Consider the following 136,013-nt stretch of genomic DNA (forward strand, 5'->3'; position numbering starts at 1 on the left):
AGGCTGACTGGTCAGAAAGAGACAGAGAAAGGGCCCCCCACCTCTGGACCTTCATCATCCTCCAGGACAGGATTAAATGACCTCCCACTGAGATGGCAATGGATGGAGCTCTGAGGGTTAGGTTAGGGTTCTGAGGCTCAGGAGAGGAGGAGGGGTGCAGACAGGGGGGGGGGAATGCAGAGGGGAGGACAGATGGCACTGAGGGCTGCAGGGGTGAGGTGAAACAGGATGTGCATGGCTTATTGGATATGAAACTGGTGGTCGGCTGTGAACACCTTCACCAAACATCAGAGATCGACCCTAAGGCACCACCGAGCCATTAGTCCCTGCTTGCAAAGCCCCTTGTCTGCTCGCTCCTCCCACAGGCATGAGGCCACCACCCCTGAGGTCGGTCCTCAGACCCTCTGCAGTCTCTGGCCTGAGTCCACAGCGTGCTCTGCCCAGTCTAAAGACACCTTTTAGGAGGTCGTTTGGGTTTGAGCTGAAAGATTGACCAGGGGTATTGTTTCAGATATTGCTCCTCTGCAGGAGAATCTGAAATTCTGCGCTGTGTCGGAAGCTAGGACTCGTCTGTGTGGTGATAATGTTAGGTTTCTCAGGTGAGTACTACCTCGGTTCTTGGCTTCACACGTGAAAGATTTCAACCAGGCTGAAGCCTGGTTTGTGATCCAAGTGGGTTTTTATAAAGGATGGATGAAGTTCCAGGTTTTACAGTCTCAAAGGAGTACACGCTATTTGTGGGAAGTGTGCCAAACTGTGCACAAGCCACACTGGGGCTCACAACAGAACACGGGCAATCTCGTGGGACTGCGTGCCCACACGCGACCTGAGGCCGGAGAGAGACCACAGCAAGGCAGAGCGGGTACAGGAGAAGGGCAGAAGGGCCAGCTGGCCTGCAGCCAAGGTATTTACACCTCTGTCTGGGGAGGCATGGTCAAAGATATGGGTCGGCCTCATTAGCATTAGCTGAATCAAGCCCACCTGGGCCTAGTTTGGGCCGCCCAGGTGTACCACCCACTTGGCTTGGGGGGTTTGAATTGAAGCATGCCCAGTTAAGGTCTTTATAGGTGTTTAATGCTCGCCTGATTCTTTTCCAACCTCCTCTAGTGGGCCTCGTGCAGGGACAGCCTCCTCTATCCCCATTCTGCTCCAGAACAATGAAGCAGGATGGCATTGGCTGTGTCCAGGGAGCCCGGAGCAAGTCTAACTCAGGGTCCAGCCAGGGAGCAGGCGCGGCCAGTCCCACCTCCTCTCCAACCGCCGACCCCCAACCCCCCCCCCCGCCCCCGGCACTCACACTCAGGATTCATCATAGGTTAGGGTTCTGGTTAGAGTGCATGTCTGAGCAGGGGACAATCTAGCCCTCAACTCCTCTAGCTAGCCCTGCGGCATCCATCACAGCTTCCGGCAGCCCCTTCCTCCTCTTGCTGTCTTGCTAAGCTCCTCTCCTGGCTTCTTCCTGCCTGCCTTTAAAGCCTCTGCAAGGAGGGATGTGTCTGTACACACATTACTACTATGTACACACATGCGAGTGCGTCAACAGTTCGTGGGAAAATGGAATTGAAAGATAAGGGGGTTTCTTTTGGAAGCCCCTATGGGTGCTGAAGACTGTGTTCCTTTGTCAATTTGAAGGTCTGACCCCGCCTCCCAGTGCACCCACCAAAAAGTGACCCATCCCCTTTTAGAAGGACCCCAGGCACTTCATTTGCATACTAGACTATAGAAACTTCATTTGCATATTATATTGACCAATCCCTGCAAAGTGCATAAACTAGACCAATCACAGGGCAGGCTGCAGCCCAGGGCCAGGCAGAAAGTATTAGACCACCAGCTGGTTTACAACTCACCTAGGGAAGGTCACACCTCTGTGGCAGAAAACCAGGACAAGGGAAGGAACCCCTCAGGGCTCAAAGGGTCAACCCCTCAAGGTGTTTTCCTGTGGAATACAGACTAAAGGCCACTCAAGAGGGCACTCCTGGTGCCTCCAGCGTCGGGCTCATGCACACCCAGTGGACGGCAGAATGAAACGCTGCCCTGTCCTACACCATCCTCACAATTGTGCTTCTGTTCTAGCCCATTCTTGAAGCCATGGGATCAATCCATTTTGTCTTTGGTCCTCCTCTTGTTCGCTGCCCCTCGACTTTACCAAGCATGGTGTCCTTCTCTCCTGACATGTCCATAGTGTATAAGATGAAGTCTCACCATCCTTGCCTCTAAGAAGCATTCTGGACATTTTAGGCAGGTTAGCGCAGGGATGGAATGTCCGTTAAAGCATGCCCAGAGAGCCAAGCACATGCTCAGAGGCTCAGGTTTCCCGCCGGTGGGCATGGGTGGGCGCTAAACCTAGATTGGCCCACCTGGGCCAGGTGAATTCAATTCAGCCAATGGGTCGATCAGGGGTCGTCCACCACGCCTCCCCGTGGAATTCTTGAAAAGGCAGGAGCCTAGAATCTAGGTGGAGATCTAACATAGAGGGGCAGTGAAGTTAGAACTTGGTCTATGTGACGCTGAGCAATTTCCGCCAGGCTGCATGGTCGGGAGGAGTCCTATAGGTGCCGTGTAAACTGAAACTTCTTCTAACTCTCATAAAACTCACTTGGATCACGAAGCAGGCTTTGGCGTGAATTCTTTCTCATGCAGAGCCAAGGACCAAGGTACAACTCTATCTCCAGAGAGATCTAACAGACATACTTCCTCCAAGGCAGTCCGTGGTACCACAGTTCATATGTATTGATTCTTCTGTGGTCTTCTTCATACAGTGTCCAACTTCACATGTACATGGTGAGTTTCAACCCATAGCGATCATACGCACCACAGAAGGGAACGCTGCACAATCCTGTGCCGTCCTCACAACTGCTGTGATGTCTGAGCTCCTGGCCACAGCCACGGTGGCCATCTTGTCAAGGGCCATCCTCTTTTTCTCTGCTCCACTTTACCAAGCATGATGCCCTTCCCAGGGACTGACCGTTCCCGACATGCCCAAAGTATGTGAGATGAAGTCTTGCCTTCCTTGCTTCTAAGGAGCACTCTGGCCTTCTTTCTTCCAAAGTAGGTCAGTTTGTCCTTTTAGTAGTCCCTGTTACTTTCAATATTCTTCTCCAGAACCATCATTCAGATGTGTTGATTCTTCGTTGGTCTTCCTTATTCAATGTCCAACTTTCACAGGCACATGAGGCCAAGGAGAACGCCATGGCTGGGGTCAGACACACCTTAGTCCTCAGGTCTTATGCAGATTTACTTAATGCAAAATGTCTTTTGATCTCTTGACTGCTGCTTCCATGAACCTTGATTGTGGATTCAAGCAAGATGTAATCTTTGACAACTTCAACCTTTTTTTCTCCATTTATCATGTTACTTATTGATCCAGTTGTGAGGAGTTTGGTCTTCTTTACATTGAATCATGATCCATACTGAAGGCTACAATCCTTGACCTTCATCAGTAAGTGCCTTGTGCTCCTCACTTTCAGCAAGCGGGATTGTGTCATCTGCACATTGCAGGTTGTTAGTAAGCCCTCCTCCGATCCTGATACTACATTCTTCTTCATATAATCCAGCTTCTCTGATGGTCTGCTCAGCTACAGATGGTGAGGAGAGAACTCTGACACACACCTTTCCTGATTTGAAACACTTCAGTAGTCCCATGTTCTGTAGGCACTACTGCCTCCTGACCCATGCACAAGTTCCACACGAGCACAATCAAATGTTCTGGGATTGCCATTCTTCTCAAAGTTAACCACAGTTTACACAGTCAAATGCCTTTGCTTAGCCAATGAAACACAAGTAAACATCTTTCTGGTATTCTCCGCTTTGAGTCAAGATCCATCTGCCATCAGCAACAATATCCCTTCTTCCACATCCTCTTCTGAATCCAGCTTGAGCCTCTGGCAGCTACCTGTCAATGTACTACTGCAACAGTTGTTGGATGCTCTTCAGTAAAACTGTACTTGCATGTGATGCCAACGCTATTGTTCTGTACTCTGAGGACCCTGTTGGGTCACTTCTCTGTGGAATGAGCACAAATATGGATCTCTTCCAGTCACTTGGCTGCCTTCCACATTTCCTGGCCTAGACAAGTGAGTGTTTCCAGTGCTGTAACATCCATTCCTGGAGGCTTGTTTTGGGCTAATGCATTCAGTGCGGCTCTCACGTCTTCCTTCAACACCACTGGTTCTTGCCCATGTGCTTTCCTGAAATGGTGGCATGTCAACCCGTTCTTTTTGGTGCAGTATCTGTGTGTCCTTCCCATCTTCTCTAGATGCCTCCTGCATCATTCAATATTTGGCCCATAGAATCTTTCAATACTGCAACTCAAAGCCTGATCTTTTTTTCCTGAACCTTTCCACTTAAAATATGCTGAGTGTCTTTTTCCCTTTGGGTTTTCTAATTCTAGATCCTTCCATATTTCATTATAATATCTGGCTCTGCCCCCCAAAACTACTCGTCTTTGTCTTCTCAACTTGCTCTTTAAATTTTTCTGGTAAGTTCTTTACCTCATCCTTTCTTCCATTTGCTTTAATTAAGCTATGATTGAGAGCAAGTTTCAGAGTTCTGACATCCACTTTGATCTTTTTCTTTCTTTCCTGCATCTTTAACCCTTTAGCACTGTGTCTGACAATGTCCTGCTTCTATTCATTAGGCTTTCGATGTCTGACAATGTTTTCAGTCTAAGCATAAGGTTTCCAGTGGCTGCTTCCTCTGAAGGGGCAGTCAATTCCTTCTTGGTTGCTGGTTTTTAATCTGGAAGCTCTGCTGAAATTTGTTCACTTTGGGTGACCCTGCTGGCATTTGAAATCCCAGTGACATAGAATCCAGCATTACACAAGCCATCCTAATATAACCAGCTAACAGACTGACAGTAGAATTATTCAATTTCTGTATCATTAGTTTTCATAGTTGGTGTATAAATTGGAACAATTGTTTTATTGCCTGGATTTCCTTGTGTGCAACTGGATACTACTATCTTTTCAAGGACAGCCTTGTACTTCAAGACCGAGCTGGAGATATTCGTCTTGAAGATGAACGTGAGGCAATTCCTCTTGCATGTTTCTTTCCGAGCAGAGTAACCACATGGTGTTCTGACTCACAATGACTAATACTAGCACCTAGGACAGTGATCTGTATGCATTCCATTTGATTTTCTATGACTTCTAGTATTCCAATTCATACTTCGTACATTCTAAGTTCCAATTATTAATAGATGTCTTCAGCTTGGGTTTTGTGGGGGGGGGGTTCTCGTTTTGAGTCATGCCCCATCAGTAAATGAAGGTCCCAAGGCTTAACTCCTTTAGGTTTTCCTCCCGCCCACATCCTTATGGAGACTAGCAGCTAAAAGCACACAGCCCCAGCCACCCCTGAGCCTCTCTGGGTCCACAAGAGGTGGGTCACCCCTTTTAAAAGGCCCTGGGTGCCCTGATCCACCCAAATTGAACCCGCACAGCAGTGCTGTGGCAGCCTGGCCTGATGTCCATCACTTCTGGAAGGGCACCACCTTGATCCTGCATAGAACACCCCCCCCCAGAACAGGTGGCACCAGCAGTTGGGGGTAATTATATTTGAGAGGAGGGGGGATGCGGGGACACAGGGGCTTCCTGGGTTTGTACCCACCTTGGCCATGTGGGTGGCCTTGATTAGGCAGTCACCTCTCTGAGCCTCAGTAGAGAGTCTTTGTGGTGCTGTAGACTAAGCATCAGGCTGCTGATTGTGAGGTTGGCAGTTCAGACCCACCAACCACTCATTGGGAGAAAGAGGAGTCTTTTCTCAGAAACTGTAGACTTGGAGACCCACAGCGGCAATTCTGTCATCCTTCAGGGTCACTGAGTCAGCATTGACTTGACACAGTTGGAGGGCAGGTAGTGAAACTTCATCTGCAAACTAGGTCCCATGTGCTGGACTTGTTCTGATCATTGGGTGCAGTCTAAACAGTCCTGCCCCCCACAACCCTCATGGATAGATACCCTGGGATGCATGGATGGCCATGGGCGGATACAATGGGACAGGTCCCCAGGGGTAGACACACAGGATGAATTCCCAGTGATGGACCATGAAGTGCAGATGGCCCGGTGAACTTTATTGGCCCAGAGAAGAACAGCTAAAGTGGACCAGACATCAAGGGGTGGACACCCAGGGATAGTACCCTAGGGAAGGGTGGACACTGGGATGGATGCCCAGTGATAGGTGTAGGGAGGGGGAACGCCCAGAGACAGGCCCCAGGGAAAGACACACATGAAGGACAGATGCCCAGTGGTGAGCATGTAGGGGTGGATGCCCAGGATCAGGCCCCAGGGAAAGCCACACATGAGGGACAGATGCCCAGTGGTGAGCATGTAGGGGTAGACACCCATGGACAGGCCCCCAGGGAAGGGTAAGCACACGGATAGAGCACTAGTGACAGTGAGCTGCTCTATCGGCCTACGAGCTGGCAGGCCAGGTGGTCCAGTGGCCAGCAGTGCCCCAGACAGCGAAGCCGGTGCCCTCGGAAATGGGGCCAGGTGAAGGTGAACTCAGACACACAATCAGAGGTGGTCTCCAGGGAGGTGTCCGAAGGGCAGGGCTCGGCCCTGGCAAGATTGTGGGAGTGGCGTGCGGAGGCCCGCTTCCGGTGGTGTCTGCTGGACCTGGGGACGGCGGCCCCCGGCTCCACAGTAGTCTTGCTGCAGGTCTTCCTGGGGGCCATCTCGGGGATGTTGCTGTCACTGGGAGTCTGCACGAGGGGCGGCGTCTGGCTGGTGCTGCCACTGGGATGCTGTGTGATGGTTGAGGACCTGTGGGGCGCCGACGAGGAGGCTGAGGGCCTGTGGGGAGCCGGTGAGGGGCCTGTGGGTGCTAGGGGCAGACGTGACCGCTGGCTGGAGCCCTGGGGCCGAGAGGTGGGGCTGCTTCGTGGACGCGGCCGTCTCCGGGTCTTGCTGGGCAGCTGGGCCCTGGAGCCAATGGCGGCCAGGGATGGAGACGGGGTGTGGCCTGAGTTGGCGTAGGAGGAGGTGTCCTTGAGGATCTTGCTGGGCCCCAAGGGGCTGGCGGGGGTCTCGGTCGGGGACGAGGTGATGGGATCCGAGACGGTCTGGCTGACTGGTTGGTCCTGCCCCACAGCTTGGAGGTCCTGGCTAGGGTCAGTGGATGGCTTCACTTGTCCTTCTGCGACTGAGTCATGTTTGCTGGGCCTGTGGAGGAGAATGGTCAGAGCAGCTTGGCCTGAGGACCGTGTCCAGGCCTCGGGTGGACAGCATGGGATGGACTGGCAGGGCCCAAGCAGCCACCCTGCAGGGAGGGAATCCCACATGCACACCACACACAAGTAGATTCACAAATACTCACACCCACTCACACACAAAAATAAACATTCACAAATTCCCAGAGACACAGCATTAAGTATTCACTCACTCCTGTGAGTTTACATACACATGGAAACTCACAGGAGTGCACACACATATTCACTGAGACATACAGAGTACATGCTCACATGCACACACCTGCACATGCTCACACACAGAGACTCTCAAATATCCACACATATTCACGGGGGCATACACAAGTACACTATATGCTGACACAGACAAATACACAACCATGCACACTCACACACAAGTACACAGAAACATGTGTACTCATGCACACACATAGCACACATTCACATGCACATCCTTCCTCATATTCACATACTTTCTGATACACTCATGCATTTGTACACACACTAACATTCACATGCACACCCACATACTGACATACATGCACAAATACACATCCACACACCTAAACATAAGCAGACACACAGAAGCATACTTTCACAGATGCACACACCATCCTCACACAACTGTGCACACACACAAACATGCCTCCACACATGCTCAGGAACGCTGGCAGACACTCTTGCACACCTCTCCCAGGGAGTTACCTACGGTAGGCTCCAAGGGCAGCGGGGGGCCCGCTGGGGTGACCAGTGCCCGGCTCCGGGCCAGCATCCTCAGGACTGGTTCCCGAGAGCGTGGGGAGAGAGTGGGCAGTGAGTGGGCAGCAAGCACAGGCTGGGATGCCAGGCAGAGGCCAGGCAGAGTAGGGTGGAGGGGACAGGCAGGCAGGGCCAGACAGAAAGACCGTCAGGGCTGAGACCCAGAAGGCAGGACAGGCGGCACGCACCCTCCCTGGTGAGTCCGGCGGCTGCGTCCAGGGCTCGGCCGCTGAGATCGCTCACGAGGCTGTCCACGGTTGCTCGGTGCTTTAGAAACAGTGGGCGGATTGCGCGGTGGTACAGGACGGCGGCCCCGTTCCATGGTCCCGGCGCCATGCAGAACAACAGGAAGGCGCACTGCGGACCAAGGCTCCGTTAGATGGCATGGGGGGTGCGCCTCGGCAGGCCCCGCCCCGCCCCCAGACAGGTGGGTACTGGCTCGGACCTGGACCTCGCAGACAGCCTGGAGCCCGGCCCTGGCCCCTCTCCGGCAAAGTGAGTGCAGACACACAGACGCGCGCGCACACGAACACCCCCACGCCCCCGCAGCGCACCTTGCCCACGTAGTAGAAAGGGCACCAGAACAGGAGCAGATCGCTGAAGAACTCGAGCAGCCCGAACAGGCCGTACACCACCCAGTAGGTGAGCCACAGCGTGTCGTCCTCTTTGCTGGGACTCTCGATAGCCTTGACCCTGAAAACAGTGCTCCGTCAGGGGCTGCCAGGTATCCCAGGCACTTGGTAAAGCATAGGCAGGGTAAACCCTGTGTTCCTGTACTCACAAAGCAAGGCAGGGTACCCCATACAGTCTCGGCACCCAGGAAGCATATGTGGGGTACCCCACATCTCCCTGGAACTCATGAAGCAATGGGGGGCACCCCACAGCCCCCAAGTACTCACGAAGCATATGCGGGGTATGCAAAGCCGATGAGATTGCACAGCAGAGACGCCCCGTAGCCGAAAAGAAGATACAGGCTTAGCAGTGTCACGAGCCCTAAGAGTAGAGAAATGTGGGCTGGGGGTCCCAGTCACTCGACTACTGTCCCCTGCTCTGGGGAGGAGCTCCACTGGTCAAGGGCCAGTAGGGTCGCCAGCAGCCAGCCCTCCCTTCTAGGGTGTAAGGCATCTGAGCTGTCCGGTGCCCTGACCTCCCCAAGGCCAGCAGTGGTGGCCCGAGGTAGCAGCAGGGCCAAGACTGAGAAGGGGGTGTCTGCAAGGGCTCAGCAGGCATGAGGCCAGATATGACCTCAGAGGTGTCCTGGGTCAGCTGGACAAAGCAAACCACTCCCTTCATGCAGGTCTCTTCCCCTGGACACTGCCCATGTGAGGGCACAGGGCCATCCGTGCATGGCAGGGTGTGGAGCAGCGCCACCCCCCTGACCCCCACCCACCAATGCCAGCAGCACAGCCCTGTGGTGGCACCCACAAATGTTCTCAGACATCAGTGTCCCAGATGTGGGGGAAGGAGGCAGAACTGGCTCAAGTCAGAGCCCCTGGGTAAAAGGATCCCAAACCCCCAAGAGCCTGGTGGTGAGTGGGAGCCCTGCCCACACTGAGTGGAGTGGGGTACAGGGGGTAGCTACAGGGCTGAGGGTCTCCGTTTATATGGCAGGCCCCAACAGGACATTATTTGGTATGGGAGGACAGGGCCCAGTGAACACAGGGTTTCCTGCCCAACAACGGGCTGGACCTTTCTCTGGGATGGGGGTGCCTCCCTGTGGTAAAATTCTCAAGTCTTGAGACGTGATCAGGCATCCCATGGGGAGAGAGTCAGCCCAGGGAGAATGCTGGCCTGACCTGGGAGAGCTCTGCTCTCCCACCAACCCACCACCTGGCACTCAGAAAGCCCCTCTCTGCTGGGGCCTCAGTTCCCCCGCCCGGCTCCCAGGTTACTGGGGGTTTGATGGGGAACTTGCTAGCCCTGAGTGTTTGCTGAGCGCCTGTTGGACCTGCAGTCAGTAATGTGGGTGCAGAGGAAGTTGGGTGTGTGCTGAGGTGGTGTAGTCTCTGAGAAACAGCTACAATGATTAAAGTGCTGAACACGTGTCCCCTGTGAGCGGCCTGTGTTGCGGGCACTGAGCAGGGGAGGGCCAAATACCCTGGGCAGCCAGAGAGAGCACTGGGGCAGCCCCACCCACCGGGGTCTTTATCTGAACAGAGTTGTGCCAAAGGGCAGAGGCCTAAGTCACCCTCCCTCCACTTGTCCACCCGCCTCATCTTTGTCCGGCCTAGATCATGGGCAGCAGCAAGGCATGAGTGGGGGGAGGACCTCTGGAAGAGGGGTGCTTACATTCATCTATTGGGTGGGATTAGGTGATGGGGGCAGGGTGAGTCCCAGGGTCCCGACATCCATTCAAGCTGGCGGCGGAGGAGCCCTCAAATCCCTTTTGCTGCCACCTCAGCATGGAGAGGATGATCTTAGACTTAAGACACGGGGTATAGGGCCCCAGGGGAGTTGACAAGCGACAGGAGAGCTGGACTGGGCATCTGTAATGGTCAGCCCCCAGCTGACCCTTCCTCTCTCCCCATGCCCTGTGATCTAAATTCTTGCCTGCAGGCGGATACTGGGTTAAAGAAAGGCAGGACAGAGGTCAGGCTGCACCTGGCTGAGCCCCACAGTGGCTTGGGGTGGGGGTTGGGTGCAAAGATCTGAGTGCCTAGAGCTAGTAGGAAAGACCTGGGGTGGGGCTCAGGGGTCTGGAGCTGGCAGGGGGGTCCTGAACCCACCCCCAAGGTGCTTTGCAAACAGGGCCCTGGCCTCAGTGGCATGCCTCCAGCCATGGGGGTAGGCAAAGCTTCCTGTGATTCACTGCATGGGGGCTTCCTGGGAGAGGTGGACTTTGGACATAGAGGGCAGGGAGAGGGAGGAGAAAGAGAAAGCTTCAGAGACCCTGCAGGGTCTTGTGAGAGTAGGAATTGGGGTCCTCATGGGCCCGTCTAACTCCTCTGGCCCCCATGGCAGCTGGCACACAACCCCGCTGGGCTAAGCAAATATTTGCTCTACTGAGACAGAGGACAGGTCACAGGGCTGGGAATAAGCCCGTAGGTGTGTACCCACAGAACAAGGGAGCCAGGAGGGCCCCTTGGTGCTGGCCTCATGGCCCCCTAAGGAACTGGGGTCTCCAAACGGCCTCCAGCCTGGGTTCATGCCAGGAGGGGGTTGGCAGCCCGCCCCACCTCGGGGGGCCCCTAGGAGAACTGGAAGAACCAGACGTGGCCCTGGCAGGCACGGAGCCTGGGAGAGAGCCAGGTTGGCCTACAGCCCCGCAGGGCACCGAGGTGGAGCTGGGATGCTGCAGGAGCCGGGGCCAGGGTCTCGCGGAGGCAGGGCGGTCCCCAGGTCTCGCCTCGACTCCCCAGACAATGGTCGCACCCGCGCAGCCAAGCCAGATGGGGACAGAGGACTCCTGCCGGGCTTCTGGGACCTCAGTGTTCCCGTCGGAACAATGGGGTGGCAGCTCACCCATGGCCAGGTAGCGCTTCTCGACCCCGGTCCTGGCTTCGAGAGCCCCGAGCACCTCGTTGGCCAGGTTCCTCTGTTCCAGAAGGCGCTCGAAGCGCTGCCGCAGACCGTCCATGGTGGCGGCGTCGGGGCCGGCAACCAGAGTTGGAGCGCCGCCCCCAGCTGCCCGACCGCCGGGAGCGCGCCCTCCTTGCCCGGCGGCAGCGCTCCGCCCTCAAGCCGCCACTCAGGACAATGGGAGGGCAAGGCGGACAAAGGAGGAGGGGCCTGCCCCGTCTCCCCCGCCGCATCGCCCTCTGGCGGGCCGCTGCCGGCCCGATTGCGACGTGAGTGGCAGGGGGCGGGGCGCGGTGGCGGTGGACGTCGATTGGCCGGCTGGGCACGGGACGTAGCTGACTGGAGAGGCGGGGCCGAGAGGTGGCGCTGAAGGCAGAAAAGCGTGCTGGGGAGGGCGGAGCTTGTGGGAGAAGGCGAAAGCTGATTGGAGGGAACGGAGGGCCTTATTGGTGAGACCGGAGAGGAGAGGGGTTGATCATAAAGGAGGCGAGAGGCACCTTGAGGGGCCGAGTGGGGTGGGGCTAACTCTACATGACAACTCTGATTGGACTGGAGAGGAGATCAAGGCTGATTCGAGGGCGGGTGCCTATAAAAGTGGGCGGTGCCAAAGAGAGGGGTGGGGTCAAGTGTAGTAATAATAAATGCTCTCCTGTGAGTTAGGCTTGGATCACAGTACGAATGGGGGAACGGAGGCTCCTGAGGGTTAACTCCTGCGGAAGAGACTAGACATCTGCTGCGTCCCCAGCCACCGTCTGGTCTTCGCGTCCCTGGAGCGGAGAGCCGCAAGGATCCCTGAGAGTTGAAGCCCCTCCAGGGTTGCTATGGCGCCGGGGGCGGGGCAGCGGGCGCTAGGGCCGTTTGGCGGGCGGGATGAACGCCCGAAGGCCCCGCCTCCGCCGCGGCCCCGCCCCCATGCGGCCCGCCCAGACAGCGCTCTGCCTGCGCCTGGCCTTGGCCCTGGGCCTGGGCCTGGTCGGCCCCCTGGCTGTGGGGTGGGTCTCGGCCCGGGCCCCCATCTATGTCAGCAGCTGGGCCGTGCGGGTGCCCCAGGGGAACCTGGAGGCCGAGCGCCTGGCGCGCAAGTTCGGCTTCATCAACCTGGGGCAGGTGGGACCCACCGGGATGGGCCGGGAGGGGACAGGGGCTGGAGGACCCCAGACTAGAGACCGGGCGAGGAGCAGCTTCCTAGACCCAGGCTCCAATATCACGTCTCCCAGGCCCCTCTGCCTCCAGACTCTGGGGTTTCCGGAGGGTATCTGGCCGGGAGGGCTGCAAGGATAGGACCCAGGGCCCACATTGCCGCCTGGCCCACATCCCCAGGTCTTCTCTGACGGACAGTACTTCCACCTGCGGCACCGGGGCGTGGCCCAGCGGTCCCTGAACCCACACTGGGGCCACCGCCTGCGCCTGAAGAAAGACCCCCAGGTGAGCCAGGCCCCCAGGCTGTCCCTTCAGGGTCAGCTGCTGGGGACCAGCCAAGCATCTCCTGACACTCTTGGACTTTGGTGACCACCCTCTCTGAGCCTCAATTTTCATGTCTGTGCATGGGGGATCCAGTATGGAAAGCAGGCTATGGTGGGCACCTGGGGTATCGGGCTGTGACACTGACCTGGCATGGCTGTCCCTCCCCTAACTTACCTGAAGCAGCCACCACTCAGGCCCGCCACTAAGGAGTGTGTACTGTCCACACCACACCCAGGCCTCCAACAGGAGGGGGAGACTGGGTTCCACTGGTGAAAGTCTACCCGGAGACCCTCCTGAGTCACAGGCTGGCCTGGAACCAGGGGTGCCCAAGCTAGCTGGGCCAGGCCCCTGTCCAGCAGCCCTTGGATACCATGGAGTGGAGTGAGAGTGAGGCTGGCCTGCTGTAGTAGGGGAGGGTCCGGTCCTCAGTGTGGCCTGCAGGAGAGCTGGGACAGAGGCGGTGATCAGGACAGTTCTGCCCTCGGCTACATAGGCAGTGAGTCCCGGTGGTGGGGAGAGGGCCCGGAAATGGGAAATGAAGATGGGAAGCACCTGTAAAGTCCCTGTGGTCAGTGTGGCTGTGGCAGACAGGGCAAGGAATGCAGGGGGCCCTAGGAGGGCTCTACCAGAGGGGTTGCTGTATGCCACTGGGCACAGCAAGAAGGGGAGCATGCCATCCAGGGAGTGATCCAGTGGAGGCGGCCGAGAGCCCTAGGCAGCCTGTGGCAGAGGCCCAGCAACATAGGAGCCCCAGGGTGAGGGCCACACCCAAACCTAGGACCTCCCACCCTGCTTCCTAACTCTGCTGGCTCCCACCACATGAAGGGCCCCAGTGATACAAGACCCCTAACAGTTCTCCCCACCCCCTTGCGGTTCCCTCCCAGGCAGACCTAGAGGGTGTTTGGCCACGGCGTTGGCGGTGAGGACTCAGGGTTCTGGACGCCAGCCCCAGTGGTGGGCATAGCTAAAGACAGAGGCTGGCAGCCCTAGAACCCAGCCCCCAACCCCCACACCTCCTCCAGGTGCGGTGGTTTGAGCAGCAGATACTGCGGCGGCGGGTGAAGCGCTCCCTAGTCATGCCCACGGACCCCTGGTTCCCCAAGCAGTGGTACATGGTGAGCAACTGGAGGCAGGGGGAGGGGAGCAGGGGGTGCCCTGCTGAGCCATGCCCACTGATGCCTGGTTCCCCAAGCAGTGGTACATGGTGAGCAGCCAGGGGAGTAGGAAGGCTGGGGGTGCCTCGCTGAGCCATGCTCTGCCCTCGCAGAACAACGAGGTACAGCCGGACCTGAATATCCTGCAGGTGTGGGGCCAGGGACTGACCGGCCAGGGCATCGTCATCTCTGTCCTTGACGACGGGATTGAGAAGGACCACCCGGACCTCTGGGCCAACTATGTGAGCCAGCAGGCTGCTGGGGGTGCCAAGAACTACCCCAAGAGGCAATTCCACCCCTGACACTCTACCCACCCTCGCAGGACCCGTTGGCCAGCTATGACTTTAACGACTATGATCCAGACCCCCAGCCAAGATACACGCCCAGCGATGAGAACCGGTCAGCAGGGTCATGGGGGTTGTGGGCAGTGCCCTGACCTGTGGGGGCAGTCGGGGTGTGACAGGGCCTCTCACACCAGACACGGGACCCGCTGTGCCGGGGAGGTGGCTGCCATCGCCAACAACGGGTTCTGTGGCATCGGCATTGCCTACAACGCCCGGATCGGAGGTGCCCAGGTCCCGGGGGCCAGTACAGCCAAGGGTGGGGGTGATATGGGGGGTGGAACTCTTTACACAGGCCTGGGGCCCTGGCCTAAGAGCTGGGACTCTCCCAAGTACCCCAGGGGCAGAGAGAGGACCCCAAGGCAGGGGTGGGATGGTGTTAGCCTGGAAGGGGGGCATAGTCGTGGGTGGTGGTAGGTTGGGTGCTGTGAGGGCTTGGCCGGCTACTCTACTGTGGAGTGGGGGCTGAGATTATGGGTGGGGTGGGTACTGATGGCCCACAGTGGGGTACATGCCTGCGGAATAGGGGTGAGGTGAGGTAATGGGTAGAGGGGATGCAGGCTCAGGCAGAGGGTGTGGACTGGGGCAGTGGTTGCGGACTGGGCGGCAGGATGGGCTGAGACCCTGGGCCTAGCCAGCATTGCCTTGGGCGGGAGGCTGACGCAGCTGTGGCATGCAGGCGTGCGCATGCTAGACGGCACCATCACCGACGTCATTGAGGCCCAGTCGCTGAGTCTGCAGCCGCAGCACATCCACATCTACAGCGCCAGCTGGGGCCCAGAGGACGATGGCCGTACTGTGGATGGGCCAGGCATCCTCACCCGGGAGGCCTTCAGGCGTGGTGTGACCAAAGTGCGCGTGGGCTGTGGGGGAGGCAGGAGGCAGAGAAAGGGCTGTGCCCTCATGGTGCCCAACTATGCCTGCTCCCCAAGGGCCGCGGTGGGCGGGGCACCCTGTTCGTCTGGGCGTCCGGCAATGGCGGCCTGCACTACGACAACTGCAACTGTGACGGCTACACCAACAGCATCCATACACTGTCCGTGGGCAGCGCCACGCAGCAGGGCCTGGTGCCCTGGTACAGCGAGGCCTGCGCCTCCACACTCACCACCACCTACAGCAGCGGGGTGGTCTCCGACCCCCAGATCGTGAGTGTCTCCTGCTCACCCCTGCCCTCCACCCCCACCTCCTCCTTGCACCCACCCCTTCCTTCCCACCCCCCTCTCTGTGCCACCACCTACCCTCTGGCTCCCCAGTCTCCCCCTGTGCCCACCCCTCCCCACACTTTCACATTCACTATCGTTTACAACAGTACCCCAGATCAAGAATGCCTCCCACCAACCCACCCTATACCCACTGCATCCCTCCTGTGCCCCAACATCTTCCTGCCCCCACCCCTCAATGTACCCACTCTCCCTCCCACTCCTGACCTCTTCCTGCACCCTGTTCCTTCCATCCTCCCCCACCCCTCCCTGATACCCACTTCTGCTCCTGCCCCACCACAGTGGCATGTCTACAGAGCCATGCCCACAGAGACATTACACATGATGTATGCCCACAGGGAGGTGCCCACAGGGATGTATCCTCAGGGACGTGTCCACAGGGAGGTTCCCACAGGGAGGTGCCCACATGGACATGCCCACAGGGAGGTGCCCACAGGGACGTGTCCAGAAGTCACTGTCAGAGCGCTCATTTAGGCATCCTGTGCCTCGCCTCTGCATGAGCACTGTGACTGCCCTCCCTGCCTGTGGGCCATTTCTCTCCTGTGCTTGAGCTCCCTCCCACCTCCAAACTGCTGCCCAAGCTGTCCCCTCTGCCCCAGCACTTCTTCCCACCCTGCCTTGCTGAGCCCTCCATCCACACTGCCACCTCCAGGAAGCCTTCCCAGCATGCCTCTCCACACTGGCTGGTCCTCACTGTGAGCCTGGTGCCAGCCACAGGGTCAAAGCTGCAGAGATGTCAGCCTTCCCTGCAGCTCACTGCAGACACAGCCCAGCCTAGCCCAGCCCATGGCCTTGCTGCAAGGGGCCTGCTGTACCTCCTGCTACCTGGGGACCAGCTGGTGCTGACAGTTATGCGCTGGGAGGCTGACTTCAAAGCAAACCCACACGGGAGGTCCTGCTCTGGCCTAGAGCCAAGATGAGTCGTGGTGAGATGAGCACAGAGGCCGGGGGGGTGGGGGTGGTAGGGGGAGTCCGTGCCATGGGCTCTGTGGTGAGATGTGCAGGAATCCAGCCGCCAGCCCTGCCTTGCCAGGAGCCATGAGTGGTCTCCAACCACCATCCTCTTAGTGGACAGCAGAGTGTGAACCGCACGCTCTCGGGTTAACAGCTGTGAAGAACCAGGTGGTCGTGGCTGTTCTTCGCACCACCAGCAGACCGGTGGTAGAGCTGGTTAAGCCCTCGGCTCCCGCCTGACAGAGTGGTTTCAGCCCACCTGTGGCTCACGGAGCACGGTAAAGGCATAGCGTCACATGCTGCTCACGGCACGGTCCTGCCCTGGAAATGCCAGTGCTTCCTTCCCTCCCTTCCTCCCCTCCCCCCGCCCCCTGGGGACCCATCCCACTCTTTGCAGCAGTCCTTCCCCAGAGTGCACAGCAGCTCTGGCCAGGATGTGGGACGCCCTTTCGCCCCGGTCCCCGTCTGTCCACAGGTGACCACAGACTTGCACCACCAATGCACGGACAAGCACACGGGGACATCGGCCTCGGCCCCGCTGGCCGCAGGCATGATCGCCCTGGCACTGGAGGCCAAGTAGGTGGTGCCCCTGCCCTGCCCCTACCCCCTGCATGGCCCCCACTCACCTGCCCCGACCACCCCTCCCAGCCCACTCCTGACATGGAGGGACATGCAGCACCTGGTGGTCCGCGCATCCAAGCCAGCACATCTGCACGCAGAGGACTGGAGGACCAATGGCGTGGGTCGACAAGGTGTGGCTGGGGTGGTGGGTGGGGTCTGGGTGGGGCCTGCGGGGATGTCGAGGCAGGCCACAGGGCAAAGCCTGTGCTGGTGGCAGAGGGAGGATGGGAGCCCCGGGTCGGAGGCCTGGCCAGTGATCCCCTCCTCCTGCGTCACCAGTGAGCCACCACTACGGCTATGGGCTGCTGGACGCTGGGCTGCTGGTGGACCTGGCCCGGACCTGGCAGCCCACGCGGCCCCAGCAGAAATGCACAGTCAGCGTCGTGTACACCCCCACGTGAGGCCCCGCCCTCCCCAAACCCTGCTGGACACGCCCCTCACCCCAGCTCCCTCTGCCTGTCCACACCGTGTGCCTCCCTAGCCTCTCCAAAGAACTTTTACCCTCACACCTGTCCCAAGCCCACCCCTCTCACCTGCTACCTACAGCCTTCTCCACCCACCTGCCTCCCCTCAGGTGTCCCCACAACTGTTCCTCCCTCCCCATACCCTTAACACCTTGAAACGAGAAGGCGGTGCCCATCTCAGCGCCCGCCCTCCCTGCCCGTCGCGTCCTGAGGCTCTCATGCCCTGCCCCTCCAGCACCATCACATCCCTGATGCGGGTGCCCACCAATGTGTCAGCCTGCATGGGCCTCCCCAACGCGGTCCGCTCACTCGAGCACGTGCAGGTGCGGCTGTCGCTGTCCTACAGCCGCCGCGGTGACTTGGAGATCTCCCTCACCAGCCCCATGGGCACTCACTCCACGCTCGTGGCTGTCAGGTAGCATGCCCACTGTTTGGGAGGGGGGCGGGTCTCGCAGCCTTGCCAGGCCACCCCTGCGGCCTCCTGGCTTTCCTAGCAACGCCTCCACAGCCATCTGCCCATCTGCCCAAGGCCCTTTGACCTCAGCGGCCAAGGCTACAACGACTGGATCTTCATGTCCACGCACTTCTGGGACGAGGACCCACGGGGCACATGGACCCTGGTGCTGGAGAACAAGGGCTATTATTTCAACACTGGTGAGGCCTGAGGCCACGAGAGGGCCCAGGGATCCTCCTCTCACGATCCACCCAGAGAGGCACTGCTTAGGCACTGTCAGGGCACAGTGGACAGGAGGCTGGGGGGAGGCCCCTGAGGGTCAGGGAGTGGGGCTCCAGGGGCGGCTGAGGTAGCGGGTGCATGCTGGGGGTAGGGAGTGGGCTGTGGGCCCTAAGGACAGCTGGGCGCAGGGTGCCAGGCTGCTGACCCTCAGTGGGTGTGTGGCTCCCAGGGGACGTGGCTGTGGGGACAAAGGCCGCATCACAGGCACAAGCAGGTGCAAGGCTGTGGGGCAGTCATGGCTCCAGTCTGCCTCCTCCCTGTCCCCATGTCCTGGGCTCTAGGGTAGGGTGCTTGGGAGAGGGCCCAGGCCGCTGAGGACATGACCATCAACATGAAGCCTTGTGGCCCGTGGTACCTGTCCAGGGACGCTGTACCACTACACCCTGCTGCTCTACGGGACGGCAGAGGACATGACAGCACGGCCCATAGGCCCCCAGGTGACCAGCAGCGTGTGCGTGCGGCGGGACACAGAGGGGCTGTGCCAGGGTGAGTGCCTGGCGGGGAGGCAGTGGCCGGGCGGTGCATGTATGCACCTACACAGGGGCCGGCAGGGTAGCAGGGCCGGCCGGAGTGGTGGGCGAACCCTGGTCTCTGTCCCCTGCACAGAATGTCACAGCCCTGCCTACATCCTGGCACACCTCTGCCTACCCTCCTGCCCCCCGCGGTACTTCAACCACACTCAGCAGGCAGTGAGCCCCGCTCCTGGGCGCCCAGCCGTACCTGCCAGGCGGGTCTGTGCCAGTTGCCACCCGTCCTGTTACACCTGCCAAGGCAACTCCTCCCTCAACTGCACCGCCTGCCCCCCCTTGCACACTCTGGATGAGCGAGGCTCCTGCTGGGGCCCTGCCGCCTTGGCCCATCACCCACTACCCGCCGCTGGCCAGCCCAGTCTGGCCCGGGCCATGCTACTGGCCCTGCTGGCTATGGCCTTCAGAAGGCTGGCCCTCAGCAGCATCCTCCCTGTCGGCCTGCCCCCAGCTTGAGCACCTCCCCACACCTGGCCAGCAGGAACTGTGAGTGGGACATGAGACAGCAGACAGCAAGACATGGGCCTGGACCTCAGCCCCAGGTGGGCCCTGCCACCTGCTGTGATTGGCCCTGGAGGGGAGCCTGTCCCCAGAAGGCCAGGGGTGGTGGCTGGGTTCTGAGCATGGCCGCCTCAGGTGAAAGAAGGAATAATCAGGAGGAGGGGAGGGGGGGAGGGGGAGGCAGAGGCTGACCAGGATGGTGGGTGTAGGGAGAGGGGCAATATGGTCCCAGACAAAGGGGTCTGCCTCCTGAGTTTGTAAATAAAGATTGAATGAAATGTGCCCAGTCCGAGGTGAGCTTTAGGGCAGGACAGGTTCCCCAAGTCCTGGGCCTCACCTAGAAACTGTCTTTCCCCTAGGGAATCAGTGCCTGAAGGACCCAGGAGGGGTGGGAGGGCAGATGATGGGTGGGATGGGGGTGAGGGGCAGAACCGTGAGAAAAAAACTTCTAAAAATGCATCCTGCTGCGGACATTGCCCAGCAAGTGCAACCAGGGACTGTCTCTGACATGGGCTCGGTCCACGTCTCGCTGTGGCAGCAGCGGGCTGAGAACCAGCAGAAGGCACAGCCCCTGTTCTGGGCAGAGGTTGGGCCAAAGTGGGTGGGGGAACCCATTAGGAGTCAGGGAAAAAACGGGGGGGGGGGCTCTGCTGGCAGCTGGGGACACGAGGTGGCTCCATTGGGGGCTGGAGGAGACATTAGTGTCTGAGAGGAATGGGGGGCAGGCAGAGGTGGCAGGTGCAGGCTGTGTCCCTCGCCGTAGCTTGCCCACCTGAAGGAAGTATATACCCAGGAACCACCAGCTTGTCCAACTTCCATGGAAGAGTCGGCAGTTCCTCAAACCCTAATTGCCCGGTGACCACGAGACACAGCCGTCCTGCTGAGGCTTCTGCCCCAGACACAGAAGCAAGCACACCCCCGCACGTCCACACACAGCACCTACAGGCCGCACCAGCAACAGGGCAGTCGGTGGAAACCACCCAAGCCCATATGAGTGGCTCTGCCCACACTCCGGAACATTCTTCAGGAGCAGCAAGCCTTGGGAAGGACACGCTGCCTGGGAGGAACCAGGCACGAAGGGCCACACACTGCAAGCTATGACGCGTCCAGAGCAAACCCGGCCCACTGCCGTCAGGTGACTGAATGCAGAATGGCCCTCGGGTGACTTCTGAGACACCAGACCTTGGTGGGACAGGGAGCCTCGTCTTTCTCCTGTAGAGCAGCCATGGGTTTCAATGCCAGGACTTGGGTTCACAGCTCACTTACAGAACCACTCAGGCCTTATGAAATGTCCCCAGGGGCCGGATGGGGTGGGGGCGGTGGGCACAGGGAGGGACTGCTGCCGAGTGTGGGGTGTCTTTGAGGGTGAGGCAGTGTTCTGGATCGGGGTTCTAGCTACACACCTGCAGACAGAAGGACGGCACTGCATGCGCTGAACGGGCAAACGTTACGGTGCGTGGGTCGCGTATGAACAATGCTCTGTTCGGACTCAGAGCAACCTGGTGTACGACAGCACAAAACACCGCGTGGTCCTGTGCCAGCCTCACAACTGTTATCAGATCTGAACTCGTGGCTGCAGCCACGGTGTGAGTCCATCTCCTTGAGGACCTTCCTCACTTTGCCAAGCATGACGTCCTTCTCCAGGGACTGGTCTCTCCTGGCAACATGCCCAAAATAAGTGAGATGAAGTCTCACCATCCTTGCCACTAAGGAGCGTTTCAGCTGTACTTCTAAGACAGATTGGTGGGTTCCTTCAACAGTCCATGGTACGTCCAATATTCTTCCCCAGCACCTCTCTTCAAATGCACCAATTCTTTTTTGGTCTTATTCAAATGTCCAACTGTCACATGCATATGAAGGGACTGGAAAATACCATGGCTTGGGGCAGGTGCATCCTAGTGCTCCAAGCAACATCCTTACCCCTGAAGTCTTTCGAGCTCTCTTGTGCAGCAGACGGATCCAATGCACCGTATCATTTGATCTCTGGACTGCTGCTTCCATGAGCATTGAGTGTGGAACCAAGCAAGATGAAATCCTACACAACTTCAGTCTCTTCCTCTGCTTATCCTGATGTTAGCAATGGGCCCAGGTGTGAGGCATCTGGCTTTCTTTCTACTGAGCGGCCATCCTTACTGAAGGCTGCAGTTCATGAGCATCACCATAAAGGCTTCAAGTCCACCTCTTTCAGCAAGTGTGCTAGTCTGGGTAGACCAGAGAAACAAATTTATAGTCACTTGTGTATAGGGAAGAGCTTTATATACAAGAGTAATTGTACATTAAGAATACACCCCAGTCCAGATCAAGTCCATAAGTCCGATTTTAGCCCATATGTCTGAGACCAATCTACAAAGTCCTCTTTAGACTCACAGAAAACACATGCAATGACACCAAATGCAGGAAGATCACAGGCCATTGGATGGAAGTCTTGTGGTGTAAGCACCGACTGGTCTCTGGGGCGGACATAATGCTTGGAAAAGACCCTTCTCAAGATGTATGGACACGGTGGTTCCAACAATGGGCTCAAACATGAGTACGTGTGAGGATGGCGCAGGACTGCGTGGCATTTCGACTGTGGTACATGGGGTCGCTATGAGTTGGAACCAACTGGACAACATACAGATTGAATAAGGATGAGTATACAAACCTGATGCACACACTTCCTAGTTTTAAACACTTTCTAGAAAAGCAAAAACCAAACTCACTGCTATGGAACTGATGCTGACTCACAGCGACCCTGTAAGACGGTAGACCTGCCCCTGTGGGTTTCTGCACTGACGGTTTAGAATTCTCCCTGTGGAGCAGAAGGTGGCGTTGAACTGCCGACCTTGCAGTTAACATCCCAACCTGTAAGCACTGCGCCGCAATGCTGTGATGGGACGTGCGGCCGGGACTGCCTGGATGGCAATCTGAGCAGCCAGCTTTCACTGCGCCCCTGCTTCATGCCAGGCGCCTGACCACTGTGCCTGCTTTCAGGGAACCGGGGGCGCCTAGCCTAGCCTCGCCCCATTCTCTCCCTGCAGCTGCCCCCCTGCCGGTTTGCAAACACAGCCTCGAAAGCGCGGTTAACCCGCCGGGACGCGCCCCTGGGCCTCCCACGGAGGCGGCGCGGCGCAGGGCTCCCATGGGCGGCTGACGTGAGCGGCCTTTTTGAGAGAGGCGGGACTTCGCCGGGTGGCGACCGGAAGATGGTGTCACGTGTCCTGGAGGGGCGGGGCAGCCCGACCGGAAGCAAACGCGGCCGGCTTCCGACCTGGCGCTCGCGGATGTCAGAAGCGGTGCTTCTGCTGGGGAACTCGGGCTGATCCTGAGCCATATACTGACTGAAGTCGGAGCCGCGTGAGCGCTCGCGGACCGCGTGGGGCTTCGACGGGTGTGTAGGAGTTCGCGAGGCACCCACGGCCCAGTCGGGCCAGCGCAGCGTCTCCCTGCAGCGATGAGCTCCAAGGCCAAGAAGCGCGTGGTGCTGCCCACGCGCCCGACGCCACCCACGGGGGAACAGGTGCTGGAGGACGTGCGGGGGGCATCGGCCGCGGACCCCGTCTTCACCGCCCTGGCCCGTCCGGGAGGTAGGAGAGGGAGTGGGCACCGTGTGGGATCCACGACCCAATTCTCTTGCCTCCGGCACCCCGTAGACCTGTCTCAGACCCTCGCCGTGCCCTGGGCCACCGCCCCTGCCCCTATGGAGCTCTAACCCCTGAGGCCCAGCCCCGGGCCTCCTACTCAGCGCCCGTTTCCATGGAGGGGGCCGACAGCTTATCTTCCTCCCGCAGGTAGCTGATGGGTTTGAACCGTGAACCTTGAGGTCAGCAGCCCGCGCCTGACCCGCTGACCACCGGGTCTCTTTTGCAGTGCAAATGCTTAATGTGCTGGGCTGCTAACTAAAAGGCTGGCAGTTCGAAGCCGCCCAGCGAGACAGAGTGCCGATCCACATCTGGAGAGTCAGCCCGTGGCAAAACTGGCAGAGTGCAGAAGGGACTTCAGACAGTTCTGCCACTCCTTAATCCCAGTCTTCCACGAAGCGGGCATTCCACAGTCCTCCTGAGGATGCCTGTGTTAGAGAGCCAGAGAGGAAGTGGGGCTCTGCGGGAGGGATGCTCTGCCCTGAGGAAGTGGGCCCCTGCTAGATGCAGGAATACACCCCACCCCTGACCCCAGCTGCCTCAGAGCCCAGTCAACACACAGCCATTCTGCTCGTCTCCGAGGCAGTCTTTCTCCCGCAGAGCGCTTGGATATGAACACCTGCTGACCTTGCTGTGAGCAGACCAGCGCCCACCCCCCTGCGCCACCAGGGCTCCTTAGTGAGTGTCACAGCAACTGCTTATGCAGTTTTATTGGCAGATGCCCTCCCACTTACTTGACAAGGCAGCAGTTGGGACAGAGACCCCCCCAAAAAAAAATCCAAACACACCAACCGCATGGCCTTTTGCGCTGGCTTAGAAGCTGGAGTGGGGCTGCCTTTGTGAGGGTCATGCATGCAGCAAGCCTGCACTGACCCCTGTGTGTGTCTGACTTAGAGTTGACCCAGGGAAAGGAAAAGGCCATTGGGTGAAGGGCCTGTGGGGGTGAGACATACCAGCACTTAGTGGGAAAGGCCTGCTGGTCTACTTCCCAAAGGTGAGCTGGATCTTGGGACCTCGGGCAGCTCCCTGTCAGCTGTTATGAGCCACCTGTGCTGAGGGAGCTACCGAAGCACACAGGTCCCCAGGGCTCTGTCACCTGCTGGAGGGGAGACTAACCACAGGGCACCCACAGCAGCTGCAGAGCAGCAGGGAGAGTGGAGGACACAGCACTGGCAGCACCACGTCCGAGGTCAGAGGACACATGCCTATATGGACTGCTCCCCTGGGCACCTGTGCTGAGGATGCTGCAGAAACACGTGGGCCCCCGGCCACTTTCCTCGGGTTGCCGCTGAGGTCAGCAGGGTGGCCTGCGCTGGCAGACGGATGCCCCACTGACGGCAGGCATGTAGTTCTAGGTTCTGTTGATGGGAGCCCCCCTTGCTCAGGAGCCACATCCAGAAAGTTCTATCAGAGCTTTGGCCCTTCCCTCGGGGTGGCCTCAGACAGTGTTAGTCTTTATGTGATTAACTGTTGTCCATGCCAGCCATGCCAGGTGGCGTCTGGCAGTTTCTCTCATAGTACTGTGTGGATGGAGCCCTGGGGACGAGCTGGGTGGCTGGGGTCAGCAGTTCAAAACAAGCCCGTCGGCTGGAGGAATGTGCCTTTCTAACCTCATAGAGAGCTCTGTGAGGTCTACAGAGCACAGCTTTGCTTTGTCACACGGACCTCATGATGCCTGAGTCTGGTCCCTGGTGCCTTGGCAGTGACAGCATTGTTTCTCCCCAGACTTTACAGGCCCTGCCGGGAGACTGGAAGACCCTGAGGCACAGCAGGGTCTCCTCTACCAACAGAGCCAGGCCTATGTGGCCACCAACCAGCAGCTGCAGGACGCAGGCCAGGAGCTGAGGTGCAAGTGTGAGGGCCTGAGGAGGGCGGGCACAGAGCTGGAGCGCAGCGTCGGGCAGGTGGCACAGACAGCCCTGCCCACAGCCTCCCCCTCGGGCTGACCACCACCGGAGCAGGAGGGGCAGGGAAAGCGGCAGTGTGTCCTAAGCACCCACGTGCAGCACCTGGTTTGTGAGTTCACACCTGCCCTCCTGACCCCACGGGTGCCTTGCCCTTCACCCTCAGACCCAGCTCCATGGTCTTAGCAATTGGTACCCGGTGCCCCATGTCCATTGCCCCCATGCTGCTGGGACCTAGAGTCACAGGGGACAGAGCCTGCCTACTGTGGGAGTGGGGTGGGGGAAGCCCTACAGGGCCCATGCTCATCCTGGCCATTGTGGCTCATCCAGCCCGTCCACCATTGTTGGGGTGGGCCCCTGTGGAGGCCATCCGTCATCAGGCCACCGATGTGCCCAGGACGACTCCTCTGGGACGCCCTGCCAGTTTCTTGTCCTTCCAGAGGCGTCTGGAGTCACTGCAGGCTCAGCGTGTGCCCAGAAAAGGGACCATGTCTTCAGACCATCACCATCATCCTGGGAGTGGAACTGCCTTGGGGACCCCCTGATAGAGGCCCTCAGAAAGGGCCTGTCCCCTCACAAGAGCTTCTGCCCCCAGCTGCCTGTGTGACTGCCCAGGACCGCCCCTCTTTGTCCCCAACCCCATTCACCTGGACAGACACCCTCCCTGGCCTGCAGGTGGAACTGATGTTGACCTCCCTCCTCCCCCAAACCCACCTTTCGGCATGCGCCCCCTGTTCCAGGGACTTCAGCCAAGGCGGCCACTACGGAGAGCCTCACTTTGAATTGGGAGAAGTAGAACGAGTTGGTGACCAGAAACCTAGGGTCTGATTTCTGTGGGGTGTGCCTCCTGGTGACCCAGCTGCCTCCCAGGGACCCTCGCTGTTTTACAGCCCCCACCCACACTCCCAATCCTTGGTGTGGGCTGAGCCAGTGACTAACAGATATGGGGGTGCAAAGGTCCCCAGAGTCACAATGGAGCTGATTCTGGGGTGCAATTCAGGCTGAGGGTATCTCTCCGCCCCGCCACCCGCCATGCTGCCCTTCTCCAAAAACTACCGGAAACCGAACCCCCTGCGATAGAACAGCGGCTGACTGAGCCCCCCTATAGGACGAGGCCGGAACTGCACCGAGCGCCTCCAAGGGAGCCCAAGGAAGTTCCTCTCGCCTCTCCGACAGCTGCCGGGTTCACAGCCCAGAGCTGGACCGCTGCGCCAGAGGGCCCCTTCCTTCTCCCAGACACCCCAATAAAACGTCACCCCAAGCCCGTTCTTGAGCTCTGCTTCTGGGTCCCCCATCCCAGACAGGGACAAAACCACCACCTTGTAAGGGCAGTACAGCAAAGACCAAGTAAAGTGGTTCTTGAGGGTGTACAGGCAGACGGTCACACCGTGCCATGGCCTGAACAGCTCCCTGTTCTGCTCCAGGTGGCAGCGGCGGAGGCTCACAGCCTGGCAAGCCTGGGTGTTGCTAGCGTCTCTGGAAGATGATCGCGGCAGGCCCTAGGGGGGCCCAAACCCCACCATGGTGGGGACAGACAGGTCTGTCTGCAGCAAGTCCAACAGCGTGTTTATTGAAGGTGCACAGGAGTCCAAGCCCAGTCCGCCTGGACGGGGGGGTGGACACTATTTACAGTGTGTGAATAAGGTGTGGGCCCTGGCAGGGTGCGGCAGGCAGTCCAGCGTGAGGTATGTGTTGGCTGTGCCGGTGGCCACAGTGCCCTGACAGCAGCACCCAGCAGCAGGTAGGTTAGGGGGATTGTACAGCTGGGGGGTCCGCCGTAGACCCCAGGTCTAACTTGGGATACTGGGCCCCACGCACCTGGCCCAGAAGCTGCTGATTCTAAACCCCCCTTAGGTGGCCCTAAGGTTTGGGTTGCTGGATTCTGGGCCCCACTCTCCTGGCCCAGAGGTGCAGGTTCTTGCCCCTTTAGCCCAAGCTTTGGCAAAGTGTCCATTTGCTTCCTGGCTTGGGTTAGTTGTCCCCAGGTTGGGCCTCAAAAAAGGCAAGAGTGACTGGTGACTGCCATGCATGATGGGGGCAGCAGGGGAACCAAGGAGGGAGGCCACGGCATTGAGGCAGCGTGGCCCTTGCAGGTAGCCCCACATGCCTTCCTGACCCTCAAACCAGGAGCAGGACAACAGCTAGCAGCGAGACTCACAGCACCTCGGGACCCCAAGGCCCAGGGACATGGAAGACCACAGGTCTTCAGGAGACAAGTGTGGACCTAAGCTGTACCCTGCGTAGCCTCTGGGGGCCCTCCCACACTCCTGCTCAGTGGTCCCCATTACCTGCCATCCCCTGTGGTGTGGCCCAGGATTTCCATTCTGTGAGGACATCTCAGAGCCCAGTATAGAGCATGGTCTGGTGGAGACACTTGGGTCTGGGTCCCACCCGTGAATGTTAGGGACATTCTGCCCTGCTCCTTCCACAGGCCCCTGCAGTCCGGACACAACCAGCCCCTGCTCACTTGGGAGTCAAGAGGTGGTGTTCAGGTCCCCCACCTCCCTCCTGAGGCCAGTGCCCAGCAGCCAGCCCAAAAACCATGTCCCCTCCTCCCAGGACAGACAGACGGGAGGCCGCTCTGCAAGTAGCAGGCCCTCTAAGCCCCCTCCCTCAAGGGCAGTGCCCAAGAGCCGATTCAGTAAACCATGTCCCCTCACAGGACAGACAGACCAGAGGCCGCTTCGCAATGCAAAGTGGCTGTGACTGCAGACCCCTTTGTGTTTGCAGCAAGCAACACCTTCTGGGATGCTGTATGGTTCTGCAGAGAAGACCTGACTAGGTCTTCCTACAGCAAAATACCAAGACCCTGGGCAGAGCCCCCATTCACCCACAGCTCACCAAGAGCAGCCCACTCCATGGAGGACCCCATTCACAGATAATAGTGTCCCCAGGGAGGTTGTGACCAGGGCAGCAGGTTTTGGGAATCCAGAAATGACAGGGTCAGTGCCACCATGGCAGGGGACATGTGGCTGCCTCCTTGTGCCCTAACATGCAAGCCCTGGGGTGAAGACCAGAGGGACTCCAGGGACTTGCCCAGCCCATGGCCAATGGCAGCTGGTGACCCCATGCTGACCTTCAGGTCACCCCAGGAACGAGAGATCGGTGCCAGCCCAGCCTGGGAGTCTGCCAGCTGGTCCTCTTCCTCCCATCCCCGCTGTCCTGGCTGCTCTGCACCTAGTGCCAGCCCCACAAGCCAGCACTCCCCCAGCACCCGTCTGAGGACTGCGCTGCACCGACACCTAGTGCCAGCTGAGCTTGCTAAGGCATGCCCCAGAGCCATCATTAACAAATTACCCAGCGCCCTAATTACAGGCGCTACAATGACAGCTGCAGGCAGCCAGGCGGGGGTGGGGGTTGTCCCACAGCCCTCCTAAGGGTGCCTGTGTTCCAAGAGCCAGAGAGGAGTTTAAAGTCCCATTGGCCCCTGCCCTGCAGGGCCTCTGTCTGAGCCCTGGGTAGTCCACAAGCTCCGCTGGAGAAGTGAGTTATAGGCGGTGGTAGCTGTGAGGCCCAGGGCTAGGGAGGACAGGACTGCCCAGGGGTGGACACACACTGTGCCACAGGGCCAGGAAAATATTGTGGAAGGCCGGCCTGGCCGTTATTCCAGGAGACCCGCAGGGGCAGCAGCGGGAGCCTTCTCTACAACTGAATCGGGGTTGGCTGCTGCAGCCATGGGGCTGGGCACATAATTGAAAGGGGGAACCCGGGCTGAGCGGCTGGGCGAGCCATGGCGGCTGGCAGGGAAGCCCCCCGCTGGGATGCTCAGGCCCTCGTGGATGAATGGGGCAGTGGGGGGCGCCTTGGGTGGGCTAGGTCCGTCCACCTCGCTTCCCAGGGTCCCAGGGCCTCCCGCTGGACTCTGGGGAGGCTCCCTGCTCTCCAAGCTGGGGGAGGTGCTGAAGTTGGTCTTGGGAGCCAAGAAGTCTTCCGTCTGAACCACTGCATCGCTGGTCTTGCGCGGTGGTGAGGGTCCGTTAGGGGTCCCTTTAGGAGCCTCAGTGCCCACCAGCGGCAGGGCTGAGGCAGGCAACGTGCTGCGCAGGATATGGGGGACGTCCTCATCCCGGATGCGCCGCCACGTGGTGCCTGGGGCAGCCACCCTGGGCAGGCCACGAGGCTCGCCGTCACTGCCGCGGCGAGCACTGTCGGCCAGGGGTGCGGAGCCAGCGTTGTCTGGACCACGGGCCACGCTGATGTGCGGCAGTGATGCATAGCGCCGAACCGCCTCGGGCTTGGGAGCCTGCGTGCGCACAGGCAGGCGGCTTGGGCTCTCCGAGCTGGTGCGCCGGGGCTGCCTGGCAGCAGGGCTGGGAACAGAGCGGCCCGCGGGGGTCCGCGCTGGGGTTGGGGGCGCCCGAGGGGGTGCACGTAGTTCGTCGCAGCGAGAAGAGCAGAGGAAGACGGCGGGCAGCGCAGGGCGACCGCGGCGAGGTGAGCCAGCTGGCGAGGTCCTCGGGGCTTCTGCCGGAGCCAGTTCAGTGCGGCGGCGGCGCGCCAGTCCCGGGGTCTCCTTGATGAAAGTCAGCTGCCTCCGGAAGCCAGAGCGCTCCGAGGACTCGCTGCCGCTAGAGCGTGCCGAGCCCAGACGCACCAAGCCCAGGCGGTCCCCGCGTGCGCCGGCGCCACCGTCTGCGCCCGCACGACCCCGCGGCCCCGGCTCCCGCGCCGTTTTGGCGAGTGGCGGGGGTGCGCGCCTCGCTGGCTTCTGCATGAACGGGATGCGCACTGGGGACTTCTGCGTCTTGTGAGCCTTGGCCAACAGCGCCCGCGCCGGCGTTCTGGGTCCGGAGGAGGAGGAGGAGGTGCTCGGCCCGGGCAGGGGTCCCGGCGGGGTGCTCGAGGGACACTTCCTAGGCGGTGGCGGGGTGCCAGGGGAGCTCTGTGAGGAGCCAGGTGAGGGTGTCTTGGCCAAGCGCGCAGGTGGCGTGGCGCTCCTTTGCGGGGGGCTGCGTGGTGCCAGCTCCGAGATCTTGCCAGGCCGGTGCAGGCTGCGAGACCTCGAGGGGCCGGGGCCGGGGGCCGGGGCTGGGGCAGTGGCAGCTGGCTGAATGGGACTAGTCAGCCCGGGCTTCCGGGGGCCAGTGCGAGGGCCCGGAGTGCCTTTGAGCTGTCCCCGGGGAGTGGGGCTGGGCACATAAATGACCGTCCGACCCCGCAGTACGGCAGGCACGCCGGACGCCGCCTTCTGAGCGCCACGCGGCTGCTCCAGGCCACTGCGGTCAGTCCCAGCACGTCTCTCAGGCCGTCCTGTGCAGCCCAGTTGGCCCTCCGCCTGCGGCCGCCGCCCCTTCCGGTCCACATTGGGTGCTGATGCAGAGGGCAGGCCAGAGTTGGCTTCCGCCTCTTGGGTAGCCGCCGCAGCTGCCGCCTGGTGCAGCCAGGTGACAATGGAGTTGGCGCCCTCCTGGATGGCCCGCCACTCAACGCTGTCGAGGTCAGAGGCACCAAGGTCCGAGCCCGCCCCCTCCTCGCGGCGCTCCCGAGCCACCTCGGCCGGGGGCAAGGCTGTTCCAGGCTTTCTCCGCCGGGACCCCGACGCAGGGGGCCGGCGCCTGGACATAGCCGGGCCCGTGCAGCGCCGCGCTAGTTCCTGATCGGCCTGTGGGCGGGGTGACCCGCTGCCACGCGCAGCAGCCAAGCCTGAGCCCTTGTTGGCCGCAGAGTCCTTGCTGCTGGCCGCCTTCAGCTCTGGCTCAGGCTCACTGAGGGAGCTGACGGATGAGCTGAGCGAGTAGCAGGGTGGCGTCTCGTCGGCAATGAGGTTTGGGTGCACCCGGGTAGGTGGCAGGGCGTTGGGTGTGACTCTGGGCGAATCTTTCCGGCCGGCCTGGTGCTCCCTCTTTAAGGACCGGGGAATGGCAGGTGCCTTCCGACGGAGCTCGGTAGCGGCGGAGGGCTCCTCCTCGTCAGACTCGTTGTAGAAGCAGTACACGGCCTCCTCGGTGGGCGTGGTGAGGCAGAGAGACTGCATGCCTGCGTCCCCGCGGGCCGGGCCGGAGCAGGATCCCTCGCGGTCAGAGAGAGCACTGGGGGACCGGCCAAGAGGCAGCTCCATGCCCGTGCGGCTCCTGCCTTTCCCAGGGCTCGGCTCTGCACTCCGGTCCACACCCCCGGCCCTGTGCCGCGGGCCTGAGGCCTGCCTGGAAGAGGTGGGGCGACTGGCCTGTGCCTGCCTGACCGGCAGGTCTCGAGGTAGCCCCTGCAGGGTCTCGTCGCTGAGCGAGGCTGCACTGGAGAAGTTAACGGGCGTGCCTTCGGCCGAGTCACTGCCGGAGTCTTCGTCGCCGGCCGGAGCGGGTACCAGCATGTACACGGGCACAGGGAGCGCGCGGTGGTGGTGGTGGTGGTGGCGGCGGCGGCGGCCGGGCACCAGCGAAGAAGCCACTTTGCACATGCGGGCAGGCACAGCGGCGCCCAGGCACGCACGCAGCAGCTCCAGCTGCGCGTCAGTGGTAGCGACAGGCGGGCAGCCACGGGGGGCGGCGGCAGCGGCCGGCGCCTCTAACCGGGCACCCACCTCGTCCGGCCGGCGGTGCCCCGCGAAGCCGCTGCGCTCCGGACGCACGGGCGGCAGCAGGCGCAGCTCCACGTCCTGCTGCACGTAGTGCTCGTGCAGGGGCAGCGCGCTCAGACTGGAGGCGCAGGAGAAGTTCTCGTCCGGCTTCTCCACAGTGAAGCGCACGCTGCCCGCGTCCAACTCCGAAGGCAGGCGGCAGCGCTCGCGGCAGTCGGCGATGTCCAGGAAGCGCTTCACGTAGCTCTCCCACTGCAGGCAGAACTGGCTGGCGGCCCCGCCGCGTTCGCCCGGCCCCGGCCCCGCAGCCGGCGGCGTCTTGCTCCGGCTGGGCGGCATGGTTTGCCCGGGGCTGTCGGGCAGCTCGCTGGGGCTCACCGTGCCACTGCCCAGGCCGCTGCAGGGCTCGCTGGCTACCGAGCTGGCGATGGACGGGCTCTCGAAGCTGCCCAGCGAGCTGACTGAGCTGCAGCGGCTCAGCACCAGCGGCGTCTCCTGCACGCAGTTTTCGGACGAGCTCGAGGGCGTAGCGTCCTCCACGCCCAGGCCCCGGCCAGGGCCCCGCCGCGGCGGCGCGGGGATGGCGACCGGAAGTGAGGCCCCCGGGGCGCGCCACGCCGCCCCCCGGGTTGCCTCGCCGGGCCCCGCCTCCTCCAGCACTTCCAGGGACGAGTCGCTGTCGCCCAGGTCGCCGCCCTCGCTGGGGCCCGGGCGGCCAGCCGAGGACAGTGAAGACAGCGAGCTGCAGCGGGACAGGCAGAGCGCCGCGGAGGAGTCTCCGGCCGCGAGCGTGGGCGGCAGCTCGGGGGCGGGGCTCTCGGCCGGAAGCCAGGCTTGGGTGCGCGCCGGAGGCACAGCTCCTGCCCTGGCCATGCCCTCAAGCAGCGACACGTGCTGGTACGTGGGCGACAACTTTATGGTGCGCACGCGCGCGTCCACAGGCTCCCGGCCCGGGGGCTCTGCCCGGCCCCCCGGAGGGTCCAGGTCCAGCCGACCCGGCCTCGGGGGCCCACACGGGGAGTCCTCGCGGTGTTCGGCCAGTGCGGCCAGCGGGCAGGGCCGCATGTGCTCGCGAGGGCAGTAGCCGTCGCTGGTGCTGCCGCTGTTGAGACTGTCGTTGGACAGGCTGGCGTGCGCCGCCTTGAGCCTCAGCAGCGGGTGGGCCCGGCTACCTGCCTCTCGCCGATGCCCCTCGGCCCCCCTGGCCGGCGAGCAAGACTGGGAGCGGCCCGCCCTTGGTGGCAGCGGGGCCTCCTGCCCGGCGTCGCCCGCGGAGCTGAGGCTGAAGCTGTCGTCGGAAGAGGTGTGCAGGGCAGAGATGTCCTCCACTAGCCGGTCTATGCGTGCGACGGCCAGCGTCAGCCTGGCCTTGGCCGCCACCGCCACCTCCCCGCCAGCAGCCTCCTTCTCGGGCTCGGGGCCCCGGCGGGTGGGCGGGGTGCGGGCCAACGCCTGGCCCTGCAAGAGGGGGCTGCCCAGGAAGTGGGGCAGAATGGCTGGGCTGGGGGCCTCGGTGGCAGCGCTGGCTCCGGCCGCCAGGGAGGGCACATCATCCTCATCGAAGCAGCCCGAGTCGGAGGCGTAGTCCTGGGCCGGCCCCTCCAGGTGCCTCAGGGGCGCCAGTGGCTTTTTGGTGGCTGGCACGGACACTGGCAGGCTCTCCTTGTCCAGGTGGTCGAGTGCCTGAGCCAGGTGCTGGGCATCCAGCTCGGCCTCGAGTGCCCGCTGCTTGCGCACGTAAAGACTGGGCACGCAAGTGCCTGGGGATACGGCCATGGCTGCCGCCTGGTATTTGGCCGGCCGGTGGGCCAACAGGTTTCGCAGGGCGGCAGCGCTGCCCAGGGCGATCATCTTGTGCTTGGAGTGGACCAGGTTGCGTAACATACCCACGGCGCCCAGGTCCCACAGCAGCTCCTGGTCACGCGGGCTGCGCGCCGACAGGTTCCAGAGCGTGCCGCAGGCGTTGCTGACAATGGTCAGGCTGTGTGAAGTCAGGTGCTGCAGCAGCGTCTGCAGGCAGTTGTGGTCTCGAAGCACCTGCCTGGGGGGGGGGTAGGGTCAAGGGAGCTGGTCACCCATTGTCCCCGCCACACACCACTGCACGCTCTGGGTGGCCGGGGTGAGCTGGGATGTCAGATGCGCTCGGGGAAGCTGAAGTGAGTCTGTCCCAAACTCACACCAAAAGGAACCTTTTTGATTTTTTGTTCTAAAGAATAAAGTCTGAGAATATTACTTGATAAATGTGGCCTTACCTTAATAACTCTGCATTGTTATTTTAGTAATTTAAAAATTTAGTAAAAATAAATAATTTAGTAATTACCTTTTAACAAGAGAAGCAGAGAAACAAAAAGAAACACATATTATAAGGAATAAGCATTTGTTACTTATATATTAGAATACACCAGGGCCTGTCAAAAAGGTTGTGGGAAAATAGAGTGAAAAGACCTGAATTTTCCAATGACTTCTTGAAGCCACCCATACCGCCTTATTTTAATATTTTAATATATGATATTTTAGTGTAAGTATATAAGTACTACAATGAATAAATTTATTTTGTTATTTTGTACATATTTTAATGCTATCCCATGAAAGGGAATGTCTGAGTTATTTTAGTAGCAACTACAACTGTTAAGATAGATCAATTTAATTTGCTTTAAAATAGCAAGCATTCCTCATTAAAGCCCAAAGCAAATTCTGAGTCCATTCAGAGCCTAGAGGACAGGGTAGAACTGTCCATGGGAGCCCGAGACTCTCACCCTACCCACGGAGAAGCCCTTGTCTTTCTCCCACGGAGCAGCTGGTGGTTTCAAACTGCTCACCTTGCAGTTAGCTGCGCAACACACAGCCACTGGGTGCCCAGGGAGGAGTGCTCCGTAGCTAAACTTGACCTAATAGATGCGTTCAGTTTACCTGAAGCAGCATAAGCACATTGAGTACTAAAAGTAAGTAAATGGATAGGTAACAAATAGTATTAAAATATATGGTAAATAATATAGACACATAAACTAAAGACAAGTGATTTAAAGTTTTCTCTACACCACACAAGAAGCCCCAAACTCACTGCCACTCAATTGATTCCAACCTTTAGGATAGGAATGAGCTGCCCCTATAGGTTTGTGAGGCTAGCTGTCTTTCCTGGGGCAGACGGCCTCCTCTTTCCCCCATGGGGCCACTGGGGGGTTCAAACCACTGACCTTGGGGTGAGCAGCTCAACACCCAGCACACTATGTTGCCAGGGCTCCAACTTTTGCATAAAATATGCATTACTTATTCATATTACTAAGTGGTCAGTTTGTTTACACAAGTATTTTATCTAATAAGCAAAAGATATTTATGCTAAAATATGGTTTGTGATTAGTCTTATTTAATAAATACATATTTTAACATAGTATTAAGCACTATCTTCCTGTGTCTGAATACAAAAATTAGTAAATTTTGTTTTTTATAATAAATGTTATTGATGTTAATATACTTAAACTCATTTATTTTCATGTTAATAAGTGAAACATTACTATATATGTATAAAAATGAACATTATTTCTTTAGTATTAAGGCTATTTGATTTCACTTATTTTAATGAATGTTTTACACGAAACAGATTTTCATTGAAGCAAAACCGAACTGAAAAAAAGAACCACCACCTCACCCACTGCCACTGCGTCCATGTGACTCTGGGACAGCGCAGAACCCCCCCCCTCCCGTTTCTGAGACTCGGTTCTGGACAGCAGCAGCCTCATCTCTCTCCTGCAGAGCAGCCGCGGCCTGGGGTTGAACTCCCTACACCACTACAGGACCAGCTCGTCGCTGAAGCATGTCCTACTGCCAGTGACCCTTTCTACAACAGAACAAAACACTGCCTGGTCTTGTGCTTGAGCCCATCTTTGCAGCCACTGTGTCAGTCCATCTCATCAGGGACCTCTCTTTGTTTTGTCCTGCCTTCCACTTTACCAAGCATGATGTCCTTCTGCAGGAATGGGGTCTCTCCTGGAAATGTGTCCAAAGCATGTAAGACGACGTCTTGCCATCCTTGCCTCGATGGCCGCGCATCTTGCAAGGCAGATGGTACTTTCAATCATCTTCTCCAGCGCCACCATTCAAATGCAATGGTTCTCCGTCAGTCTTCCTTAGTCAGTGCCCAAGTTCCACATGTATTCGATGCAATTGAAGATGATGGCTAGGGTCAGGGTCAGCTTAGTCCTCCCTCAAAGTAACCTCTTTGCTTTCAACACTTTTAAAGAGGTCTTGAGCATCCTGTTCGCTTGTTGCAGTATGTTCTGGTGGTGGAGTGAGTTACATGGTGTCTTCTCGGAAAACCAAGGACACAGGTTGACATTGTCCTTTGGAGGTCAAAATAGGGTCCAATGAGTGGGACTTGACTCGGTGGCAGTGGAAAGTCATGGACATTTTATTTTAATTAAATTTTGTATTAATAAACAGATTTCAGTACATAATTAAGTAAATTTTATTTTTTAATAAAATAAGGATTATTTTACTATTTTAACTAGTATTTTACTTTAACAATGAAATTTGAGATGCCAAGTCTTGCCCCCAAAGTCTTTTTTTGGGGTTCCTTGGGGACTTCATTGCTTTGGTCCCCTTGCTGCTCGGTTGCACTCCCTTCGCGTTTCACCCAGCATGGAGGGGGTGAGACCGGGTACAATTCCTGCGCTGTGTCTCCCATGTTGTCCCCCATAGCGCTATGGGTCAGTGAGGGGATGTGTGTCTCCTGGTGGGGCCGGCCTGGGCATTGGCTGCTCTGAGCAGGAATACCCTCTTGGGGCTTGGGGGGCCAGGATGCGTTCCACTCGCTCTCTCCCCACCCCACTCCCCTCTTAGTTTGCTCCGTGTGCTCTAAGAAGACTCTGTATTATGTTCTCCCCCAGCTGTAGCTTCAGTGCTGTCCTCTGTAGTGCATTCTTATAGGGAGGGGGACTCGATCAGAAAACATTCATGAAGGTCAGCAAACAGACCTAGAACTATCTAGAGGCTTTTTTCCCCCAGCTCTATCTATATAAGATAGGCAGGATAAACAATCCTGAGGAGAAAACAATGGGGCTGCCGGTTTCGTGGGGGACACAGGAGAGGGAGAGGCGGGGGAAAGGAAGGGTACACTCAACAATCCGAGGGTCAAGGGAACAACAGTGATCTAAAATCGATGGTGAGGAGGGCATAGGATGCCTGGTGGGTTTTGATCAAGTGCAATGTAGCCAGGAATTACTGAGAGATGAATGAAGGTCGAACATGATAGTGGGACAGGAGGAAAGTAAAAGGAAATGGAGGAAAGAACTAGGAGACAAAGACCATTTATAGAGGTCTAAATACAGACACATACAGATGTAAATTTATATATAATGATAGTGAAATAGATCTATGTATATGTATTTATATGTTAAGTATTAAGGTAGCAGACAGATATTGGACCTCCATTCAAGTACTCCCTCAACACAAGAACACTTTCTTCTAATAACCTGGCATTCTGATGCTCACCTTCCCGACAAAATGGGTGCATAAGCTAATGTGGTAAAGAAAGCTGATGTTGCCCTGCTATTAAAAGAAATAGCGTCTGAGGTCCTAAAGGCTTATTAATAAGCGGCCATCTAGCTGAGAAGCAACAAAGCCTACATGGAAGAAGTACACCAGCCTGTACAAAACAAGCAATCATATTGATGTGAATGAGGGAGACGTAGTGGAGACCCAAAGCCCATCTGTAGACAATTTAATATCCCCTTACAGAAGGGTCACAAGGAAGGGACGACCCAGCCAGTGTGCAGTATAGCACCGATTAAATATACAACATTCCTCTAGTTCTTTAATGCTTCCTCAACGCGCACTATCATGACCCCAGTTCTACCTTACAAATCCAGCTAGACCAGAGCATGTACACTGGTATAGATAAGAGCTGGAAACAGAATCTAGGACAGATAAATCCCACAGGACCAATAATGGGAGTATCTATACCATGAGGGTAAGGGGAAGGTGGGGGGAGAAAGGGAGAACCGATCTTAATGATCGATGTATAACACCCCGCTGCCCACCCCCCACCACACACACTCAAAGCGATGAACAACAGAAACGTGGGTGAGGGAGACAGCGGACAGTAAGGTATGATAGTAATGATCAAGGATTCCTTAGGATGGGAAGTAGAGGAGCTGAAAGCAAGGCTCATACAAGGGCTCAAGCAGAAAGAAACTGTTTTGAAAAGGATGATGATGTACAAATGTGCTTGACACAATGGATGGATGGATGGATGGTGATAAGAGCTGTAAGCTCCCCAATAAAATGATTTTAAAAAGAAATTTGACCATAAAAATACAAATACTAAGTACACTTTGATGATGATTATTTAACAAATTATTTGTTAGAAAACAATATTTTAGAGTAAGAACTAAAAATAGGCATTTTTAATGTTAACAAGCACTGTTTTATTAATCTTGCCTAATGAGCGTTGTGGCATAGTGGTTACGCACTGGACCACTAGCCACAAGGTCAGCAATCCCAAAGCATCGGTGGAGCACGAAGGGGCCTGCTGCCCCTGTGAACAGTTACAATGCCAGAGATCCCCAGGGGCAGCCTACCCTGCTGTCCCGTGCTGTGAGGTGGCTGCAAGTCAGCATGGGCTCGGGGGCAGTGAGCTGAGTTGCAGTGCTGAGTGAACATTATCTCAACAAATATTATTGATATTAATAAGTAAGCATATAATATACATACTAAAAAAGTACATTTATGTTATATAAAAGTTGGTGTTATAAATACTCATTAATAAGCAATGCACATTTTATTTTAATATAAGTGTAGCCTATGGAAGTGAATTGAAGTAATGTACACTGTACTATCATTTAAAAGTAATATATACTTTAATAGTTTTGATTATTTTAATAAACAATTTTAGCATTGTAAGTAGTGAAAGTTTTATTTCTTTTCCTGAATAATAAATGTGATCCATTTATTATTAATACTATTTAAGGAACTTGGTGGCACTGTGGGTTAGGTGTTGGGCAACGAACTACAAGGTTGGCGGCTCAATCCCACCAGCCGCTGAGAGAGAGAAGGATGAGGCTGCTGCGCTGCTGGGAAGGGTTGGTCTCACCCTTCAGGACTGGATCAGAACTCCCCTTGGTGTCAGAATCGCCCATCCACTGTGACCCAAACGACAGCACTCGGGCTTTTGACAAAGTTCAGAGGTGAGGCGAAGGGATGAGAGAGGACACGCTTGGGAGCGCGTGGGGGGCAGCAGTGGGTGAGTTGGAATGAAATGCATATGCATTTTCTATGTTTAAAATCGGTGGCCTGCTCTGTAACCCTTCAGGTGCTTCACAATAAGAAGTCAGAATTAAAAATAAAAGCCGTCCCTCCTCGGGCAGCCTGGGGCGTCACAGTGGGTTTGGACTTGAGTTGGGCTGGTAGCACCAGCTGCTTACTATGTGCTCTGTTAGCACAAGAGTGACTTCTATTTCACGAAATGCAGTCAAGGGGCTTCAAAGAATGTGTGAAAAATGAAGTAAAACATGTGTCTATGAACTTTTTTGAAGCCCCCTTATGTAAGTACTGAAAATAAGTAAATTTTTGGTTTTAACAATCTTTACTGGTTAGCTAATTAACTTCTGTTTTCATTAATATATACCTTGCTTGGTTCAATAAATATTGCTTTTAATATTGCTATTTAACAAATATTATACACTAATAAATAAAACTAAAAGTAATTTTTACAGTAAGTCTACTGAAATAAGTTTTATCTTTCAGTAATATGTGTTTTTAAATCCATGAGCTCTTAACTTAATAGAGAAGTGACTCCAGGCCACATGTGGGATATACTTACACAAAGAGAAGGGTGGTGGCAGAGAGGTTAGGAGTTGGGCTCGTAACCTCAAGGTGAGCAGTTTGAAACCACAGGCTGCTCCGAGGGAAAAAATGGGGTTTTCTATTCCCCCAAAGAATTACAGCCTCAGAAACCCACAGGGGCAGTTCTGCCCTGCCCCAAAGGGGCACTAGGAGTCAGAACCGACCCTTGGCAGTGAGTTTGGGCTTTTTGAGTCTCCGGGAAGAGAATACAGCCTGATGCACCGGTCCATCACCTGTCTCCTTCGTCACCATTGTCTCCGGCCCACAGTTCCAGCAAGCACGCCCCACCCCTGACCCCCACCTGCTAACCTGTAGTCCTCGCGGGTGGCAATGAGGCTAGAAACGTTGCGCAGGATCCCCCCGCCACTCTCGATGATGGCCAGTGCGTTGCTCCGACACTTGTAGGTCAGCGTACTGACTAGGAAGCCCAGGGCGCCTTCCACCTGGCAGATGGCCGCCTTGTTCTCTGTGCTGTGTGCTGACAGGTTCCACAGGGCGCTGAGCACACTCTTCAGGGTGGACTCCTAGGGGGCGCATGTGCCCATAAAGAAAGTAAAGAACTGGCCATCTCAGCCCTGTCTCAGCAATGGGTTGTTGGGCTTGAGTTCTGCTGGAGACGGAGGACTCACCACCCATCGCTGGCTTGTCCTTGCCTGCTGACAGAACTAAAGAGCTGCAGTGGCAGCCGTGTTCCCAGGTTGCATTGAGTCCCCAGGACCCTGTGCCCCTCTGTAGCACCATCCTCTGCATTCCCCACACCAGCAACCCTCTGTGCCCCGCCCTCCATGCACCTGGCAGGTCCTCCACCCGGACGCTCCCACCCGTGCCGTGCCCCTGCCCTGCCCCTCCAAGCACGTTGCCCCCTGGGGCACCCCACCCTCACATACTCTGTCCCATCTGTTCCTGCCCCAACCCACCCTCTGCACACCGGCCGCCTCTCCTGACCCACCTTGGAGGCCCTGAGGACACACTGCATCAGGGCAGTCATACTGCCGACCTCCCTCAGCACCTTCTTGCTGCTGATGTCGGCACGCCAGGACAGGTTTCGCAGGATGCTGGACACCACCTGGGGCCGAGCGGTAGGTGGCCAGAGTGAGGCAGAGGGGCAGTGGTGGGACACCAAGGGGCTAGAGACCTGGGCACGGGCTGGCTGCCCCCGTGAGCTGTGGGCCAGAGACCCCAGCTTCACCTCGCAGGAGGAGGTGGACACCCTCACCCCACCCCCACCCCCATGGGTACTGCAGGCTTAAGGGTCCTTGCCCGCACCTGGTGGAGCTCCTCACTGTCTGAACCCAGCTGGGCCACGATGGCCTCCATGCAGCCCCTGTTGGCGCAGAGGGTGGCCTGGGGAGGAACACAGGATCATAACCACTGCGGTGGGGGAAGAGGCACCTGTGGGAGACCCCTGGGCCCCAGCTCCTCCCCGCACCCTCAGGTGGGGCGGGGTGTCTCACAGCCAGGAAATAGCATCCTCTCACAAGGGACCTGGAGGACGTGTCCCGCTGCCCCTGGAAGCCTCAGTCTACTGGGCTATTCTGAGGCGGAGCTGAGGGTCGGAGGGCTGTGGGGCCCCCAGGGCCCTCCGCCGGGCACCTTATTGGCCACATCCCCGAAGGTGAGGTTGGTTAGAGTCATGCCAGCGTAGCGACGCAGGGCAAGGTTCAGAGGGTCCCGGGTCATCTTGTGCATCTCAAAGTCCACCTGTAAGAGCTCAGCCACGGCCTGTAGCCCACCTGTGGGGACATGGGAGGGGCCGTGGTGAGGGGAGGCAACCCCACCTTCCCTCCTAGAACCCTATCCTGTGCCATATGTCTGCCTTCCTGGCCAACTCTGTGGCTCCAGGCAGCCTGAGCTGGAAGCTCCTCTGGCCCGGGGTCCTCCTAAGGTCTCCTCATCACAGACACACATACTCAGTATCCCCAGCACAGGCCTGTGCCCACACTCATCCCAGCTGAGCAAGGTTCCCGGCTCCCTCCCCAGTGCCCAGCGCTCACAGGGTGCCGCTGCCCTCTGTGGGTTAGTGTGTTCCTGCTGCCTGAAGCTGCCACCAACTCCAGAGTCCTCAGGTGCCCCAACACACACGCACTGGCACAATGCACCCGATCCCAGGGCCCCTTGCTGTTTCCTGCCTACTGCCCTGAACACTGAGCCTCAGAGGGTGACAAGGTGACAGCCAAAAGGGTGGCCTCAGCCAGAACTGGGGACAGCATGTTGCTCATGGGGCCTGGCTGGGCATGGTGACCCTGGGGTTCTTCTGTCCCCTCTGAGCCTCACTGTTGGACATGCACTGACACCCAAGACCCACATAATCCCAGAAAGTGTCCCCGAAGGAGGCAAGTGAGACACTTACCCAGCTCATTCATGGCCCGGCGATACTCCTCATCAAAGGACAGCTTCATGATGGCACAGGTGGCCTGGCAGATCTGTGGCTCGGTAGGTACAGGGGCTGTGGGGCAGAGGCAGGTCAGAGAAACACCTGATGCCCTGCCTGTCTCACCCTCCGCTCACAGGCCGGCCCACTCAGCTCTGAACCACCCTTAGCCATGGGCATGGCCAGGGCCTTCACAGCGGGGCCAGCTTGTCACCACCAGGGCCCAGCGGCTCAAGGAGGCGGGGCAGCAACTGTGCACCCACTGCGTGGGGCCTGCACTCACCGCCAGTGTCGCTGGCACCACCGGCGTCAGGGCTGCTGTCACGCGCGCGCAACCAGTCCCAGCAGGTCTCGCAGTAGGCGCGGACCTGCTCCAGCACGTGCAGCACACGCATCTCCTTTCGTGCGAGGCCCTGGTCGGGCTGCGAGAAGACGATATTGTGCAGCGCTGCATTGGCACGCATGCGCGCATCCTTGGCACCTGGCGCCCCGGCAGAGCCTGCACCGCCCGCTGGCCCCAGCCCAGCCTCGGCGCCATGCAAGATTTGCAGCAGCAGCGGCAGGCAGCCTGAGCGGCGCATGGCCACACAGCTCTCTGGCGAGCCGGACATGGCGAGAAGAGTGCGCGCAGTGTCTTCTTGGTCGCGAGTCGCCAGCATAGACAACAGCCAGAAAACCACCTCCACCTGCGGGAGAGGGGTTGGGCGGGCTCAGGGGGCCTCAGCCGCCTGCCCCCCAGGGCACCCTAAAACATAGGAGTCCTCTTCTCCTCCTGGGCGTGGAGGGGGAGGGGAAGCACGCCTGGGGAGATGGATGGGTAAGGGCGGCAGAGACATACACTACCAGAAGATAGCCCCCAAAGGAGGCCAAATGCCTCCGGTGGGGTCTCTAGGAGCAGCCCCCACATGCAGGAGGACAGTTTGACCATCCAGTGTGTTCCCAAACACACAGGACATGTATCCTGCTCACCATCCAGGGCAGGTGCTTGACACCTCCAGGGCTGGATAGGGACACAGGGACCCCACCCTCACCTTGCTATTGCCTGGCTGAGGGGCGCCGTCATCTGGGTGCGGGGGGACCTCTGTCTCGGGGTCCTCATCCACTGGCACTGACTTCACTGCCAGCAGTGCCTGTGGGGAGAGCATCACGCTTGGGGATTCACCCTGAATGCACCCCACGGGGTCACAGGCTGCTGATGCCAGCTGATAGCTGAATCCCCAGTAGTGCCTGGGGCCACCCAACTCGGCCCTAGCTGCTCCTCTTCCATAGTACCTGGGGCTCCGTCTGCTGCACCCGGTCCTGCGCCTCCAGCAGCTCCTTGTCGATCTGCTCCAGGCGGGAGGCGCGGATCTGTGAGCAAGAGGCAAGACTGGGTCACTATCTCCCACTGTGGCTCCACCTACTACCCTTGTGGCTCCACCTACTTCCTAGAGTGCACCCCTTGCTCCAGCAGCTCCACCCATCCGTGGCTATGACCCCAAGTACCCAGCGGCTCCACCCACCATTTAGAGCTCCCCTTGTGCTTCCAGGATTCCACCCACCCTTGGCTCTGACTCCACCCATTCCCACTGTCCCCACCCACTCCTTGGCAACAGTAAAGCACAAGGGACAAAAACATTAATTCAAAACCAAACCAAACGTGCAGTGAATCCCTGTGTTTCTGCATCAGCAGTGTCTCTGCACCCTTGGCTCTGGCCATACAACATGTTTGTCGCCAAAAATGTCCCCAAAGTTAGTTGATGTGTTCCACAATACTGTCAAAATTAACTCCGTTAAAAGCTGTGTTTTATTTGCATACTTATTGCATGTACCTGCATACCTGGGGTTGCGTAAAAATTTCTCGGCAGAAAACGGAGTGCAGGTGGGAAAAGTTTACGAAGTCAGGCATGTGTGGGAATTAAAGTGACGAGTGAAAAAGAAAGCTTAGCCTTTGAGAACCAAGTCCTGATGAGGGGCAGCGCCACTAGGACAGTGTGCACACGCGGTGTACTCAGAGCGAAGGCCTCAGCAAGGCCTTTAAAAGTCAGCCCGTCCTCCCAGGGCACCACCCCACCCTGGTAACCCCTCCCACTTCCACTGTGGCTCCTCCTACTCCCACAGAGACTCTGCCTACAGTCCAGAGCTCAGCCCATCCTCCCAGGACCACCTCTCCTGGCTTGACTCCACCCACCCTACGGTGACCCCACCTACAATGCGGGGCCCCATCCACGCCCCCATGTAGGCCGGCCCACTGGAGTCCAACCACTCCTCTGAAGACCACCTCTCCTCTGACTTGGCTTCGCTGCTCCCTTCCAGCTCTGGCTCCACCCAGCATCTAGCTGGACCCAGCCCAGCTGGGCTCCTCCACCCTCAAACGTCAACAGTCCCGCTCGCATCTGCTTTACCCACTGTTTGGATACGACTTCTTTTAGTCCTATGATTCGCCCCAACTAACCCCAATGCCCTCGCCCAGAGGGCCCTGTTCTCTGAGCAGCCAAGCGCACATCTCCAGTCCTCTCAGACTGGCTCCACCCTCTTCCAGAAGAGGCTGCGTCCACCCTCAGAACTGGCTCCAGCACAATCAGAGCAGCGCTAGCCAAGCACAGCCTAGTCCCACCCACTTACAGATTTGCCTCATCCACTCTCAGAAGGGCTCCCCTCACTCACCCCAAGACCTGGCGCCATTCACTCACAGACCTGGTTCCACCCACCCTGGCCCCACTCAACTGTATCAAATGCTAATGCGTATTCAGACCTTCCACAAACGCCGTTTAGACTCCACCATTTCCTTTAGGACTCCCCGTAGTGATGCTCTCTGATTTGCCCAACGCATAAGACACCGCCGGTAAGAGTCTCAACCCTCTGACTCGCTAGGCCACGCCCACACCACACGCCCTGCCCCCATCGCCCCGAGCCCACCTGCGCGCGCTGTACCATCTCGTCTGAGGTGCCGAATCGCTCCTCCATCAGGGAGCGGATGTGCTGTGCCTCGAACTCCAGCTGCTGCCGGATCAGGTCCATCTGCATGGAGAACTGCTGGGAGGGGCAGCAGGCCCCGGTGAGAGCGCGCCAAAGCAGACTGCACCACCACCACCCCGTGCCTCCCCCGCTGCCCCGCCCCCGCTGGGCAGCCCCAGGACTCACAGTGTCCACGTGTGGCAGCTCGTCGAGGCGCTTGGACAGGCCCTGCAGTTGGGAGTAATACCACAGCTTCTCCTTCTCCTCCTTCTCCATCTCGCTCAGCAGAAAGCACCTGGGGGGAGGGGGGTGGTGTGTGTGTTGTGGTCACTCCCTGCTTGCCTTGGCTCTGGGTGGAGGCTTTGAGGGAGGGCTGCTGGCCTAACTGAGTAACTAAGCCCCGGTTAAATTGAACGGGAGACAGGGGAACGGAAAGGCAGTGTGCCCCCTGGAATGTGGAGTGCAGAAGGAAGGGAAGGGGCTTGCCTGAGGCCACACAGCCCACAAGGACCTGATTTCAGGTCCCTGTCTGAGCCCCCCAGCCAGGCTGGAGCGCTGCTGGCCCTTTCTCCACAGAGCTTGCCTGAGCCCATCTGGCTGCAGGCCTGACACGGAGCCCTGGCACTGGACACAGGACGGTCTGGGGACTGCCTATGTGTCAGGGAACCCCAGGGATGTCTCGCTGGAGACATTCCCTTGGCCAGGAGTCCCACCCTGTTTCTCACTGAAGCTGGGTGCCCAGGCTCTCACCTTTCCCGGTCCAGCTCCTCCAGCAGGTGGATGGTGGCCCTGCTCAGCTCCCCGACACCATCCTTAGAGGTCCCAGAGCTGTGGAGGGGGCTCCCCTCCGGGCTCCGGGTAGGGGGCTCTGGGTCCAGGGCTGGCGTCTGGAACTTGAGGTTGTACAGGCTAGAGATGTCCACCTGCAGGGCTGGGTGGGGATAGGGCAGAGTCAGTGGGGCCCAGAACCCTGTCTCCGAGCTCACATGCAGGGTGTAGGGCATGGGGACAGTAAGCAGGACCCAGCCCTCTGGCCCCCAATCCCACATGCAGGGTCTGGGGAAGGGGTCGGTCAGCTGAGGCCCTGCCCTTCATTTTCTCGGCCCCACATGCAAGGTGTGAGGGCGGCAGTCAGTAGGGGCCCTACCCCTCTTCCCCTCAGCTCAGCATGTGGGGGGACCCATGCAGGGACCCTGCCCCTCATCCACCCACCTCCCATGCAGGTTCCCTCACCTTTCAGCTGCTCCAGCACCTCTGTCTGCCCCGAGGACACCAGCACTCGGGCCTCCTGCTCCAGCTTGCATTGCAGGTGCTGTAGCACCTCCTGTGAGGTGGGGGGGGGGGGTTCAGGATGGCTGCTACCTGGCTTCCCTGAACTCCCCCCGGCCCGGGCCAGCTATTAGGCTCTACCCTTGTGGCCTGTCCACCGTCCAGCCCCAGAGCCACCCACCTTCATGTCTGAAGTCTCCGTCTCCAGCTTAGACAGGTGGCTGGAGTTGTCACGCAGTTCCTGCCTCAGGTGGCTGTTCTCGGCCTTCAAAGCCTCCACCTGCCGTACCAGCTGCTCATACGATGCCACGGAGCTCGTCATCTTCAGCTCCTGCAGCGCCTGGGGCCACAAGTCAGGGTCCGTGAGGGTCCGGGGAGGGGCGGCTGGCACCCCAAGCCAGCCCTGGCCCTTGAGCTCTCCCACCACGTCAGGGTTCCCAGGCACAAGCGGGGTGGCAGATGGAGTGACAACAGACATAAACAATGGCCTGAGGAGTCTGAAGCAGGGACAGAGCCCCAGCTGGACACACAAACAGCCCAAATGTCCCACACAGGTAAGCTCACAGACACACAGGCTGACCGCCAGACAGATTGACCCTCTCTGAGAAGCCCAAAGGCAGGCAGGTGGGCAGATGGACACCCAAGAACACCCAGGAGAGGGTGGCTGGGGGATGACTGGACAGACAGACAAACAGATAGACAGACCCTAGCCCATCAGGAGCACCTGGCAACTGCAAGCCGGGATGACTTGCAGCCCCCTGCTCCCTCCCTCAGCAGCTAGGGCTGGGGAAGCCACCTTCATGATCAGGCACACCAGGCAGCCTTGAGCGAGCCCTCAGTAGCGCCCACTGCCACCTGCCCCATGCCCTCCTGCCGCCACCGCCAGCCACCAGCCACCCCTTCTTCTCTCTAGCTGTCCTTTCTCGCTCTGGCCCGGCCTCCTCCCTCAGGCCAGCTGGCCGCACCTCCACCCTCTGCTCAGACCTTCTGCCTGAGCTGGCGTGGTCCCCAGCCTTCCTCTTTGTTCCCTTCCCTCTCCTCTGCCTTTGTCTGAGACCACCAATGGCAGCCAGCCCCTCCAGCCCCTTCCCCAGACAGCCCCGCCCACAGCCCCCCCACCCTCTAGACTCATTCATCCACTGCCTCTTTTTCTCTCCCTCCTTTCCTTCCAAGAAGCCCCACCTCAACCTCGCGCCGACGCCCACTCTGGAACCACCCAGGGTACAACTGAGCATGGAGTGGAGCTGGGGGCCTGGCTGGGCCCCCAACCACCTAAGGACCTACTGGGTGCCCAAGCCCGGGGGCAACCATCAGAATCAGACCCTACAGGCTCTGGAGGCACAGCACAGCCTCACTTGCTCGGACCTTGGTCTGCCTATCTGAGCAGTGGGCGAGCTTGGCCGGCCAACCAGCTGACCAGACTCCCCCACACCGGCAAGGCCAGTGGGATGACATCGGGGCACGTGGTCTGGAGACTGAATGGTGTCTCAGGAGGTTGGACCACAGCCTTGACCTCCTTCCCTGGTGCAGGTCGTGCCCAAGGTTCTGTGTGGGTCATGGGTGTAAAATCCCAGGGGTCTGGCCCAGGGACTGTCCTGCTGAGGCCATCACCATGGGTCCAGATGGAAAGAAAACCTCAGTGTATGACCCTCTGGCTCTCCACATCCAGACCCCTCATGGGCCCCTCTCATAGGCATGTGACCCTCCCCAGCTGTTCCCACCCACTAAGCCTCTTCACATCAGACAGTCACTCTGCCTTCTCCGAAGACTGACCTTGGCAGCAGGGACACTCGGTGGGCTGCCCTCAGTCAAGACTTGGGATGCCAGTTCCGCCAGGTTCTGTCCCACCCCCACCCCCCCATCCTCTCTGAGTGCCTTCCAGTTGGACACCCTCACCCAGTCTCCCATAGGGCCCTTCAGACAGGTAGCCAGAGGCCCTTCCCAACTGCTCCTCTCCAGCTACTCCCTCTCGTGGATCCCAGCAGTCTCAGGACCAAGACAGCTCGCCCACAAGCCCACCGCCCTGGTGGTGCCTGGTCCTTGCCCCTTTGGCCTAGGCACACTGTCCTGCTATCCTCACTAGGTGTGGAGTCACCTTCCTGTTAGCTTGCCCTCTTTCCTGTTAGGCCAGGTACCTTCAGGGAGAAGAGGGCCACAGAGGGTCATGCCTCCCTCTTCATTGGGGTGGGAGTCGGAGCAGGTGCGAGATCAGTGGGCTCCCCAGACCCTTCTCTTTCTTCCAATCCAAAGCCCTGCTCTGCAGAAAAGGACACTGAGTCCTGGTGTCGCAGCTCCAATCCCGCACGCAGCAAGCCACCGCCTGTCTCTAGAAACCTCTGTGAGTGGGTGTGTGTCTGCCACCGGCTTCAGCGACACAGATGCCCACCTTCCTGGGGCTCCATTTCTCCTCCAGCCCCCACCCGGAGCCAACCTGCGCTGACAGGCGATAGGATGGACCCCGGGTAGCAAGCAGGTGGCGTCCCCTCCCCTCAACCCGTCAAGACGCCGCTCATCGTCTCACCCCTTGCGCTGGTGGACGCTTTGCGCCTGGGTCCTCAGCCCGTCCCAGGTCCGCAGGACCCACCTGGACTTGGGGCCTGGTCTCTTGGCAGCGCAGGCAGTGGGGTCCAGGTCTGACAAAGCCGCGTCCTGGCCTGGCCAAGCGGGCGCAGCCGCCTCCCCAGCGCGGGGCGAAACCACCATGCACGGGGGAGGATGCGGGATGCAGATACAGACGCGGCGCCCAATGGCAGCCCGGGAAGACCGACCAGTGCCATGGCAACAGCGAATGGCGGCGCGGGGCGGGGATAGCGGTGGCCGCGGGGTGCAGGCACTGGGCCCGATTTCAGGGCTGCATCTGAGGGGCGCTGAGCTCCCCCACCACCACCACCACCACCAGGGGAAAAGGCGCCCAGGGAACCGGAGGAGGACGCCCCACGACCCGAAATCGGTGAAGTCGCCTCAGAGGCCCTGGGACGAGAGTCTCGGGATTTGAGCGTCAAATACCTAGTCTGGGATGTTACATCAGAATCTTTGTGGGGTGGGGTGTGAGTAGAGTGCTGCAGCCAGGCAAGCTTCCCTCCCCACCCCCACGAATCTTGTGGACCCGAATCAGGGTGTGACAATGCTTGTTGAGCCTAGGGTCTTCCCAGGGATCCAGGCCAGTTCCTCCTGCGTGGTATCTGCACCACCTGGTGCATCCTGAGTCAGGGCCTCCTCCCAGCCTCCTGGGTCTGTCTCTCCACACAGCCCGAAACCGCCCCAGAAGGGATGTTGCTAGAGCAGGGAAGGGCCTGGAGCTTCAATGACCCTGGCCCTCAGCTGTCCCTGGTCCCAGAGACCACTTGAGGGTTTGTACCCACAACCCATCTTTCCAGCTGCTAAAGTTGGAAACAGGAGGGGGCTGGGCCTAGCCGAGCAGAGCACATCTGTTACCCCCACCTGCCCTCAATTTCCTCCTCTGCAAAATGGGAGGGCAATGGCCACAGCGATCATCTGGAAGGCAGAAGCACTGAAGCCAAGCACAGAGGGGACCATGAGGCTTCCTGTTTGTCTAGGGTGGCCAGGCTCAGAGGCACCCAATCTATGAGGCCTGGGCAGTGATGCAGGGAGGAGCTTGCTGTGGGGGTGGGGAGGCTGCCCTGAGAAGAGGACCCTGGCCTCTTCAGAAGGGATAAGGGCTGGCCGGAGTGCTCAGCGTGGGGAAGTGCCCAGGCCAAAGGCACAGTACATGACGATCAGGAGCTGCTGGGCAGATGATGGGGCTTGGCCCAAGGGTGTCACAGAGGGGTGAGAACATGGAGGGGCTCTTGGGGGTAGGCTGACCATGGGAGATGAGGGTGAGCTAGACCAGGTTGGGGGCTGTCCCACGCCATGTGTGCCTTCTGCGTGTGCCCGTCCCTGGTCTTTTCCACTACCACATGGGTAAGATGGTACTGGACCTTCCCAATTAGATAAGGCCAGTCTCATGGCTCCCCAGCCACTCTCAGCCAGGGCCTTCCAGGTGGCAGGAGCATTGGAGGTCCACACACAGGTGGGGCACTACCACTCAGGGCTGGGCTTATGGCTGTTGTTACAGGAATGAGGACTACCCTGGCCCTGGGCTGCCCTCACTGGGCATGGCTCGGTCACATGGTGACAGATCCTCAGCTGAGGTCACATGGAGGTCCCAGAACCCAGAGCAAGCTCTTTGACTGCGTGCTTCAGGAACACCCTAAATGATCACTCTGCAAATCCCGGGGCCTGCTGGATGCAGCATGGGACAGTCCAGCTCAGATGAGGTACCCTCTTGGGCCCATGCTCTCCTGTGGCCTGTGAGCTTCGACTCCAGCAGCCTGAACTCAGTAGAAGTCAACTCATGGAGGGTCTTGGGCCTGACTGTGGGGCATCCTTGTCTGTTTAGTATCCCATGTTCTCCCCATTGCCCTCTCTGTAGGAGGCTGGGGGCTGAACCAGGGCCCCCTCCTCCCGGGTAGGGGAAAGGCACAGAAACAGACCAGGTCACATGGCGGCGATGGCAACAGCGCAGGGCCTGGCAGGTGAAGGGACTGTAGGCGGGGGGTGGGGGGGGAGACGGGGGGGGGGGGACGCCCAGGTCTAAGCTTCCCCATCTGGAAGGGGGTCGGGGGACAGGCGGTCCTGTCAGCACCACGGACAGCTCCCTAGGACTGGGGCAGGTTTTCCGCAGGCCCTCCCTCTACAGGAGGCTCAAGGTCCGGCCCTGCTTGGGGTGTGACCTTGGATTCGGGCCTGTTTCCCCCGCCTTCCAGAGCGGTTCTAGCATAGCGACCCTGGAGCTTGGTAAGTGGGCAGGGGTGGGGGTGGGGGTGGCAGGTAGGGAGGATCCCTGTTAGCATCTGTGGGCTGACCAGCCGGGTGTAAGGCGTGGTTCGGTCCCCTGGTTGCCTGGCCCTTCTTCACATCCAAGCTGCAGAAACCCTGGGGGTCTCCACCCAGGCCCTCCGCTTTCAGGGAATGCACGCCTGCGCAGATCGGAGGCAGAGGGTGGGGGTCGCTGCAGTGTAGGTACCTCCGGAGCCCCTCTCCCTACTGCGGTTTCCCTGGTAACCGTCTCCTAGACGACTGCGCAAGACCCCAGTCCGTCAATCCTGGGATGCCCCTGCGCCACCCCCCCCCGCCCCATCCCTGTGCTTCAGGCCCCGCCCCAGCCTGTGTCGGCCTCCTCGGCTGCCCGCTGTCTGGAGCCTACCCGCCCCTCCAGCCTACCTGGTCCGGAAGAAGGTGCCCACGGCCGGGCCGACACCCTACCTGGTCCCCAAAAAAGGTCGAATGTAGCAGGCCCAGGAGCCCCATGAAGCCGCCGCCACCCAGCCCGGACAGCTACCCCGCCCCTTGGCCGCCAAGGAACCCGTCCGGTGATGCCCATGCGCCTGCGCGAAGGGAGGGAGGAGCGGAGCGGGTTCCACCCCATGAGACTGCCACCAGGAACTCCGAGCTAGGCCAGGGTCTCCTGGGAACTCCGTAATGGGAGGGAGCCTTCGGAGTAGGGATTGCAGGGTGATGGGTGGGGAGGTTCCAGAATAGGAAGTAGAAGACATGGGCAAATGGCGAAGTAGGAGAGGAGAGGGGGTCTTAGGCAGGAAGTCCGTGGGCTGGGAGACTGGAGCCCTGTGGGGGGAGGCGGGGGAGTGCACATGAAGGGACACCCTGGAAGTGCTTCCTGAGCCTGTCCAAGCCAGGTCAGCCTGGGAGAAAGGGCAGGGTTGAATCTAGTGCACTGTAAGGTGTGATGAAAGGCAAGATAGGGCTGAGGTGGCCACTGGCAGCAGCAGGGGGCACAGGCCCAGGCAGCGCCCACCCAAGACCCCAAGCGTTCTTGCTGGGAAGCATTCCTGTACTTTAGGGCAGGGCGGAGCTGCCAGGGCCAGTTTGAGTGCCTTGAAAAGTGGGGGAATCTGGGGTAGCTGCTATTTTCCCATTAGCATCCAAGCAAGGACTGTGGATAGGGAGGTTGGAAACAGCAGGATCCTTCTGGGGAGATGCCTGGGGGTGGGGTTAGCACCCACTACCTTAAGGCTGTTGTTGCCTATTAACTTCCAGACCCACCATTTGACAGTGCCTCTTTAAGGGAGCCAGTCTTGCCTTAACAAGGGCTCTGCCATACAGGCCCAGGTGGCACAAAGCAGAAGGGGGCAGCCACCTCCCATCTGATGTGTGAACAAGCCTGTTCCCCATTTCAAAATGGTCTCAATTTCCTCCCTTCATTATGAGCCTTATTAAGAGTTTGACCAAAAAAAAAAAATAAAATAAAATTAAAAAAAAAAAAAGAGTTTGACCAGTTTGCAAATGACCAAGATACAATTACTCTGACAGGGCAGCTGAGGGCCTTGTTGGGACTGCACAAAGGGACAGGCAGTGAGGGTTCACTTAGTGAAGCTAGAAGATAGGCCAGACTTAACTCTCCACAGTAGAGTGGCTGATGGTTTTCCACTGCTGACCACTCGGCCACCATGGCTCCAAGACAAGCCCACCCTCCACCTCACTCGTCTGGAGGGAGATGCTCAGCTCCAACCAGTGCTCAGTTCTTACTTGGTGGATGAAGTCCACCATGGTCAGTCTTGGGCTCCTGGTTCCATCAAAGATGTGTCTTGTGCATCCAGGGTCACTGTGGCAAGGCTTCAGGGTCCAGAGGATGGACCCCGCTCCTGGCTCCTCTTGCTAGTAGCAAGATGGCCCAGCAGAATGGCAATCACAATCCAGTCCAACCACCTCACAACTGGTCGCTTCCACTGTCCCCCAGGCTGATCAGGTGGTCAGTCCTCGGTTAGACAATGGCCATTGAGTGTTGGACTGCAGCCCTTGACAGTGGGGAGACCCCTGGCCAGCCCTCCTGCTACTGCTCCACAAAGACCCTGTAGTGCACTGGGTTTCCTGGCACCCAACCTCCATTGGGCCCGTATGAGCCCCACCCATGCAGCGCCCCCTTTATGTGGCTATGGGGATGGTTACACAGCAGTGGACCCAATAAGCACGTTGCCAAAGCATCACTGGGTCTTCATGGTCATCAGTGCATGGCCATGGACGTTGTCCCAGTGAAGCTTGCTCATGTGTGGGTTGTGGGTCTTTCTCAGAAGCCTAGATGCTCCCCCTTTTAGGCAGTCTGAACCTGACCCGGGCTGCCCCTGGGGTCAAGTCCCAGAAGTGGCAGGAATAGGTGGTACCTTCTAGCTCATCACTCAGCTGGCTCTCCTCACACCACACAGGCCCTGTACACTGCTCCGGAGAGCCTGGCCACTCATCCTTTTCCTCAAGGCCCGCTCCCACCTCAGAGATTAGGGTTACTGACTCCACCACCCATGTACCTAAAGCCCCCGGTTTGCCTTTCTTGAAGAGGAGTTGAGAAGCAGGGGGGTGCCAGCCAGATACCCACGGAGTGATGGGGAGGGCTAGACACCAAGGCGGGCAGGTGCTGAAAGAAGGTTCAGGCTCAGGTCAGGAGAGGGAGCCTTTTATTGGGTGAAGGACTACTTGAGGGGGATGAAACGCGAAGAATGGGTGGCCCCGATGCCGGGCCGGCCGTGCTTGACAGGCTTGTAAGTGATGGAGAACTCGCCCAGATAGTGGCCAATCATCTCCGGCTGCAAGAGGAGAGAAGGTCAGTTTGGAGAGCAGGGAGCAGGGCCTGGTGGAGGGGCGGGACGACCCAGGCGCACGGCTCACCTTGATCTCCACCTGGTTGAAGGTCTTCCCGTTGTACACGCCCACCATACTGCCCACCATCTCCGGGAGAATGATCATGTCGCGAAGGTGCGTCTTCACCACCTCCGGCTTCTCCATGGGCGGGGCCTCCTTCTTGGCTTTGCGCAGCCGCTTCAGGAGCGAGTGCTGCTTCCTCCGCAGGCCGCGGTTCAGGCGACGCCGCTGCCGAGCGCTGTACAGCTGCATCAGCTGCTCGCTGATAAGGCGGACACAGTGGCCTGAGCCCTGGGCACTCGCCACTCACCCCTGCATCCACCGCCCCCCCCCCCCCGGAAGAGGGGTCCGACGGCAGCAGCGCGCCCCAGGCCCCCCGAGAGAGCGGCCTGACTAGCCCCGAAGACCTCGCACTTGACAGCCAGTCGGGGTTAAGCCGCCTGCGTGGCCCCCTCGGGCGAAGGTTCTGACTGCACCCGGCCCGAGCCGCCGCCAGGGCCGTGTTGACGCAGGAGAGGCGTATCGATCCCCTGGTCTGTGAGCCCCTCGCCCATCAGGCCTGCCGGAGCCACAAGGTAGTGACTCTGGTTGCGTCCACCCGGCCCAGCCCGAGCCCCAGGCCCCCCTTACTAGGACATGTCCAGCAGCTGGTCCAGATCCACGCCGCGATAGGTGAACTTCCGGAAAGTTCGCTTCTTCTTCTGCTCCACCTCCGCCTGCGCGGGGCCGGGGCGGAGGTGAGCTGGCTGCCGACCCCCGCCCGCGGCCACAGCCGGCCTCGCCGGGTTCGAGTACCGCTTTGGAGGCCCGCGCGGACACTCCACCACCGGCGGGCCTTCCCGGCCTTAACCCATCCCCACACCCGGGTCACCGGAGGCCGCGGCGCCCGGACTCCGGCGCCTTTTGCGCTGCCCCGGCCCGGATGGGCCCGGATGGGCCCGGATGGGCCGGGCGGGCGCAGACGCGCGAAGCACAGTACTCACCATCTCGTCGGTGCTGTGGGAAAGAGCGCTTGCTCGCGCGCCGACGCAGTTAACGCGGGAGCGCACGGCGTGCACCGCCCCTGGCCGCGCGCGGAGGCGCGCTTCCGCCTTCGCCTGGAGGGCGCGCGCCCCCTGCTGTCGGGAGGCCGTAGCACAGCGTTCCGGGGTTAGCGAAGCGAGAACCAACTTTGCTAGCCGTTCTTGGTGTTGTGGTCACGTGTTGGGCTGCTAACCGGAAGGGGGCTTTCTGCTCCCTTCAAGAGCTACCGTCTGGTTGGAACTGAGTCAAAATCGGCTCGATGGCAGTGAGTTTGTTTGGAAAGGACACTCTCCTTACTCCCCCACCCCCCGCTGGAGCCGGTCGCTTGGTGCTTGAGCGGGTCACTATTCCTTTCTTAGCCCGACATCATGTTCCGGTAGCCGGCACCCCTTGTGGAGCTGGGCTGAGGGTTTAGGGCTCGTCACGCCGTTTCAGTTCCACTGCGGGAATGCCTTGGGCTCACGGACCCAGAACAAAGAAAAACAAAACATTTCTGCTATCGGAGCTAAGAGGGAAGCGGGGTACAAGACCTGGCTTCATCCTCAGTTGTGGGGGGGCTTCCTGGCTGCGGGGGAATCAGTGTGAGCTCACTGCCCCTGGGCGAGCCTCGCATTGTGGGATGTCTCCAGACCAGTTGTCTGCTCGTCTTTAGGACACAGACCAGGCCCTTTGAGCTAGCCACCCGAGCTGACCCGCTTCATCCTCAGGCTCATGGGCAGCAGCCTGCCTTCAACTGAAAACCAAACCCACTCTGATGGAGTTGGCTTTCGACTCCTAGGCACTCCTCCATAGGACAGAGTAGAACTGCCCCCATAAGGTTACAGATCTATACTGGAAGTAGGCAAAATATGTGCAAGCAAGGACGTGGAGATTTCACCTTTGGGTATGCTTTCAGGGGAGAATGTCAGGGTTACCAGAGGGCCAGCCAAGGAGAGTCCCTTATCATGGATGCTACAAGGCTATCGTGAGACTGTGAGGGTGATGGCCCTTCTGTTGTGCCCAAATTCCGGGCACAGAGACTCTAGAGCAGGGAACATCTCTTTACAGAAGCTGCCTGCCTCATCTGGGTATCAGCTGGGGGCTTGAACCACTCACCTTTGTGGTGATAGCCCACACTGATCCTCCTGAGCCATCAAGGGCCCCGATGTGAGGCTGGGACTTTTGTGTGAAACAGGTCTTTGGCCCCTACAGCTTGTCCAGTGGACACCGAGGCCCTCTCCCTCTGGATGCAGTTTTAAGTACTGTCCAGTGGAAACCATGTGGGCTCCAGGCTGGTGTGCAGCAGGGGTGGGCCAGGCCCGCCTGTGATGATGGGTGGCATTCAAGTCCACCTGGTAACCCTCCTGGCACAGCCCATTGCTGCTCTCTCCATGGACGAGTCCAAAGCCCAGGGCAAGCCACCAGCCAGCAGGAGGGTGCTCTGGGTCACTGTGCACCTACACAGAGGACACAGGGCCCTGCTCCCTGGGGGCACTGCCCCAAATGCAGGCTAGCTTTAGGTCATCCCAACTGTGGTCCTCAAACCCACTGGCCTGCAACTGCAGATGGCTCCCCTCACCCCGGAGGTCAGGTCACGACCACCAGAGCACCCAGCTCAGACACATGCTGAGGCACCTTCTTCAAAGCCCCCCACCCCACCCCCGTGAAGTGAGGAACCACTTTTGTTCTGTGATGGTCATGTACCTCAGCTGAATGACCCTCATAGGCAGGAGGGCACCCAGACCCCTCAGCCTTGGAGCATGCATGGCCTCCCTCCCCAGCACCCACACTGCTCCTTGGAAAGCCAGGCAGGCACCCTGATGATTAGATACCCACAGCCGACACCCCCGCTGGGAAAGAAAAGACATAAGTGGGTTCTAATCCAAACACACTTCTTTATTCAAACTAGGGCCAAACTGGTCAGCGGGGACACACGGACACATGCCCGAGGAGGCTGGCTTCTGACACAGGCTTTGGGCCACCAGGGCTCCCAACAGGCTTGGACACGTGGGCTGGGTGCCCCAAGTGAACCCCAGGGCACCTGCAGACATGGCCAGTCGACAGAAGGAATGAACAGAAACAAAACACTCAGTAGATTCTTCTTCGCGCCCTGGGGTTCCTGGGCCCCGACGCCAGAACAACAGGAAGGGACAGGCACCTCACGTCCCTCGGCGCTTGAAACCCTGCTTTAAATTAAGAAACAAGCCAGGATACATCGTAGAAAATTTCTCTTAAAAATCTCACAATTTGTAAATGTATATTTTTTTCTTTCAACATAAAAGTTTATAATACACGTAACACAAAGGCTCAGGAGAGTAATTTCAGAAAAAAATGAGAAAGAAAAAGAAACCTGAAGTTCTGAATTAAAGCTGAAGACAATTTTTTAAAACCCTGTTGTTTGAACCAGTGACTCTCTGTTTATTGTGCTGACGGTCCGAGAAAGGAAGATGCTGCAGACCCTCAGTCCACACCCCTCAGCCTCGCGTCGGATCCGCCGCCCACCCACCCACCCACCCGCCGCCCGCCCGCTGTCAGGTAGTGTGATTGTCGCCAGCTCACAGGTCGGAGTCCTCGGTCTCGGCTGGGCCCGCCCACGGGCCGGCTAGCGTCGGTAAGGGTGGAACCCTTGCACATTGTGGTTCTGGCCTCGGCCAAAGCCGCTTCCGCCGGCAGGGGGGCCCCCAGACCCCGGCACTGAGGGTCCTCCATAGGAGGGGGGCTGCTGGCTGGGGTCTGAGAAACCCTGTCCGAAGCCACTCAAGTCCTGTCCGTAACCTGCTGGAAGGGGAGAGGGCCGTGAGCACCGGCCACACACTGGAAACCAGGTCTCAGACGCCATTGACCCTAGAGGTCCCGTGCTCGGTCGCACGCCTGCGCCAGGACATGAGGGTGCCAGCACCCACCACACCACCTCTGCCAGGGAGACATGCCCAAAGTCCCCACTTCCCACATAGCCGGCCCCCCCCAAGAAAAAAAAAAACACTGGAGATGGGTTGTGGCCGCTCCCTGGAAAAGACCAGCCGGGCAGCCAGAGCCTGAGGACCTCAGCAGGAGAGCAGGCCCAGGCTGTAACATCAGACACACTGTGGACAAGTGTTTCTAGAAGGTTCCGAGCAGCATGCATGGGGGGCTCAAGCAAGCCCACGCCCCCTCAAGGATGGCAGCTCATGGGCACCCCATTGGCTCCTGGCCAGGCCCCATCAGTGTCCTCCTCCCAAGGGGGTAGGGGGGCATGGACAGGAGGGGGGCAGGGCCGGGTGTGGCTATCCAGCTCAGTGGCTTCAAATCCGTTGTCAGGCCCCAGGAGCCTGGGCCCAGAAGCTCCGGTGGAGGGTGGCCGCCAGCACCACTGCCTCATGGGCAGACAGGAAAGGCCAAGACCCAGAGCTGGCATCACGGCTCGGCTGGTGTCCCCAAGTGTGTGGGCAGGCGGGCGGGCAGGCAGACGCAGGGCTCGGGCAGCCTCGTCCCAGCCGGGCGCGGGAGGGGTCCCGGGGAGCGCCACCTACCTAGGCCACCTCAGTGCTGGGCCTGACCATAAGGGAGTAAACAAAGCAGGGGCCCGAAGCCTGCCGGGTCTGGAGGGTAGGAACCCGGGCCTGGTGAGAGACGAGACCAGGGTGACGACCCCAGCCGCCCATGTAGGGTGGGGGGTGGGGGTGGGGGGGGCACGCATACCCCAGGCCCGCCGTCCCCACCGCTGCTCTTCAGGGGCAGGAACACCGTCCAGCACAGCTCGATGCCTGGGCCTCAGGCTGGGACCAAAGCTGCCACTCAGCCCCTCCCACCTGGCACAGAGGGCCAGCCACGTTGAGTACATGCATGTGGACACATGTACATGTCATGTGCCTGCGTGAGCCCGGCTGGGGCAGGCAACAGGACCACCTGGTGACCAGCGAGGAAGGCCCTCCACACGTCACCCGGCGTCCACACGATCCACGCACTGGCCTGTCGGAAGCCAGCAGACTGGGGTCCTGGCGCCGAGGCCAACTGCGTACAAGCTGAGTTCCCAGAGCCTGGTGCTCACTCTTCCAGTGCCAGCAGCACCTTGTGCTCCAGCCCACGGGGAACCACACCGGCTTTGCACCAGGCCAGCCTTGCTGGGGGGAGGGGTGGGGAGCCCCCAGGTGACTCACCGTACTGGCTGTAGGGGAAGTCAGGCTGGGCCGTGGGGGGCTTGCTCATGTCCGGGGCGGCCTGTGAGGGCGGCGGGGGGAAGGCCAATGGCGCGGCCCCCGGGGTGGCTGGCGGTGGAGGGACGCCCGGGGGGGCAAACTGGTCAGGCGGCGGAGGCGGAGGTCCGTAGCCAAAGCCTGGGTGCACAGAAGAGAGACATGCTGGTGTGCAGCCCCAGCTCAGAGTGGGTGGCACCTCCCGGGAACCCACCTGTGCTAGTGAGACCCCATGGGACATGGGGGGGGGGTTCACCAGAACCCTTGGGCCAAGCGCAGAGGCCTCAGGATAACCAGCCATGGGTCCTGGGGAAGCCCACACACTCAGGGAGGCGGGGGACAGGTGCTTAGGAGCTTTATAAATGCCAAAGCAGGAGGGTCAGAGTCCTGCCCACAGGCGACCCCCACCCCCCATTGTGGACAGCAGCAGGGACAGTCCCAGGGCCCAGTTTGTACTTACTGAACTGTGGAGGAGCCCCGTAGCCCTGGGGGAAGCCCTGGGGAGGAGGGAAGCCCCCGGGCGGTGTGGACACAATGTAGGAGGTAAAGGGTGGCGGGGGCGGGGGGGCTCCTCTGCCCGCAGGGGGCGGTCCATAGCCACCTGCCAAAGAAGAGGGGAGTTATCCAGGCAGAGACTGTACACATGCAGACCAGGGACAGGGCGGACACTCCCTGGACTCTGGCAGGAAGCTGGACTTACCGATCGCCTGTCCTGCCGGCACCCACATTCCTGCACGAGAAACAAGAGGGAGCTTGGTGTGGTGGGACACCGTGTCCAGGGAGGAAAGGGCGCTGCGTCCCCCGCCCCGTCTGGGCCCCTGGCCAGTTCTCAGCCAAGTTCACTCTGGGGTGACTGCATAGGACACCCCAACATGCACCCGGTGACCCCAGCCCCTCCACAGAAATGCCTCAGAAGCAAAGGGCTGGTGAGAACCCAAGTGCCTCTGGGGTAGGGGTGGAGAGGGAGGAAGGAGGAGGGAGAGGTGGGACAGCCGGTCAGCTGGTAGCCAGAGGCCGCACTGCACTTGCCCTAGACCTGTAGGTGGAGAGTGTGAGTCATCTCATGCTGGGCAGCCACCAGGGAGGTGTCCAGGGCCCAGAGGGGGGCTGGGCCCCAGGGTGTAAGTGGCAAGACAGATGTGGGGGCAAGCTCAGCTCCAGGGCCTGGGCCTCCTGCCTCCTCAAGTCACTGCAGAGGGATATGACTGCTCACAGGCCCAGGACACAGCCTGATCTTCACCTCCTGAGCAGCACAGCTCTCGGGTGCTCCTGGCAGTCTGTGACCAGTTCTGTTCTCAGCCAGCCCAGCTGACAAGGCAGAGGCATGCTGAACAGACACTGAACACAGACAAAGTTGCCCTGCCTAGCCAGATGCACCCTGCTGACCGGCAGCCCCGCCAGCGGTCCAGCACAGGATGCTGCCTGGGTCCTCATCGGGGCAGGACGCAGGGATAGCACTGCCGGACTCAGCTCCAAGGAAATGGGCAATGTCTGGCCAAGGACAGTGGCTCCCCCTCCACGACCCTCCCTATGCCTGTGCTAGAGACGTCACTGCAGATCCAGTTGTCCTGGGCATCTTTCTCTGTCACTCTCACATTCAGCACGTCCCTCTCGCTGACCAAGATTCACCCAGTTCTCCTCCCTGCCCTTTCATTACTATCCTGAGTTCAAAGCGCTATCAACAGAGGCTCTCCTGCCACCACTACAGTGTCACTCAGAGATCCCCAGACTCGGCCAGAGCGCACGCCTGGGTGCGGACGGAAACTCAAGGTCCCTGTGACGGGCAGCCCTGACAAGAGGCACCAGCAAGTGCACAGCCAACTAGCACAGGCACCTGGCACTGAAACAAGTGCACCAATCGCTGTTTGACCCTGTGCAGATTCACGAGCGCCTTGTGACACCATGCTGGCCTGAGCGAGGGGGAGGCAGCTCATAGGGATGCCCTCTGGAGGACCTGGTAAAGGGGTGGTAATGGAGCCCGCACGCCAGAACCCACCCAACTGGGGCCTTACCTTGCGGGCCGTATCCTTGCTGCCATGTGGGCGGCGGCTGGCCAGCCCAGCCGTTGGCAGCGCTGGGCACAACCCTGCTGCCCCACTGGCTGGCCCCCGGCGGGCCCTGCGCCTGGCTCTTGCTGTCCCTCGGCTCTGCCCGCTTCACCTCCACCTGGACAAATCGAGCTGGGGCTTAGGGGGCAACCGGGATCCCAGCCCTTCCCATCAGACACACCCGCAAGTAACTTAAAACTACACTTAGCATCTTATGGCTTAAGACTAAAGACTTAAACTATAAACCTTATTTAGGCCAGTAGTTATTTATTTTCTCTTTAAAATTTTTATTTTTTTGTTTTAAAAAAATAATGTTTCTCAGGTACAACAGGTGCATCTGGAAGCCACACGGGCCTTGCCTGGAGGCACAGGCCAAGGGTCAGGCTGTTGGGGGCTGACCCCCCTGCCCCACCCCACCCTAGCCCACCCACCTCGCCAGGGTCCCAGCCAGAGACGGGAGCCCTGGCTGGGCGCCACTGGGGCGCCCAGGGCCTGCACCCACCCACTGCCTGCAACTTGAGCAAGCTTATACCTGAGAAACACATCGGTTTGTTTACTTAAGGTTTATTTAAAATGTCTAATGGAAGATAAAGACTTACCTTCCCCAGGCTAATGCTTAAAAAATCTTAATTAACTCAAAACAATGTCAGAGGGAATGGATGTGATAAGAGAGCCTTACGGTACATCTAACAAAAAGTAAACAAACATGCAGTAAATGGACATTGGCTCGTAAGCAATCTTCATACTGTGTCTCTAGGCCCCAGCCGGCCTCCTCTGCCCCTGGGGAAGGGGGCGGGGAGAGGCGGGGCCCAGGTGCACGTGGCCTTGACTGAAGCCCACTGCTAACCCTAACCCTAACTGAAGCCCCCTGCTGCAACCACAGCAGTCCCTGGCTAATGGTGGTCCCCGAGTCCCGACTGCTGCCACGGCCTGCCTGGCTACAGCAAAGAAAGATCCCACACTCCCCGACCCCTGATATCTTAGGGGCACACACAGGGCCCTTTCCTAGGCCTGAAGTCCTTCCTGGTGGAGAAGCCACAGGAAGAGGCCTCGGGGGACCACCTTCCCCCCACCCCCCAGCTGAAGGTGGGCAGCAGGACGAAGGGGCTGCTCCAAGTGCCACGCAGTCTACACTCAGCCCCGTGAGGGGCCAGACTCCCAAGCATCCCTGGGACTTGAAGAAAGTACTCGCTGACTCCACCCCAATTCTTGCTTCAGAAGGGGTCTGAGGCATGCTGGCAGGGATACCCCCATATAATTAGGGGTCTCAGACATACCAGAGGGCACCTCTATTTAACTGGGGCCCTCACACACCAGCAGGGAGCACACCAATTTAACAGGGGGTCTCAAGAGAGTAGGGCACAAGGCACCCCCATTTAACTGGAGGAACAGGGTATCCACAGATTAGGGATACAGGCCATGAGCTGAGCTTGGGACTGGGCACCCACTGGGGAGGGACCCAGAGACTCAGTCCTGTGGTCAGCAGAGCTGGAAAGGACATCCCTGACACCCACCATTCCAAGGGAGCCCTGAAGAAGGTCCTAAACTCGAGGGTTGGTCCCGCTGCAGCTCTCTTGGCCCCATCAGATACCTGGACATGTGGGCACTGCCTCTGTCCGTCCTCGGCCGTGGGCTGAGCCCTCCACAGGTTGCTTGTCAGCCCAGCCAAACAGAGCTGGTCAGCCTCCTGGGGGCTTAGTGAGACCGCAACAGACACGAGGGTCAGTAACTTCCTCTCTGCCCAGGCAGCTCTGCCAACAAGGGGTTTGGAAGAAGGCAAGGCCAGAACCTTGGCCTGCACACAGGAGTCAGAGCCAGCCTGGGGTGGGGACTGTAGAGCCTGCTGGAGGAAACCAGCAGGGGGGCTGAGGGACAGGCCCATACCACTGCCTGCGCAGGATTCCTGCAGAAGGGGGGCCTAAGCCACCGTCAACTGTCCCTCCCATGGCAGCTTGGCTGGTTTCCTCCCTGGGACTGCTCACTGGGGGCAAGGCTGTCAAAGGGGGGCCTGGCCCGCCCCCCTCACCTCCGTGGCGGCAACACAGTATGAAGATGAAACCGCACGGGGTTAACTCTACGAGAGCAGTGGTTGTCCCAGGGTCACACGAGGTGGCCCCATTGAAACACACCAATCCTTCAGGATGTTTACGGTTCACTGGTTTGGACATGGGCCTCAGTGCTCCGAGGTCCTCTGCACGTCCCGCCCTCGGGCCGGGACCAGACAATCGCATGAGAGAGACAGACATCTGAAGGAGTGGTAACTGCGACCAAGCCTGAAGCAACACCAAGGTCCCCCTGGGTTAGCCTGCCGGGATGCATATGCCCCATGGCCTGGGCACCCACCCTGCCCTGCCTCCCACCTGGCCCTCCCCTAGGGCAAGGGAGCCCCCCACCTCAACCCACTAGCCACCATGTCCTGAGCCCAGGGCTCTGTGGCTTGGTGCTCGGCAGGGCAGCCTGCCGGCTGGTCTTCTAAATAAAGAAGGGTGTTTGCCAGGGGAACCCCTAGGTTGCCTAAGACTTGGTTTGGTCTTAAGGTAAAATAAAACTACAACTACACACTTTTTTGCCCATGATGTCGTGAAAATGCATGTTGACAGCCTGGTCCACTGATTGTTCGTCCTCGAAAGTAATAAATCCAAAACCTAGCCAACGACGAAGAGTGAATCAAGGTAGCAGGGTGTTGTGACACAAAACAGGATGACCAACAGTATTAGGGATGGACCGAGGGATCGGCCGGGTCTCAGCAAAGCGCCGTGTGGGAGGGGCGGCGGTCTCTGGAGCTGCGTCTGACCCAGGCCACTGTCAGGGGCCAGGTGTGGAGGAAGCTGCCCACTGGTACAAGACACAACCCCAGCAACCGAGGCCCTAGGAAGTTGTCTGCCCTGGGCACCAGAGGTTCACAAGTAAACATGGACTCGGGGGAGGTGAGAGTCCAGCCCAGTGGGGGCCAGTAAGGACAGTGGCCAAGGCGACCCCATAGCAGACGGCTGCTAGAATGGCCCAGCAGGAGCCAAGCGGAACCCCTGGGGTGGTTGCAGGCAGGCGTGCGTGCGGCGAAGGTCTCTAGATGCCTAGCGAGGTGCGGGCATGGTGCATGTCTGGGCTTTTCTGAAACCCGGCTTTCCCCCTCGGCTTGCAGTTTGCTGACAGCGGGAGACCCGTGTACAGCTGTCAGTACAGGCCCTGCCACAGCGCGCACGCCTCGCTAAGCTTATCCAACGCCGTTGGGTAAGCCCACGGAGTCCATCCTACCAGAGGTGATACACGCACGTATAGATGTAGATATAGGCATATATATATATATATAAGTCTACGTATATAAATATGTATATAACTAGGTACATAAGTCATTACGTAAATTAAAATACACAGAGATACAGGCCAACATGGATTCCAGCAGCTCAATCTGCTGCCAGCAGCAAGAGCAGGAGGCATCATGTGATCAAAACAGAAAACTCCAAAAGGAACAATCGAGTGACCCCCACAGGAGAGGAGAGGGTGGCAGTGTAAACGAAGTTTGGTTGGTCTGGGATGGTGCAAGGGCGGGGCAGGACTGGCTGAGCAGATGGCACTAGACTAACCCAGGGTGCAGGGAAGACCATGGTTCCCACCCAGGACAGGGACAGACCCGAGACCGTGGGACAACACAGGATGGACACAGGCGGAGAGTGCTGTGGGTGGCCACATGTAGACAGACAGAGACGAGCCCAAGACCACAGGAGAAGGCAAGATGGCTGTGGACAGAGGGCAGTGTGGGAGTGGCCATATGCAGCCAGACACATACCCCGGGCTACAGGGGAACACATGGACATGGCTGAGGGCACTGTGGGGGTGGCTGTGTGGAGAAGCAGTGAGCTCACAGCATGAGGGACCAGAAGAACAAGCTCCCAATGGAGCTGGGGCACAGCCCAACGGGCAGCCTTCGAGCGACATGTGGGACCAAGCAGGACAAGTATGTCCAGCACTGGGGGCAGGATGCAAGTGGGGTGGAGAGAGGGGACAAGAAGGCCAGTGAAGCACCAGCAGGAACAAGGCCATGTCCCCAGCATGCACATGTGACAACAGACAGGAACAGGTGTGTGTGCAGACAACATGAGCAGGAACCTAGGATAGAGCCTAGAAGCATGGGGAAGCCAGGTGCATGAGCGCGCGCACGCACACACACACGCAGAGTGGGTACTGGGGGCCATCCTGGAGACACTGAGACACACACACACACACACACACACGTGTAGGACCCTATGTGAGAATCACCTCCTTGGCCTGATCCCCAAGGGGGAGGGCATGAAAAGGAGGTGAGACCGTCCTGCTGAAAGGCTGAGAAGTGGTCAAGCAAAGAGGAAGGTATTTCCCGGGGCAGCCCGGGGTCTGAAGCAGAGGACAGCCTGATGCTGTGACTGAGCAGGCACCGGTGCTGGCAGCCTGTCCACTGCGGCTCCCAAGGCCAGCTCCTCCTGCCCCAGCTGTAGTGGATGGGCAGGCTGGCAGGGAGGGGGGCGGGTAGCAGCCCTGGGGCCCCCAAGCTTCTCCAGATGGGAGTTGGTATTTGGAACAGAAGCTAGGTGGTGAGGACACATCCCAACCGCAGTGCCTGCCCGGGGCCGGTGTGGAGCCCAGCTCACGTGGCTGCTCCTCAGGCGGCTGGGGCCACACGCCAGGGGCCTAGGGAGGGCGTTTGCCATGGGCGTCACCAGGAGGAGCGGAAGGGCAAACACAGTGAAACTTCGTTTAGACCCCACTGGAGCGCCCGCGCCCTCCTGACTGTGGACCTGGCCTGTACCTGTGTGATAGCACTTAGCACCTGGAGAAGAGAAATCTCAAGAGATCGTTAATCACACACAATGCAGAGGAACAGCTTACTTAACAGCTACTGTACTTCACTATCAGACACTCGACAGATCGCTAGCACATATGTCTAAGTTAAAATTAAGACTAAGACTTAACAGCTTAATAATTAACATGAAGTGGGGAGCACATTACTTCATCATGAGGAGGAGGAGGAGGGATGGAAGTTCAAATGGCAAACTATTCTCCAGCATAGCAGAGCATGCTGTCCTGTGGTGCCCGCTCGGCAGGCCAGGGGCTGCCGCTCCAGGGACTCGAGGCGGGCACAGAGGGCAGCAGGACATCGCCCAGCTATCCCCCATGGGGACTCCGGACTCCACTCCTCACCCTCCTCCTGCCTGCTCCACTCATTGCAGGGACCCCCAAAATCACAGAAAAAAAAAACAAAAATTAAAAAAAAAACACCCAGACATGGCGTGGCGGGGCTTCCAGCAGGGCAGGAGGCGGGTGTCTGACTACACGGGCGCTAACCTAAAACCAGGGGCCATAAGGAAAGAGCCCCAACAACACGCTCGGATGGGGGCAAGGCTGAAAAAACGTCCAGGGCTCAGAGGGGCCCGACCAGCCTGCCTGCCACGGCACACAGGGCCAGGCATGGCTGCTCCTGACCATGTAAGGCTGTGCCTATGCCCGAGGCTGGCTCGGGGTGAGATAGTTTGCCATCTGAGTGGGGGGTGGGAGGGTGGGGAGGAAGCTCCGGGACAAAGGAGGTCTGCCTTTACCTCGGGGCCTCTGCTTCTCAGCGTCGTAAATCATCACCACCTCAGTGACCTAGGACAGAAAAGGCACGCCTGAAGGAGCAGTCCCACCACCTGAAACCAGTCACCCACCCTCACAGCATAGGGGAGGCCACAGAGGCAGGAGTGGCAGACAGACAACAGGGCAAAGCCCACTGCCTCAGTGACTTTTGACCCAATTAATGATCACTGAGGCAGGCTGGTCCTGGATCACGACACCCCTGCCACACACTCAAGAGGAGTTGGGCTCTTCCCCCGCCCCCCAGGCCTGCTGCACGTGAAGGCACTGCTGCCTGCTCAACGTCAGTCCACCCAGGCCACCCCCAGTTCCTGCCAGTTCCCCCACAGGAGCAGTCAGCATCTGCCACACTGCGAGGCAGATCCAGGTCAGAGCGTCTCACTAGAGGGCTTGTCCCCACCCCTGTGGAACGGACTGGGAGCTAAGGAGCTGAGGGACACAGTCATGGAGCTGGAGCCCCCTTCTCCTCTGGTACAAAGCCCTCATGCTTGGCACCCATGGAGCTACACCGAAGCCAGAGACACCAGCAGGTGGCTGGACACAGATGCATGGGGGGGGGGGGGAGTGGGTGGGCAGGATAGCTGGGTTTCCAGCCTTTTCTTTGAGGGCACGAGGAAGATCAGAGAGCCACATAGGCTTACAAAACAAACCACACCCAACACATGACTCCTCTAGGAACCTGAAGAAATCCAGAAACAAGTAACAGAGAGGGCAGAACAGCACACGTGTGTGTGCAAGGGGGGGAGGAGCAGAGAGAGGGGAGCATGTGTGCACGTTGTACAAGAAGAGGTAGGAAGTACATGGGAGAGTGCATGTGTCTGAGAAAGAGAGAGAGAGAGAGAGATCTGGAAGCATGTATGTCTGGGCTGGGCCTCCAGGGCAGGCCGAGGCAGGAGCACTTACCACTCCGAATTTCTTGAAGTATTCCCTGAGCTCTGTCTCGCCACAGTTGTGAGGAATCCCCCCGACAAATATCTTATTGGATTTGCTGTTATCGCTCCTGGGTCCTTTCTGTCTCAGACAGGAGAAGGCGGTTAGCACATGGGAATGTCACATGGTGGTCACAGGTTTCAGGTCACTGATACCTCACCTCTGCTCACCCCCCCCCACCACCACCACCACCAGGAGCGTTCGGACCTCCTGCCCCTGCGGGTTTGGTGCCAGGTCGCAGCCCTGCAGTCAGGGTCTATCCCGAGGTGACCCGGCGGCTGGACTCTGCAGGCCCCTCTGTGAGAATGCGCTCTGCATCTCCAGGCAGCTGTAGAGAGACGAGGGTGCCAGCCGCCATGGGAGCACAGGCCTGGGTTGGCCTCTGGTCTGAAGAAGGCAGCTGCAGGGGACAGCAGGTCACAGCTGGAGCAGTGGCATGCCAAGCCCAGGAACAACAGTGGGCAATGAAGCTGTGGCCCTAGAGGTGCCAGCTCCCGCTGAGGTGGCCCATGTGGACCCATGGGACAAACAGACCGCTGTTAGCCCAGTGCAAGCACACAACCCTGGGTTTGAGGGTCTCTACCAGGGGCCTCAGCACGGACAGTCACAACTGCCCAAGAGGGAGATGCCGCTGAGCAGGGAGGGGCTGCTGCAGCCTGACTGACACGGCCCGAGTGGAGGACAGGGAAAGCAGGCGTAGTGGGCGGTCTCAGTTCGAAGGAGCCCTGGGGATGAGAGCTGGGTTGTGGAGCAAGAGGTTGGTGATTCAACTCCACTAGCAGCTGAGTGGGACAGTGCCGCTGTCTGTGCCCATAAAAGGTACACAACCTCAGACACCCTATGTGGGGTCCCTGATGTCAGAACCAACTCAAGGGCTGTGGGTTTAGGAGAGCTGGAAGGGGACCTGAGCAAGCTCCCACAGGCCTCACCCTCAGTGAGGGAAGGACCACCCTGCCACCACAACCCCTAGCGTCTTACCCAGCCTTCCTTGGGCCTCGTCCTTTCTGGCTGCATCCCCCGGGGTGTGCATGGCTTGGGGTCGATCTGTGGAAAGTTTCAAACAGAGAAGTGTGAGGCGGATGCTTCCTGTTCTTAGAAAGAGCCAGCAGCGATCCTGAGCCTGAGCCCCACTCTCCCACCCTCACCGAACCGGTGCAACCCCCAACTCCCAAGAGCACGCACCCTAGGTCTGCACCCCAGCCCCATGGCCAGGGGAAGAGGAAAGAGAGAAGACTTACATTGCGGCCATCCAGTGTGTGCGGCCTGCTGGCCAGCACTGTCCCCACACAGTTTGGGTCTTTAAATTTGACAAAGCCAAATCCTCGCGACTGGTTGGTAGTTTTGTCTTTCATGATGACACAGTCGACCACCTCTCCATACTGGGAAAAGTAGCTGCGCAGCGTCTCTGCTCAGAGTAGGGACACAGACAGACAGACAGACAGACGTCTCTGCTCAGAGTGGGGACACAGACAGACAGACGTCCGTCTCTGCTCAGAGCAGAGACAGAGTACAGGGACTGGGTTATGCGGTGGTGTGTTCACAGGACTCCAGCTTGCTCAAACGTGTGTTTGCCAGTGGTTCGGGGGGGGGTGGAGGGGGACACAAGGCAGGGTCCCATTAGTGGCCATGAGAAGCCCAGCTTCAAGAAGGCTACAGCAGACTTATGCCAAGGTCACCGTCCCTCCTGGCTACACAGCCGCCTCAGGAAAAAGGGTGTGGTATTAGCCTCCTGTGGCCAGTCTCCAGACTGGCCTGCAGCTCAAACCCCACCATCGAAACCCCGTCCTAGCAGCCTAACTGGAGGGTCCCCACCCCCACCCCACGTGCCTCACTCTCACCACAGGACCAGACAAGGGTCCCTGCTCACCCCCACACCTACCTTGAGTGGTGCTCCAGTCCAGACCGCCCACGAAGAGCTTCCTGCAAACAAACAGGCAGGATCAGTGCACTGAGCCAGGCCCTCCCACAGCCAAGTCCCCACAGATGGGCACCTTGGGGGCTTAACTCAGCAACGTGCACTGGACACCACATGCCCCAGAGCCACACAGGTCAAAGATAGACACTGGACCTGAGCGGAGGGGCTCCTCTCAACTTTGTACATTTCACAACCCAGATTAGAGGCTACACGGCACTCGAGGGTGCCCACACAGAGATGTCTCATCACAGAGGCTGGGTCACTGGGTGAGGAGGACCAGCAGTCTTGAGTTTGCTGGAGGGGGCTCCTGAAAGCTCTAGGCATAGAATCCCTCCCCAGCCTGGGTCCAGCCCTCCTCAGGCTTCTCACCACACTTCTGCCCCCACCCTGCAGCCCCCCAGGACCCTCAGGATGCAGCCTAGAAGACCCAGTCCTCGTCTCACAGTAGCAACTTACGCCAACTCCACCCTCAGAACCTCTGGCAGCGGGCTGAGTGGGCCCATCTTGGAGAAGGGCTGTGGAGGCCCCTGCAGTCCCCTCTAGGCCACACCCGCAGTGCAGAAGGAATGATGGGCCAGAAAGGCTGCTCAGAAGTGGTATGACTGTCACTGCCTGTCCAGGAGGCACAGGCCTCTGGCCTGCCAGACTGACTCAAGAGGAGTCAGAATCCATGTCCCACCTGCTGGCTCTCACAGCTGGCCCAGGCCTTGGGGCCGTGACCGAGACAACCCTCCAAGTCGCCCAGCCTGTAGACCTTGTCCCATGCAAAGGCCTTCACAGCGTCAGTTACCGTCCCTTCACCACCTACCCTCTGCTGCTCAAGGCCAGCGAGGAGCCTATCCTATCATATCACCCAGAAGCCCCCCACCCCACCCCAGGGTCTGCTCTGGGGAGAGACAGCATGGAAGGCAGGCTCAGAAACATCACTGGGAGCCTAGTCTGGTCAGCAGCAGCAAGAGGAACTAGCGGCACAAAACAGGGACCAGGGCTGATCCTGAGGGACAACGCACAGGCAAGCCCACTCAGGAAAGAGCCCGCCTCTGCCCCACCCAGGAGGAGGAGCTCGTCAGACCAGTCTGGGCCTGGACTTCAGTGAACTGGCCAGACAAGGCACCACAAGAGACAGCCTCTATGGAGCGAAGGCAGGTGCCAGCCGCCTGGGCACTGGGTCACGAAAAGGCAGGCATGTGTAAGCAGTGCCTGTGTGCAGCATATGCAGACCCTAGATGTACACACAAGACCTCCTACATGCACACCTATTGACTACTCACAACCCGACCCCACAGGCACATGCAGACCACACAGGAAATACACAGACCACTTGCGTGCACACATACGCACAGATGACACAGACCACATATGCATGGACCCCACATGTACACACACATGGATACAGAGCTACAGGGACCACACATACAGGGACCACAGGTGACACACAGGAGCACAGAGCTCACAGACCACTCATGTACATGCACACAACAGGCAGGTATCTTACTTAGACCACACATGTACACATACACCAATATAGATCTCAGATCTCACAAACCATTCACATGCCAACACAGAGCCCACAAGCCAGATGTGTAGGATGGGTGGTCCCTTTCCTGGATGGGCGCCTGCTGCTGGCAGCTATCGAAGGCAGAAAGTGCTGCTATCCCGACTAGGTAGTGGGTAGCAGCCATTCATGTTTCCTTCACTCCAGCAGCCCCCCACCCCCCACAGTAGCCCAGGCTCTCGTCGCTAGTGTGGCCCTGAGGTGTTTCGACAATCCAAGGACCTGCCATCACAGGGCCCTCTGACAGAGTCCCATCCCAACACCAGCTGGGTAAAGAACTGGGCACCATGGGCACTAAGGCCGGTGGCTACCGCACTGTGGATGAGATTAAGGGATGAGCTAAAAATACCATTTCCAGCCTAGCTGCCCAAGCAGCCCTCAGCGCCACCAGCAGAGGCTCTGGCAGAGAGCACACTTTGCTCCCACCAGAATGGGCATGGTCACCTCAGTGACAGACATCCCACAGTGGACATCATCCAGCTCAAAAGCATTCCTTCTGCCTCTGGCCTCGAATTCCTCAGGGTGACCCTTCCAGTCACGGTGGTGGCTCCCACAAACTCCTGGGTGGGACTATGGCAACCAAGGGGAGTGAACAACTTGCTAGCAAGCTGATTAAGGACCCTGGCATCCTTGTAGTGTGGGACCATGGAGGGCAAGATATAGATAAGAAGCCCAATGTGGCCCTCCCACAACCCCCAGGAGATAGGTGTGGGTACACCATTTGAACCCAGGGGCTTTCTTTCCACTGAGGACACCCACACTGTGGGGATTAGCTGGGGCTCGGAGGGCAGCGGGCAGCTGAGCCAAGAGCATGATGGGAACAGTGGGGTGGGCTTTGCCTTCAGGGCAGACTTGCTAGCAGGCAGAAGTCAGGCTGGACCATGGGCCAGGCTGAGGAAAGGCTGTTTCATGACGTGCCCAGTGCAGTTTTCTGAACCTGACCCACAAGCAGCATCATTGTGAGTACTGTCCTTGAGCTCGGCGCAGCCGGACACTAAGTCTAGGCGGCATTGGCTTCAGCGCACATCTCAGACACATCTTCCCCTCTGAGGACCACTGTCCCTGCTCTGAGGGCAGAAGGTGGCCTCAGACGGCTTCCTGGGGACTGCCACAGAGGGAGCATTTATCTCCCAGGCAGCACCTGGAAGGCTTCCTACCGCATCTAGGCCACCTTGTGGGAGCACAGCCCAGGCTGAGGCTCAGACAGCATGGCCTGGCTGGCCCCATGAGACCCCCTCTGGGGCAGGAAGCTCCATGCCTGCAAGGAGCCCTTTTCTTCCCAGACACTCAGGGTCAACAGCCTCCCAAGGACTTACCTAGTCACACTATCAGGGCTGGGATGCAGGCTGCTCTGTGAGGCGTCACCCATTCCCTTATCCCTCACCCTGGCTTGCCATGAGTCCCAGGCTCAGTCAAGAGCACCATGAGCAGTCTGGACAATGACGAGGCTGATGGAGTCTGTAGAAGGCTGCAGCCAGCCCGGCCAGCCACTAAGTCAGTCAATCACTGGGCACAGAGTTCCAAGGAGGACTGTGTATACCAGGGAAGGGGCAAATCCAAACACGACCTAGGACATGTCCCTCAGGTGGCCCCACGGTGCCTGGGGGCCAAGAAGACACTGCATTCAGTTCCCAGGGAGAACTGGCCCACATTCTCAACCTGCTCGGCGTCACAGAATCGCTGTGGAAGGTGGCTGGAAGGGCCCCTGGTTTGGTTTCTGTTTATGGACCACAATTAAGCACCATGGTGCAGGAAGTGATTCAGGAAATTCTGCAACAAGCACCTGACATGGAAAGCAAAGCCCATGAGCCCAGGTACCCGAGGTAACAGCTTGAGGGAGCAAACAGACATCCAGGGGCAACTCTGTGCCGAGGGGGCACGGGGTCATGGGAGAGGGGTGTTAAGTGGTTGTCATGAGGGGAAGGGGTACTACTGACACCCAGAGGGTAGAGGCCAGGAGTGCTCCCAGGACCAGGCTGCCCACCCGTCTCGGACTGGCTACCTTTGGAAGGGCGTGTGCTTAAGGCCCTTCCTCAGCTTCACCATGGCCTCTCCACTGGAGATCCTTCCTCAAGGAAGCACAGTGGCCCCGTATGGCAGGAGGTACAGTCACCCACATCTCTCCAGTTCCAGGAAAAGCACCACGAAGACCCCCACTAGGAGGCCATAGCCTCCCTGTCACCAGAGGCAGGGCAGCTGTAAACCTCCCCCACCACCACCCGCCAGGCCCGTCATGGTCAGATGCAGCCAAGTCCTGCTCCATTGAGCAGCCTCCTGGCCAGAGGAGGGATCTAGGCCCCAGGGCTCCAGTGCACACAGGGGACAGGGGGCCTACCCAAAGATGAGAAGCTGTTTCTCTGCAGGGCTGCCCACACCTAGCCGGGGCATGGCTCCCTGAGCAATGAGGGCTCACTGACCCCCTCCACACTTCTAGGGGGAGATGGCCCACTTGCTGGCAGAGTCTCTCGTTAAATGGCTTGGGTCAGAAGCAGGAGGGGCTGGTAGTCACCTCTAGAAGGGGTCTGCGTTTGGGGGGCCCAGCCATTAACACCCCCTGCTGTGGGCGATAGGTTCCCCCTCAGTTTAAGGAGCTCTGACATGACAGACACTGCTGCCCATGACCTTGGCCGCCCCCGCCAGCTTTAGGGTGCTGCGAGCTTTGGGGGGAGGCCGACCCTGCTGAGGCAGAGCCTAGAGCCGCCACGTGCGCCCAGGTCGCGGGCTGGGGGTGCTGCTGCCCACCCCCCAGCTCCCACTCGGGGTCCTACGGCCAGGAAGGACTCTGAGGCGCCCCATGTGCCCAATGGCTGCATTCAGGGGCCCTCTCACTTCAGGATCCGGAAGGGCCCCGGAACTCTGAAAGCACCCGCTCCCGATAGGAGGGCGGTGGGCCCGCGGGGCCTCCGATTTAGAGGGTCCCCTGGGGCGGTGGTCCAACAGGGGCGCCCTGACGCCAAGAGCAGCCTCCGGGGTCCCCACAGCCGAGCGGTGACAACGGGAACCAGCCCCCAGGGCCACGCGCCGGTCCCCGTCAGGACGCGGGAAGCGGCGGGGCCGCCCAGAGTCCCCAAGGACTTCCGTTCGTGGTCCCCCGGGCGGCAAGTCGGGGCTCAGACCCAAGCCGCCGTCCCCGGTGCCCGGCCGGCGTGACCTTGAGCGGGCTGCGCTCGCGGGCCGGCGGGACCCGGGCGGCGGCGGCGGCGCAGGCCGGTCGCCCGCCGTCCTCACCCGATCTCGTCGGCGCCCGAGTTGTTCATGGCGGCGGCGGCGCTCGGCGTGCCCGGGCCTCCTCGCTCGCTCCCGCCTCCGGAAGGTCACCCGCCCCGTCACCCTCTCCACAGCCGCGGCCCGGATCTGCGCAACGGCGGAGGCGGCGGCGGCGGCTGATGCCTCCCCCCCTCAGAGCAACGGTCACCGCGCGCCCCCGCGCCCGCGCCGCCGCCCTGCGCACACCCGGGCGCGCTCCCGTACGGGGCCGCCGGGGGCGGGGCCAGGGGTGCGCCATGCGTGCGTGCGTGCTTGCGACGCCGCGTTAGCGGCTGTGGCGTGCGCGGCTGTGGCGCTCCAGCCTTCCTCCGGATCAGTCGCCTACGTCAACGTGGGGCACGCTGGGAAATGAAGTTCGGCGTACTAGCCCTCCCACCCCTTCCTAGGGGCGCACGCCAGGGCCGAGCCACGTGCGGACGTACGTGCGCGGCGGCGAAAGGGACGTGCGCGTCCGGGAGCTGGCGCTCTGAGCTAGGCACTGCGGGGCGCAGGCCCAACTTCCGGTTCCTTCCCCCCCCCCTCCCCTTCACTGTCGGATCGGAAGTCTCCACCGCGTGAGGCCCAAGGTGGGGGAGTAACCCGGCCCCCAGGCCACGTGGCCTTACAAAGCATCGCGGGCACGTTCATTTTCTGCCCCTTGGCGAATCCCTGTGCCCTGTTTCATAGAAAAACCGAGGGTCAGGGAGCCCAAGGTCAAGCCCAAGCCTATCGCGTCAAGGGGTTGTCAACACACAGTGGTCGCGACCCCACCTGGTGCCAGGTACTGATTTAGTGCCTGTCGTCCCGGGGCCCAGAGGACACTTCTCTGGAGACCTTTTTGGTTATAATTAGGGCGTGCTAGTGGGGAGGAAGATGAAGCTTTCCACTCCTATAAAGGTTTATTTTACAGTCTCAGAAACCCACAGGTACAGTTCTACCCTGTTTTACAGGGGTACTCACTGAGTCAGCATCCACCCACGGCCTTGAGTTTGGGGTTGGTGACTGGCACAGAGTGGATGGAAGCCAGGGATGATGCTCAACACCCTACAGTTCAGAGGATGCCCGTTATCAGCAGTGCCACCTGGTCTCCACTGGCAGCACTACATACTTGAACTGAGCGACTTTCAGCTCCCCAGCCTCCCGATTGCCTGATGTTTTAATTGACCTAGCATCATTAAGCTGTTATTGTTAAGTGCCACAGTCGGTTCCTACCCATAATGACCCTGTGCCCAACAGAATGAAACACTGTCCCCCGGTCCTGCGTCATACCCACAATTAACAGTGTTCAAGCCCATTGTTGCAACCACTGTGTCAATCCATCTCCTTGGAGATCTTTTTTCCTTTTTTTGAATCATTAAATAAATATTTGAAGGAAGAAGCAAGCAGTGAAAAGTAAAACACTTAAACCTGCATTCGACCTTAGATTCTGAGTGTTCTCATTTTCCAAAGTTTATGGTAGTGACAGCTAAACGTCCATTTGACAAGTCCCCACATAGATTAAGCCTCCACTGAATTCTTTCTGATTTCTCTTTTTTAAAGAAAGCATCTTTTGTGGGGTGGAAAGGGGGAACCAATTACAAGAATCTACATATGGCCTCCTCCCTGGGGAGTGGATGGCAGTGAAGAGGATGGGGAGAGACATCGGACAGTGTAACATATGACAAAATAATAATTTATGAATTATGAAGGGTTCATGAGGGAGGGGGGAATGGAGAAGGAGGGGGAAAAATGAGGAACCGATATTAAGGGCTCAAGTGGAAGGCAAATGTTTTGACAATGATGATGGCAACAAATGTACATATGTGCTTGACACAATGGATAGATGTATAAATTGTGATAAGAATTGTACGAGCCCCAAATAAAATGATTTTTTTTAAAAAACAATTACAGTCTCTGAAACCTACAAGGGCAGTTCTTCCCTGTTCAGAATTGACGCATGGCAGTGAGTTTGGCGTTGTTTTGTTTTTCATAGGTAAAGATATAACATGGAATACAAGGATAACTAATATAAACATTCAGAGTTCTAACCAAGTTTCATTGGGCTTTTAAGTCTAAAATAGAAATTCAACTACTGTACTCAGATTACATACACAAATATTACAATATAATTATGGTTTAAGCATGAAAGGAAAATTTACGTCCATGCTTTTCTTAACTATAATTGCTACTTAAGTTATCTATCTATGGGCTTATGTAGATAAGTTACATAGATTGGAACATTGATTATATAGTCTAATATGTGATCATTTAAAATATAAACTTGATTTTGTAGTGGCATTAATATTTCTAATTTTCGTGCAATTTTTATTTAATGGTACTATGATAGTTAAGAAACTATGGTTGCTAAATTTATTGTTACACTAACAAAATACATTACAAAGTAATATATTGGCACAACTAACTATAAAACAACTAGCACAATCCATTTACCAGGAATAGTTTATTAAATCAATAGACTTGAATTAATTATTTGGTTTAATTATTGAGTTGTGTTGGAATTTTGGAAAGCAAATACAATTTTGAACATGAAATAAAACATTTTAAAAAGTTTGGTTTTTTTTTAAACAATTTATTAGGGGCTCATACAACTCTTATCACAGTCCATACATATACATACATCAATTGTATAAAGCATATCTGTTTAAAAAGTTTTTTAAAAGCATCTTTTTTTAAATCATTTTATTGGGGGCTCGTACAACTCTTATCACGATCCACACGTCCATCCATTGTGTCGAGCACATTTGCACATTTGTTGCCCTCATCATGCTCAAAACATTTGCTTTGTATTTGAGCCCTAGGTATCAGTTCCTCATTTTCCCCCTCCCTCTTCACTTTCCCCTTCCTCATGAACCCTTGATCATTTATAAATTATTATTTTGTCATACACTGTCCAACGTCTCCCTTTACCCCCCCTTTGTTGTCTGTCCCCCAGGGACAAGGTTATATGTAGATCCTTGTAATTGGTTTCCCTTTTCTACCCCACCTTCCCTCCAGGTATTGCCCCTCTCACCACTGGTCCTGAAGGGATCATCTGTTCTGGATTCCCTGTGTTTCCAGTTCCTATCTGTACCAGTGTACATCCTCTGGTCTAGCCAGATTTGTAAGGTAGAATTAGGATCATGATAGTTAGTGGGAGTGGGGGGAAGAAGCATTTATGAACTAGAGGAAAGTTGTATGTTTGATTGTTGCTACACTGCACCCTGACTGGCTCGTCTCCTTCCAGAGACCCTTCTGTAAGGGGCTGTCCAGTTGCTTACAGATGGGCTTTGAAAGAAAGGTTTATTGGTCCATTACTTTAAGTAAATTGAGGTAAAGAAACTTTTAAATATTTACAAACTAATAGTTTATCAAGCGATACAAATCCATTTTTTGCTCTTCCCTTAAAGTGTGATACTAATCCCATAGTAAACATTTTTAATACAGATCTATGAAACAAAAGGGTGAAGATGGCAACAAATGTGCTTGACGCCATGGGTGTATGTGTGGATCGTGATGAGTTCTATGAGCCCCCAATAAAATGGTTTTTTAAAAGGAAAAAAAAGCTATATACAATGAATAAACTGAATAATTAAAAAGAAAAAGAAACAAAAGGGTGGACAAAAACCTCCTGCCAGCATAACAAATTCAACAGAACAGTTTTTCCCCTTTTTATAAGTCTCTGAGGCTTTCTCATTATTTTTGTAACCAACCCAAATGTTATTTATTTAATATAATCATCACAGGGTGCAAATGGAGACTTAATTTAAAAAACGAACACAACAGAAATGACACCACAGCTTAAGAAAAGAGCTCTACACAGAATTCAAGGGGCGGGGGCGGGAGAAGACAATTCAAGGACAGGGAGGGTCAGGCTCTTGGCTGGAGACTTGCTTTGAGTAGGTTTCCTTGCAGGTATTGCTCAAAGGCTGGGTTTTTTTTTACCAGAGTTCCGCAGTGGGTGTGTTCAAAGGGCTGTTGGTGTTGGGCTCTCCCAGTAGGCTCTGGATGGAGAGGAGAATCGTTCTGATGTCACACAGGGCAGACCCCTTGTCCTTCAGGATGTCCAGGCAGATGTTACCCTGAGTGTCCACGTTGGGGTGGTAGCAGGGGGTGAGGAACTTCACTGTGGGTGCATTGTCAGGGTAGCCACTGGGGAACGCCAGGGAGAACTTAACTCAGGTCTTCAGAGACGGTACCAGCTGCTCCATGGATGGTCCCTATCCACTTGAAAAGGTTGTCTGATTCTGGAAAGACAGATTCCTTTATCGCCAGACATCATGAGGGTCATCAGCTCCTGTCGTAGCCTCTTGCCCATGGAACCCCGGGCTGCGGCCCCGCTGGGCACTGGCTGCGCTGGGTCGCAGTTTGGGGAGGCCATTCGCTCGGTGTTGGCAGACAGGATCTCAGAAGACTGGACGGCAAGTGCAGTGTAGTGTGTCCGAGGCTTTCTCGTTATTAACCAAGGATATAGATAATCCTGCCTTCAGTCAGAGTGCCTTCTCTGGCCAGGCAGAGGCAGTCCCTCTTAGGGGCTTGCCTGGCTGTGTCCTTGATGGAAATCACCATGTTGGGGTCACACAGTCATGAGTAAGTTGTGCCCTGACTGCCTTGGTCAGAAGGCCCTGAGCCAGTCTTGTACGAATTAGCTGACAGTGTAGGACCTTTCCCTGTCTCTTCTTCTGTAGCCCCCCCTCTAATTGTGATGTACTGACTTGCCACCAGTCATGACTTTGTAAGTTTCCTCTGTCCCATGCCTTATTTAAGTATCATCCTGACTCCGAATCCTTGGATGCCATCTTGACCATGCTAATGGCCTTCTTCGTCCAGATGATGTGTTGGTGCATTCGTTCCTCTTGAGACTTAATAAATATTCTCCTTTCAAAATAAATAAATAAATATTCTCCGTAAGTTATATTTAAGATTGGGATCTCTTCTGTCCCCTAAAGCATACTTCACCCACTTTGCTGTTCACAAGGCACTTGGGTATAGTCAGTGACAGTAACCACTGGAAGTAAGTAAATTGTATTAGAACTCCCATACTTCCCGGAAAGCTACGCCTCCAGTGAATGCCTTCCGACCATTAACTAGGGATGAGGGGGGTCTTGCCCTCAGCACAGTGCCCCCCTCCAGCCAGTCCAGGGAGGGGCAGTCTCCCGTAGGGGCTTGCTTGGTGTGTCCTTGATGGGGATCATGTCCTGAGAGTGGTACTTGTGTGCGTGTGCGTGAGGGTGGGGGGGATAGCCCAGAGTCATGCATCATGCCCTACCTGTCCTACCGTGGACCATTCTTTTCTTTTTTTTAACATTTTATTAGGGACTCATACGACTTTATCACAATCCATACATACATCAACTGTATAAAGCACATCTGTACATTCTTTGCCCTCATCATTTTCAAAGCATTTGCTCTCCACTTAAGCCCTTTGCATCAAGTCCTCTTTTTTCCCTTCCCACTCCGCTCCCCCCTACCTCGTGAGCCCTTGATAATTTATAAATTATTATTTTGTCATATCTTGCCCTGTCCAGCATCTCCCTTTGCCCCCTTTTCTGTTGTCCGTCCCCCAGGGAGGAGGTCCCATGTAGATCCTTGTAATCAGTTCCCCCTTTGCACCCCACTCATCCTCTAACCTCCCAGTATTGCCCCTCACACCCCTGGTCCTGAAGGTATCATCCCCCTGGACCATTCTTATAAGCTCTTCTGCCTACCATAATGTAGGAGTCCCAGTCCCACCTATAAAGGTGATGTATTGATCTGCTGCCGATCATAGATTTGCTAGGTTCCTTTGTTCCATGCCTTATTTAAGTAACTGTCTGACTGTAAACCCTCAGAGGCCATTACAGCCTCCTGAAGCTGCTGGTCTTACTCATCAGCATGGTGTGTCTTTGTCTGGTCTTTGTCCTTTTCAAAACTTAATAAATGTTCTCCTTCGATTATATTTGAGATGTGGTCTCTCTCTTGTCCCCTAAAACAGAGCCTGCCATGGGAGAAAGGGCTGGCACTCTGTTCCAAGATCACAGATTAGAAACCCGATGGCCCCAGGTAAGGGGCAAGTCGAATCCCTCCACTCCTGTGGGAAACGCAGGGCAGCTCTACTCTGTCCTACAGGCTTACTGAGTCAGAATAGACTTGAAGGCAGGGAGTCTGACTTTCGGTTTTGTCTCCCTACAGGTTCCCCAGAAGCACAATGCTGCTTCCCGAGGTTCCCATTCTTCCCTGTATTGTTCAGAGTTGGTTATGACCCAGAATTTAATGCTTTTGCATAAACATCTTTCTGGTATTCTCTGCCTCCAGCCATTATCTGCATGACCTCAGGAAGGATATCCCTCATCCATTGTTCTCATCTGGATCCGGCCTGAATTTCTAGCAGCTCCCTATCAATGTATTGCCACTGTGACAACCATTTTTGAATGATCTTCAGCCAAATTTTACATGCACGTGATATTAATGACGTCCATCAACCGTTTTCACATTCTGTTCAGCTACCTTTCTTTAGTATAAGCACAGATATTTCTTCCAGTCTGTTAGCTCGGTAGCTCTCTACCAAATGACCTAGCAGTCATGAGCGCATGCTTCCAGCATGGCCGCCACTTGTTGAAACATTTCTATTGGTCTTCTGTCCACTTCTAGAGCCTGGTTGCTAGGCGCCATTGAGTCAGCCTCCAACCCACAGCGACCCTGTGCAAAACAGAAAAACAAACACACAAACCACTGCACAGTCCTGTGCCACCCTCACCATTGTCCCGTGCCTGAGCCCATTGATCCAGCTACGGTGTCACTCCATGGAGTTGAGGGCCTCCCTCTTTTCCCCACCTGTCCACTCTACCAGACTGATGTCCTTCTCCAGGGTCTTGTCTGTCAGTTTGTCGTACTGAGGTGGCTTGTGAGTCGCTGTGATGCTGGAAGCTATGTCTCTGGCACTTCAAATGCCTGCAGGGTCACCCAAAGGGAACAGGTTTCAGACTCAGCACAGACAAGGAAGAAGGACTGGGCTCCCCACTTCAGATGAAGCAGCTGTTCCCTGTACAGCTCCCGAGAGCCTTCCTTTCCCCCAGCACTGACAGTGCACCTGGGGCTTCTTTCCTACCGCGGCTCTCGATCAGATGCAACCTTCAGAAATGCCTTTGGTACTGTGACTCCAGGTAGTCCTTCCATCTTCTGTTTGCCCACAGAATCCTCCGTACTTCAACTTGAGATGTTTCTCCAGTTTTTTTCAGCTTGAGCAATAAGAAGCCCCGCACCTCCACCCCTTTGGGCTTTGTAACGCCTTTGAAATCTCTTTTTGAACAGTTTCCCATCATTTCATTCTAGCTTTTCTCCCGTTGAGAGCAAGTCTAGAGTCTGTCCCGGCATCCACTCTGCACGTTTCTTTCTTTTCTGCCTCGTTAGCGGCCTTCGGCTTTCTCCAGGAGTGAGATTCATGAAGATACCCTGCACTTCCCTTGGTCCTTAGTGCCGAATGCATTGCTTTTGTAAAGTGGTCTCAATTCGGGGGGAAAATACTCAAGGTCATATTTTGTTTGGTTCTTGAAAACTTGTTTTAATTTTCTCCAGTTTCAGCTTGAACTTGCATATGATCAATTGACAGTCTGTTCCACAGTCGGCCCCTGGCTTTACACTAATAATATTGAGCTTCCCCTTCCATTGTGTCTTCCCACAGATGTAGCTGATGCAGTTCCTCTGTATTCCACTTGGTCAGGTCTATAATGTATAGCTGCCACTGATGTTGTTATAAAATGGTTGTTGTTGTCGCTGTTAGGGGCTGTGGAGTGGGTTCAGACAGGAACCCCATCCGCACAGAAGGAAACACAGCCAGTCCCGCACCGGCCTCATACCAGTCCCTAGGCCTCAGCCCATTGTTGCAGCCACCTGTGTCCTTCCTCTCTTTTGTTGCCCCTCTCCTTTACCAACTATGATGTCCTCCTCCAGGGATTGGTCTCTCCTGACAACATGCCCAAAGTATACGGGGACACATTCTAAGGAGCATTCTGACTGTACTTCTTCCGAGACAACGTCTTCTTGGCAGTTCACAGTGCTTTACCTATCCCTCACCAGCCCCATCATTGAAACTTATCGCTCTCTGGGCCCTCCTTATTCAGGATCCAACTTTCACACGCACATGAGGGGATTGAAAATACCATGGCTTGGGGCGACCACACCTCAATCCTCAAAGTAACATCCTTCCTTTTCAACATGGTAAAGAGGCCTCGGGCAGTAGATTCACCCAAAGTCGTTTGATCTCTGCATCCATGATCAGTGATTGTGGACCCAAGCAAGTCGAAATCCTTGACAAAATCAATATTTTCTCCTCTGTTTATCAAGATATTACCTACTGGCCCAATTGTAAGGATTTGGGTTTCTTTACAGTGAGTTGGAAGCCATACAGAAGCTGCAAACTTTGATCTCCATCAACAAGTGCCTCAAGTCCTCCTTGCTTTAAGCAAGAAGGCTGCGTCATCTGCATATCACAGGTTAAGAAGCCTTCCTCCGATCCTGGTGCCACATTCTTCTTCTTGGTGTACTCCAGTTTCTCTGATGATTTGCTCAGCACACAGATCGAGTAAGTGTGGCGGGAGGATATGACCCTGACACATGTCTTTCCTGATTTTTAAACCACGCAGCATTCCCTTGTTCTGCTTGCAGAACTGCCTCTGAGTCCATGGTCACGTTCTCCAGGAACACAATGAAGTGTTGTAGAATTTCCATCCTACTCAAGGCTACCCATAGTTTGTTATTGTCCATGCAGTTCAATGCCTTGGTATAATCAATAAATTGCCAGTGACTATCTCTCTGGCTTTCAGCCAAGTTCCATCTGACAGCAACAATGATATCCCTTGCTCCATTTGCTCTTCTGAATTTGGCCTGACAGCTCGCTGTCAATGTGCTGCTGCCACTGTTGTTGGATGATCTTCAGCAACATTTTACTTGTGTGCGAGATCAATGATATTGCTCTGTAATTTGAGCATTTTGTTGGGTTATCTTTCTTTTGACTGGACACAAATATGCCTTTCCTCTAGTCAGTTGGCCAAGTAGCTTTTTTTCAATTTTCCTGGTATAGACGAGAGGGTAGTAGTCCACTCATGTTTGCGTGGAAATGTTCAGTAATGGTAGACTTTTAGAGTGTCTCTCTGGTAATGTCAGCAAGTGCAGAAATGATTGTGAGCATCAGGACGGCGGCAAGTGCCATCCTCACGAGTCTGTGGTCTTCTTGATGTTTTGCGTGGCTTCAGTGATAGGAAAGCAAACATCTTTGTGTTATCTTCCCATCCTCCATGTTGTCACGTGTCGACTGTTCCTTCCTTTCTAGGCCGGGGTCCAACTTGTGCCCAACGGGGAGTCCACCTACTCACTCCATTGACTGAAAAAACAAGAAGCAAATAGGCAAGGGCATTTAGCAAACCTGGATCCCAGACACCATTGTCACCCTTCCACCAGGTCTTCTTCAGATCAGCTTGCTCTGTAGGGGTCGAAACATGTTTATCTGCCCTAATGTTGGAAGCTTTTGATCGGGAGAAAAACAATTGAGTCAATAAAGCTAAATGAAGCTTGGCATGTACAGAATCACCTTTTGTCTCCCCTGCTTTTTAATAATTGAGATTTTAGAATGCCATGTGCCCATTCCACACGGGCTTGGCCTTGGGGGTTGTAAGGGATGCCTGTTCCATGATGCCTATTCCAATCTTGACAAAAACCATGAAACTGTTTGCTGGTGAAAGCAGAGCCACTGGTATTTAGGTATGTTGCGGTGCCCACCACAGTGAAACAGGACCGTAAATGGCTGATGACCTGTTTTGTGGATTCACCAGCCATGGCTGACGCCCATAAACATTCTGAGCAAGAATCTGTAGTAACGTGTACAGCTCCCGGGCATCCAAAGGAGGTACGTGAGTGACATCCATTTGCCAGAGAGCATTTGACTGGTCTCTACGTGGATTAGCTCCATCAGGTCCCTCGCTACGTGAGGCTTGCTGACAGTGAACGATGTATTCTCTGAAGATCTGTCTGGCTTGGACCCACGTTAGATGATACCTTTGTCTTAGGCAAGCAGCATTGCTGTGCAGTACACAATGTTCAGCCTTTGAGAGTGTGAGAGTAGCTAATGCCCTTTGAGCCAACCTGTCTGCTGTGGAATTTCCCATAGAAATCGGCCCTGGTAGCTGGGTGTGTGCCCTCATGTGTCCGACAAAGAACAGATGGAGACGGGGCCTTATTTGAGTTTGGAGGGTGGCGAACAACTTGCCAACGTCAGAGTGTGGATGTGGCTTCAGCTCCACTGCTTCACTGGAGGAACACACTCGTACTGTACACACTGAATCACCGGTTGCATCGATAGGCTGCTGTACATCTGTGAATAGTAGAACGAGCGGACATTTCTGTTTTCTGGGCAGAGGTGTGACAGTTTGACAGGGTCGAGAAGCAGGACCCCAGTAGGCCGCTATGCGTTACTGCAGCCTTCTGTCAAGTCAGTGGGGGCTCCCTCAAGGGGCCTATGGGATGAGACTGAGATGCACGGAGTTCATTTATGGAACTCCCAGAGCTTTCCTGGAGGGTAATGCCAGTCTAACTTTCCACAAAATTCTGGTAATGTTATCTGAAGTCTACAGAAAATTCTAAAAGCGTTTTTTATCTGAGCTGGAGTAAATGGCAAAATTATGACTGAAGGATCACACCCACTTAGTTGTTGGCAGCGATGCTGGCCTTCAGCAACCTCAAGCTGTTGTTTTCCCAAAAAGGCCACACAACTGGGGGCCGGTGTTGCCGCGATGTAGCCCCTCTAGAGGCGTTGTAGGCACTCCTCGTTTGCCAGAGTGGCAGTGGGGGTGACAGGAGTAAGATGACAAGATGAATGTTCTCACTTGGGTCGGCACGGTCAACCTTCCCCTGGCTGCGTTCTACAAACTGCAGCCCTTGGCAAGCTCAGGGCTGAGTGCTCTCGGGCCACCAAGTGTTTGAGCTCTTCTGTGGGGATCTCCAGTAAAGGTTCTACCCAGTTTATATCTCCTACTAGCTTTGGGAGGTCATTTAACAATTTTAGATGATCTTTCCTAGTTTCAAGTTCCTGTAGTCTAATAGTCATCCAATCCACTATTGTCCTGTACTGCACCCTGACTGGCTCCTCTCTTCCCTGTGACCCCTCTGTGAGGGGATGTCCAATTGTCTACAGATGGGCATTGGGTCTCCATTCCATGGCCCCTCGTTCGCATTGGGTATGGTTTTATTCTGGGTCATACTGTAGGGTTGTTGTACAACTCTGCCATATGTTTTCCTTGTTAACTTCTCCTAGTCTCTCTAGGTTAGAATCTGGAGGCCATTTTCAAAATGGTGGCCACTCCTTAGACCATTGTCTATGGCTCATGGTTGTGACCTTAGCTCCAGAGTTCAACATTCCTAAACACTTTTCTTCCCCAATCTCAAGTTCCACCTGAGGAGGCCTTTGCTTGACCACGATGGTGTCCCCAAACACTCCATGACCTATGAGGTCAGATGGCTCAGAAGCTCTTTCCCAAGTGGCTTTTATTTTACCAATAGAAATGTAAAGAAGCAAAATTAATTGACTTAAGCACTCTTCCTTCTTTATAGTGCACAGTGCTTCAGATTTGACCACTGCCCTATTTTTTCCTTCATAATCCTGATCGATACCTCCAGTAACAACCTGACCACCGTGAGAATGTAGGTCGGACCTTCCTAACAAAGGCCCTATAGTTCTTTTAGGCAGCAGACCCCAAATACCAGATTTAATAATCTCTGGTTTTAGCTTTTCCTCATAACTTTGATCAATAACTCCAATTTGAATGCCTTGAGTACTTTGGTTAAATTTCCCCAATAAAAGCTGTATTACTCTTTCAAGCAGAGGCTCCTGATCTTTGCTTTACCAAGCTGTTGGGGGGCACTCTTTAACTGTTATTGGCCAGTTAACTTTGCCCCAACATAAGCTGGGCTCTGAAAAGCTGATTCTAAACCCACCCTGTTCTGCATGGTGCTGCCGGCACTCTTTTGGAAAACGTCCGCTCTTTCCACAAGGAAACATTCTCTCTTAGGTTTGAGTTTCTCTGTCTACCTTTGAAAGCAAAAGAACTTCCTGGCATTGTTTAATAGCCTTGATTTTGGCTTTAGAATTAACTTCTGATGCAGTGATTCTCAACCTTCCTAATGCTGAGACCCTTTAATACAATTCCTCATGTTGTGGTGACCCCCAACCATAAAATTATTTTCATTGCTACTTCATCACTGTCATTTTGCTACTGTTATGAATCATCATGTAAATATCTGATATGCAGGATGTATTTTCATTGTTATAAATTGAACATAATTAAAGCATAGTGATTCATCACAAAAACAATACGCAATTCTATATTGTAAAATATTTATTTCTAATGACAATGAAATGAAATTTTGTCTTGAAGCATGGTGTAGCATGGGTAACAGTCTTCATGCAGGTACTCCTCATATGTGGGCGAACCCGCCTGGAGATGATAGAGGAGCGGTGTCTCAGTTCCTAAGACCAATGGAAATACGTGTTTTCTGGTCTTAGGTGACCCCTGTGAAAGGGTCATAAGGGTCATTTGAACCACAAAGGGGTCACGACCACAGATTGAGAACTGATGTTCTAAAGCTTTATCACCTTTAGGTCTTTGGAAGCTGCAGTCCCCAGCAGAGGCTTTGGGCAGGAGGTTTTGTTTAGATCAGAGGCCTTAGATAATGGATCAGTCCCTGCCTCATCAGCTGTTTCTAAAGTTTTGTCACCTAATTCATACTCATTCAGAGACTTTAGCTTGCTTGTCTAGGCTTGGATAACTAACACAAGATGTCTCACTAGACTGACAACCCTCTTTCTCTTCCTCCTGCAGAGGTTCTAAAATCAGGTGACCAGACGTCCCGCTTTTGGTGGGACAGTCCCGATTTTTAACAATTTTCCCCGTGTCCCGCAACGTTTTGAAAAAGTCCTGATTTTTGGAAAGAATGCACAAGCTAGGGTAGACAGTTTTTGGCTGCCATGTGGCTGTTTCACCAGGATATGAGTTTTATCAATGGTGTCCCGCTTTACCAATGTTAAAATCTGGTCACCTTATTCTAAAACCATCTTAACTTGAACCCACAGAGACCATGTCTCCACGGGGATATTCTCCCTATCTCTATGCTTTCTTTCTTTTTTTTTTTTTTTTTGTAGAAACTTGTCTTTATTTCCCATCAACCTAATTTCCATGGAAGAACAGTTTAGGACCACTCAGTGGTTGTTCCTACCCACTCGGTGGCCTGAGCGGTGGGAGCTGCGGACCAGTCTTCAGTTGCGGGCTGAGCGCTCCAGTCAGCGGGGAACTGCTGGATGGGCACGGAGGGCACCTGCACACCCTCAGACCAGTCGGCCACCTCGGGCTGAGCCGCAGTGAACTCGGGAGCAGGTGCAGTCCATTCGCCCTGAAACTCCTCCTTGGTCACAGCCTTTTCAGCAGCCGCCTGCTCTTCCTTTTCAATCTCCTCTGGGTCTCTGTAGAAGTAGAGGTCAGGCATGACCTCCCACGGGTGCTCGCGGGAGATGGTGCCCCGCATGCGCAGAACTTCCCGGGCCAGCATCCACCACATCAGGCCCACCGAGTGAGCTCCCTTGTTGTTACACGGGATGGCAATGTCCACGTAGCGCAGAGGAGAATCTGTGTTACACAGAGCAATGGTGGGCAAGTTAACGTAAGAGGCCTCAGTGAGGGGCTGGTGGTCAGCCCTGGGGTCAGTCACCACTAGGAGCCGTGGCTCCCGGAAGGCTGCCTGGATCTGGTTAGTGAAGGTTCCTGGAGTGAAGCGCCCGGCGATTGGAGTAGCTCCAGTGGCGGCAGCAAACTTCAGCACGGCGCGCTGGCCGGTATTCCTGGAAGATATGACACTGACGTCGGCAGGGTTTTCAATGGCAACGATGGCGCGAGCAGCCAGCAGAAGCTTCTCCCAGGTCCTCTTCAGGTTTATGATGTAGATGCCGTCACTTTTCCTTTTGTAAATGTACTGTTCCATCTGGAAGTCAAGGTTGGTGCCACCTAAATGGGTTCCTGCAGCCAGGAACTTGAGGACATCCTCCTCCTTCATCTGCAGGACGTCAAGGGCTCCGGACATTGTTAAAAGTTTCCCTTTAAGTTACGACGGGAACCAGGACAACGCCGTATGGACCCTGCTCTGGGTAGCGCGGAAAGCTCTATGCTTTCTTTAAGCTTGTACCGCCTTCCTCCCAAGTTCCTAGATTGAAAGTTCCTTCCTCTGGGAACCATGGATTATACTGTTTTGACTTGTAGAAAACCTTGCATCTCTTTGTTACTCTTATGCTCAGTTTTGGTTTGTTTGTTTGTTTCAGTAAGTGGATAAGCATAATATTGTAAGTTTCAGGTTTACTTTTACCTCGCCCTATTGTCCTCTTTAAAATACTTACTCTATTATTATTATTATTACTAATACTAACCTGCTAGTCCCCCAGCCGGATCCTCACTTCAAACAATCTCCCCATTCACTCCACTTTTGATGTGTTAACGCAACCATTGCACGGAGTAATTTCTCCTCCGGGAGACCATCCCTTGTCCCTGTTATGTGGCGCCAAATCATGGGGCATCAGCCTCCACAATCAAATGGCTTCAAGGGGCTGTTGTGTAATTGAGGGGTAAAATTAAAGAGACATCAGACAAGATAAAACATGCGATTGCTCACCTCCGGACATCAGGACTTCAGCAGCCAGAGCCACGCAAAGAGAGAGAATATATTTCCAACCAAGGTTTAAATACACTCAAGGGGTGTATAAGTCCCCCCTAATTATAGGTACCCACATATATAACAGGAAGGGGCTGTACAATAGGCATAAGTGCGACAGGAAGGGCTGAGCCAGGGGTGCACATGCAATAGGAGGGGAGGCACTAGAGGCAGACATGTGGCAGGAAGGCACACAAGTTACAAGATGGGCTTGGCAGCCTGACCTTAGTCCTCCCTGAGTTGGCTTGACTTTAGGTGTCTTTGGGCTCTCCTCCAGGGGAGCCATCCATTATCCTTATCAGAAGGGAGTGGGCTCTACTTAGGGTGGACAGACTGCTCAAGATGGCTGATAACCCTTTAACCAGTTGACCTCCAAGTGTAGTTTGTATATGCCTTAGATTTGGCATATATTAGGGGGGGGGGAACAACCTGGGGAATAACTTTTCTGCTGCCCACACACCTAGACTGAATCTTAGATCAACTTCAGACTTTGTTAGTTGGTAAAAGTCTTCCATTTATTTACCCTTGTTATTAAGGACTGTTGTATAAATCTGAGTAGCAGCCAGCCGTATTCAGTGGTCATCCGTGTAGGCAAGGTGAGGTGCATTGAGTGAGATGCTGTCCTTCTTCAATCAGTCCCTCCTGGCATCGTCTGGTCAGCTCGCTAATGCCAAGGGCAGTTACCTTGATTTCACCTGGATCACGTCCAATTGTCCTGACGTTCTGACTGTTAGTGGACATACAAAGCTGTTTCTCTCTCTTGGAAGTCAAACTCCGACCATGGAATTCAAGCAGACTCTCCTGAGGCGGCAGCTCTCCCTGCTGTGGTACTTTGAGGCTCATCTTCCCGCCACTCCAGACAGTGCCCAGCTGCCCGTTTGTCCAGGAGCAGATCGCCAGGCCCCCTCCCGAGTCTAAGTCGGGAAGGACCCCTGGACGTGCCCGCTGACTCCAGCAGCGGGGCAACACGCAGCTAACCACCCAGAAGTTCTCCATCTACCTCCGAAGCAACAGGAGCTGAAACCTCTCTGGGGTTGGGGTTCAGCTCTCCTCAGACGCTCAAAGAAGGCCGTCTGTGTCGGGGTTCACGCACAGGACAGGTGGGGAAACTGAGGCTGAACTCACTGCACCAGGTTTACTGCACAAGGGTGTCTAGGGTTGGCACGTTCCTTCGCCTCCAGCTAATGGCGTTCCCGCCTCGCCTTGGCCCCACCCCCACCAAAGCCCCGCCCACCACCCCACCGCAGGCCTCGCCCATCGGGCTATAAACAAGCCCCGCCCACTCCCGCCCCGCCTCCGGCCAGGACCGAGACCCCGCCCGCCTCCCGCAGTCCAGCAGAGCGAGCACCGAGCGAGCGCCGAGCTCGCTGGAGGAGCTGGTCCGCCCACGCGCAGCAGCACCATGAGCGCCCCAGCAGCCGCCCCGATCTTCGCCCCGGGCGAGAACTGCAGCCCCGCATGGGGGGCTGCGCCCGCGGCCTACGACGCGGCGGACACGCACCTGCAGATCCTTGGCAAGCCGGTGATGGAGCGGTGGGAGACGCCGTACATGCACGCTCTGGCAGCAGCTGCTACCTCCAGAGGTAGCCTGGGTAAACTGAGGCTGGCGTCGCCAGCGACTCTCCGAGCCTCTGTGCGCCCGCCTGAAAAGTGGGCTGCAAGCAGGGCTGGGAATGGCCGGCACTGGGAACTTCCCTCCAGGTGGGGGTGGGTTTGCTGAGGCAGGGACCCCGCTGGGTGAGCCAAGCTGGGCACGTGATGGGACTCCGTGCACCCTCCCTCCCCCCACTGCCCGGCCCCCCCTCCGCCTGCCAAGAATAGCCCGGAAAAGTTGAGCGCAGGCGACAGGTGCCTGCGGCTCTGAGGGGTGCCCAAGGGTGTGTGTGTGTGTGTGTGTGTGTGTTGCCTGCAGCCCTGATGGGTGCCCAAGGTGTGTGTGTGTTGTGTTGTGTTGTGTTGTGTGTGTGCCGGGGGCGGGGGACCAGCGGGAAGGAGGGGAGTGGCGGGGTCTGAGGGAATGTCTCTGGGCATTGGGCCTAAGAGTCCCCACCAGACAAAAAGGTGGCAATTGATAGGGGACTGCTTCGTTCTGTTGTCCAGTGGGGGCTCCACCCCAGATTGTTCCAGGCTGTGGGGCTTGAAACTGCCCTGGCCTTGTCCAGGGAGAAAAGTAACCAAAGGAGATAAGTCCCCGCTCAGGCAGCGTGGGCTACGCTCAAAGTCCAAGGGCCTGGCCTCCCTGTCCAGCTGGGCCCTAGAACAGGCCACCTGGCTCCCTGTCTAGCTGCTGGCCCCTGGCCAAGGCCCACAGTGCCCTTTCTGGAAAGTCTGCCTTCCAGCTGCTGGCCTCTGCCATGCCGTCCCATGTGGGCAGGATCGTTCTCACGGCCAGGCTCCCTGGCCCCCACCCCAGCATAGCCTGTCGCTTCCCCATGCCCTGTGTGTACTCAGGCGGCCGTGTCCTGGAGGTGGGCTTCGGCATGGCCATCTCGGCCTCCAAGGTGCAGGAGGCGCCCATCGACGAGCACTGGATCATTGAGTGTAATGACGGCGTTTTCCAGCGGCTGCAGGACTGGGCCCGGGAGCAGCCCCACCAGGTGCCTCTGCCTGCAGACCCCCACCCCACCCCGCCCCCTCCTGTGGGCAAAGGTTTGCCCTGCAACCTCGCAGGGGTGGCCTTGTCCCCTGGAAGCTCCTTCCCAGGCTCTTGCTGAGAGCAGAGACCCCGGGGCCACTCTGACCCTTGGTATTCTTTTCAAGGTTGTCCCTTTGAAAGGCCTGTGGGAGGAAGTCGCGCCCACTCTGCCAGATGGACACTTTGATGGTGAGGGCCCTGGGGGCTGGCAGGGACACCCAGCACAAGGCTCACGTGCCTCTCTCGGGGTACCTCTGCCGGGTCTCCTCTGGTGACCCCACCCCTTTGTTGTGGCAGAAGCCCCTCCCTCTGAGGTGACCCTGGTCTGACAGAGTCCGGAGAAGCTGGTCAGGGCATGTGGGGGCACAGGGTAACACCCAGCCGTGGTGCTGGGGAGCACAATGCTTTGAAGGTGGTAGACCACCCAACCTGAGGGACCCTTCTCCTGAGGAGGGGCTGGGGTTCTGCCTCCAGGCTCACCATCTGATGCCTAACCCACTGTGCCACCAGGGCCCACTAAGCCCCACGGTCATAGTCAGTTCTGACTTCCGAAGGGCCCGTGTAAGCCTTCTGAGCCTAGACATCGAAGGGGCAGCCTCCCTCATCCTACCTCGCAGTGGTTCGCCTCGGGTTAGCAAGCAGCCTGCCCTGGGCAGTTCGGAAGGCAGCACAGAGGTCCAGAGCTAACATCCACCTTCCTCCCCAGCTGTCGTGTCTGCTCTTTACAGGGATCCTGTATGATACGTACCCACTGTCTGAGGACACCTGGCACACGCACCAGTTCAACTTCATCAAGGTGGAGCCGAGAGGGTGGCTGGAGCCCCACCCCCGGTCAGGGCTGGGTGCTGAGGGGCCACTGGGAGTGGAAGTAAAGCCTGTTCCCCCCTCCAGGGCCATGCTTTCCGCCTACTGAAGCCTGGGGGCGTGCTCACCTACTGCAACCTCACATCCTGGGGGGAGCTGATGAAGGGGGCTTACTCAGACATCACTGCCATGTTCGAGGTACAGGCCCCCAGCTGCCAGCACGCATGGTGCTCAACACCAGGCCGGAAGTCTGCGTGTTGGCGTGGGCATGCCCCGGGTTCCCTCAGTCTCTCCCAGCCTGTGTGGCTCAGGCGACCCTGGACTGTGGCTGTGTCTTGTCTGTCCTCCTGTGGTAGTGGGTCCATCCACACTGCCCTTATTTCACGAGGATGCCTGCTACTGGCTTTAGTTCGGTCTGGCCGGGCCACTAACCAGGGCCATATACCAGCAAGCCCCACACCGAGGTGCTGGTACAGGACACTGGCCCGCCTGGTACAGGTGGCGGCTTTCCTGGGATCCACTCAGAAATCTAGCCAGAGCCCTCCCTAGCTCAAGGACCTTCTATGTCTCCCCAGTGCCCTGGATACAGCCACACCGCCCTGCCCTCTATTTCTGCCATTGCTGTGGGTTTAGCTCTGGGTCCCAGGGCCAGAGGTGGAGGCCAGCCAGGTTCCTAGGAGAACGCTGGGGCCAAGGGCAAAAGGGTAGGGAAGTTGGAGGGACCCCCCATCCCAGGGGTGGGCACTTGTAGGCCCTGTTTAAGGGGAGGCAGGCAGGGTGCAGAGACAGGGCCCCATGTCCACCTGGCACCTTCACCCTCTGCCTGGCCAGGAGACACAGGTGCCGGCGCTGCTGGAGGCAGGGTTCCGGCGTGAGAACATCCGCACGGAGCTGATGGCGCTGAGGCCGCCGCTGGACTGCCGCTACTACACCTTCCCCCAGATGATCACGCCTGTGGTGACCCGCCACTGAGCCAGCCGTCTGTCAACTGCATCCCAACCCCCGTGGGAGTACCCCTCCCTCTGACCCAGGGCTGCTGAGCTGGAATAAACAGATGTGTGGTTCTATTTTGCAGGGATCCGGTACTCTGCAGCCCCCACCCACACTGTGCAGACTAGTTAACTTCCGATGGCAGACTGATCAGGGCTTAGTGAGGCAGGGGTGAAAATGATGTGCCCCCACTCATCCCGGTTCACCTGGAAGGGGCCTGAGGGGCAGCACCAAGGCCTAGGCTTATTGGTCTCTCATGCAGTCAGGCACTTTAACCCTTCCTGCTGCCCACAGCATAGCACATGCTCCCCCAGCCCAGTGGGGTCCTCATTGACCACAGGGCACAGCTTGTCTCGTGCCCCCCTCCAAGCTCACTGTGCCTGTGTGTCTTCCCACCCAGGGGTCAGCCTGGTGCCATCAGTGCCCCTACCAGCTCCCTAGCTGGCCACAAGCCAGAGAATAACCCTCTGTGCACAGGCCAGATGGTGGCAGGCAGGGTTAGCACCTGCCGGCCCCCGCACCCGCGCGAGATGCAGCCTCTGCCAGTCCAGGTGGGGATGAGAGCATGTGCTGGGGGGTGGGTGGATGTTGCTGCCCCTTCCAGGCCCGGGTGCAGTGACCATGCAGGATGTGGGGGGGGGGGCTTCCTCGTGGCAGGGTTGAGTTAGTAACGGTGTGGACAGCCAGGGCCGTGGTGGTCAGGGTTATGCAGGCAGGGACACCTGCGGGAGGTGCCAGGACATGGAGGATGAGGGCAGGCAGTGCAAAGTCAGGATTACTGCTGGTGAGGACGCAGTGCTGGAGGAGTAACAGTTTATTAACAGTGGACGGCAAAGGGCTCCGGGCAGAGCGATGCGGCGTCGGGGCTGGGTCGTGAGGCCGCCTGTGTGGAGGGGACCGGCGGCGGCGGCAGCAGCGCTACCTGCGGTACCAGATCTTGAGCCTCTTCTCGCGCTTGATCTTCTTCTGCAGCTGCAGGATGCCGTAAAGCAGCGCCTCGGCCGTGGGCGGGCAGCCTGTGGGCCACACCTGAGTCCCCGCCTGCCCCCGCATTGGGGGGGAAGGGGGTATCCTGGGCCCCCACCCTCCCCAGGTCACGGCCCTCCTCACACTGCCCAGGTGGGTAGAGGGGCCTCAAACATTCTCAGAATGTCGCTGGTTTCTGACTCGCTCACCCTAAGGATACCCCACCATTACCTGAGCTATCATTCATTCACTGACTGCTGCCAGCCGGACACATGCACACACCGACCCTACCACCCGGGACACACAGCCCGTCCCGCCATCACTGCCCCAGGGGCACAGTGACAACCCCCAGCTCCCTCCCCTGAGTGGAGCCGGCCTGGGCTCCAAACTCATTCAAGTGGTTCCAGACAGCTGTGGGGGTGCAGGGACACCGGACCCTGTGCACCCTCGGGAGGGGCCTGGGCACTTGCTCCACTAGCCCTGCCTGCTGCTGAGCTGGAACGGGCGGCCTGGTCCTACCTGGGACGTAGATGTCGACAGGCACGATACGGTCACAGCCCCGCACCACCGAGTATGAGTAGTGGTAGTAGCCTCCGCCGTTGGCGCAGCTGGGAACAGAAACAGGCTGAGGGCAGCTCCGCACAGGCCACACCTGACCTGCACCAGCTCCCTGGGCAGCCGAGGGAGGGCTCAGGTGGAGACGGGGGCAAGAGCAAGGATGGGGGGAAGCTAGGCTTTCTGGATCCTTGAGGCTGATGAACTCTTGATAAGCCAGAAACACCCCTGAAGTCTCCAGACACTCAGTCAAGTGTCGTTGCGGGTGTGGGGTCAATGTGACAGATCACAGGAAGCTCAGGAGACGGGGGCTGTGGCCATGGGGGGGGGGGCAGCTGCACACTGGTAGGCTGGAGGTCTCGGGTGTCCTGACGACACTGGGCAGGGCTGTGGGGGTGGGTGGGACCCATGGGTGGGTGGGACCCATGGGTGGGTGGGACCCATGCAGCATCTGTGGTGCAGGGCAGGGGCCTCGGTTCCCATCGTAGCTCGTCTGTTGCAGCTGTGGCCCTGCTTACCTCCCCATGGACACCACGTAGCGCGGCTCAGGCATCTGGTCGTACACCTGGAGAGACGGAGCCGGGGGAGGGGTGCTGGTGTGGGACACGGTGCTGGGTGCAGGGCACCAGGCACTGTGAGGAGGGTGGGGCTGGTTATGAGGCCCACCTTGCGGAGCGCGGGGGCCATCTTGTTGGTGAGTGTGCCGGCCACGATCATGACGTCAGACTGGCGTGGGCTGGCACGGAAGACGACACCAAAGCGGTCCATGTCGTAGCGCGGAGCTGCCATGTGCATCATCTCCACAGCGCAGCAGGCCAGGCCGAAGGTCATGGGCCACATGGAGCTCTGGGGATGGGGAGGGGCAGAAGTCAGCACCTGCGGGGCAACGTGCTTGGGGGCTCACACAGGACAATTCAGGCCCTTGACTCCCAGGAAAGCCCAGCCCAGGCAGCAGCACCAGCGGGGCTAGAAGGGACGGCAGGGAGGAGGTGAGAAGGGCGCTGTCCACTGTGGGCGACCAGCAAGGCCGACAAGTGAAAACCAATTTGCTCTGCAAACATTCACCCTGTCTTAACCCTCGGCTAAATGGAGCGTGGGCCTTGGAGGGGATGTGATGTCAGCCCAGCCAGAGGGCAGTGGAGGGGGTGCGCTCAGGGTCCATGTGCAGAGAACCCAGGAGAGCCCATCAGGACAGAGCTGTGTGGACATGGTTCTGTACGTGCACATATACAGCCATGGCCTTGGGGACAGGGGGCTTACCCGGCGGGCCCAGTTGATGAGGTCATCCAGCTTGGCCACCACATACTCGCCTCGGCTTCTGGGAAAGGCAGCTGGCTTGGGGGCCAGAGCTCCGGCCTTAGGCACAGCGGGCTGGGCACTGGACATGGAAGGTGTTGGCTGGTCAGGGAGACAGGTCGGAGTAGGGCTCCAGCCACCAGCCAGCCACCCTTGGGCCTTGGGTCCAAGCAGCTCCTCAAGAGCAGGACAAAGGGGGTAGGGAGCTGCCTGACCTGCAGGTCTCAGCCCCCTCACAGGAGCCCGCGGCCATGGCCGCTCAGGCACTCAGTCTCCCCATCTGAGGCAGATTCAGCTTCGGCTCCTTCATAGGAATGGGCGATCTCTGGGTCAGGGGCAGGGACTCACCTGCTCGGACGGTCAGTGGCTACACTCTGGTGGACGCCTCGGGCCTGCGCAGTTGTGCCCACACTGAGGCTGCTGGGAGTCAGAAGCCTGAGTGAGGCTGAGGGATGGGTCAAGTACTCGCTGCCCTGAAGAAGCCAGTGGAGCCTTCTCTCCAAGGCCCTAGTCACACCTGTCCTTCCCAGCCTGCCAAATCTCTGGTGCACACATTGAACTAACCCATGCCAGGCTGTGAAGATCGACAGGCCAGGCAACTGCCCCTGCAGCCCCCACAGCCCCCCAGCTGCATGGCATTCGGGGCCATGTGCAGAGCACAGTCACCATGGCCTGTATGTGACACACAAGAGACGAGGAGCCTGGGCAGCTGTGGGGCAGGGACCAGGACCAATTTAGCCCCCGGTGTGCGCATGTCACTGCGGTCTTATGGGCACATCCACCGGCTCACGCCTGCTATCTGGCGGCTGCTGTGTGAAGATGGAGCTGAGTGGTCACAGCACAGACTGCCCTGTGAGACCGCCAGCTGCCCACCTGCCCGGTGCAGACACCCTGCCCCTTGCTGAACACAAGTCTAGAGAAGGCCCAGCTTCACTGTAAGCTTTTCCACTTCTGTTTTGTGACAGACCAATGTGCACTTCACAGTTAAAATCAACCCACACCCCCGCCTTCCAGTGGATTCTAACTCACAGGGACCCTGCAGGGCGGGGAGGAAATAACTGTACCTTAAGGGCCTTCACAGACGCAGACTCCCCTCACCCTCAGCTAGAACACAGCCTTTACCAGACCGTACAACGGAGCCAGCCCGAACTTGTACCCTGCTAGAAGTACCGGCTGACCACCTCGCCCAAGCGTCTAGGGGTCAGCTCGGGCCACATGCCCCCACTGCCTTTCTTGGGCAGTGAGGGGTGAGTCTGTGCCTGCCTCCCACGGCCACAAGACTGCCACACCACCCCCATGTGGGCTGTCCACCCAGAATCCAGCCGCAGGGGCTGAAGCTCTGTGAACCGCCCCCAGCCCACACGCTCGCCCTCCGGATGGCAGGGCGGGCCATCAGGGTTGGTGGTCGGTGCCGGTACTCACCGCAGACAGAGGGTCTGGAGACGGACCAGGCCAGGAGCTGCAGAGAACCAAGGGTTGAAGGGGGGCAGTGAGGCTGGCAGCTGAGAGCATGCTTGCACCCCACCCACCCCCACAGCCATGTGACCCTAGTGACCCCTCCTCTCCACACCATGGGCTTTAGCCAGCTCTCTGACAGCATTTCCACTGGCCTTTCTCTGACAGTGCCCGCCACCCAGTGGTTTCACTCCCCAGTCAGGCACAGGTAGCTGCTGGCAGGAGCTCCATCTGTTCCGGCCAGTGTACAGGGAGGGAGGAACCGCCAGGCCCTGGTGCCCTGAGTCTGCTCCAGCACAGAGCAACCCAGGTACAGGGAAGAACCCGTCAGCCCTGTGCTAGCCTCCTTGTGCTCAGTGGTGGACCACTGCAATTCTGTGCCACCCCAGGGGGCAGGGGGACACAAGACATGACCTCCCTCTAACTGTCCCAAGGTCAGGAGCCCAGCCTGGCCTCCAGGTGGGCCTACCTGGCAGCCTCTTGGTGATAGAGGGGCATGCAGCAGATGTCACCTTGCTCAGAGGCCAGGGTGTCCTGCCTAAGGGGGGGGGGTGCTGTCTCCTAGGGTCTTATTGGAGGGTTTGGCAATGTGGCTATGGCGGGGACTTTGGGGATCACACTGCAGTGTGTGGAGGTATGGCAATGGAGGGGGTCTTCGGGATCAGGCAGAGGGTCTGGCAATGAGACATTTTTTTTGGGGGGTGTTGATCCAGGTCAACTGATTGACAGTCCATGCTGAGCAAACACCCCGACAGACACAAGAGTGACATGCCAGGCCTGGGCGGCAGTGCACGTGGAGTGGCCCATGTCCCCGGGAGCGAGCAAGGGTGATGCTGCCCATAGGACTCTGAAGGGGCTTCCAGCAGAAGGGGTTGGTCAGGATGAGAGAACCCTGACCAGTAGGTTGGGCAGGGAGAGATCAGAAAGGCCAGGGCCCAGCGGGTGGGAGGCTGAGGGGAACCTGGGGCTCCAGGGCAGAGGTCAGCTGCCCTGGTTCACACAGCCTTCAACCTTGAAACTCCTCTTGTTCAAACGGGCTGCCCGCCAACCCTGACTCCGACCTTGTGCAGGCCTGCCGCATCTTGCTGCCCCCATCCTCTCTACCCTACCCCTCCCCTTCCAGTTGGGCAAGGAGGTCAACTACACTCCCCTCCACTCTTGTGGGTGCCGCCCCTCTCTGCACCTCAGTTTCCCCACCAGAGTCAGCTCACAACAAGGCAGAGGACTACATCACACCTCTATAGGGTAGCTGTGTGTCAAATCAATTGGATGGCCGAGGAGTTGGTCACAGCGGGCATTCCAAGGCAGGGGTCAGTGACCCTGCGCGCTGTCACTCTGGGGACCGCTAACTGAAAGGCTACGGGGCCATATCCACGCCCAAGAGAAGCCTGGCGACTGCTTCCAAAAGTGGGTGCCATCTGCACCCAGCGGGTCCTTGGAAGGGCTGCCCAGCTCGACCGGGATCCCCAGAGGACTGGGTCTGAGCGGCCATGAAGGCGAGTGGCTGTCACCAGCCCCTCACTGACGCCCCATCGCACCCCGACCTGAGGACAGGCGTGGAGCAGGGCTGAGGCCGAGCTGCCCGTCCCTTGGGGAGGGGTTCGGCCTGGGGGTTCAGAGTCCCGGCCCTCCGGGATCTCAGTTACCGGGTCAGGTGGGGCAACCCCTGGCCTGCCCCTCTGGGCACTTCGGGGGCAGCACCTCTCGGCGTCCCTGGGCCTCGGGGCATTGGCGGGCTCCCTCCAGCCTCCGCCCCAGCGCCCTCCCGGGGATGCGGGCCGGCGCGGTGCCCCGCCGGGGTCAGTTTCCCTGACCGCAACCAGCGCTCAAGGCCCTGGCTCGCCGCCCGAGGACCGCGGTGCGGGCGCCCGGAGCGCCTCGTTCTGACTCTCGATCTGCGGCCACAGCCGGCGGCCCAGACCCCGACCCCGGCCCGGGGCCTCGAGCCGCCGCGGGCGCCGCGCTCACCAGACAGCGCCGCCATCTCGGGCTCGGCCTTCAGACAACCTCTGAGGTCCGCTCTCTTGGCGCTCCGGGCGCCCGTGCGGCTGCCAAAGAGGCTCGGCTGGAGCGTGGAAACAGGAGCCACGGCCGCACGTTCCGTCGCACTTCCCATCCCCACGCCGAGCGCCCCCACTCCCAGCGCTCCCCCCTCCCACCCCCGACGACTCAGAAGGAACAAAGGGGTGCACTGGGCCTTGGTGTGCCGTAAAAACCCACAAGGCACCCGTTCACACCTCGGAAAGCATTGAAAGGAAAAAACGAAAAATAACGGATGCACGTCCCTGGGTGGGCTCGAACCACCAACCTTTCGGTTAACAGCCGAACGCGCTAACCGATTGCGCCACAGAGACGGCACTGCAAGCCGCTTCTCCACGCGGCCCTTCGAAGTAAGTGCAGCCGGCCTGGGCAGACGACGCGGCGAGGGGCGGAGTCCAGGCAAGAGCAAAGACTCACCCGGTGGCCGAAATAGCTCAGTTGGGAGAGCGTTAGACTGAAGATCTAAAGGTCCCTGGTTCGATCCCGGGTTTCGGCAGCGGGTAGTGCAGCTACATGGGAGTAGTGTTGCCTTTTGTTCCAGTCTTTGTTCCTTTTTGCCTTCCTCAGAATCTAGAATCGTTAGATTTCAAAACATGTTCTCCTTTCTTGGAAAGCATCTCTTAAAAAAAAAAATGTACTTTACCATGTATGGATTGTGATAAGAGTTGTATGAGTCCCTAATAAAAGGTTTAAAAAATATATATGTACTTTACATAGCAATTGTACAATACTGCTTGATGTAATTGTGCCGTGAAATGGTATGATGTTTGGATTAACTCCTAATAAAATAGTTTGGAAAAAATTTAAATGTACATTTAAATAATATATACCTACTTAAAGCATCTCCTTTTAAAATATCTTTTATACGTAAGTTTATATAAGCTTAAATATACATGTTTTAAATTAAATAAGAATACTTAATATATAATAATTAACATAATTGTGGCTAAAATGTCGAGGTGTCATGGAGTTGGTCCCAACTCACAGGCACCCTATGCACAACAGAACGACAGGCCACCGCACCGCTCCCTCTCCTTGAGGGCCTTCCTCGTTCGTGCTGCCCTCTGCTTTAAAGCAGGATGCCTTTCTCCAGAGGCTGGTCTCCTGACAACTTGGTCCAAACTCCGTGAGCTGAAGGCTCACCATCTACATTTTTTCCCGTTACTTGATATGTTTATTATTCAAAATGGTTCATTTGTATTTATTTAGCATTCTGGCTCTGTGCTTGTGCCTTGGACATTTTTACAACGATTTCCTGCCCCTTAATGAGGAAAGCATGCTTGATCCCTGCCTTGGACACAGCATGCATGGCCCTGCTGACACCACGGACGGACCCCTCACTGTCAGCCTGGGCACATGCCACAGGCAGCTTTTGGTGCTTTACCAACCTTCTTCGTAGGAAGGTAAGCAATTCTATTACCAGGGTGGGGACAGTCTGTTTGTGTTAGAGGCTGTATAGGTCAGATGCTGAACCATTCTGAATGCCTCCGTGCAGCTTCCGGGAGGACGAAGATTGGCCATCGACATTTCCAAGGAGCACTTGGCTGTATGTCTTCCAAGAGAGACCCAAACACAGCTTTCACACTCTTGACACTGAGTTCTGATACTGACCACATGGCCATGCTGGGCCCCCAAGTTGCTTTGCTCTTCCATTACCATAAATGCAAAGCTCCCCACCCCAATGCCAAAAAACCAGCTCCCGCTCCCGCGATCATGCAGTGTTCATTCACCCTGCAGTGAAGCTGTCTTTCCTCCCAGGAGTCCAGGCTGTGGCTCCCTCAGAGCTGAGGCCCTAGACTGGGATGTGGGGGTGTGGTGTGTGTGTGTGTGTCAGAGCAACTGGAAGGCTTTTTATTCCCACCACCAAGGCTGTCAACAGGACCCCAGCTATACTTCCTGTCCCCATGGCTCCCTTCTGAAACCCTAGGGGCTGGAGCCAGTGGCTCTGCAGTGAGAAGCAAGGCTGGCCTCAATGTCAGGCCCTAGGTGGCTGGTGTTTACTGAACTTTTTATTATGGGCAGGGAGCAGTGGTGAGCTGAGCCAGGCTTGGCCCCTGTCCTCAGGGACCTGAAGGTCCCTTGGGGCAGAGAGGGGACTAGGATGTGGGGAGTAGCTGGGAGGGGAGCAGCCACCCAGGCCCAACGTGGCTGCCCAGTGGGATGTGGGCTGAAACTGTAGGGGATGTGGAGGGACATGCTTAACAGGAATTCCAAGTCCTTTCCCTTGAAAGACCAGCAGTCAGTTGAGTTGATGGCAGCCCCAGGTGTCAGGTAGAAGTGGGGCGTTCAATGGCTGGCTTCTCAGGTGATCTCCAGGCACCTCAGGGTGGACCTGGGGGCGGGTGCTGACCCCTAACCCTCCTAGCAGCAGCCACTCTTCTTCCAATTTACAGTTTTCATCTAAACTGACGTTTTGTTTCAGCATGCGCTAGTCTCAGACACATGCACGCCCGACCAACTAGAAATGTCTCAGTTGTGCCTCCCATTTCCCAGAGGCCGGGGGATGGGGTGGGGGTACACAGTCACTGCCTGCAGAACCCCTTTGTCTGTGCAGACCACCATTTGCTGTGGGGGCCCCATGGATGTGGTTTCTGGTGGGTGGCTGTGCTGCAATCTTCTGCCTTACTGCCGAGTCGGAGTTGGGGGTCCTTGTATTTGGTCTCCTGTCTGTGGTGTGGGAGAAGCTGCAGGAAGTGGGGAGCTGTGAAAGGATTGTGGGTGGCAGCGGCCATACTTGCTGGATCAGGCTCCTTTCTGGGCAGGGAGTGCGAGAGATTTGAGGGTCCTCAGAGAAGCGTGGAGGAGCCCTGGTGGTATCCAAGGTTAAGCATGGGGCTGCTAATTGCAAGGTCTGGCTGGGCCAGCCCCTCTGCAGGAGGAAGGTGGCCTCAGAAACCATGGAGCAGGTCTCCTGGGTCCCCATGAGTGGATCAACTTGATGGTGGTAGGCAGGGAGCAGCATCCCTGATGGTCCCTCATGAGACCACCTCCCACACCTCATGGCCGCCTGTGTTGTCTGCCCACCCCTAGCCCCCGACCTGCACTGTGTGACTGCCATGGGTTGCCCGGCATCCCCCTATCCCCAAACTAAACTCATTGCTGTCAAGTCGATGCCGACACACAGCAGTGATAGAGGACAGGAAGAACCGCCCCATAAGTCTCCCGGACTGAGACTTTACAGGAGAGGAGGCTGGGTGAGCAGGGAATAGGGGCAGCTCTGCCAGGGCGGAGAACACCCACCGTCATGATTGTCACAGCTGCACTGGATGCTCAGGCTGTGCAGGGTGTTCCCCCAGGTCAACTGCTGAGGGAAGCCACCTCCATGTAACAACACAAGTGTTGGGACTGGGGACAGAGGCCCTTGCACCCTCAGTGCAGAGACCTGGCCTTGGTCACCGCCTGGCTGCTCTTGAATCCCAGCCCAGAGAAGCTGGGAGAACTTGGCAAGGTGCTGCAGTACTGATGGCTGATGCCCGTGGAGCATCAGTGTGGCTGGCAGTTGAGTGAACTGGGGCGGGGTGAGGAGGTGGGAGCGATGACACCACTCAGGACCAAATGACTCGATAAAGATGCTGTTTGGGGAAGGGTGGGCCACATGTGAAGCTGCCAATGGAGCCCTAAGGGTGAAGGCCCATCTCCCCTCAGTCAGTGGCCACGTTGTAGGACATCGCAGGCCAGATGACTAAGGGGCAGTCTTTGGGGGTCAGTGGACCCTCCCTGTCCTGTCTCAGGGGATACTGGGTGATGCAGGAATCTGTGGTTGTAGTGCTCTAACAAGGGCGTGCAGGCAGGAGTTAGCGCTCAATCTGGTGCACAGGACCGGCTCCCGAGTCAGCAGTGCTGAGGTAGGGGCCCAGGGTGGTAGAGTGGAATGGTTGCTATGGTTGATTAAGAAAGGTGGGAAGCTGGAGGCAGCTGCGGGGAGGGAACCCTTTGGGGGCAGGGGTGCAGAGCCAGTGAGCTGTGGACAGTGTGCTGAGGTGGGGAGGCTATGGACAGCTGGAAGAACGTTCAAGGACCAGCATTCTGCAATTTCCTCTCAGGACCTTCTTAGAACACGCAATTCACCTGCTGGTGCAGCCCACTGGCTGGCTTCCTCACGAGAGGTCAATCTACAATGCAGAGCACAAGGAGAAACCCCTGCTCCCCACCCCGACCCCCCTTTTCCTACTGTGCTGATTCCTACGGCCTGCAGGCCGGCTTCTAATAAATGCCTATGGGACCCGCATGCAACTGAGACAGAAGACATCCAAGTCAGCCCCCCGCACCCCTCCGGGGTGGTGGGTGAGGCCTTCCAGCCAGCTCAGGAGCTGGGTGCCACCTGATGGAGTTGGCCTTATTCAGGCTGAAGATATCGAAGGGCCCCGGCATCTGTCCTGTGGAGGAACAAAGTATGTTCCAGGCAGCTCACAAGCCGACAGTCAGCCTTCTGTTCTGAGTTTCTCAGCATCAGCCCCCTGCAGCAAGCCAGTTGTTCTGACCAAGGACGCCCCTGGGCCTGCCCAGTTGCTGATTGGAATGGGGCCGAAATAGAAAAGTTGGAAGACAGGACTCTCAAAATGTTTTTATTTCCAGTTGCAAGAATTCAACTCAGCAGCCAAATGGCAAGAACATGGACAGAGAAGCAGAGAAACAGGTATAAAAACACTTCACAGTAACAGGGTCAGCCCTCATGGCACCGCTTCCCCAAAGCTGCAGGCACCATCCCACCTAGAGCAACCGCAGGGGATCCACCAGCCGAACCCAGCACTCAGAGGGCAGGGGGTAGAGGGGCCCCGAGTTCCCCATGCAGCAGGGCATGAGGTCTCGTTGAGCATCATGAGGAGGCCCCAGCACTGGGCCAGGTGCAGCTAAACTGCGCACAGACCAGACTGCCAGACTCAGGTCACCTGGACTAATCTCAGGTCTTCTTGCTGGGCTCACTGGGGAGGAGCTTGAGTGGGGGCCTGTAGTCTCCCTCGTTCAGACTGCTGGGATAAAGTGGGTGTGGCCTTGGGGAAAAGGCACAGGTCAGTCTGGGGTCAGGGAACACTGACTGCTGCCTCCACACCATCAACTCCAATAGAGGCTCGAGACTAAGTGCTTGCTCTCCCTATAGCAGTGCTTGCTCTCCCTATAGCAGTTGGCCTGATGGTCAAGGTCGATTGCCAGGCTGCCCAGCACAAAGACACAGCCACTGCCTAGCACGGTGGGATACCTGCAGACGCCGGCACAGCTCCCGGACTGAGCACCTAGTCCAGCTGGGAATGGCCAGCTTAGGGGCTGATCTCTGGGAGAGCCCGGAATGGCCACCAGCCGACTCTTTGCAGCTTGTTCTCCCTTTGGTTCTACTTCTGAAAAGAGAGTCTCTCTCCCTCAAAGGCACCCAGCAGTATGTGGCCACCACCTACAGGGCACAACGGAAAATCAGGCTCTTCGGTGGTGCGCACCAGGCAGCAACACAATGGGCTTTAACGGGGTGGCACACAGACCACAGGGGAATGGGGCACTGCAGTGGGACACAGCACAGAGGGCAGAAGGAGGGGGCACAGCCGGCGTCTCCCAAGTGCCACTGTCCGGAGGGGGTCCTGATGAGGAGCGCCCAGGTCAGCACTCCTGGATGGCAGCAGTGTCACCGCTGCTGCTGCTGCTGTTGTTGCTGCTGCTGCCGCTCTTCCCGGAGCTGATTGTCGAAGATCTCCTTCTCCCTTCAGGAGACAGCGACAGCAGTTCAGAGAGCAGCCACTTCCAACGGCCCTTCCTATCTGCCAAGCGGGAGCTATGCCTGAGCCAAGTGCTCGGGTGGCCAGGGCACAAAGTGACCCATCCCGCTACACGGTGCCCCTGGGAAACGTTGAGTTGGGAAACATATTTTTCAAATTGAAAGAGACTTTTATCAGTTACTGCTCCGCTAGAAGCTCCCAGGACCTCAAGGGATCCAGTGGGAGTCAGGAAGCCCTCCAGGGGGGGCTGCAAGTGAACGAGAAGCCTCAGTCACAGAGGAAATAAATACACAATACAAGCAAAAGGTGCTAGCCTGGAGGTGATGCCAGAGCATCCTGCAGAGTGGGCTTCTGACTCCTAGGGCTGGCCAGCTATGTGCCTCGAGACCCACTGTGCTAGCTGGGAGAACTGGAGACAGAACTGAGGTGGAGGAGCTATGTGGACCAGGGTATTTGGACCGTGTCTGCCACGTAACCATGGAGAGCTGCACGAGTGGCCTGATTAACTCCAGGTCACAGTGCCGTGTGTCCTCCATGGTCACTGGGGTCTCACGCACGGCCGGCAGAGCAGCACTTCTCCAATCAAAATGTGGCATAACCGTCACTAGGGACAAAAATGGCCTCAGGGAAGAGAAGGGAAAGATGGCCTTTGCCCAGTGCCGAGTCTCTCGGGGTTGTAATGTGTGAGCGCAGCAGGTGGGGTGAAAGAAACCAGGGTCACATGGGGACAATGGGCCCAGAGCACAAGAGACCACTCTGAGTGGGGCCACAGCAGCAGATTTGGACCTAAAACCCAACCCAGACAGACATCCTGGTCTGACAAAGGCACGTGGGGCTGCTCCCCTGCACCAGAGGACAGGCCTGCAAGTGGGGACACACACCCAGGACCACCAACGACATGGCTGAGTGCAGAGGCAGCAAGGGCAAGAAAGGGCCAACAGTAAGGGGTCCAGGGAGGAGGCAGCTGCGGGACAGTGAGGAGCAGCAATGCGTGAAAAACAAAATGAGCACAAGTTTAGAACAGAAAGTTGCTGTCTCTCAACTTTCACTACATCAGGGAAACCTGCTCTCTGTCAAGTTTTACTACAATAGGGGGTGGCAGACACCAGCTTCTCTGGGAGTCAGACCATCCCTTGCTGGGCTCTCCTGGAAATGAGCAAGATCCATAAGGCTGGCAGGCCTCTGCCACGTCCTTGCGGCTACCACCTGCCTGGCTAGAACCCAGCTCTCATGAGCACAGCGGCTCTTCCCAGAGGCTACCTGGCCCCACTCTGGCCCATGCTCCTGGTGGCCTGCCCAGGGACAGGATTAGGGGCTGAGGGGTAGGCCAGATCCCCAAGGGTGGCTCGGGAAGATGGCTGGCGACAGAGACAGGAGCCACTGGCATGCCAGGCCAAGCCAGCCCTGCAAACTGCACGCCCCTGCACACCAGGCCGGCCCACCGCACCTTGACTGTGCATGCCAGGTCTCAGGCCTTGGTAGAAAACTGCCTAGCAGCTTGTTCTGATGTTTCTCTAATGCTCTCGTGACCCCCAGGGTGTTAGGTGACCACTATGCCCAAGCACAAGTATACAGAGCCAAGACCCAGCGCATCACGGGCTACTAAGACGGAACCTTCATGGGGCAGGGGGTTAGCCACTGGGCTTGCAGCCAACAGCCCCAAGTCTCGGCCACCATGCCACTGCCCTGCAACAAAACCGCCGCCACTTGTGTGCCGAGGGAGCACCTCAGAAATGTCTGCTCTCAGACGCAGAAACATGGTGACCCAAGCCCCACATGAACGCGCAAACCTCCCTCTGCGCTCACGCTGGCCCGGTGCACAGAAACACACAGAACACCCACACCTACACAGGCTCCCTTGTGCAGCAATCACTCCCCAGCCCTGGTTATCTGGAACCAAGGGCATGCCACCTTCCCGCATGAACCCCAAATCCTGCCCGCTCACCCACAGACTGCGATGCTGCCCCCACCAGCACCCTGGGGTTCAGCTACTAGAAGCCAGCCTAAGTCAAGTCCACCTGTCAAAGACCCCAGGTCTCAGAAGGTGACCTCTGAGCACTGGGCGAGCGGGGGCTGGCTGCCCGCGTGAGTTGCAGGGGCCTGTGGTGTGACACGCCACAGTGAACTGCCCAAGTGCAGCGAGGTGGTGCTTGGCAGCCAGAGCTCACTTTCCTCAGATTCCTGCAGCCCACGGCAGGCAGCCTACCTGTAGCTGAGGCATGGTCCTTTAATGTACTTCTGCTCAGCTGTCTTGTAGTCCACCTCCTCCACGGCAGAGATGGCGCAGATGATGGCCTGCGGAGGACACAGAGCTGGAGGGACAGCAGCACGGCTGGGGAGCTCAGCCTCCTGCTACGGCCCCCCGAGGCTGGCTGCCTGCGGCTGTGGCACAGCTGGAGCATTAGCGAGCCGCCTCTTGGGTCAGAAACCAAAGTGAAAGTGCTGGGTAAGCACAGGGTAGCCTGACTGCCAGGCAGGGTGCCACTAACAACAGAGGACAAGGCAGCCCACTGGCAGGTTCTGGGGGCTGTCACTGCAGGGCCTGGGTCTCAGCCTACCCTGTACACCCTCAGGCAGCACCGCCCCCCAACTGACACCTCAGGCAGCGCCCCAACTCACACCCACATTGGGCAATACCCCCACCCCCTGCACACCCACTTCAGGCAGTGGCCCCCCCAGTCACACGCCCACCTCAGGTAGCAGCACATCGAGGATGAGGCGGACGCAGTCCCCGTGGGCGCGGGTCAGTGCAGTGCTGCCCGTCTCCTGGCAGACGCGCTGCAGGTACTTCACCACCAGGTCCAGCTGCTCCTCGTCCTCCAGGTAGGTCTCCACGCACGTCACGTACTGGCTGGAGCATAGGGAGGCCTGCAACCAGCGCGAGGGCTTCCGGCTCCGCAGGATGGCGCGCAGGTGGCTCTCAGCACCCTTGGCCTTCACAATGAACTCCACCAGTTTCTGGTTGGCCCGGTCCCGTGCCGCCCGGGTGCGGTCAGGGAGCACCTTCCGGCTGGGCGTACTCTGGCCCAAGGGGCTGCCAGCCTCTGGCTCCTTAGGGTCCCCCCGGCTCAGCTGGGGGAACGCAGCCCCTAGAATGTCCTGCTGGATGGACTTCCTCACGGGGCGACCTGCAGGGAAGCACATGCCAGGAGTCCACGCTGGCTCGAGGCACTGCTACAGCATGTGGTCGGCCTAGGTCGGTCAGGGGGAGGGGTTCTTGGGGCTGCATGGGCTTCCTCACAGGCTGGGGGCCCATGCTGCCTGAAAGTGCTGCTACACAGGGCTCAGTCCAGGTCTTGAGTGGGTGGGGGAGAGCTGGGGGCTAAGGAGTTGCCCTGCCTTCAGGGGAACCCAGAGCGCCTGCCGTTCACATTCTTAGGGGATCCTCCTTGGACAGGTTTCATGGTCCTGTCTAACAGAGCCCCTCGGCCCTTCACCTGCCCAGAACCATGATGGCTAGGCCACGCCCGCCTGTGTGGGGATGACTGAGTACACGTGGGGGAGGAAGACAAGAAACAGGAGGGGAACATGGTGCAGGCTGCAGCAACACCCATCAGCGGCCGGCAGGTGCTTTACTCTGGACAACAAAAACAGGACGTGCCCGATGGTTGGTAGGCAGGGGACCGCCCCCATGTCACAGCGTACAGAGCTCCTAGTTACAATGCATGATATGGACTTGAGGGCCTGGGTCCCTGTGCCCAGGAGATAGGAACGAAACAGAGACGGACGGAGCCAAGGGAGGGCAATGGGACTCACTGATGTCGGCAGCGTAGTACTCCAGGAATGAGCCGGTGAAGGAGCCACAGCCTGTGGGAGAGGGGGACGCTGACAAGCTGACGGACAGGACAGAGGCTGGCTGCCCTCCTGTGGTGCCCTGTGGAATGGGCTCTGTGCTCTCTGACCAGGCCCTGAGGACCCCGTGGGCATGCAAGCAGGGTGTGTGGGTAGTATTACCATGCCCCCAGGGTCCCACACACCTAGCCGCACTCTGTAGTCTGTGATGAGGGCCACGCACCAGCTGACAGCCTGCTCAAAGTCCTGCTTGGCTTTGTGCTAGAAGAAAACATGACGTCAAGGCATCGCATGGCCCTCAGGTTCACCTGGGGTCTGGGGCCACCTGGTCTGAGCACCTCTAAGTCTCATTGATAAAGGGCTGGCCAGCTGCCTCAGGCTGAGGTCAGTGGCCACTCAAGTGGGAGTGGTGAACAAAGGCACAGGAAGTGACCCTCAGAGACCATCTCCTAGGACGATACCTGCAGACAAGGGGGCTATATCACGGGTGAGGTGGAGTGTCCCCAACTTCTTGGAGCCTATGAAACCCAGTCACGGCTGTAGTAACAGGTGGGGTGGGGGGGGGAGGCAGTGTCCCTGATTTCTCTACGCCCATGCTCACAAGGCTGGGGAGGGTGTGTGTCACAGACTTCTCAGGGCCCAAATGGGGTCAGGCAGACCCTCAGGCCTGGCCAGAATGGGCACATGGGGCTCTGGAAGCCTCTGAAACAGGATGTCCGACAAGGAACCTCGTTGAGGGTGGGTGGCTGTGCCTAAAGGGAAGGCACCTGGGTCACCAGTGTCCCCAGCAGGACTGGAGAGCACTCCATGACCCGATGGTCTGCCCGTCAGACCCTGGAGGCGTGCACACAGGCAGCAGTGTGAACCATTCAGCATCCGAGAGCAGCAACAGGGCACCAGGAGTATGCAGAAACCGCCTGGACCAGTACATAGCCGGCCAAGGTGGCAGGCACTAGGGAGACCCAGGCCATGGTTGAGCCCCAGGGGTGCCCCAGAGGTGCAGAAGTCTGGTTTCACTGGGTCCCAGGAGTGACCCCATGGGACACAATGGGCCTGACTGCAGCTATACGGAAATAGGTTAACAAGTTTCTTCCCAGAGCCGCCAGGTAGCCTCAAACCAGCCACCTCTCGGCCAGCAACCCCTCAAACATCAGAGCTACGTGACATCTTCACACCTGGCGTCACAGGGAGGAGACCTGCACATTCTAGAACATTCTAGGAGCTGTAGGACCAATGCATCAGGCACTCCTCACACACACCCTGGCCAGCAGAGGACAGTGAGCAGAGGTCCCCTCTCTGCACTCCCGAACCTTATTTCTGGGGAGCAATTCAGAGTTCCAGAGGAAAGAGACTGGCCTGGTCAGTGAAGCACCCCCACCCCCACCCCTCATCCCTACCTGCTGCTCAGGGGGCAGAAAGGCTAGGGAACACAAATGGGAGACCCCTCTCCACCCGACCCTCATATCTTTCCTGGCCAAGTGCCCTATAGGATATCTGCCAACACCCATGGGCCCTTCACACAGGACCCCTGGCCAGCCTGCCTCCTGCTGTGGCCCAGGACATGTCTCTTCTACAAAGCCCATCATTTCCTCTCCTGCAGAACGGGACACAGGCCTTCCCACAGCACTGTGAGGATTCAAGGCTGGGAACCCAAAGGTGTCAATTCAGAAAGCAGGCTTGGGGAAGACCCCACAGGGCCAAGACCTCACACCACTGTGCTCCCTCAGCCCCCCCCTCCCCCGCCCCAGGAAGAAGCCAGCCCAGGGACACAAGGACACAACGTGTTTACCCACACCCCTCCCCCAGTTACCAGCAGGCTCTGTTTCTCCTCGCAGTCAAAGTGCTTCAGCCGCCGCAGAGACACCGCGATGCTGCCAGGGAAGAGTCCGCACATAAGCACCTACAGCGCCACACTTCCTGCTCCGGCCAGGGGAGGCCGCATTGAAATGGAAGACCCTGAACCCATTTCTCTAACATCATGGCCACTGTCTGGCTCAGCTGCCCAGGAGGATCAACCCAAAGGGATGCTGGGCAGCCAGGTGAGACTTCCAGACCTGGCCCAAGAATGCCATGGTGGCATCGCACTTGGCCACCAGCAGGAGGCAGTGGCGGCACAGACAAGTCACCTTTTAAAGCCTGTTAAGGCCACCTCGGCCTCTTTCCATGTCAGAGCTCACAGAAAACAGCTGGCCAATGGTCAATGTGGCCATAGGGAATTCAGAGGAAGTGATCTGCCTCAAACACCTCAAAGCAGGTGACCACAACAAACCCCGAGGTCCATGGGTCCCTATAGCCATCAGCCCAAGTGGCTGGGGCCCTGCCACAAGGCCTCCCCACCTCCAACCTCCAGTCCTTCAAGCTGAGCACGGCACCCCTTGTGGGGGGAAAAGCAGTCATCTTTACCCTCTCCCCTTTGGGTTCATGTTTCCTTCGATGAAGAGGACGCTGGCTTTCTTATCTCGTCGCCGGAGACTTTTGACCTGTTGGCAAATCCAAGGGAATAATGGCGCCTCAGGAACAAGGGAGCGCAGAGGGGAGGTCAGGGCTTTAAACCAACCCCAGTCTCCTGTGCATCTTAGTGGAAACACTTGATACAAGGAGGCGTGCCCCACATGGGTGGAAGGTTTTCAATGCAGTCACTGTTCAGGACCAGACTGGCAGGCCTGTCATCAGAGGGCTCCTCTGGATCAGTCTGAACCACCAACCCTCAGGTTTGGTCCAGTGCTTAACTGTCTGTGCCACCAGGGATCCCAGGCAAAGCCTAGCACCATAAACCCCAAGAACAGGTGCTGGGCCCATACCTTGCAGATGGTTTTGTAAGAGCGGAACTAAGCAGCCTTTTGTGTGTTTCCTCATGAAAGGCACAGCCCTTCCACTGCAGACGTTACTTCCTACAGGGGTTACTACCCAGGGGCTCCTGGGCCAGCAGAGAGCGGACAGCTGCTCAGGAACACACAGGAAATTCGTTGGGAGTGGCAACCCCACCCCAAGGCTTCCCAGGCTGCCTGGACAATGTGGCCTCAGGGCCAGGTCAGCTGTGTGACTTCTCATACCCAACGAGGCTGGCAGGCCAGCAGAAGTAGAACTGAATAAAGTAGAAAATTTGGGTGCCAACTGTCAGGGGAAGAAAGAAGGGGTGTCTGCCAGGAAGCTGGTCTGGAGGAGAGGTCGGATGTCGGATCAAGATACCACAATCCAGCCCCTCACAACTCCCCATGACCCAGCCCCTCATGCTGGGCCATAAGGCACCATCCTGTGCTGGTGGGGGTAGGTGCCGACAGCTGGCCTGTGGTGTGGCAAGGCAACCCTCATGGACCAGTAGTTCACAGGGTGTCACTGTCTATCATATGCTGCAAAGGAGGAAGGGGGCACAGGGGAGCTCTAGGAAGATAGCAGCAGTCACCCCTGATGGCTGCAAAGCACCTCACACCCCCATGTCAGAAGTAATAGAAAGTGGGAACACCACAGAAAATGAGGGCCCTCACACACTGCCTCTACACAGGGGGCTCAGACCACCACAAAACCTGAATGCATGGGGGGAGGAAGGGGCTTGAAACTGGTGCCCCTGCCATGTGTTGTGCTGCTAACTGCAAGGCCAGCAGTTTAAAACCACCAACCAGCTGCTCCGTAGGAGAAAGACGAGGCTTTCTGCTCCCATAAAAAGTTACACTCTTGGAAAACCACAGGGACAGTTCTACCCTGTCCTGCAGGGTCCCTGTGAATTGGAACAAACTCAACGACACGGAGTCTGATTTGGGTTTTTGTCCCACCCCACCCCAACCCCCGAGCCAGGTTCTCTTGAGTCTGCTCAAGGTCTGCCTGACAGCTAAGTGTCGGGCCAAAATGACTAATCTCCCCATATTTCATTAAGTGCATCACCAGAACCAGCCCATTTTCTACTGTGATAAATTAAGCCCTGGACTCATCTTCCCGAATGACCCAGGATCCGGAGGAATGGGGAAGATGGGTTCTTACCACTGCTGGCCAAAAGGGGTACTTCTGATATTTGAGCCAGACCAGCATTCCCACTTCAAATGTACGTGGTTCTAGAATTGAAAACAAGGAAAGCCAGGACAGACTGGTCAGATGTGCAATGCGACACCCCTGCTGCCAATGGTGTGATGAGGCTACCTTTCTGGAATCAGGGTCCCTTCGTGGGGCCCAGTCGTGTCAGTTCTTGGCACTGGCCCCTCATAAACCATTTCTTGGGCCACCAGCTCAGGGGATATCTAACAGTTGATGGCCTTCAAGAATAACAAGATCAGGCCACTTTAAAGTGGGGAAGAGGAGAGGCCTAATCGCAGGGCAGGGACTCAATGGTGGGAAAGCATTCCAGCACTGGGGAAAGACCCCACAGCCAAGGGCAGTGCAGGCTCAGTGGGTGGGAGGCTGCAAGCCCCACCCCCAAACTGGTGCTGGGCTCCTGTCCTGCAGTCTGAGGTAGAGGGAGAAGGCATGCCGAAGGACGGGAGGGATGAGTACTACTACGGAGCAGTGAAGTTGCTTACAAAACAAAGGACTGCAAAACAAAATAGAAAAGAAATGGTCGGTGGGCACGTCTGCAATGGAGCTGCCGCGAGGGACCAGGGATGATCCTGCTCTGAGACAGTGGGGAGGAGTGACCCGCTGACTGGCTGTTCCAACACTTAAAAGTCTCCAGGAGCCTCCCTGCCCACCAGTCCGCCTGCCTGCTCATCTTGGGAGATTTGGGCCACAGGCCCCTGAGCAGGCTCACGCAATCAGGAGCACACACACCTACCATGGTACAGAAGGATCTTAGGGGGTTCCTCCTCATCCTCGTCTTCATCCAGGACAGAGTTCAGGGGACTCAACTCCACTGAGCCTTCAGGAGACCGGCGGCCTGTCGACAAGGAGGTCTCTGAGGATCACTGCCCTCCCTGAGAGCAGGCGGCGGGGCAGCAGCAGGAGCTCAAAGGAAGCGGGGATGAGCACAGAAGTGCCGTGCGAGCTTGAGGGGAGCAGACTTGGGGGCAGAAATGCCTCTCATGTCTGTGGTTCATTTCCTGAGTGCGGGTAGTGGGGTGCTGGGAACCCATCATTCACTGCAGAGCAGGGGGGTGGGAGCACAACCGTCTCTCATAAAAGGCCGACCAGGAGCCTCCAGAGGACCCAGCAGCCTGCGAGCAGCCGCGTAGTTCAGGGCACCAGTGGATGATAACCAGACCAGAACGAGTATTTCAAAAATAAATCTAGGGGTGCAACCTGAGAGGGGGAATTGCACCCCGTGCTAGGCTGCACTCTGGTGGGAATTCTTCGAAAGCTCAGAGCATCCTAGCATGCCTGCCCACCACTGAGATCCTGCCCAGCCTGCCTGGGATGCATTGTTGCTTCTGCAACAGTTCTAAAGGAAAAGAGCTAATCCCCGGGGTCAGGGCAGCCAAGGCACTTTGTCGGCGACAATGCACCCAATAGTCACACCACCAAGCAACTGCTCAGGCATGATCATGGGGCAGGGGGGCTCCCGACAGCTCCAAACACAAATGAAAACGCTGATGTCTGGGGGATGCAGAGTGATTATAACCCAGTGGGAGAGGCAGAGAAGATGGAACTAGGAAACCTCGCTCTGAGTCTATTTTGGGAGTGAGATCATTAGGGTCTGGTTAAACACACACAAGGGGAGATTTCAACCCCAGTCCATCTTACCTTCCTCAGCCTTCCCAGGCTCTGGGAGGAGCGTGGGAGTCAACCTGGCAGCACCATGTAGGGCCACGCACCCCTCGGACCCAGCCTCAGCTTCACCAGGTGGCTTCTGGATACCATCCCAGCGCAGCCTCTTCTGGGGGAGCTCGCTGGTGAGCAGGCTATCCCGGAGCACAGGGAGAGGCACCCCTGGTGACAGCAGGTCACTCTCATGGGTCATAACTCGAGTGCTGGCCCCCTGGGACAGTGTCATCACCAGGGTTGGGGGGCTATCTGCCCCCATCTCGCTCCCTTCCTCTCTCTCAGCCCCTGCGTGGAAAGGCAGTACGTTCTGGTCCAAGCTGGACTTCTGGGCAGCACTTGGGCGAATCATCCCCGGCTCCTGTTGAGTTTTAGACCTGCTTCCATCCCGAGAACTAGCTCCAACACGAGGTACTCCACTGCCCACCGTGCACTCGAGATCCTTGTCGCAAGCAGGTGAGCTTGACCAGCTCTGCTGGGCTCGTCCTTTCCCACCATACGGGGGTCTGCCCAACATGTCTCTGTGGTAGAGAGAGGCTGAGTGGGAGCCTCTGAGCCAGTTGGCTGGGCCTTCAGGGCTTGAGCTTGGGCACAGAGCTGTCTTTTCTCCCCCTGAAGGGCTTTCGTGATAAGAACCAGCTCCTTCGTTCAGAATATCCAGGGCCACTCGCAGTGACCGTCTGTAAGCCAGCTCCTCCAGAGGTGCAGCCGGAGCGCCATCCTGTGAGCCTAAGGGGACAGAAGACCAACAAGGCCCGGTAACGAAGCTGATGCCCACTGATTCTGACCTTGAAGCATCTGATCTCAATAAGCCATGAAGGGGAAAACCATTTCTCAATTACCGTGCCCCCTAAACAGGGACAAGGAGCTGCCATTAGCTGGCAGCTGCTACAGTTGCGCTTGGAAAACAGAAACACAAAACCAAATTGACTGACCTTAAACTCAGTAGTTGAAAAGATAAAGTCCTCCAAGCTACAAAACAATACCTAGAGGCAAAATGTATTCAAATGTTTTGCAAATCCTCTCCCAGCCTTACAATTTCAGATTCCATCAGGGTCAATAAAACCCAATGACAACTAAATAAAGAGCTGCGCTTGAGATGCATGCTCAGCTGGGGAGGGGGAGAGGGACCGCTGACTAAAAAGCCTCATTGTGGGCCGATCAATCCTAACACTACTTTGCAAGGGCCTTTCAATGCCCGCAACAAGCAATGGCGGGCCTCCAGAGCCCAGCCCAACCTTCCTGGCTGCGGCAGTTTCATTTATTCAGTCCAACACTTAGATATGGCACTGTTTATTTGAAGGAGATGATGGATACAATATTCCCACACAGCAGGCATAATACCACCATCCACACTGCATCTCCTGCCCTGTTTAATATTAAAAGCTCCCACAAATGACCAGCCTCCAAACTCGATGTGGACAAACAATGAAGACAGCTCTCAGGAGACAGGGCTGGGGTGGAGATGGGGGGAGCCAACACCTCAGGGTGATTGGAACGGCCTGCTCCACACAATAACTGCATTTCTGAAGCAATACAAAACTTAAGTCTTATTTCAGAAACGCCATCAGAAGGCATCCCGTCTTCCTTCCGCCGCAGCACCCACCGAAGAGTCGCAGCCATGGCTGTGCGCTACCCTATGGCCGTGGGCCTCGACAAGGGCCACAAGGTGACCAAGAACGTGAGCAAGCCGAGGCACAGCCGCCGCCGCGGGCGCCTCACCAAGCACACCAAGTTCGTGCGGGACATGATCCGGGAGGTGTGCGGCTTCGCACCCTACGAGCGAAGGGCCATGGAGCTGCTCAAGGTCTCCAAGGACAAGTGGGCACTGGAAGTTCATCAAGAAGCGGGTGGGCACACATATCCGGGCCAAGAGGAAGAGAGAGGAGCTGAGCAACGTGCTGGCCGCCATGAGGAAGGCCGCTGCCAAGAAGGACTGAGTGCCAGGCCCCCCTCTCCCCACTCCCAAAATAAAGTCTTTCCAGAAAAAAAAAAAAAAAAAAGAAGGCATCCCGGTGAATGTTTTCACAAAACAAACTCTGCAAATGGGATAAACACTCCCATTTTGAGGGGGGAGGAATGCTTTCATTTATTTGTTTTTTAATATTTACGTTCGATAACTCCCATTAGGTGACTAGGGAGTCACTGCTGCCTGCAGGGTGTGTGTGGGCTTCCTGAATGCTCAAGTGGACGCTAGACGAGAAGGAATAGAGACTATCTCTCGCACCTCCCCACCTCCCCCTGACAGCACCTACACACATGCTGTATGCCCCAGCCGCCATTCCTCCTTCCCCTCCCGGGTTCAGGTCTGGAATTTTAAACACAAAACCACCAAGTGCTTTGCAACCCCTGGCTGGAGACCGGGCAAGTCAAGCCAGCAGCAAACCACTTTACAGGCCGATTAGTAGACAAGCTACAGGGTGAAAGAAAAGGCATTTCCTTGCTCCTCGAGGGGGTGTCCATGCTGAAGGACACTGGCAGAAAGCAGACGGGCCTGACAAGCACCCTGGGCGGCCTGGGAGTAAGAACAGGATCAACTCTAGGGCAAATTCTAGAAGTGTTTAAGAGAGCTTTCCTCTGCAGCTCAGGGACTCATTCCCTGGTATGAAAGAAGGGGAAAAAAGTGCTAGATACTACCTAGATACCTGAGCCTCGCTTGAAGCTCTCCCAAAGTGTCTCGTGCTTTCTCAAAAGGCGGCAGCAACATGCTCTTACCTAATAAGGAGGCAATGTCCTCAATTTGAGACTTCTTTAGGCTCTTGACTCCCGTGCTTCTCACCTTAACTCTGCAGAGACAGAATCCGCTGTTAGCTACTAGTCAATACCAAGACATTTTCAAACGTGTTTTTCCTTTAGATGACAAAAGAATTAAATTCATTTTCCTCCTTGTCGCAACCTTCCACTCAAACCAAAAGTCACAGCCAACTAGGAATTCACATGCCTGAGGTTAGAGGCAGCAACGACCCTGGTGAATGTGGTTTTTTGTTTTGTTTTTTCTTCTTCCTCCTTTTAAGAAAGAAAAAAGGTTGGCTGGATTTAAGACTAAAAATGAATTCAAATTGGGACTTTTACGAGACAAATCCTACTTTCAAGTGCACAAATAAGTCCTTTGTTAGATTTTCAGAGCCGATGATAATGTCACTAAAAGCTGTTTACAGCCCAGCAGGTGTGTCTTAGTTTAAAAGGATGAGCTTTCCTTTTAAACTCAAGTATTCAATTACCTCTCCAGCCGCAGGGAAAGTGTGAGTTGGGGACCAAGCTTGCTTAGGAGACAGCTCTGAAGATGGAGCTCCCTGTGAGGAGAGGGGCAGGGGCAAGAACTGGGAGGACACCGCCGCCACTGAAGTACAGCTAGGTTGGTTTGTGAGCTTTGTTTGGAAGAGGGGATTCTCACACCAGACAAGCACAGCACCACAATCACATATGACGCAGTCAGCATCTTCCTCTATGGTCTAGGGCGCTCCAAGGCCAGCCCGGCAAGAGCAGGGCACTCATGACCAGCCTGTCTCGGTCTGTCTTTTGAAGGCTGAATTAAGTTCCTTACAGAGTGACAGGCTCAAAAGTGAAATATTTTAAAACTGTTGGTCTGTCACACAGATTTCTGATGGGGAGGAGTGGGGAAGGTGCCAATCTGCTTGAAGAAAACCTTCCTACTTTAACCCCAAAGATTTAACCTCAGATCATAATATGTATTTATTCAATTTCTGTAGTGCTCTCTGTAGATCTGACAAAATACCTTGTACAGATTTTCAATTTGCAAATTGACATCTAAAACAAAAACCACTGATCTCTTCATATGGAGTTATTACTACTTCTAAAATGAATTAATAATGAAAATGTTCTCTTCATTTAAAGCTTCATACATGGGACTTCACTTTTTTTATTTTGGGGAGAGGGTGGGGGAGATTATCAGAAATTATATACAAGTGGGGGAAAAATACAAATTAAAGGGGGGAAAAATCCACAAAAAAACAACAAAAACCCCAAGTCACAACACTCAACTTTTCATCTAGGGAGAGTATTTGAACATCTAGAACAAATTCCCTTTTTTTCTTATTTCTTGTCGAAGTCTCAGTTCTGGTCAAAACCTATGATAAAAAAACAATAATGAAATCTTTGTTATTATGGAAAAAAAACTGTTCTCAAGAGGCAACAAATAACACAAATACAACAGGTCCTTCTGAAAGCCTACACACACAAGGTTTCTGATACTCTTGTTCAATCTGTTTATTCCAGGTAGGGGGCTAATTAAAGGACCGGGCAGCACCAGGGTGTGACAAGGGCCCCAATATCAGCCTTCAGTTCAGCACTGCCCTGCTAGAAAGCCTGCACTATGACTATGACTTACTACCACAGGGCTCCTTGCCAACTATTTCCTTGAATTCCAGCCCGGAATGTCTTTTTTATAGCTGACTGTTGAGATTTTTTTTTTTCTTTCTCCCAAGTGTGTCTTTTAGAAAAAGGAACTCCGGAAGTGTATGCATGTAAGCATCAGACCCAAACCTCATCAGATAGAGGACGAGAGCCAAGGCCAACAGACACAGGCGCCAATTGTTCGGGCTCAATTATTTCACCAAGGCAACTCCAAGCTCTCTCCTGATAAAGATTTTACTTGTCACCCAGTCTTTTCCAATTCCTGAAATTACAGAATCATGGCTGTCACCTTTGCAGGCCATAATCGCTTTTTCCATCTGCAGAGGACATACTTGGCATCCATCACGATGTAGACTCATGTGGCAAGTGGTAATGATTTGGCACAAACACAGCGCTTGAAGGTCTGCCGCCGATGTGCCCTGCAACAAAAATGTGTACGCTGGTTTATGAAAGGGTGCGCTGGCCGTTTTAATGTAGACCCAAGCAGAGGTGAATCCGGCTTGGCGCGCCCGCTACACGCAACCGGCAGACTGACAAACAGAGCCCAGTGCCTGGGGAGGAGCCGTGGTTTCATGAATAAAAGACGGCCAGCGTCCCTCCCCAAGGTTCAGTCGCGATGCTTTTTTAAGTCTCTTGGATAAAACAGCCCCGGGCTCCGAGCCTGCCTCGACCTGGGCACCTGGAGGCCGTATGAAGCCATCAAAGCATACAAGCTTCCCGCGTGGGGCGTTCACGGCTGACCCGGGTGGGGCGGCTGAAAGGGCGTGAGCCCGAGGAGCGGAGTCCCGTCCTGGCCGGCCGGCCGGGCGCAGAAAGGACAGGGACAGCTGCGGATGGAGCATGCCACCCGGGGTCGCGCTCAGGGAGGCTAGGAAGAGTCACGGGGTGCGGCTGGGATTCCCTGGGCCAGGCGCGCCCCGGTGGCTTCGGGGGTCTGAGGAGCAGTCCTGCTCCGTCCTACAGGGACGCGGCGTCCCAGGCGATTGGTGGCAGGGGGAGAGGTTTCGGATTCTGACGTTAGGACGGGGATGGTTCCACCACGGGGGAGCTGGGGCTTAGGCCGCAAAGCTGGGGCTCCTAGAGAGCATGAGGGGGGGTGGGGCTAGGGACAGAGCCGGTGCGCGAGGAGCAGCAGTAACGGGGCAAACGCCCCAGAGAGAGGGCAGGTGCTTCTCGAGGTTCGCCCCTCCCCCTCCGCGGCCCCGGTCCGGCGGACCCTGAGGGGCGCGGGCGCCGTCGCCTCCAGGGGCGAAGCCCGCCGGGCTCACCCAGGGCGCCTCCTCAGCCCGGCGATCTTGAGCTCGAGCGAGGAGGCCGCGGCGGCCACAAGAACAGACGCAGTCGACGCCGCCAACCGCAGTCGGGGCCGCCGCCGCCGCCGCCCCGCGCGCGCACGCCCCGCGCTCACCGCCACCACCTCAGCCGCCGCCGCCGCCGCCGCCGCCTCGGACGTTCCCCGCGGGATTCGGGGGCGGGGCCAGCCTCGCGGTGGCGGAAAGCCCCACCCCCGGGAGCCGAAGCCCAATGGAACGCACTCGCCCCGGGCCCCGCCCCCTAAGCGGCAGCCCCTGTCGTCCAGACCCCGCCCCCATGCGCGCTGGCTGTCCCGCCTCTTCCGCTCGTGAGGGCGCGAAACTGGCGACGGCGGATGGGAGCGCGCCCCCGGCGGCCTCCATCTTCTAGGCCTGCCCCGCCCCCACCGACGGAGCTTCTGAGGAGATTTTCTGTCGGGGATTTTTTTTTTAACTAGCCTCCAGGCGTCCGCTTCTCTGCTCTCCCCGCCGCCTTTTGTCCTCGCCTTTGTCTTCCACTCGGGCTCCTGCAGCCCTGGCTTCCCGGGCCCTCAGCCGGCTGCAGACCGAGGTGCACCCTACTACCCCTCGCCCCGACAGGAGTACCCGCTTGACACCCCATTGTCGACGCCTTCCTCCCCACCCCACCCCTCGCGCCCCCTGCCGACTCCTCCCAGGACCCACTGTGAACACCTTCCAGAACCTTCTCTCGCCCAGGCTCTGCCAGCTTGACCACACCGTGGGCCACATACACAAGGGGGGAAACGCCCGGGACTGGAAATTAGGGTTCAACGCGTTCGCATGGGTCCAAAAGGGCGTCCTCCAGGCCGTCATAGGGCCGTCACAAGGGGCCTTAGGGGCTGGGCGGGACAGGTCTAGGCTTGGGGTGGGGGGTGTTCCAGTGCTCTGCTGGTGGGGGAGAGGGGACGGGCCACTCTGTTCGTCCGTTGGCAGGCTGGGGCCCCATGGCTTTGTGCACCAGCTTCCTGGGGTTGTGGGAAATTGGATCTCCCCCAGACAGTCTTGACGTCTTCCGTGGTGCCACAGCCTTTAAAAAATGCCAAGGAACAGCCACCCTTGTAGAAGGGCATCCCCAACCACCGGAGATGCCAGCTCCCCCTCCTGCCCCTGGTCTGGTGAATTTCTTCTGTTAACAGGACTGATGGGGGTGGGGGAGCAGCCGTAGCCTAATGGGACACCTGTCCCAGCCCCTTGTGGGACACACTGCAAGTTTCGATGTGTATAAGCTGGCATAGCTCACTATTAACAAGGTCAAGGTTTCCAGTGTAGTCCCCTTATGGCCTAATTAGGGACTTGAATGGATTGAAACCCTGGTTGAGCTTCAGTTCAGAGACTATTTTGATGTTAACAGTTCAATCATTTTGGAAAATATAGATTCCGCTCTGGTTCAGGCTGGCGTGTGTGTGTCTGTGTGTCTGTGTGTGTGTATTTTAATCTTTGATTTAGTTCATGGTTCAGTAGCAAACAATACATTTTTCGCCCATCATCAAATTAACAAAGATGAAAAAAAGAAGAATGCTTGGCCCCAGTGGAGGGTCTAGATGGGCACTCCTAATACAGGACTGCTGGGAATGTGAATTGGTACCTTTCTGAAAAGCAACTTGACGTTATCTGTCAAATACCTTGAAGACATTCAGACCCTCCAACCCAGCAATTTCCACTTCCATGGATTTATCATAAGAATATAATCAGATGTGCATGAAGATTTATGCTCAGGAATGCTTCCTGCAGCATTATTTATATCACAAAAAATCAGAAGTCTCCTAAATGTTCAACAATAGACGTTTGGTTAACTACAATACGGTAGAAGCAAGTTTTTAAAATGTCTTACATCAGAGAAATATTTACATTTTTGATGTTATTGTTGTTAGATACCACTTGATCGACTCTGAGTCGTAGCAGCCCTGTGCACAATAGCAACAAAATATAACAAAACCCCACAGCCCAGTCCTGCCGGGTCCTCACCATCATCCCTATGTTTGAGCCCATGTTGTCAGTCAGTCTCATTGAGGGTCTTCCTTTTTTATTTTGCTGACCCTTTACCAACCATAATGTGCTTCTTTGGGGACCGATCCCTCCTGATAACATGTCTGAAGTATGTCACATGAAACCCACCATCCTGGCTTCTAAGGAGAATCCCAGCCGTACTTCTGTCAAGAGAGATTTGTTCGTACTTCTGGCGGTCCGTGGTATGTTCAATATTCTTTGCCAGCGCCATCATCTATTTCCAGTAGAGGAGGGAAATTTTTCATTAAAACCATAACTGACTTCCAAGCAGGGTGGATCCTATTAAAAGATGTTCTCTCGGCAACTCTGCTAGTCATATGTGCTGCTCTAGAAGCCGACTCTGCTGCAGCTGGGAACCTCGGAGGTTCAGGCACAGATTCTTTCTTCCAACAAATGTTTGAGTGCTGCTTGGCGACAGCCATTGGGCGGACAGTCCTGCGGACGCAGTGCCAGCAATTCAGAGTGTAATGAGACATTTAATAAAATCATAACTAACGGTTATGCATGCACTTCTCGCTGGCACTAATATGAGCATTTTAGAGTCACTTAATGCAAGAACATGAGGAGGTTGCAGTGACTGTTGGAGCCCCTGTTTTGGCTATCACTGCCTCACCCAGGGGCGCTGACTCAGCATGAGCCTATAGGGCGATGAGAGAACTGCCCCACAGAATTTCCAAGGTGGTGAGTCATTGCAGATGTCCATGGTTCTCCAGAGGAGCAGCAAGTGGGGTTGGACCTGAGGCCTTTGGGTTAGTAGCCAAGCACCATAACTGTTGCACCTCCAGGGCTCCTGCAAGTGACAAGAAACTATCAAAGACCAACTCACTGCCACCAAGCAGATTCTGACTCATTGTGACCCTATAGGACTGGGTGGAACTGTTCTGTAGATTTCTGAGACTGTAACTCTTGGTGGTGTAGAAAGCCCCGTCTCTCCCAGAGGCGTGCAGTCAGTGGTTTTGAACTGCTGACCTTGCATTAGCAGCCCAACTCGAAACCACTCTGCCACCAGGGCTCCTTTTGACACAATAGGAGGTGCCTGTCTGTGTCTCCCTCATATTTCTGCAATAGCAGATAGCTTATCATATTCTAAAATTTAGCACTAGTCATCTTAGCTTGCTGGGACTCGGTGTGCAAATTTTAAACTTTCCCGTATAAATGACAGTGAGTGCATCGAGCACAGAGACACATTTTGCATACATACATATAAAGGAGCAGGTATATGTGTTGGTGTCTGGTTCTTAGTCTCAGTTCTTGCTTGGTCCGTTTAAACTCCTGGGGCTGCCCAGACAATAGCTAACAAAGACTGAGTATCGGAAACCTGCCAGAGAAGGGAAACACACATTTCCCACTAAAATGAGCAATGTTGGGCCACGCCTGCGAGGGCTGGGCAATGTGGGAGAGCTGGAGAGACAAGGCCGCCTGCCGTGCCAGTTCTCAGGGTTCCCACTGCACACGGGCTGAACTCACAGGAGCAGATGCTCGCCGTGTCCTCACAGTTCCGGGGGCCAGTTCCCCTCAGACCAGGGAGGGTCCCTCCTTGTCTCAGCTGGTTTCTGGGGAGGCCTGGTGTCCCTAGTCCGGCAGCTGCGGCATTAACTCCACGGTCATGGGCCAGTGCTTCTCTCCCATAAGGACAGCATGCAGATTGGTGGCGCCCTCAGTTCCGAGGCTGTCCAGTGGGTGCCGACTCAGTAACTTCACAGTACAGAGTAGAGTGGCCCTCTGGGGCCTCCACAGCTGTCGTTTTTATGGGGGCAGACAAGCTCCTATAGTGAATCAGTGCAGAATGAACCCCAAGAACAAGCCCATGCATCAGCTCCTGTCACAGCAGCCCTCCAAAGACAAAAACCAAACTCACAGCCATCGAGTCCAGGCAGCCTCATCGTGACTTACTCTGGGTTTTAAGGACTGTAACCACTGATGGGAATAAAAAGGCCAGTCTTTCTCCTGCAGAGCTGTCACTGGTGGATTCAAACCGCCGACCATGAGGACCACAGCCCAACGACAGCCACTGCACCTCCAGGGTTCCTCATAGCTCCCCACTCAGAATTTTGACAATTATTACACAAATATGTTTGGAGAACAATTCCAGGCATTGTTTGTGTGTGTTTGGTGGTGGTGGTGGTAGGTTCTGACCCCTAGCCACCCTAAGCACAATGGAGTGAAACCCCACCCTGTCCCGCTGCCTCTTCACAAGGGTCCTTATGCTTCATCTCATGCTCAGCCCGTCTTGTTGAGGGCTCTCCTCTGGTTCACTGCCCCCTACTTTACCAAGCATGATGTCTTTTTCAAGGACTGGGCTCCCCGGACAACATGTCTGAAGTCAGGCGCATCTTAGTCCTCAAAGAAACATCCTTACTTTTCAACACTCAAGCGGTCCTGTGCAGCAGGTTTACCCAATGAGCTGTTATTTTTTCGTCTCCTGACTGCTGCTTCCATCAGCACTGATTGTGGATCCAAGCAAGAGAAAACCTTGACAACTCCAGCCTTTCTCCACTGATCATGCTGTGACCTCTTGCTCCAGTTGTACGGTTTGGGAACCGGTCTGCTCCAAGACGAGGCCCCTGACTGCTGGAAGCGGACCTGCCCCACACAGTAAGTGTCCTGTGTGTTCTCAGACCCCATCAGCTGTAAGTCTCCATCATGCTTTCAAAGTCCGTAAGTGTGAACGCTCACAAACGCATTTACAAAGAGGCAGGTAGGTGTGAGGGAGGCCGGTGACTCCCTGGCAGGTCGCCTGTGCGGTGTGCCCAGCAGCTTACTCAAAAGCATCTGCCCTACAACGCAGAAACACGAAGAAGGTGCAAACCACCCTCTGCTCTCACGCTGGCCTGGCGCACAGCGACACATAGCACACCCAAATCTAAACCTGCTTCCCTCACCACAGCAGCCACTCCGCGGACCTTGTCGGCTGGAACCAAGGGAACTCTGCCTTCCGGAGTGAACCCTGAATTCCCACCCACTCACCCACAGACTACAATACTTTCCCTGCCAACAACATGAGGCCTGGCTACCAGAGCCAGACTAGGTCAAGACCACCTTCTGAGGCCACCTGTCAAAGACCCCAGGTCTCAGGACGTGCCCTCTGACCACAGGGCGAGCGTGGAGACTGTCGGTGTGAGCTGCAGGGGCCTGTGCTGTGACACACCATGGGGACCTGCCCATGCATAGGAACGCGGGTCGTGCCTGGCGGCCCACCTTTCTAATCTAAGGTCAAGCTCACCCCTCCCCACCCCCTTGACTGTCAGAGAAGAGGCTATGACTCCGCCCTTCGCGCCCTCTGAGAACAAACGCTATTTCAGCCACTCAGGCTATGGGGCTATGACTGAGGTCCTGGGACCCAGACAGGGACATGCCCCATCTCTGGGAGCCAGCAGCACCCTAAGTGACATCAGAAGCAGTGTGTTTAGAAAGGCAGTGACTGAGCGGAGGGCCAGGTGTCCCCCAAGTGGGGTAGCATACTGCATAGCCCTGGTGAAGAAGCAGGCATGTTTGGGGGGGTGGGATATTCTGAAAGCCACCTCTCTGCCTGCAACCGGCCTCACCAAGTGGATTTCCTGGGAGGGACAGGAAGGAACTTCAAAGCCACAGCCAGGAAACCGGATGAGGGAGGGAGCCTCAGGTCCCAAAGAGGTTCAACGGGGCTCTCAGCGCCCACAGGGGCCTGGCAGGATTCATCAGCCAGGAGGGTCGGCCTTAAAAGGGCAATTCTGAGACGTTGGTGCAAGGGCGTTGACATCAGTGGGCATGGAAACTGTGGGACAGGACTGAGGAGAAGGTGGTCGACGCTGTGGAGGAGACCAGTGGCTGTCCCTGGGGTGCCCAGGACCAGCTACGGCCATTGTGCTGGTATGGTTCCAACCCAGCACAGGAAGAGCTTCATTTGTGGGCCTTGAATAAAAAGGGAATTGAGCACCTGTGCTATTTGATGACCCCTGACTAGAAAAACAAATTCAGAGACACTCATAGAGTGAGACAGCGAGCTTTATATCAAGAAGTATATCAGGAAAACATCCCAGGTCAAGTCCCTAAGTCCAACACAAGTCCATAAACCCTTCTTCAGACTCCCGCAGCACATGCAAATGCAGAATCCAGGGAGCTCACAGATCGACGGGTGCAAAGTCTTGTGGATCTGAAAGTGACAGACGCATGTCCAGGACTCTGACTGCCATCAGTGTGGCTCGAAGGGGCTCCTCGACAGGAAGGGGCAGCAGATCGAGGGAGGGAGACTGGCCTCCAGAGCCATTTATCTTGGGAGACCTCCAATCAAGCTGCAACCTGACCCACAGGCTAAACTCTGCCCACATGAGCCAGGTTGGCACAAAAAACCTATCACCCCATTGTTCTGTTGAGCCCATAGATGCAGCCCACTGTGTCCGTCCAGCTACTACAGGGCCTTTATCTTTTCCCCTGACCTTCCACTTCACCAAGCAGGATGTAGTTTCTCCATCTGTCCTAAGGGGGGCGGGGGGGGGGAAGGCGGCTGCTATGAGTTGGACCCAACTCGCTAGCACCCACCCCGTCAATAAGAGCTTCTGTCAAAGCGGGAACCCTGTAAAGGGTCGCCGTGCATCAGAATCAGAGAGGGTTTAGGGAGTGGATGGCTTGTCATCACAGACACCCTTAAGAACAGAAATGCTAAGAAACTTACCAAAAACAAAAAAAGAAAGAAACTTACCAGACAGGGTAAGGAGTGGGGGCAGGGTTCCCTTGCTTAGAGTGTCTGGGGAACCCAGCTCTCTCCAGTAAACAAACAAACCAACCAACCCACTGCCATGGGGTGACCCCTGCAGAGTGACCCTGTGAGCAGTGGAGAGCTGCCCCTGGGGGTTCCTGAGGCTGTCTGGTTTTTTATGGGAGCAGGCAGCCCCATTTTCTCCTTCTGAGCAGCTGGTAAGCTTGAACCGCTGACCTTGCGGTTAGCAGCGCAATGGTAGCCTCCCCTTGACCAGGACCTTTCCTGGAGCAGTGCATATGCTGTTGGTCTGTCTCTGCAAGAGCGTGTGCCTTCTGAGTGTTTGCTGGCTGCTCCCCACGTGTTTCCACAGCAGACCGGGTGCAGGGGCTGGGGCGCCCCTCTCCCCCCCCCAAGTCATCAGAGTCCTTTCATAGACACCCGGGATTGTGATGAGGCAGTTTCCATGTGAGAGGGGCCCAGGCGTGGGTCTCCTGGCACAGGGACCCCACGTGACCGGGCAGAACTTCCCACCAGGTTTTCTCTGTCTGCCATCCACAGGGTAGAGCTTTGGTGGCGCAGAGGTCTGATCACGGGCAGGTCCACGAGAGAGAGGCTGCCTCTGTGTCCACACGAGGGCAGCACCACTGCCGACCTTGAGGGTCGCTGCACGTGGGACTCGAATCCACCACGACTGGCCTCCTGTGGTGGTTAGTTTTAGTTCACCAGGTCTTTCTCCAGCGCAGCAGCTTAGCAATCCGTGCTTAAGTCCTTAAAAACCATGGGATTCCCCACAGAGCGGAGTGACACCGCCCAGCAGGCCCAGGGGGGTGGGGCTCCCTTGGGGAGGCTGGTGCCATCCCCAGCACCCTGGGGGCGCAGACACGCGGGAGCCGAGCTGTGGCCCCTGCACCTCTTGTATGTCTGCGCTGCAGTCTTTTTCCGCCATCTGCGGTTCTTTCTGCCTCTGTCTGTTTCCGGGTTCTTCTGAAGCAGCCGTCTACACCCCGCGGCGGGGCCACGCCAGGGCGTCCTGCACGAGGGCTTCCTCTTGCTGGGCAACCCGCGCGCCCCTGCACCCGCGCGCCCCTGCACCCACACAGCCCCTTACACAGTCCTTCCCTTGCGCAGCCCTCACACCCCTGCACCCACCCAGCCCTACCCCCACGCAGGCCCCCAGCCTGCACCGCCCCGCCCCCTCCGCAATGCCCTACTGGCACACTGTCCCCTGAGCCCACGCAGTGCTCCGCACCCCTACCGTCCTGCCCCAGCCCTCACACAGCCCCCCTCAGGCCCTGCAGTCCCAGTCAGAGCAGCAGGAGTACCCCCAAAGAAGAGCCAGGCGTCCCACCTTCAGATCCACCCAGGGCACCCTGAGCTCAAAGTGGGGGCCTGGCCTTTCCCAGGAAACACCTAAAAGCTCACTGCTGCCAGTGGAAGCCGACTCGGATATCCTACAGGCCAGGGTGGAGCTGCCTGTGGGTTTGAGGCAGAGCGAATGGTGGTTGCTGCCCATGCCCTTTGCAGCCCAGCGCAGCCACCGTGCCACCCCTCGGGGCAAATCTGGGAAAGCCCAGTGTTGGCCGGCTGCAGAATGCGCCACACAGACTCTGCCATCCCAGTGCCCAACACGAGGAGCCTGGCAATCAAGGCCAGCGGCTGAGCTGGAGCACGGCTTTACTGGACCACAGCGTGGGTGCCTCCAGTCGGCCAGACAGCAAATGGCCTCCAGGGCTGGGCCCACACTGTATCTGTGTGTGTCTGTCTATTTGTGTGTCTATCTGCCCCTGTGTGTCTGTATCTATGTGTTTGTGTGTGTGCCTGTGTGCGTCTGTCCATCTGTGTATCTGTGTGTATTTTCCCCCCTTTTGTTTTTGGTCTGCCCCTGCCCCCAGCAACCACCTAGACAATTCCCAGGGAGCAGCTGTCAGGCAGCTCTGCTTGCCCTGAGGGAGGATGTGTGAACGCAGGGGACCCTGTGAGGCAGCCTTGGAGACACCGTGGGACAGTTCTGTCCCGTCATGGGGTGGGTGGGGATAGCGACACCCAGTGAGGTGGTGGTGTAGCTTTGATAGGAACAGGGTGCACTGACACTACCATCTTAACTTGCTGACGCAGCGAGCAGGAGGACCCCTGAGGGCACCTGAGGCCCCACCCAGTGGACCCAGAGGCTGACGGGTGCAGCGTGGAAAGAGATGCGCTGCTTAAGGTGGCTGCATGTCCTCCCCCTGCGTGTGCCACCCCTTGCCGCGTCCCCTCCCGTTTGCTCGTCCTGGGGACTGGGGACATCATCAGTAGCTGAGCCTGCTGAGCCAGCGCTGCTTGAGCAGCTGAAAGCAGCCGCAAGTGTGTCAGCAAACCCTGCTCTCTGGCCAGGGCCCTGCAGGGGGGAGACAGAGGAAGCACCCTCTGCTCCGTCCTCAATCCCTGGGCCTGTGGCTCCTGGGTGGTGCCCGCTGGGGTGGGGGAGGGGTTGTAAGGGGTCTCTCAGCACAGCTCATCCCTTCTTGAGGGGGTGGGGAAGGGGCTCAGACCCAGACAACTTGACAAGTGGATCCCATTCTGCCACAGAGGAGCAAGAGGAAGCATGGGGCCTGGAGAGTGAGTGGGAGACCGGGATCGGAGTCGGGGGTGGGGACCTGCAGGGTCCACCTTTACAATGTAGTTGCTCAGAGAACAGAAGGTGCCCCCCGCCCCCACACAGTGGCACTACCGATAAGGGGTGAGCAGCCCCTGCCTTGCCAGACCTCAGGCTGCACCCCCAGTGTCTCTGGGCCTGGCTGAGCGCCCCAGGGCAATGTTGCCCAGTGAAATTGAAAACCCCCTGGTGACTGGGCTCAGGGGCATGCCAGGATACCGCCCTCCTGGAGGGCGCTTATGGAGCATGGGGGTGGGGGGGCAGGGCCAATAGGAGTGTATGGTCTATGGCCCCTGGCCCAGACTCTCAGCCCAGACTCCTCCCAGATAAGGACAGGCTCTTCCCCCTCAGCTGTGGGAGAGGATGTGGGGCCCTGTTTGAGGGGCACAGACTCTGTTAGGGGAACAAAGGAATCACCCAGAGGGAAGGGCTGTCTGTCTGTCTCTCAAGGAAGCTTCAGACACCCCTCCCCCACGGGCTCCCCAACCTCCCCATGCTGGAGCCCAGTAACAACTCCAAGGACACAGGGCCTGGTTCTGACCCGCTTCCTGCTGCAGTATGCGTGCACACACAAGTGTGTGTGTGTGTGTGTGTGTGTGTGTGATTGGTGTGGGTGTGTGTGTCCTTGGTGTCTGATGTGTGTGGTATGTATGTGTCTTGTGTCTCTGTGATTCACCTGGTCGTGCTGTGTCTGCGTATGTGTGTGGGGTGTGTGTGTGTGTGTGCATAGTTGGTGTGTCTATGTATGTGTGTGGTGTAGGTGTGTGTGTGTGTGTTGTCAGTGTTTCTGTGTATGTATGTGGTACAGGTGCGGTGTGCGTATGTGTGGTGTGTGATGTATGTGTGTGTGATCTGTGTGTGGTGTGCACATATGTGGTGTGTGTGATGTGTATATGTGGCTGGTATGTGTGTGTTGTCAGTATGCCTGTGTGTAGGTGGTGTGTATGTGATGTGTGTCATCTGTATGTGTGGCGTGTGTGTACATGTGGTGTAGGTGTGGTGTGCATGTATGCAGCTTGCCAATACATCCTCAGCTCTAAGTTCCCAAAGGCCAGCATGGTTGTGGCTACATCAGGGCCAGGTCCTCAGGGCGGGGGTCCCCAAGTGCCGTGACGCGTCCCCGTCAGATCTAGATTCAGGCCAGATAGTCTGTCAGCTCCTGGAAGATGCTCTACCAGTGGGGAGGGGGATATAAGAGGCTTCAAAAGATGTGGGGAAAGGACAAAACGATGATGGGATTTCTGCCCACCCAGTGTTTGAAGCTTCCTAGGGACACCCAGGGTGAGCGAGGAGCCCTGGGCAGCACTGACCGTGCCCAGACTCATGCAGCCAACAGAAAAGCTGCGGGTCAGGTCCACCCAGAGGCGCCTCAGAGGGGCCTGGTGGTCTCCTCTGAAACCAGCGCCTTGCAATCCGGTGAGACGTAGGCAGATTCCCACACAGGCTGCCTCCCTCAAAGGTGCACAGAGGTCAGTCCCTGAATGCTGGGCCTCAGAGAACAGGCTCACGTAGTGGACAGTGCCGAGCTGGACAAGCAGCTGAGAGGAGACAGAGGGTGAGCTGCCTGGCAGGTTGGCAAGCAGCAGACAGCAGCCCTGCACACCCGGGGACAGCGACGAGAAAGGTGGACTCTCTGCTTTTCCCTACACTCTCCTGGCGGCCGGCACAGCCCAGCGATGGTGACTCCTGCCCCACTGTGTGAGGTCAGGGTGCTGGGTGCACCCCTGCCCAGAGTCTACACACAGAAGAGCTCCCTTCATCAGAACAGAGTGTGCCCAGACCTGGCACTCGCTGGAACTCCGCCCCAGCCAGACGCCCTGCCCCGCTGCCCCTGGGCCCCAAAGAGTTCCTTCTGGGAACAAGCACACTGACCACAGACCCCCATCTGAGTCAGCACAAACTACTTCCCGGTCAGCAGTGACAACCAAGTGGTGTAACCCAGAGGTGGAACTATCCAAAGCAAGACAACTCTGCCCGGCTGAAACTGGTCAAGTGGACAAGAGGAAGACCCTCAAGGAGGTGGCTCGACCCTATGGCCGCACCCACGGCCTCAAACACAAGAGCCATTGTGAAGACGGTGCAGGGCCAGGCAGCGTTCAGTCCTGTGGTGCACAGGACTGCCGTGGGTCAGAACCGACTCCACTTCTCCTAACAATAACATCATGGAAGAAAATGATGAAAAAACCCGTCATTGATGTGAACTCGGCCCAGAACATTCTGTGGAATTCCATAGGACTCAACTGTGCTCATGAGGATCAAGAGGCAATTGTGTGAACAGAACAAGGGAATCCTTCCCCCTCCCAAAAAAAAATCAGAGAAGGTGTTTGTGTCAGGTTGCAGCAAATCATCAAGGAAGCTGGATTACATGAAGAATGCAGAATCAGGATTGGAGAAAGGCTTATTAACAATCCATGATAGCAGGTGACAACTTTGTTTGCTGAGAGTTAGGAGGACTTGAGACCCATGCTGATAAAGATCAAGGACTTCAACTTTGGGTATGGATTGCAACTCAAGGTCAAAACCACAACTGGACCAATAGGTACCATCATGATAAATGGAGGAAAAATTTGACTGGGAAATGGGGAACCAGGAATAGAGTGTATACAGACAAATGATCTCCACTCATATTGAAAGAGTTTGGGAGGCTGAGACTCCAGTGGGAGGCCTTCACCCTTGTGAGTTGGAGATGAATCCCAATCACCAATCCAAAAAGTTATTCCCCACAATGTCCCCCTGTAATAATGCCAAGAATCATCAGACCCTATTGTCTGACCCCATCCTAAGTACGGCTCACTCCCTTCTGATACTGATCATAGATTGTTCCCCAGGAGAAGAGCTCAGGACATCTAAGGTCAAGTCCACTCAGGGACGACCAAGATTAACTCTAGGACCTGCCCACCTTGTTACATCTGTCCCTTCCTGTCACGTGCATTCCCTAGCTAGATCTTCCCCTTCCTATTACGTGTGTGTATGAAATGGCTTACACGCCCCGAGATTATGTAAACCTGTTGGAGAATACATGAGCTCTCTCTCTGATTCCAGACTCCACAGAAATGGTGAGCACTTGTATGTTCTATCTGTTGTCCTTTTTTTCTTTCCTTTTAATTATGCAATTGCTCCTTAGTCCCCTATGGGTTGTGGAGGCTGGTCCCCCACAGTTGAAGTTGTCAAGGATTTTGTCTTGCTTGAATCCACAAGCAATGCTCATGGAAGCAGCAGTCAAGAGATCCAAAGATGAGTTGCATTTGGTCCATCAGCTGCACAAGACCTCGTTAGAGTATCGAAGAGCAAGGATGCTACTTTGAGGACTGGGGTGCACCTGACCCCAGCCATGGCGTTCTCCGTGGCCTCCTATGCACGTGAGTGTTGGACACTGAGTAAGGAAGACTGTGGAAGAATGGGTGCATCTGAGCTGTGGGGTTGAGAAAAAGATGGAAAGTACCACGGACTGCCCAAAGGACAAACCGGCCTGTCCTGGAAGAAGTCCGGCCAGAGTGCTCCTTAGAGGCAGGGATGGCAAGACGTCATCTTATATACTTTGGACATATTGTCAAGAGAGACCAGCCGCTGGAAAAGGACATCGTGTTTGGGAAAGTGGGTGCGGTGAGAAAGAGGAGGGCCTCAAGGAGATGCACAGACCCAGCGGCTGCCTCTGTGGGCTCCGGCACAGGCATCGCTGTAAGGCTGGTGCAGCGCCGGGCAGGGTTTGTTTGTGCTGCACATCAGGTTGCAATGGCTCGGAGCCACGGACTGGACACTCGACAACCCCCCACAGAGTAAACCGCTTAAGAAGTCGCCAGTGGGAGAGTGGGTAAATGAACTGGGTCCAACATACAGTGGACGCTTCGCCCAACACGAGAGAATCACCATGTGTCTCTGAAGCAGCCCGCAGAGGGGTGGAGCGAGGGCATTCTGCTGAGTGAAATCAGTCCGCCACAGAAGGACAAATGCTATGAGAAGCCACAGTCGGTCGTCCAGTGTCAAGAACCGGTTTCCCCCGTGAAAGCGGCATTCCTTTAAAGGAAAGCAAGCAAGCAGCATTCTTTAATGGTTAGCAGGGAGGGAGGTGGGGCCGTGTGAACCCGCATGGAGGGGAGGCTGGGGGAAGTGATGGTGGGGACAGGGAAGACACTGAGGGGGTGGGGTGCTGCCAGAGTTAAAGAGACGCAGTCCTGAAAGGGTGGGATCTACAAGTAGCTGCCTGGAGCACCTCTTGGGTGGGGGGTAGGGGAGCGCCCCCAAGGCACACACAGATCTGGCCGAGGAATACTGGACACATGCATTTAGCTTCCCCCAGATGTGCCCGTGAATGTGGAGGAGCAGACGGACAGCGTCGGGAAAAGAGCTTAGGGGCACAGTCTCGGGAGCACCAAGGGCCACAGGCATGAGGGAGTTCAAGGTAATGCTGTGCGTCCCCATCTGGCGTGGAGTGACCGCAGCCTTGTGAGCCACCTGCTGAGCTGTGACAATAGGTCTCTCCATTCTGGATGGTGAAGAGCGATGACAACGGGAAGATGTACATCCAGCAGACTAACGGGCCTCATGCACATCGGCCTCCATGATCCTGAGACCAGAAAAACTAGACGGTGCCCGGCCAACACCACCAACTGGTCAGGACAGGATCACACAAGAAAGTCTTGGGCAGGGTGGGAGAAAAGTGTGGGCCACAACACAAACTCATAAGAGAGACCGGCTTCCTGGTCGGAGAGAGATCGGAGGGACCCTGGAGACTGGCCCTTCGTCACCCCTCAGATCTGGAACTGAAGTCACCCCCTTAAGATGAAAGGGACCGAGCTGACCCCAGTCTCTGGGGCCAGGAGAGCAGGCGGACGGAGACAGGAAGCCCAGGGGGAAGTGGGATGAGGGGATGAGGAAGTTGGATGAGTGGGCACAAGGTGGACGAGTGTGAAACTGCCGCTCTCTCTGGAAACCTTCCCCTGAATCACTGAGTGGAGACCCGGGAGAGACCTGCTCTCTGGCTGCCCCGGCCCAGCGGGGGCTACAGGGGGGTGGGCATGGTCCAAGCAGGCAGAGGGCACAGCACTGCACCAGAAAGGCACTCAGGGCTGATAAGAGACCAAAGGGTTACAAATAAGTTTGCAGTGCGGAGGGGGGTGCTTCTTGAGAGGAGAGCAGCAGGCAGGCCGAGATATATTTATGAGCAAGAGGACACACGCTCTCCACAGAGGAGCTGGGCCCACAGCCACGCTGAGAGACTGATTAGCACACCGCTAGACTGGCAGCAAGGAGGCGCCGCCTTAATGGGAGACCCAGGGGACCACGCCGAAATCATCCGTAGCCATGACTCAGCATAGAGCAAGGCGCTGGCATACCAGGACTGCAAAGTGGGACAGCTGCCGCCGGAACCAGCCTTGAAGTTCCTCAGGAAGTTCAACCCAGAGCTGCCCTAGGGCTCTCACGTCCACCCAGCCCCGGGCATGCACACTGCCAAGCCACAGCCTGTGCACAAAGGCTGGGCACATGAATAACAGTCGCCAAAAGGTGGATACACCCAAGTGACCATCGATGGACGAGGAGCCAAGCTCCACGTGCCCCCCCCCCCCCCGCAGGATTCTCCCGTGATGTGATCTCGCACAGTGTGGTCAGCACCGTGATGGGATCTTCTGTGAGGCAGCCAAGAAGCTGTAGAAGGACAGACCCCCTTCATCTGGACACAGCCTGGCTGCGACTGACTCCTGTATCAACTGAAAAAGGTGCAGCAGCCAGCCCACTTCTGCTGCAGGATCTGGACCCTGCATCTGGGTCATCAACCTCGTGTGGTGACACCCATCGATCCGGAGATTCGGAGCCATCCGCAGACTGCCGGCCTCAGATCCATTCCCCTCTGCATCCACCGGCTGGTGCTCTTCCTGCTTCACCTTCCCCCTCACTTCCTGCCTCTCAGCCCCTGAGCTCTGTGAGTCAAGACAAGCAGCCAGCTTACATCTGACCCAGGGACTGGAACCGGGCAGGGTTTACCCACCTCTGCACCTGTGTGAGCTGCTCTTGATGTAAATCTCTGTCTACAGGCTCACCCACAAGCACCCCTGGCTTCGCTTCTCCAGAGAACCCAGCTTAACACACTCGGCATGGAGGAGTGGAGGACTGGTAAATTCTACCCCCAAATCAGATAAAAACCCAAACTCACTGCCATCCAGTCAATCCTGACTCATCCCAACCCTATTATAGGACAGGGGGGAACATTCCCTGTGGGTTTTGGAGATGGTCACTTCTGATGGGAGTCGAAAGCCTCCCCTTCCTCGTAGGACACTCGAAGCTCAAAGCCACTGCCATCAAGACAATCCCACCTCACAGTGACCCTGTAAGACAGGGTAGAACTGTCCCCGTGGGTTTCTTAAGCTGT

At 57.0% G+C, this 136,013-nt stretch overlaps 9 protein-coding genes, 2 non-coding genes and 1 pseudogene across 17 annotated transcripts; 4 read left to right on the forward strand and 8 right to left on the reverse strand.

Annotated features, from left to right (window-relative positions):
• Positions 1-6,062: 6,062 nt before the first annotated feature.
• Positions 6,063-11,631, reverse strand: REEP6 (receptor accessory protein 6). Its single transcript, XM_075535191.1, has 5 exons — positions 11,408-11,631; positions 8,845-8,938; positions 8,500-8,638; positions 8,134-8,302; positions 6,063-7,160 (listed from the first exon to the last, which is right to left on the reverse strand). The coding sequence occupies exons 1-5, from the start codon at positions 11,520-11,522 to the stop codon at positions 7,123-7,125; spliced, it is 555 nt and encodes a 184-aa protein (XP_075391306.1). The 5' UTR covers positions 11,523-11,631; the 3' UTR covers positions 6,063-7,122.
• A 745-nt stretch (positions 11,632-12,376) lies between these two features.
• Positions 12,377-19,599, forward strand: PCSK4 (proprotein convertase subtilisin/kexin type 4). Of its 3 annotated transcripts, none has more exons than XM_075535200.1 (15): positions 12,377-12,571; positions 12,785-12,889; positions 13,951-14,043; positions 14,196-14,324; positions 14,405-14,481; positions 14,561-14,649; positions 15,103-15,275; positions 15,356-15,568; positions 17,073-17,173; positions 17,246-17,349; positions 17,498-17,615; positions 17,918-18,097; positions 18,212-18,336; positions 18,782-18,904; positions 19,025-19,599. In XM_075535200.1, the coding sequence occupies exons 1-15, from the start codon at positions 12,377-12,379 to the stop codon at positions 19,399-19,401; spliced, it is 2,202 nt and encodes a 733-aa protein (XP_075391315.1). In that variant the 3' UTR covers positions 19,402-19,599. The 3 variants fall into 3 exon arrangements, with proteins under 3 accessions (XP_075391315.1, XP_075391324.1, XP_075391332.1); XM_075535209.1 differs by having other exon boundaries at positions 18,782-18,855; positions 19,025-19,240; XM_075535217.1 differs by lacking the exons at positions 18,212-18,336; positions 19,025-19,599 and having other exon boundaries at positions 18,782-18,908.
• Positions 19,600-22,659: 3,060 nt separating this feature from the next.
• C1H19orf25 (chromosome 1 C19orf25 homolog) lies at positions 22,660-26,231 on the forward strand. 2 transcript variants are annotated; one of them, XR_012783430.1, is made up of 3 exons: positions 22,660-23,012; positions 24,792-25,082; positions 25,411-26,231. XR_012783430.1 is itself a non-coding variant. In XM_075543577.1 (2 exons), exons 1-2 carry the CDS (start codon positions 22,880-22,882, stop codon positions 25,010-25,012), a joined length of 354 nt encoding a protein of 117 aa, XP_075399692.1. In that variant the 5' UTR covers positions 22,660-22,879; the 3' UTR covers positions 25,013-26,231. The 2 variants fall into 2 exon arrangements, 1 of the variants encoding a protein (XP_075399692.1); XM_075543577.1 differs by having other exon boundaries at positions 24,792-26,231.
• Positions 26,232-26,524: 293 nt separating this feature from the next.
• Positions 26,525-51,268, reverse strand: APC2 (APC regulator of Wnt signaling pathway 2). The gene is made up of 15 exons (XM_075543575.1): positions 51,130-51,268; positions 46,085-46,243; positions 45,868-45,958; positions 45,385-45,565; positions 44,821-44,929; positions 44,596-44,709; positions 42,970-43,047; positions 42,729-42,827; positions 41,981-42,383; positions 41,677-41,772; positions 40,920-41,059; positions 40,593-40,670; positions 40,276-40,392; positions 39,636-39,850; positions 26,525-33,528 (listed from the first exon to the last, which is right to left on the reverse strand). Exons 1-15 carry the CDS (start codon positions 51,214-51,216, stop codon positions 28,572-28,574), a joined length of 6,924 nt encoding a protein of 2,307 aa, XP_075399690.1. The 5' UTR covers positions 51,217-51,268; the 3' UTR covers positions 26,525-28,571.
• Positions 51,269-53,355: 2,087 nt separating this feature from the next.
• On the reverse strand, positions 53,356-54,629 carry RPS15 (ribosomal protein S15). Its single transcript, XM_075543583.1, has 4 exons — positions 54,540-54,629; positions 54,187-54,272; positions 53,584-53,818; positions 53,356-53,501 (listed from the first exon to the last, which is right to left on the reverse strand). Exons 1-4 carry the CDS (start codon positions 54,540-54,542, stop codon positions 53,388-53,390), a joined length of 438 nt encoding a protein of 145 aa, XP_075399698.1. The 5' UTR covers positions 54,543-54,629; the 3' UTR covers positions 53,356-53,387.
• A 1,804-nt stretch (positions 54,630-56,433) lies between these two features.
• DAZAP1 (DAZ associated protein 1) lies at positions 56,434-74,216 on the reverse strand. 2 transcript variants are annotated; one of them, XM_075543591.1, is made up of 12 exons: positions 74,011-74,216; positions 69,192-69,232; positions 68,551-68,717; positions 68,291-68,356; positions 67,286-67,393; positions 66,349-66,397; positions 63,341-63,423; positions 60,743-60,896; positions 59,431-59,460; positions 59,191-59,331; positions 58,695-58,871; positions 56,434-57,333 (listed from the first exon to the last, which is right to left on the reverse strand). In XM_075543591.1, exons 1-12 carry the CDS (start codon positions 74,037-74,039, stop codon positions 57,161-57,163), a joined length of 1,218 nt encoding a protein of 405 aa, XP_075399706.1. In that variant the 5' UTR covers positions 74,040-74,216; the 3' UTR covers positions 56,434-57,160. The 2 variants fall into 2 exon arrangements, with proteins under 2 accessions (XP_075399706.1, XP_075399703.1); XM_075543588.1 differs by having other exon boundaries at positions 56,434-57,336; positions 74,011-74,215.
• Positions 74,217-87,143: 12,927 nt separating this feature from the next.
• On the reverse strand, positions 87,144-88,175 carry LOC142442489 (small ribosomal subunit protein uS2 pseudogene; annotated as a pseudogene).
• Positions 88,176-90,061: 1,886 nt separating this feature from the next.
• GAMT (guanidinoacetate N-methyltransferase) lies at positions 90,062-93,231 on the forward strand. Its single transcript, XM_075543594.1, has 6 exons — positions 90,062-90,308; positions 91,177-91,322; positions 91,486-91,549; positions 92,089-92,156; positions 92,252-92,362; positions 92,996-93,231. Exons 1-6 carry the CDS (start codon positions 90,128-90,130, stop codon positions 93,134-93,136), a joined length of 711 nt encoding a protein of 236 aa, XP_075399709.1. The 5' UTR covers positions 90,062-90,127; the 3' UTR covers positions 93,137-93,231.
• Positions 93,232-93,953: 722 nt separating this feature from the next.
• Positions 93,954-99,490, reverse strand: NDUFS7 (NADH:ubiquinone oxidoreductase core subunit S7). Of its 2 annotated transcripts, none has more exons than XM_075543602.1 (8): positions 99,395-99,490; positions 97,394-97,430; positions 96,320-96,388; positions 95,936-96,053; positions 95,342-95,521; positions 95,194-95,240; positions 94,640-94,728; positions 93,954-94,170 (listed from the first exon to the last, which is right to left on the reverse strand). In XM_075543602.1, the coding sequence occupies exons 1-8, from the start codon at positions 99,408-99,410 to the stop codon at positions 94,073-94,075; spliced, it is 654 nt and encodes a 217-aa protein (XP_075399717.1). In that variant the 5' UTR covers positions 99,411-99,490; the 3' UTR covers positions 93,954-94,072. The 2 variants fall into 2 exon arrangements, with proteins under 2 accessions (XP_075399717.1, XP_075399713.1); XM_075543598.1 differs by having other exon boundaries at positions 96,320-96,391; positions 99,395-99,488.
• A 216-nt stretch (positions 99,491-99,706) lies between these two features.
• TRNAN-GUU (transfer RNA asparagine (anticodon GUU)) lies at positions 99,707-99,780 on the reverse strand. Its single transcript has one exon. It is a non-coding gene; the product is annotated as a tRNA-Asn (tRNA).
• A 109-nt stretch (positions 99,781-99,889) lies between these two features.
• TRNAF-GAA (transfer RNA phenylalanine (anticodon GAA)) lies at positions 99,890-99,962 on the forward strand. Its single transcript has one exon. It is a non-coding gene; the product is annotated as a tRNA-Phe (tRNA).
• A 4,056-nt stretch (positions 99,963-104,018) lies between these two features.
• On the reverse strand, positions 104,019-120,500 carry PWWP3A (PWWP domain containing 3A, DNA repair factor). Of its 2 annotated transcripts, none has more exons than XM_075543614.1 (14): positions 120,425-120,500; positions 119,306-119,435; positions 118,645-118,730; positions 117,358-117,428; positions 114,625-115,371; positions 113,720-113,821; positions 112,936-113,006; positions 111,364-111,440; positions 110,771-110,831; positions 109,146-109,221; positions 108,925-108,975; positions 107,860-108,296; positions 107,375-107,463; positions 104,019-105,153 (listed from the first exon to the last, which is right to left on the reverse strand). In XM_075543614.1, exons 2-14 carry the CDS (start codon positions 119,357-119,359, stop codon positions 105,078-105,080), a joined length of 1,998 nt encoding a protein of 665 aa, XP_075399729.1. In that variant the 5' UTR covers positions 119,360-119,435; positions 120,425-120,500; the 3' UTR covers positions 104,019-105,077. The 2 variants fall into 2 exon arrangements, with proteins under 2 accessions (XP_075399729.1, XP_075399724.1); XM_075543609.1 differs by having other exon boundaries at positions 120,285-120,431.
• Between the last annotated feature and the right edge of the window lie 15,513 nt (positions 120,501-136,013).

The sequence above is a fragment of the Tenrec ecaudatus genome, chromosome 1, assembly GCF_050624435.1.
Source record: "Tenrec ecaudatus isolate mTenEca1 chromosome 1, mTenEca1.hap1, whole genome shotgun sequence".
NCBI lineage: Eukaryota > Metazoa > Chordata > Mammalia > Afrosoricida > Tenrecidae > Tenrec > Tenrec ecaudatus.

Coding starts and splice junctions, on each gene's coding strand:
- DAZAP1 (XM_075543588.1), bottom strand. CDS start 74,039: ATGAACAACTCGGGCGCCGACGAGATCGG. Junction 67,394..68,290: donor CGAGGCCCAAGGAAGGCTGG/GTAAGACGCTAG, acceptor TGTCTGAGACAG/AAAGGACCCAGGAGCGATAA. Junction 59,461..60,742: donor GCAAGGATACGGCCCGCAAG/GTAAGGCCCCAG, acceptor TTTCTCGTGCAG/GAATGTGGGTGCCGGCAGGA.
- REEP6 (XM_075535191.1), bottom strand. CDS start 11,522: ATGGACGGTCTGCGGCAGCGCTTCGAGCGCCTTCTGGAACAGAGGAAC. Junction 8,939..11,407: donor GAAGCGCTACCTGGCCATGG/GTGAGCTGCCAC, acceptor CTCTACTCTTAG/GGCTCGTGACACTGCTAAGC. Junction 8,303..8,499: donor CTTTCTACTACGTGGGCAAG/GTGCGCTGCGGG, acceptor CTTGGTCCGCAG/TGCGCCTTCCTGTTGTTCTG.
- APC2 (XM_075543575.1), bottom strand. CDS start 51,216: ATGGGGCTCCTGGGCCTGCTACATTCGACCTTTTTTGGGGACCAGGTA. Junction 41,773..41,980: donor TGGTGCCAGCGACACTGGCG/GTGAGTGCAGGC, acceptor TCTGCCCCACAG/CCCCTGTACCTACCGAGCCA. Junction 40,671..40,919: donor TCGGGGATGTGGCCAATAAG/GTGCCCGGCGGA, acceptor GTTCCTCCCCAG/GCCACCCTCTGCGCCAACAG.
- RPS15 (XM_075543583.1), bottom strand. Junction 53,819..54,186: donor CAGCTGCTGGACATGTCCTA/GTAAGGGGGGCC, acceptor CCGCCTTATCAG/CGAGCAGCTGATGCAGCTGT. Junction 53,502..53,583: donor TCAACCAGGTGGAGATCAAG/GTGAGCCGTGCG, acceptor CTCCTCTTGCAG/CCGGAGATGATTGGCCACTA.
- GAMT (XM_075543594.1), top strand. CDS start 90,128: ATGAGCGCCCCAGCAGCCGCCCCGATCTTCGCCCCGGGCGAGAACTGC. Junction 90,309..91,176: donor AGCAGCTGCTACCTCCAGAG/GTAGCCTGGGTA, acceptor GTGTGTACTCAG/GCGGCCGTGTCCTGGAGGTG. Junction 91,323..91,485: donor CCCGGGAGCAGCCCCACCAG/GTGCCTCTGCCT, acceptor ATTCTTTTCAAG/GTTGTCCCTTTGAAAGGCCT.
- PWWP3A (XM_075543614.1), bottom strand. CDS start 119,359: ATGGATGCCAAGTATGTCCTCTGCAGATGGAAAAAGCGATTATGGCCT. Junction 118,731..119,305: donor AGCGATTATGGCCTGCAAAG/GTGACAGCCATG, acceptor TTTTTATCATAG/GTTTTGACCAGAACTGAGAC. Junction 109,222..110,770: donor AGGAGAAACAGAGCCTGCTG/GTAACTGGGGGA, acceptor GTTTTCTTCTAG/CACAAAGCCAAGCAGGACTT.
- PCSK4 (XM_075535200.1), top strand. CDS start 12,377: ATGCGGCCCGCCCAGACAGCGCTCTGCCTGCGCCTGGCCTTGGCCCTG. Junction 12,572..12,784: donor GCTTCATCAACCTGGGGCAG/GTGGGACCCACC, acceptor CCACATCCCCAG/GTCTTCTCTGACGGACAGTA. Junction 18,098..18,211: donor TCCACGCTCGTGGCTGTCAG/GTAGCATGCCCA, acceptor CATCTGCCCAAG/GCCCTTTGACCTCAGCGGCC.
- NDUFS7 (XM_075543598.1), bottom strand. Junction 96,054..96,319: donor GCCACTGACCGTCCGAGCAG/GTGAGTCCCTGC, acceptor TTCCATGTCCAG/TGCCCAGCCCGCTGTGCCTA. Junction 94,729..95,193: donor TACGTGGTGTCCATGGGGAG/GTAAGCAGGGCC, acceptor TTCTGTTCCCAG/CTGCGCCAACGGCGGAGGCT.
- C1H19orf25 (XM_075543577.1), top strand. CDS start 22,880: ATGAGCTCCAAGGCCAAGAAGCGCGTGGTGCTGCCCACGCGCCCGACG. Junction 23,013..24,791: donor CGCCCTGGCCCGTCCGGGAG/GTAGGAGAGGGA, acceptor GTTTCTCCCCAG/ACTTTACAGGCCCTGCCGGG.